The sequence below is a fragment of the Eucyclogobius newberryi genome, unplaced genomic scaffold (assembly GCF_026437365.1).
Source record: "Eucyclogobius newberryi isolate DKJ021-1_F unplaced genomic scaffold, fEucNew1.0.hap1 SCAF_8, whole genome shotgun sequence".
NCBI classification, from domain to species: domain Eukaryota; kingdom Metazoa; phylum Chordata; class Actinopteri; order Gobiiformes; family Gobiidae; genus Eucyclogobius; species Eucyclogobius newberryi.
The window spans coordinates 12,648,425-12,792,603 of NW_027316500.1; the positions used below are offsets into that span (position 1 = coordinate 12,648,425).

The following is a 144,179-nucleotide window of genomic DNA, read 5'->3' on the forward strand; positions in this document are numbered from 1 at the left end:
ATGCAAAGCCCTTCTAGCTGGTCTTGTTTACCTTCAAGCGATGAGGAAAAATCAACTAAATATCTTGTATTGTTTTGCGCCTTGTTTAATTTATTGTGCAAAACTCCAAACGTTTCTTGCCCATCGCTTTTTGACTTTATATCCGAGGATGTCAGCTGCTGCACGACATCGCCACACAAAGCCATTACTTCAGAGAGTTGCTGGGACACCGTGGCCGCCATTTTGGATCCATCTCCCCGGAGCATGTTGAAGAAAGAGTGGTACCACGGCCCAGCTGCCGGTAGCAAGACTTTACGGATGTCATTGATGAGGTCGGAAAAGTACGTGCTGAGTTTGTAGATGCTTTCAGTTCTCATGGATGAACTCATCGCCGTTTCCTGCGCAGTTTGGACCAACATTGGCGTCGAGGATACCAGTTCAGCTTTAAAACTCTCCAACGTCTGACAATCAACGGGATCGACTAAAAGTAACGCTTCTTTTGCAGCTTGGGCATAGCAGTTTGATAGCTCAAGTACACTAGTGCAAGCCTGGTTTAACCTTGTCACATCTTTCCCTTTAGTCACAGTCACGACCTCATGTAAGAGGGGCAGGAGGTCGAATTCGGACGGCTTGAGAACCACTTTGTGCTCACGTGAGACATTTGACATCTCTAAATCTACGTTGAGGTATTTACGAGGCACTTCCTCCTCTGTAGTCACCTCCAGCTCGTCTTCAAATTCTTCTTCAAATTCTTCGGGTTCAGAGGGCGGGTAGTTCTCAAAAAGTTCGGGGGAATCGCACACTACATGGTCATTACTGTTGACGATTTCACAGATGTCCAGGACCGGAGAAGGGGATCGTAAAGTGTCAAGCTGACGAGCCCTCTCCCGCAGGGGGCTGAGCAGATGCGGATGCTGCTGACCGTCAAGCCCCTCTCTTAGGACTTTGAAGTCATGTATGGCGACGGAAACGCTGTCCGAAAAGCTAGAATAGACCTCGATGTTTAGACTTGGACCTGTTAGCATATCTTTGACTGTCCCGTTCGCTTTAGTCACAGATGATTGCACTTGATTCAACAACACCAAAAGGCCATTTCTGTAGATCGGATCGTCGCTTCTGTCCAGGTGTCTTCTCGCTGCGTGCATCACGAGCTTCATGTGGCTAACAAGATTGCCCGCGTGTTCCTTAAACTTCTCAGTGTTTTGCTCTCTATATGCCGTGTCGCAACCATGTCTCTCCACAACCATCTCACTAACGCTCATGCTGGTAAACTCCTGGACGTTCATGATGCAGCTGAAGGCGTCTTGAAGATGGCTCGTCTCCTCCTCCCATTTCTGACAGTTTTCAAGAAGCTTTTGAATAGTTTGGACGGCGTTGTCTTCCAGTTCGAGCGACAGAGGTAATATCCGCTCCCTAATTCTCGTTAGACACGCTATGGACGTCTCGACTCTCTCCAAGCTCTTCGCATCCTGGGCCAGCGCCGAGACAAAGTTGGCCACCTGCACTATTTTGTCAGTGAATGAAATGAAGTCTTCAACCAGCGTCAAGACGTCGTTGACATCTGTGGAGGAATTGGTTTCATTGGCCTGGTTTAGAACAGTAAAAAGCTCGTTGTGCATTGAAGAGGCTGTCAGGAATGTGTCTAAAACCTGATACAGCGCCGCAGTTGTTACTGCCTTGTCGAGCAGTTTGATCTGCTCCGCCAGCAAAGTGCACATGTCTTCCAACTCTTCGAGATCCTCTGATTTCGACAGCATTTTGACATCCGACCAGAACTTGAGTATATGCTTGCAATGGCCCACGACTGTCTGCTGGAACTCCCTTCGAGAGGAATTAGCGACGCTCATGCAATGAAAAACCATATCTCTGATCATGCTGTCGAAACCGCTGTCTCGGTCTGATAATTCCAAGGGGTTGGCCAATAGCTGAAGAACGCCATCCCTTCTCCAAATGTAAAACCCGCCATTGCCTAGTGACCCCATAAAACTCTCACTTTTCAATGTAAAAACAATATCATTGACTGTGTTCTGAACTTTATCTAGAATATACGTTTTAGCCGCTTGAGCCTGTTCGCTCGCTGGATGTTTTATCGTTGTGCACATTGCAGTATGAAGCATGGAGATACATCTTTTGAGTGTTTCCAGGGACTCAAGCAGCTGCTGTTTCTGCCTGGGGTCTTGTAAAGAGTGGGCCCGGTCCACTGTGAGACTGTTGAGGCCAAGTAGAGCCTTAGAGAAGGACTGGAAGGATCTGAGAAGGGTCTTGATGTCCGGAGAGGATCCAAGTTCAGACAAAATTTCCAAAACCTGGTCTGCAGCGGCAAGGACTTTTCTCACAGTGGCGTCGTCACTCACCAGAAGGACCTTAAGCACAAACAGAAAAGGTAGTCTGATGAAGCTGTCAGAAACACCAATGGACATTTTAAATGCAAAAACATGAACTTAAAAGTACACTATGGTGTGCTAAATGTATTTACCAGTCCCAGCAGCTTATTGGCTTGTTTCACAGCTCTTTTGTTAACTATTTTTACATAATATTGTGATGTTTTTTCAAGAATATTGTTTGGAGCAAAAAATCCTTCAAAAAGAGCTAAGAAAAAAATGAAAAATATTATGTTATAAACTGGGTATAAGGTATTTCTAAACTTTTGTCACATTTCACAATTTTCTGATAATAAAACCTCAACTAATACTGTGTGTTTTAAGATTTGTTTTAACACAATTCTGTTGGATTGACATAATTGGCTATTGTTTGAATTTAGTTTATCGGGATACTCTAATATCGAGATATTAGTTCTTGTCGATACTGCCCAGTCCTAAGTGTGATGAAAATCTATCTAGGTCTATGAAAATCTACAATTACTTAATCCATAACTAAACTGGGACTAAATATGGACCAAACCAATGTGAATGTGAATGTAACCAGGGCATCTCAGTCTGCGCTCGAGTCCACAGATGCCAAACACAGAATCGCACCTCTCTTCTGTCTGTAAATGTTTAAATCTCTTCCAGTTATAATATTCTACAGTCACAACTCATAAACAGTATTACAGTGAAAGTACATCAGGACAATGTCTGATAGTCACATGAATATAAACATTTATCTCAACATGCACATGTGCTCTACAAATACAAAATCCTGGTCTCTTTTGGGGCCTTTAGGGAGTTTATTCCATAAACACCACTGTCACTTTGAGTCTATAAACTGTTGCTTGAGATGGATGTCTTAACAGTAAGTCTTAAACTGTTTATATACATATTGTACACATGAATGAGTGTAATAAATACACGAGTAACCCAGAGAAATGAATGGAAATTAAAACAAACATTAGCAGAGATGGGAACAAGTACTTACATTTAAACATACATAACTGCAAAGAAGTGGACTTTGAAGTTTAATCTTGGAACGTTGACTTGATGTTAAAAGACTGATCTCCTTTACTGCTTGAAACATTATATTGTGAAACTAAATGTATCTATTCATATTATTCTAATGCGGTCTTTGTTTAGTCCCTCCTAAATCACTTGAAAATAATGTCCAAGCCAATTTCTTTTAGATGAGCATTTTTCTCATTTTGTCAACTAGTTTTCTGCATGCTTATACTCAAAATGAAGTGTACACGACTCATTTAAAATCAGGTAGTACTTTGACTACTCCCAGGAAGACATTTTGCGTGGCTGTGATGAGCTCCTCCCGGTGCTCCATCTCACTGGGTTGGATGTTGAGTTTCTGAGCGGCCAGCAGCACATGTTGTCCGGACACAGTGAGTGACTCCACCTGCGAGGACATCTCCATCTGCAAAACCTCATCCTGGGTCTCCTCGGCCTGTCTAGAAACATTCACACAAAACACATGCGCTTACTGTAAATTCAAGTAGAAACACAGTGGAACAAGTACTAGAAACAGGACAAAATGTGAGATTTCTTCAACAGTTTTAGAGAGATCTTGAGCTTTATTAGATGTAAATCCACGTAAAGAAAATACTATTCAAAAATACTATTCAAAAATACTATTCAAAAATACTATTCAAAAATACTATTACTACAATATTTTTGGTTGGAAAAAGTCTAAAAAGAGTGTTTTTTTATTATCATTGTGGTATCGAAATTGGTATCGAGTGTGTTCCTTCATATGGAAATTGAGTATTGAGAGTATCTTGAAAACACTTGCACCTTAACAATTTTATCCCCAATTCACTCTTACCTATAAGCCACTGATGCCAAGTTGTTGGTTGCCCTGGCCACAGCCTCAGCAGCACCTTCTAGCTGCAGAAACTGTTCTGGCTCTTCTGCTCCGTCACACAACAGCACCAAATGACACAAGTGACTGGCCATCGGTGCCACGACCTGCTCCACGGCTGAGGTCCGAATGCACCCGTGATCCAGCAGCGTGGACATGGTGCAAGAGCAAGGTTTACCTGAAGAAACAGCCACTCTCGCGGCGGTGTGTTCTCAGAGTGCAGTCTGGATGCATTATTGATGAAGCTGGACAAAGGGTCTGGGAGAGCCATAGCAACTGGTGCCACATGATAGGTGTTCTGTATAAGAGACCAACGTGCACCTCACAGTTATGATGATGAAACAGACAAGCCCAAATATAAGCGTTTGTATTAAGAGACATTGTTGTTCAAACTTTAAGGATCTGACAGTTGTGGTGGTGACAGTAAAATTAACTGTGTAACTGGTTCACTACTTTTTAATGAGGGGAAATCTTAAATTAAATAAGTTTATAATAAGTACTTGAAATAAGTAGTATGGGAAGTCTGGGAGACCCTGCTCAGACTTCTGCCCCCAAAACCTGGCCCTGGATAAGTGGAAGGGGATGGATACATTTATTTATGTAATCCTTCATATTCACAATTTTCTCAGGAGATGGTCACATGTTGGTCTTTGCCAGACTCCAATGCTTTTCAAACGTTGAGAAAAATGTTCACTATAGGCTACACAAAATAAAGATATGCTTATTTATGTTCTTAATGTAATGTCTTGATTATAGTTTTCATCAAGACTATAATATAGTCTCATTATAGTTTTACAATTAATGACAAATTAAATTTAATACGTATTTCTGTTGCCTGTAGTTTTATAATGTTGGAACATGTTGTAATGCCTTTTTTTGTTAATGTATTTTTAGAAAGTTTAGTTGCTGTTTGTTTGAATTGATACCCAAAGAGTGAAGCAAGGCACGTCGGCCAGCAGAGGGCACTATTCGCCTTAAGTTCACTAGAAATCACGACAAGTGCAGTAGGAATTCACTCTATATTTTTTATCCACAGATAAATATACAGCTTTGAAACAAGACACTTTTGAACATCAAACATACAGCAAACTATAATGGAAATGATACTCAGTGACAGTAGTATACTCAGGGCCAAACTTAAACCAAACATCAAAAGTGGGAAAAATGTGACAATTTACAAACATTCACAAACAAAATGATATCTATCACAGTTAGCAAACAACAAAAATCAAGTGTTGGATTCTCTGCATTAAGCTTTAACATGAGTGTGGTGTGTACAGTATATAATACCAGAGGAAGCATTATAAGAGTTATTATAAGAGTGAATCTATTGACAGAACAATAGAAAAAGCCAAGCAATTGCAACTAAAGTGACTTGAAGAAAAAACAAATCCTCAACATTGCACATTTCATCTCTCGTAATGCAACAGCTCCTAACATTTTTTTTTTCATCTACACAATACAATCTATTCCAGAGGCCATTCTTCATCTTGCATACATAAAAAAGCATATTTTCCTCTACTATGGGATTGTCAATACAATGTTTCGCAATAGGGGCCCCCTTCTGTGAAATACTGTGGCGTAGAATCAGATACATTTGGGACTTTATTAGAGCCAGAGCTAAAGCATTCCTTCCATGTTGACTAAAATAAGCTCTCCCAGTCAGGTCGTTTATGTGTCGTGATTGAGCGCAGTTCATTCTTGCCTATTTTTAGGACCTCATTCGCTCCAAACGGGCCCCAATAAATGGCTGTAGGTAAGACTCCTCAAACATGCTTTCATCTGTTACCGGAGTAATGTTTCATTGTTAAACATAATAACATAAAAGTTAAATTCAATTGTTCCTTTAGGAGGTCTGGGATAAATCCAGATCAGTCCTGTCACTGAATCATTTCCTGGAATAAAGGTTCTCAAACTGAGGGGCAGGTACTATAGACAGGAGGCGATAATTTGTTTTGCTCTTCAGGTGCACTTTCTAACGTTTGTATAGAGATCTTTTTTGGCATCCGTCCCCAGACATTTGGAGCTGTAAGATTATTTATGTGAATTGTAAACAGAAAGACCCAAAGCGAGTAAACTGTTTTCCTTCTGATCAAAGTCGCTCCTATCAGATTTTGTAGTTTGCATGTCATAAAAAAATTCTCAAAGGTCCAGAAGTCAGATTATATTCAGATTTTGGTGTACAGTAGACAAAGCCACTGTAACGAGTCCAGTTTTAGACCTGGCTTGGTATTTGGTGGATCTGGGTTTGTATAGGTTCGATCACGACTTGTCAAATTGATCACTGCTTTTCCATTTTCCAGCCCTGGTTTTGTCCAGGTTTTACATAATCAGACATGGTACTGGTCAATCATTAGAACTGTGTTAGTCCAGATTTAGTCTTTATTACGTAATCATCATTGTCCATTTAAAGGCACTTATTTTCTGTGTTGGTAGAAGTATTGTTTTCAGATAAGTAACAAAAGCAGCTAACAGGAGCGATTATCCTCATCATCTTTGGATATGCTCCTTAATTAAAAACATGAACCGTTTCAAACTGGAATCTGTTAAGCTTGTAGTTTTTTATTATAATTCTGTCACCTTTAAGCCTTAACCAAAACCATAACCGACAGAATTCTTCAGAAAAGTCACATCACCAGTGCAAAGAATGGCAGCTTTTGTGGTTTTAATTGAAAGGCATGTCTCTGCTCATCAAGCGTGAGCGTAACCGTGAGCGCGCTGAATCAAGCGTTAATAGAAACTACACAGTGTTGACTTAATTACACACATCTCGACGCCAAAGATCTCACAAGACATTTTTTCCTTGTTTACAGGGAGTTCATCTGATGACATACTGACATGATGTTTCAATAGCTGTATGAGTGAAAACACAGAATTAGCTTTAAGCAGTGGGGAATTGAACAGATGAGTTAAAACAAGATACGCACAGGCAGGAAATGATACAGGGAAGATAGCATCGCACGCTCCCGGAAATGTCTGAATATACAAACGGCCTCAATCACACACTGTACAGGACATATCTTTGGAAAAAAGTAAAGCTATGAGCCATTTTATCAAACATCAGTGCTAGAAAAACATACCAGTGACAGGGTACGTTTGCCAACTCCTCTCAAATCCCTCTTTTGCAAAATATGGCTTTAAGTGAACGTATAAAAATAAAATTGCTCTGTCACACAGCCCTGAGGGTATTGTTGTCCACTACATCAAGCCGTTTCCCCCATCTCAGTCCAGGACGTCCCGGCTCTGACTCTCCTGTCGCTCTTCGTGGAGATATTTCAGCTTTAAAGTGTCCTCTTTGGCAAGCCACGCACTGTCACCTCAGAAGTCTTTTTCCTGGACCCCCATCACCGCTCCAATGAAAATAATACAAAGCCTCCAAAAAATATGGAGAAATTCCTCTCTTCCACATATGGAAGACTGCCGGGGGGACGCTGGGCTGTGAGACCCGATGCCGTTGGATCCTTCTCGACCCAATCTGTAGTCCACAAGTCTCAGTGATTCTTCTCCATCCAGTCCCAGCTCTCGTCACTGTCCTTCCGGTTCTTCTCAGCTTCGATGATTTCTCTGTAGCGTCGTCTGAAAAAGCCCATCTGACAAAAAAAGGATAACAATATGAGCAAAGTGTCAAAGTCTGAGCTCATACCAGTGGTGTCACAAGCTCAACACATCATTAATGACAAATCACTTGGACAACACGCCGCACTAAAGAGTGCACAGAAAGTATATCAATATTATTTTATGTTAGTGGACCTTTAAACCGAAGCCACTAGAGATTGATAATGCAACAGGTGGTATTCTCCTGTGCCACACGGGGAACATAAATCATATGCACCACCTCTTAAAAGGTCATTCAAAGTTCAGGTTTGGAAATATCAGCAGAGAAAAACAACAAGACAATGTAAGAAAATATGCTACTTTTACTTCTACTTCAGTACTAGGGCTGCAAAGGTAAAAGGGCAGATACAAGATGCTGACTGAGGGCTTCTAGTTAAAGAATATTTTTGTTGTTGCCATTATAATGTAAAAATGCCGCTGTCTTCATTATAAATAGTCTTTTTTAGAGCCTGTACAGTCTTCTAGATCTGCGGTTGCACTCATAATGTAGTATAGTTTAGTGAAATTGGGTAAAACAACACGATAAATACTCAAATGAATACAAGTAAATCGGATTTAAAATGTTTTCCAAGTTGAAATTGTCATAGATGATGATTTCATTTGGTAGCCGCTCGCAGGGGTATTTTGGGGGTCTTGGCCTGAAAAGTTTGCGAACCTCTGTTGTAGATAAAAACGACTATACTTTAAGATAACTTTAACTGTCAGTCAGTTATGATTATTCAGATTAATTGTTGCACTGGAAATTTTTTCTTGAATAAGACCAGAAGTTAAAAAGTGATTGAATTAAGTAGTATTTATCTTGATTTGTGTATATCTTGAGTTTCTTAAAATAGGATTTGCCAATAGAGTAATTAAGTTTTGTTATTATTTTAGTAGCATTTTTTTTACTCATTTTAAATACCGTAAAACAAGATATTTCATCAGCAATCTTACTTTAAGGTAGTCAAAATATACCCAAAACAAGATAAATACTACTTTTAAGTACTTTTTAACTTATTATCATGGAAGAAAATGGGTTGGACCAAGCTTGGGGCAGTAATTGAAGTAGTAGAAGTATTAGCAGGTAGTTGAAGTAGCAGAAGTATTAGTAGGTAGTTGAAGTAGCAGAAGTATTAGTAGGTGTAGTTGAAGTAGTAGAGGTATTAGTAGGTAGTTGAAGTAGTAGAAGTATTAGTAGGTAGTTGAAGTAGCAGAAGTATTAGTAGGTGTAGTTGAAGTAGTAGCAGTATTAGCAGGTAGTTGAAGTAGCAGATGGATTAGTAGGTAGTTGAAGTAGCAGAAGTATTAGTAGGTGTAGCTGAAGTAGTAGAAGTATTAGCAGGTAGTTGAAGTAGCAGAAGTATTAGTAGGCAGTTGAAGTAGTAGAGGTATTAGTAGGTGTAGGTGAAGTAGTAGAAGTATTAGCAAGTAGTTGAAGTAGCAGAAGTATTAGTAGGTAGTTGAAGTAGTAGAGGAATTAAAAGGTAGTTGAAGTAGTAGAAGTATTAGCAGGTAGTTGAAGTAGCAGAAGTATTAGTAGGTAGTTGAAGTAGCAGAAGTATTAGTAGGTAGTTGAAGTAGCAGAAGTATTAGTAGGTAGTTGAAGTAGCAGAAGTATTAGTAGGTAGTTGAAGTAGTAGAAGTACTAGTAGGTATTTGAAGTAGCAGAAGTATTAGTAGGTAGTTGAAGTAGTAGAAGTATTAGGAGGTGTAGGGGAAGTAGTAGTGGTAGCAGTATACTGGATGTAGTTTTTCACCTCTTGCAAGTATCTGCAAACTTAAAACAATAAAGGTTATCACGGAGGGAGGGAGCGTGTTTGAAATATACTGTATGCTTTGATAACGACTCAGTTGTTTTGCAAGGTGCTGTCCAATGTGAAGTCGATGGATTAAATCACGTCGAACCACCAACATCGACGGCAGCGGCTGAAAGCGTTTCTTGAGGACTGTAATACTGCACCTTATCCATAGCTGTGATACTGTGGAGCGGCAGGCGCAGGGGTGATGCCGCTCTCACCACGACGCCGCTCATTTATCTGCCTTTGACTAATACAGCTTATTGATACAGAACTGCGCTCTCCTCAGGCATTTCCTGCGCTGAGCAATACAGGACATATGCTGCTCTTGTAAGTGCCGTTTATTTTGGCAGGATCCGAGAGACCCGCAGAACTGAGGGAAATCTATCCCAGGACCAACATTCCAGGGTTTAGTCGTGGTATTCCCGGCGGAAAGTGGAGCATCGTAGAAAGAAAAGGAGTTCTGTGCCGACCGTGTCCCGGGACATTGGCGTAATGACGTGTCCCCATCGGAGCGGCTCTTTCATCTGAGTGTTATGGTGCGAATTATTGTCCGCCGTGAGATTTAACCTTCTCATGGCTGTTTATGCCCAGCCCAGTCTCTGTGTGACATCCAGCTGTCCCAATACAGCCGGACACTACCATGAGTTAGAGTAGACATGACTACATTTACTTTTACTACCCTACTTGTACTAAAACTCAAACACAGTATAGATAAAGTCTCATAAAGTCTGCACAGTAGTTTATTCAAGGGGTTTGGGGACTGAAAACGCTTAACCTGACGAGGCCTGTCACAATAGTTACTATATTGTCCAATAAATACATATTATTCAGGGTTAATATTTACTGTGGGTACCTCTTCTTTGCACTAGTGAGGAATCTCTTGTTATTTTTTTGTTAATACGATAAGATATGAGTGTCAAATAACTTCCACTACTCATAATAGATACAAGTACAAAGTATTTCTTTCTGCTATTTATGTTCAGTGCATAGTTTTTAACAACATGGTACATTTAGAAAAGGGTTGACTGGGTTTAAACCTAACCAGTGTGATATCTTTGATGAAAACGTACATTACACTTACAAGAGAGGCCGACTTCAATACAATCAAAACTACGAGTGCTACTCATCGCACTATTGTGATGTACAGAAAAGAAAAGGGGCCTCAGAAGTGCACTGGCTACTTGAATTCACTTCTGTACATCTTGAAAATGTTTGGTGATGACTGATCTACTTATCATCTCTCATTTCTAAGTAGGGATGTCACAATATTGGTCATTGTGAGGAACAAATACATCGAGTTATTGTGCGAAAATCAACACAACAGTTTAATGATTATTTACAATGACTGAGATCAAGAGTGAAACCTTTTAATTTTCTTTCATCCCCATCGTTACACGTACACTCTACTATACCTCAATGTAAAAACAACAGCCAGATTAAAAAAGTCCTTTACATTTAGATGTATTGTCTTGGACCACACATTGAATTGAAAAGACCTAATTTTGCCACAATTATTATATTTTGTTCTATTCTAGTATAGTTTTAATACAATTCTAGTTATATTGTAACCTGAATGATCACAATTATTGACTAACCGAATAATCTTGGTATGCCTGTTTAATATGTTTCCTGTAAGAGTGTGTTCATACAGCAGTTTCTCTCTAACTGTCCACTTAAATCTTTACATCTGTACAACATAAACTTATGGTGTTTCCTCACTTAACATTCTTAACTCATTTCTTATGTATTCACTGTAAGCTCTGAGTCATACAACGGTTTTGATTGGAAGTTAGTGAGCAATCTCTGAACCACATGACCTTTTTTTTTTTGTTTCCCGGGCTTTAGACTTTATTAGACAGGAGAGGACGGGGTGAAATGGGGATGAGAGAGAAGGGAGGACATGCAGTAAATCGTTGAGGTTCGAACTCACGACACCGCGGAGCCTGGCATACGTGTGATACTCAGAATTAAAATGGAATGAAACCATTTTGAGCATCGTAGTATCGGCTGTATTCACACTGTTGTTTAGGACTGGTCTGTAGCTCACGCTAAAGTGACGGAAAAGTGCTGATGCAGAGGTTTCGTGTGTGGAGGAAGTGAGCGGATGACAGATGGTACCTTCCAGAGCAGCACGGCGAGCAGCAGAAAGATGAGGATCCCCACCAGCAGGCTGATGGCGATGATCCAGCCCACCACGTAACCCCGGGGCTCCTGACTGTGCAACGCCTCGAAGATCAGCTACAACACAAAGGCCCGAGTCAGTGTGTGAGTCACGCTTCAATACAAAACACACAACACACAGGGAGAGGGAAGACAGAGCTGCTGACGCAATGGAGAGCAACTTTAATGGAAGACATATTGTAACTTTTAATCGAATCACAGGGATCCAAGGGAAAAAAAGAAGGCCTAAATGAACACAGTGTTGTTAGATACAGTACATACAGTGTTGTCGCGATGCTAAAAAGACAAACTATATCGACACTAAGGATTTCAATAGCACGGGATAATAAAACAGTCCTTTTTTAAACAATAGAATATCATTTCCATATTAGTACTTTCTTTATGTTTCCATGTGGTCTTATACTAGTTCTGGTAAAAATGTATTCTGACTAAAGTAGGCGATGGAGATGAAGTGTTTTTCCCAAGGACTAAATGGCAGTATCGCTTAACTTACTGTGATATTGTTGTTTGCTAACTATAGGATTACAATTATATTTGAGAGAAAAAGTTACAAAAGTGGACATGAAGCGTGCCTGGACCAAAACGTTGGCTCTTCAAGTTCATCAAGTCCTTTAAGATAAGATAATAAGATAAGATAATCCTTTATTGTCCACACATGGGGAAATTTCATGACACGATACAAATGAAAACTGAATACCAACCAAAATGCCATCTGAAACTTTCTTTTTATATATTATGACTATACCTGTGAATTTTAAAAGTGAACTATTTTTATTTTGGGAAACAGTCAGGATAAGGTCATGGTCAGCCTGACCTTTGGCTCAGCAGGCAACAAACCACCGGCGCCGACCATTTGAGTTGGACTAACAGTAAACAACTTGGGCTACATTCATTTTCAATAAATTAACCGTAACAATAACAGCAGATTGAAATAAACTGGTCATTTATCATTTCATTCAATATTTGTGTTGCGCTGCTTTTAAATCAATGTTTGTAAGTCAATGTACTTACTCCAGTTTATGAGAAATACCAGAAAATGTGTTGGTATTTGTTAACAGTACTTGCCCTTCTTTTGATGAACTGTGATTGGCTGTTCACTGGCTGCATATTATAATCATATAGTAATCATGTTGGGTGAAAATAGTTTGTTTTTATTTTATCATTTAAGCTCAATAAGTATAGTCACAATTACAGTAACAGTATTTCATCATCCATTCAAGCTAAACAGCACTTACTGACTAAAATGATGCCGTTTATAACAATGGGAACTCTGTGAAAACTAGTAAAAGCTCACATCATTTGAATTCATGGCGGTTCTTTGATCACGCTGGCGTTTAACTTGAAGGAAACCTGCTTTGAGCCATTTGATACTTCAGCACATGGTTCATTTCCTACACAATTACTTCGACTGATTATCATTCAATTAAAGGTGTTTGAGAGACGTGAATACAGCATTACTCCTATGTCCAATGTATGTGCGCATCTGGCCTTAAAAGGAGAGCAGAAGACTGAACACTCAGCTGATGTTGAGCTTGGACGTGTTCAATATCAAATAACACAGAACAAAGAAGTGCGAGACAAACATGTTAAAGGTGCACTGAATTCAAGATTGCTCAGTTTAAAGCCAAAAAGGTGGTGAAAGCAAACATGCACATTTAGACTTATGAGCAAAGAAAATTACGAAGCAAACAAAGAAAACTAACTGCAATGTTCATCAGTATTCAGTTATACGTTTATAACTCACACATGTACCCCACGGATATTAGTTTTTTTCATTTTCAACAAACAAGCGAAACGAAATGTAGGTTAATGAAGACAGACATTCCCGCCATGACGCCGCTGCAACAGAAATGTGGCACGCAACACCAACTGTAAAACAAAACCCAGCGGACAAGAGCCCATTAATCCCTTTGTTGAATTCTTTCCCACATTAACAGCCCCGCCTCTCTTTGCCCTCCCCTCCCACGGCACATGCTGGACTACATGCCAACGCACTTGCGTACAGAAAACACATGAAAGCTCAAATGGTCGTTGCACTTTGACTCTCATATTGACAAGTGCAGATTGTGGGAATGTGCCAAATTCATTCAACATAGCGACTAATATTAGGGACACAGCACACTCGCATTCCGACAGAGAGGCTTGTTTACATGGCAGGGGGGTAAAAACTGTGCTGAGTCGACGAGTTGTATGTTAAGGGTTCAAGAGGAGACCACAAATCAAAGGTCAGTACTGCTCCGAGGGGACAAGGTAAGTGTGTTTACTGAGGCTTGAGCAGTGATGACAGAATGGTGGTACTTGTAGATGCAGAGACAGTAGCTATAAATTAGATGTAATAAAGGTTTAGGTTTCTTTTTTTTGCTATTTTCTTTTTTTATTAGAGCATAAAACAACAAAAACAACAGAGCAAAAACACCACCACAACAACAACAACAACAGAAAAAACACATGTAAAAAAACACAGAACGAGCAGGATGAGGGAGAACATAAGGTAAGTGAAGGAATAAAAGTAGAAAATAAGGGAGTGGGATAAAAATAAATATAAAAATAAAAAGTTCTGAACAATTGTCCCATTTTGTCTTTTCTTTTGTATCTATTTTCAAGTTTTCATGAGTCTTGAGGTTATTTTTTCCATTTTGCGTATGTCTGTTATGCTTTATATAACTTTTCTGGTGGGTTTTTTCTACATGAACCATTCATTTGCATGGTATAGCATTAAATCTATCTAACTTGCATTAATTTCATCAAACCATCAAGTGTAGCGCAAATTACTAATGCAATGAAGCGCTTTGGATGTCTTGAAAGGCACTTTATAAATCCAGTGCATTATTATTATGAAACACGTCTCTCACTTTATGACTGGTGATTTGTATTTATTTATTAACCTCAAAATCTCTTTTTTAAGAGTGAACAGGAGCCAACATCATAAAAACATTTAGACATTTCTAGTGAAGTAAAATATAATAAAAACTTTGCCGGCGACAGGACTACATTTCGAAAAAAACAACGCACAAAGTATGATGAATTAATGAATACTTGAATGAAACTTGAATGAAAATAGAAGGAATTATAGTAGAAATCACAACTTTCGCACAGATTGCAGCGAGCAGTGTATAAAGTCAGTCCAAGGCTCCTGTGGAACAAGCCAACTGTGCCTTCTGGAGCCTGTGGGAGCAAAAGCTACCGGAACGAGTGCATCGGAGACGTGTTGAAAGAATGGGACGCTACGGTCGTCTACGCTTCAATTTTCCGAACATCAAGCCCCAGGGTCACGAGGCTGTGGCCCACTGACTGCTCTAATCACATGATAGATCTGCAGTGCTTGCCACCATCATTACATTTGATCTAGAGGGCTTTTCAATCACTCAGCGAGCCACAATAGAGAGTGAGAGAGAGATGGGGAGTGTCCTTGGGCACAGCTGAGGACCCCAACTCAAGGGAGCACAAACCCACTGGACCCAGCTGTTCTGCGCACTCACGTCTTTGTAAAGGAACAACAGTGGACACATCAGAGAGTGAATGTGAACAGACAGTACAACAGACACGTTTCTTTGGGTCGTAAACACATTTCAAGGTTTTTGAAATCAAAGAACATTCATCACGTTGTATCTTTTGCTGCCTTTATGCAATGTATACTAACTACTCAGTTTGGGACAGTTATAAGTCTTTCTATTGGATTTAATGTGATCAGGGATCAAATTTGTGTTTTCAAAGATTCTCAAGGGGTCCTGAAGAGTTCCAAAAAGATGTCCAAACTAGACTGCATTAATAATAAATTACCGTAATAGCTTGATAACGGCTTTTATTAAGTATTATGTAATGATTCATGTTCTATAACCTTTTTCTTTATAAAGACAGTAGCTTCTCAGGGTGGATTTTTGGGGCACCACTGGATATCTTTACCACTGGTAAAAAAGTTTTGTAGTAAAATTAGTTAGTCTAAATAAAGGCATGTTATGGGTGGAAATAACACACATGACTTGGACTCCAGCTCAAGAGGAAAAACCGATAACCTCAACTACGACTGACTGACGTTGATTTTTGAAAAGAACTATTAATAATATACTTACTGATATCTCCTCTGGCAGCCCTTTTGGCACCTCCACAGCCCTGTCACTGATTTGAACGCTGCCCCTCGTCACAAACTGGATCACAGAGGAGCTGTCCTGTAGGCGAGATGTGCAGGGATGAGTCAAAGCACCAAAACAAATAACAAACAAAACCTTTATTACAGAGATATTGAAATAAAGCAGTTACCCTTTTTAATATTTCAGTGTTGAGCAGAAGTTTTAAGTCTATATTTAGTATATCCTCTTTCAGCATTGGGCCAAGCGTGCATGTAATAGTCATACAGGCTCGTCCGGGTCTGTCACAATCCTGTTACACAAGGAAGAGGAGCAGTTGATCAATTTGGACTTTTGCAACATTTATTACGTAAAGCCTAGAGTACCGTCTTGAATACTTACCAGGACTTTACGACCGGATTTGGTGAAGAAAGCAAATATCGAGTGGAAGAGGCTCTCTCTGTCTTGTGGGATGGTGCATGGTGTGGGGTTTCTGTGGGGGGTACAATTCCCCCTGCCTTCTGCTACCTAAAGACATACGAGGCAAATTAAATACGGTGCATGATAATCCACATAATGAAACAGAAGGCTTTATTGGACAGCACAGTTCAGTTCAGTTCAGTTCCGTTGACTTTATTTGTACTCAATTTGTTGTGCAGCAATTTACAGGTTTGGCATCAATACATTAATGACAGTAACATGACACATAATCAAACAATCAGACTTTCACGCTGGCTCGCAAAATCACATGTTAATAAAGCGCTCATAAAACACAACGACATTCGGCAAATGGTCGAGGCCACGAAGCAAACGCCTTAAATCACTACACCAGCGGCGAACACGGGCAGCCTTCTTTCAATTTGAAAGTGAAAATGTGCACATAAGCAGTCTCGTCACCTAAAGTGGCCTAAACCCATTATCATTACGACTCCCAGTGATGACAGGAAGGTCTACCCAGCTGAAAGGTGCTGCCCTTCCCCGTCCCGTTCCCCATATGGAGTGATTTAGAGGTGTCTGTTTTACGTCCTTGTCTCCAGGGAGTCTTTCCCCTTTTCCTCTTCAGGCTGTCCCGTAGCTCCGCATGGGGGAAATCTCTCTCTTCATTGTCTGCCAGGTTGCCACCCTCTTGTGTGGTCATCCTACGGACTTTTACTGCAAAGCTAGCTCATGTCCTGCTTTGACAGAAATGTCCAAAACAAATAAAAGCTTCTGCACCAGATGCTTAAACAAGCACAATTCCTAACATGACCGGTCACTGGGTAAAAAGTAAGTTCAACAGAATGCATTCAAGCTGTATTTAGCGATAAAGATCTTAACATGTTACTAATGCCCAGACATTTACTTAAAATTGTACTGAGTAGTTTTCAGACTCAATACTTTTACTCCTGCTTGAGTATAGTGACAGTCTTACTTAGGTCATCTTGGTTCCTCTTTCTACTATAAATCTACAAGTGACAAAACGTTATACTTAATTTAAATATTAAATTATATGGACATCTGTGTTTTTCTTCCCCTATTCCTTGATATGATCTAGTTTTTGTCTGAAAATACCAAATTATTTAATGGTTTATCTCTCTAATTACTGTAGATTACAGTCATCAAATATCATTTTAAAGAACCATCTAAGCTAAGCTTCCATGACAAATATGTTTTTGTTTGTTTGCTTAACGCATTTAAATAAAATACAGTTCCAACATTTGGTATTGCTTTTGGCTTGTGCAGTAAATCATCTCCACTCTGACTTAGCTCACTATATAATGAAAGAATATCTGCTTAAAAATATGTGTCCAATCTGTCACTCTAGATGAAACATTAGCAGTCTTTGTGATGTGTGGTTCCAGCGCGGGATGGTACGCAGCAGTAGCAGCTCTACAGGTGTCCCTTTCCCATTTCGTGCAAGCCGTCTGATCCCCTCAAAGTGAATCCAGATGGGCTTTTTTTTCCTTCGTTTTTTTGAGGGAGGCCGAGATACAGTCACTTCCACCTTCCCATTCACAGCAAATACAATTAACAGTCTGAGCTTCTACCTATATATTCATATTGTGAAGGGAGCAACCCAAGGGTTAAGCAAACAGGTATAACGCACTGGGAGTATTGCATTGCCTTATCTAAATGTAAAATGCGGTGAAACAAAATTACGAGGCGAGCTCCAGTAGCTATACGTCAACATTTTTTCACTTTCGGTTTCACTGGCCCCCGCTAAGCAAATTGCCCATGCCATGAAACACAATTTTAGCAGTTTTCTGAGCATAACATTATCCTCAAAGGTGAATTCAGGCGGCTGCAGGGAATAAGGAGAGACAGGCCAGACACAATCTTGGGCCGCAGGTGAATAAACTCTGTATAATGATTTGGACTGAGTAAAAACAGGAAATAAAGAGCAGTGTGGGCACGCACCTGTGTCTCGACGATGTGGAACATGTCTGCGCCGTTGCCAGCCAGACGGTTGGGTATCCGGATGTCCACAGTGGAGCCGGGAAGGCGACTGGGCCCGTTGTTTATGGCCTGGAAGAACATGAAGCAAGAAATATTCAAGGAGCAACACGGCAAGAACAGTTTGAGCCCAAATTAGTTACATTTTGTCAACTTGTTCCACAGGATTTGTGTACTTCAATCAGTAGCACATAACACCCACATATTTACTTTATAATGTGGTCTTATAATTTACAAGATCTGTCGACATACCATTTTCTAAGATTAGTACATAAGTTAATACATTTATAAACTTAAACTTAACTCAACTTAAATAAATAAAGCTGTAACAATATTTTGGGGGTTCAATGATTATTGTTTGTACATTCTCTTTGCAAAAGTGGGGATATTTTTTGCATTTTGGTGTAATTAAGTGGTAGAGGGAGGAATAAATAACTTTCATGACTAATTACAGACTCTAATTAAGCACTAAAGCGTTCCATTCAGCTTTGTATTAGTTGCAGCTCATTTGTTTACTGGGATTCTTTGGATTCAGAGTTAGTGTGTCAGCGGCAATAAAGTAGTTTCAATATGATCATTTATTGTAATATTTTGATGCAGCAACATCTCACACTGCTAAACGTGTTATCATGACAAAATGATCTGTGACTGGTGCCAAACACTAACAAAGCTTCAGTAATAGTGATATTGTAGAGTAATGGTACCTGGAAAGTTATATTCAGTGGTTGAAATTGGCACTCCATGTCTTCTAACAGGACGAATCGCGATGCATCCACAGTGTTGCCGTAAACAAAGGAGCTCGGCGACACCACACTGCAGAAGAGATACTTTAAATTAAATACAACAGTGATAAAATAGTTTTGACATTCACAAAAGCCTGGTAATTCCCCTTCATTTCAACCGCAAGTGTTTGAATTTTCAGAGATATAAGTCAGACGTGTTTTGTTTTTATAGCGAAGGCCCGTCTGCATTCAAACAGCAGCTTTATCAGACGTCAGACTTCTGGCACTGCTCTCCATCTCTCTCCTCCTTCATTGAACCAGAGCCATGATAAAGTGTTCACAGATAAGGCTTTTTAAGTTGACATGGCCCATGCTGACACCAGCACACTCCCTCGCCTCCTTCAAGCGCCAGATGGACACAGTCTCTGTCTAATAACACAAATACTGTAGTTTTCTCAATGTTTCTCTATCTTCATTCAGATATTTACATTACAATTGTAATTACTTGTACGTCCCTTTACTGTAATGACTGCAGTTGTTTTGTCCTTATGTCCTGGGGTAGGATAAAACTAAGATGGTAACCAATTATATATTATACTTAAAGGCGGTATGGACGATTTTTCGGCGATTTGAGAACTCAGGCGGAGCGATACAACACACACGTGCGTTTGTTTATTAGCGCAACGGAGCGCATCGCATCGCTCGTCTCCCGTAGATTTCTGTCCACTTCTGTGTCAGCTCGAACAGTCTTTCTCCGTCTTCATTTTGGCCCGTACACTGAGGGAACTATATTATGATAGATCCATGCGCTTAGGCACGCGGAAACGTGGGGACGAGCCTGACGCGGCTGCAGGTGAGCGGTAGGTGCGTTTTATGATTGATACGTGGCAGGACTAATGATTTATCCACGCCACGAGGAAATATGATAAAAAAAATTGCTGAAAAAAATCGTCCATACAACCTTTAAGCTAAATAAGTCTGAAATATTGTCTATCCCAAGGGAATGGTGAAAACTCCAATAGCTCTGTATTTGAAGTGAATGCATTTATTTGATTTATTTTTGTCATGCAATGCACATTTAACTTCCTTAAAAGAAAATAGCCCATGTCATGTTTCTACCAAGACAGATTGATGTTGAAATACATTTAGTCTAATTCCTTCCATCTTTCCATCTAAAGCCACAATAATTCTGACCTACACACATTTTTTAATCTTGACGTATTGATGTGCTCTTACCCAGTGATGGTGGTGTCAGTCTCATGAACAAGAGGAATGGACAAGTCTAAAGTGTTGTCGTGAAGTTTGTGCTCAGGATTGGCACTGTGAAACAACATTTAGTAAACAAACAATCATTAGTTTTTGTGGCACAAGAACAAGTCATAAACAAAATAAAATATTTATAAAATATATATATACCTTTTTGCTAAAACTAAAAACTGCAGGGTGTCATTTTCTCCCGAGAGCTGACTGGTGTCGAAAATCACTGCAAAATGATACTGGAGGAGGGGCAGAAAATTGAATGAAATTATTATGAGTTTGAGTTAACTACGACAGGTGTAGCCATTGTGCAAAACGTCATATAAAATTGGTTCCACTTTTAAAATGGAAGTATCATATTTCATTAACAGTGCATTAGCGAGATAGACATTGAGATTTCTTCAACGCATATACAGCTGCAGCAAAGAGACCGAAGGAAATAGATACATAAAATAAGATGTGAATTTACAGGATAATCACATTTGAAAAACACATTTGTCGTGGCGATCAGCTGTAGTTGTGCTTTGGTGTGGACTACCTTGGTCTGAGCTCTCATGAAAGGAAATCCCACGCTGCATTTGAGGAAGTCCAAGTCAACAAGTGCACAGGAAATGCCCTTTTCTTCCTGCAACAACGAAAGATAGAGCGCGTCAAAGTGACAATCGCAGAGACACCGCAATCGCAGAGACACAAGACAACGCAGAAAAACACAAAGGACAATTCACACTTATCACAGCGACCACAAAAGCAAAAACTGGTAGCACACCTGTTTCACCAGTAAAACCCAATAAGTGCACGCATACACCATGTTCATTGAGAAAATTGACAAATATTTAAATAAAACTAAAACTAAGGACATTCTAAATTACTTTTGCATCAGTATCAACAAAATATTGTCATGTGGTTACAAAATCATATGCTAATCAAGTAAAAAATTCAAGGTAAATTAAAAGTTAATTGCTGCTCACTCGCTCAGAGGAAATTGGGCCAGACATCAAACTTCAAAATATACAAAGATTGTCCAGAGGATCACTACCCTGATACTAATTAACTAATAGTAGCAAAACTATATATTTACTTGTATTTTTCTTCTGTATCTACCTCTGTATCTACCTGCATTGCATCAATGAAATTTCCCCATGTGGGACAATAAAGGAATATCTTATCTTATGTTCTGTCAGAATCGGTATAGTGTATTGATCCTTTCCTTGAGTTTGAAGCTTTAACAGCACAACACAAATCTGCCCCAAATATGCAGCTTTCCTCTGCCTCTGAATGTAAAACTCATGACAGTTTGTCCCATCAACTAACAAGAAGATTGCCCGTGCGAGCCTCACTCTCTCAATGACATACTCTACTGATACAAACACTACATGCCAACAAAGACTCCTTGCCTATATGCAGTACTTGATGTAAAGCTTGTCCAGTGCCCATATAGAAATTATGGTTACAGTGTATTGTAAGAGACCATTTAACAAATAAGTAGAACTAAACGTTACATGCTCTCACAGTGTATCGGTGAGAGTGGCTTTTGAAACTCACCTGGATACACATCCTACTGAGTTCTTATTGTTTTTTTGGCGTCATATTTCTCCATGCAAGATATTAGATCCCTGGGCCTCATTGAAGTCTGAAATCAGGTTAAACTAAGAATGTACAGCGCAAAGATGGCACACACGCAGCCAGCGGGAGGGTAATGGGACAGGCTGCAGTCCGTATGTTTGGAAGCTTGTCTAAACAATACGGAGCTTCACCGGCTGCGCTGTCTAAACACTCAGGCCTTGACCTGACAAGGAGAGAGATTCTTTCAGAGAGAGTTCACTCTGGGGCTGTCTGCCAAAAACTCCTGCTTTCAAAATGTAATCCCGCTCAGCCATATTTTAAGAGCTTGACAACTTTGTGTGATAAAATAGAGACCGATGATGTATCTAGGATTCAGAGGTGAATGTAGCAATTTATAAAACCTCAAATTACTGTACCGTGAGCCTGTTCTTTGTATATTTTGTATAATGAGAAATTGTATTTAACATAATTTACAGGCAAATTTGCAGAGTTGTCTTTGTTGAAGCACTTTGTATAAAATTTTTATTTTGAGCTTAAGTCAAACAGCATTTGATCCAACTCAGAGTTTGTAGTAGTTGATACATCATTCAGTTTTATAATATATTGATTCTGCATTTCAATACAATAAAATAGAGCTTGTTGAGTGCACTTATTTGGTGAGTCAAACAAAGGTCCATCAAAGATGCCGACTATTAGCTCATGTTGATGATTCTTATCTAAAAGTGATAAAGGTAAAATGCTAAGTGCTAAGGGTGTGAGCATATTTATAGGTCATAAATCAGACCAAATACATCGGGATTATTGTTAATACTCTAGTATCTTGTTAAGTACTTATACAATTACATAAAACTAACTATTTTCTACTTTTGTTTACCACCTGCCTCTTCCTTAGAAGTGTTATTTATTACATGATACATGATAACAAGCTGTACTTTTGACCCCTACATGAGCAATAATTATCTGTATAGTCATAACGTCTTCTATCGATCGTTTTACTCACAAAATATTTGTCTAATCCACCACAGCTACAAATCAACTCACATCACCATCACTCAAACTTTCCCGACTCAGCAGAACTCAGCTTGGGGCGTGACTGTGCCTCGTCTTCATTAACTCTAAAACTTAACCCTTCAAATGAACCATCGCTCTGAGGTGACAAGACCCTGTTGGAATTCCATCTATTTCCTGTATCCCTCTGTGCTGCTGTTCAAACAGGACGGTCCCGTGGGATTGGGCAGGATTGGGAAGTGGCTGTTTACCCATCACCCACCGACAACCACCTCGGAGCCAGAGCAGAGCACCCGGTCCTATGGGGTGGGTTTGGGATACTGGGCTAAACAAGATATTTTGAAATAGTTGCCATAGTCATGTTGCAAGGAACTCAATTTATTATTTTTATATATTATTTTATGATTGTCCTGAGGAAGATGTAAACTTTTATACATATATTTATGTATAAAATGTATACATAAATATCGTATTTATATTTTTTATGATAGAGACTTAAAAGTGCACAGGTTCTCATGTTTTTCTAATTATAACATAGTTTGGTGGGACAGTCCCTGTGGTAAATATTTATCCCTCTGTTTGTTCATGAATATGTGACATTCTGTCAAAAATACAGGGGGAATTGAAACTAAAGGACACATTTGTGACAGTTTAAACAAACATTAACAAAAATTATGTAATAAAGTATTATTTGTCAAAATATCATTTATATGGATTTTGACCCATATTTACAGTATGGTTGCAACAGTTATGGATTTCCCTCACTTATGTCACATCTGCTGCTCATGTTCAACCAGGAAGTATAATTATAAACAACCAAAATGGTCAAAATAGGGAAATATGCAACATTTGAGTAAAATCTTAAATATAAACATGTTCACTACTTTTTATTGATATATTTAGTCATATACACTTAAAATCTAACAAGAAAAAGTTGCCATCTGGATTCAACAAAGCAAATAGGTCCGAGGCTCTTATTGGTGATGAATAGATGATTGTCTTTCAGCTGCAACACGATATTTAAACCAAACTGATGCAGTGAGTGGCTTCTCATTTCTGAAACAACCATGTGAAAGACAAATCCTGTGGTCATGGAAAAGATGTCAGTGTGTTTGAGAAGGGTCAACTCCTTGGTATCAAGCAGAGAAAACATCTAAGATGGGGATATTCAAGTGGCACCCGTAGGCCAAATCCCAATGACACCAGGTTGGTCTTTGCTCAGTGCTGTTTTTATGTAACAGAGCAATATTGTCTGAATAAATCTACCATACCTAAATGTGGAGTTATCATTTGAACTAACAACTAAACAAAAGGATTCTGTTGAATAGTACCATTGCGAGTTGTTCGGGGATATTGGATCTAAATAAAACAAATTGTGGTCCAGTTTTGTAATCTTCCCCCCAGACGGTAGCTCTCTGAAAAATATGGCCCCATGGAAAATATAATTGAATATCCCTGAGCTAAGGAGAAGCAGAAAGTAATCTACTACAGATCCGACCCCCATTGAGAATCTTTGGGATGAGTGGGAGATGGCTTTGTGCAGCGGTCACTCTCTCCCATTATCAATACAAGATCTGTGTGAAATATAATGGATGGAAATACATATTTTAAAAAATTGCAGAAACTTTCTGAAACAACGAGAATAGTGAATGTGCACCTTTTTTCCCTGTTGCGACTTTTTTTGGACTGGTTTTGACATATTTTATTCCAGATTTGCTTCTTTGGTTTAATACGTTTATTCCAAGTTTAGTTTTCTGGTTTGGACCTGTTTTAGTCCTGGTTTAAATCTCACACTTTGTTCTTTGCTATACTTAATACTATACTATAATTTGACATACTTTTGGCTAGTAAAACGAACACTGCTTTCATTTGAACTTACTACAGTTAGATCAGATTAGTATCAAACTATTGCCATGATTTGTTTTGGCACATTTCATTTCATCATAGTTACAGTATGTTTTTCTCATATGGTGAACCCCTGCGCAGATCTCCACAGGCAGCACACTGACCTCTGTTTGTCCAGCACTTCTTCACCCTCTCCCTCTTGCTTACTTTCCCTGGTCTCCCAAACAAATGGTGGTGTTTTAACAAGTGGCAAGTCCATTAAGTATCACTGGACTGCGGCGGTGACAATACACAGGAGGTTTAGCCTGTTTCCCATGTCTTCATCACCTCAGAGTTTGTAATTGTTCCAAACATTTTCAACACAATCAGCAAATCATTGACACCACTTTATTTATATCAACTAAAAAGGCATTAAAGATGTACAATGTAACTTTTCTGGTGGAGGATCTGCCACTTGTTTGTCTCCATAGATGTGCTTTGCCTGCAGTATGGCATTGAACTTATACACAATTTACAGATCTGCAACAATAACACATGCAAGGGAAGGAATGCCAAATAGATGTGAATTGCTATACTGTGGAACATTCCAAGCAAAGCAGTCTAAATGAAGACAAGACGGCAAAGGACCCCTCTAGTGCACCTTTCATATAAGTACAGAGACTTTTCATTGCATGTAAAAGTCAAGGCGTGAAATTTATTTCTTTGATCCATTGCAGTTTGCGTCCTCTGGGGGTGCAATCTCATTAGACACCAGCTGAAACAATGGCTGCCACGGGTCTTTCAGCTGACTACTTGAAACTCTGAAGATAATCAAAGAAAAGACAAGAGACAGGCCTGTTTGTGAATTCTCTCAGGAGCAAAGGCTCTGCTCCAGAAACCACTTCACCTCTAAAGCATTCAGCATTTTACTGCAGCAAAAGTAATAGTGAGCAAACAGCATCAATCTATACAAATGTGTAGTTTTTAAGACAATTATTATAGCTATGCAAACACAAACAATATAAAAACGTAGCACACTAATATCTAGTGCTTAAACCTCAAGCTTGAAGAAATTTAAATTCTTGGGCAAATAATGTTTTAATTCAAACACAAATATTTTATCTCTCAAAGTCCATATCGGTGCTAATATTGGTATTGGCGATATCAATGTCGGTCCCCGGTCTCAGTGGAAATAGAACAGCAATTTCTCTGCTACTAATTATTTTACATTCCCACACTTTTTGTAATTACAAAGAGAAAACTTTAAATATTTATATTGACATCGGCCACAGCAACGAGACGAATATTGGATATTGGCTGGAAACAAATCCATATTACCATCCCCATACATTTCCCCCACACCAGTACAGTACTGCTGCACCGTGGCAGACTGCTGTGAGAATGAACTCAATATAGTTTCAAGCTAGGGTTGGAATTGGAGCAGGTCTGACCTTTGAAAATAGGTTCACATCATCACCTCGAGTAATAAGAAATGCATAGAGAAGCATCCAGAGGTAAATCCGACCAGTGGCCTCTTGGTCATCTCTTCATACCAGGGGCTTCCTGTTGCCTTTGTGCAGCGGACCACCCTGAGTTATTACGTTCCTGGTCTAAATGAAGCTGTATGACTCCTGGAAACCTGATACTTGATGTGAGCTGGGTTCATTGGATTAACTGTGAAACCAAATGCCATTTTCTCCTAATATTGGCCCAGAGCACGACCTCTTTAATTCAATTGCATCTCAGTTTGGAAAGGTTGAACCATGTCATCGCTTATGTGCATTACAGAGATTGTGTTATCCATCACAGAGGCAGAAAAAGCATGCTTGAGGTCTATTATGAGCAGATGCACTTGGAGATGGATGGTGTCCCCGAAAGCTTTTGAAAGGTTATTGACCTGTGGCATCAATGAGACCTCTTAGCCTCTTTAACAAATGAATAAAGCCGGACATTAGCTTTGAAATAACCACAGCACTCTTTGTTCATCTCGTTCTATTTTTCATGCCACATTTATTCCGGACGCAGTGCATTGTCCGATGTGCAAGACAAGACACTGTGGCTCCAAATGCTGAATAATTTATCAAACAAATCGTGGTTTTGGTAGAAAGTGTGTCAAATAGTTTGGGACTGTTGTGTCCCAGTCGCATTTTTCCAATTGCAAGTGGTCTAATTACGCTGATTGGCGTGAAAAATGGTGTTTAATTAAGACTCCTATCCCACAACAGGATGCAACTTAAGAAAGGTGTAAACCAGCAACGCATTTTTAACACTTTCATAACATGTTATTAATATTAAATAATACATTATCATACATTTTGTTTCCATGAATGATTGTTAATGTAAATGATGAAAAGTGGTGGGTTTTCATGTTTTATAACTTCTGTGTTACCAGGGCAAATTTCACACAACAATAATAGATCAAAGTGTGTTATAAATCATATTATAATTCCATTTCTCCAGTAGTATTGTCACGGGCGCTTTCCTTTTACACAGTGAATGCATTTCCAACGGTTCATAAGTCAGGCATTATGGCACATGTTGAGGTGGTGCATCTGTAGCAGCTGTGACCTCCTGTTCTTCTCCCAAAACTTCACTCTGTCATCTAAAAAGCCCAGTTAATCCTGATCTGAATTTCTGTCTATTCTGGGTTTCATTGTTTACTCCGTACTGACACGACAGCCAGCGACTTACAAGAAAAATCTGACTCTCAACAGAAAACTTGCATTATTGAGGGTATAAAGCGTGTAAGACCAATACATTTTACTACAACAATGGGTCAGAGTGACGCGGGTGAGGTCAAGAGTGTAATAAATAGTGCAAAGTTTTATTTAAATCCATCAGTTACTTGAATTATATATAAAAAGGGCAAAATGTAACTTTTCTGGTGGCTGCAGGACAAAAGTTTCAAGATGTTTGGCCGCTCATCCAAGTAACTTCTTCCTTTCCTTTGACAGAACAGGTTAGTCACTGCCTTATATCTGTCTGAAGGGAAGAGCTAACTACAGTGAAACTAGTTGTTTACAGAAAGGAGTAGCTGTTGTTAGTTAGCTAAGTCTATTGATTCTACAGACGTAACTAACAACAGATTGCAGAGAAACAGAAGAAGCTAATTGGATGAGTGGCAAAAAACATTTTGGCCAGTTGCTATAATAAATCTCTCTTTTGCTATGTCGCCTTGTCATATTGCCAGTCAGAAGATCAGAAATGTTGAATAGAAGAAGAAGCTTAATTTTGAATCCTAACCTTGAATTTGTCCCAGTTTATTGTTCTGGTTTAGTTATATTTTAGTCGTTGTTTAAACCTGGGCTTGTGTTGACTTTGCCCTTATTTAGCGATACTAATTTTAGTCAGTTGAAGTCTGTATATTTGACAATCAAATACTTTCTGAGGTGTGGGATAAGCACCAGTCGTTGCGTGAAGTGAACAGTATTAGCGCTGCCTCTGTACATTGGGATTATGGATAAGCATCTCATACAAACACATACAAACTAAACTGGGAAATAAACATTGAGTTCACAAATAAACAGTGGATACTTCAGGAGCGACTGACCTTTTGCCAGAAGTTGATGTAGAAAACCTCTCTGGAGAAGTTAAAGTAAATGTTTGTGTCGTACGCGCCGTCTCCCATGTTAGCGATGGTCAGATTCAAAGAGATGTTCTTCACTCCTCCCAGGGCTAAATGGGGTTTAATATGGACTCTATAGAGACACACAAGGCACGTATAAACGCTTATTAGATGGCAGAGCATAATGACAAAAAAGATTCCTCGACAGCACTTAATTTGAACTGTGTCAAATTTAAACGGGCCAAATCTTGAAGCCTGGGAATTTGGTTAGAACATCTACGGTCACACATCTTGGTTTTGTGCTAATCTAGTTGAGGTTAGTCCTGGTCCAGGCCTAGTTTAGTCCCAATTTAGTGCCATTGCAGCCCCGTTTGTGTGCAAATGCACCCTTCGCATCGCTTTAAACCAAGGACATATTTAAAAAAAACTTTCCTGAGGGCAGTGGCACAGTTTGGGGTCACACAAAAATCATCAACACTAGAGCTATTTCAGTTTTCAGTAATGCTAATACTATGTCTTATGATAGGAGTTTTTGTTTATAAGAGATCTTCTACTGAGAGTGTTTTTCAAACTTCCTATAAGTGATCTGTTCTTTTCTTCTGTATCTACCTCTGTATCCACGGGCGTTGCATCAATGAAATTTCATCTGGGACAATAAAGGAATATCTTATCTAATATCTTATCTAATAATATAGAACAACCACAACAAATGATTTATGTAGATTTTGTGAAAAATAAAATACAAAACACTTCCAGTCAAACCAGTACTGAACAAAAAAGGTAATAAACAAATTTAAAAATATGACTAGGCAAGTACCAACCAGGTCACAACCAGAACTATCCCAGAATTAAACTAGGACTAAACAGGGACAGAACCAGATCAAAACCAGGACTAAACCAGGATTATGTCAGGACTAAACCACTAAACCAACCAGTAAACAACAGGGCTGCACTAAACCCGAACAGATGATGAATTTGGGGAGCAGGGTTTAATATGTGTTGAATTTAACAGACAAGCTACTGTAGTTCAAATGACTTAAGACGTTCAAAAGTTAACACAGATGTCGGTTTACACATCAAACGGAGAGTTGTACAGTAAGGGGCTTTACATCCTATTTGTCAAGTGGTCATACTCCTATAGCGTGGGTTTGATTTTGGATTTGACAAGCTTTTAGTGAAGAGGATTGGGAGTTTAGCTAACCGTTCGAATATAAAAAATAGAGGTAACTCCCTAAGAATGGAAAAACATATGGATATCCTCCAAGCATGCGTCATTCCCCTGCTCCCCACACCCACATGGCCTATGACGTCAGCTGGCTTCTTCTTCAGAACAGGATTCAGACTAAATACTAAAAACACAAGCCTTACCCGGAAAGGTACATTTTCCCGTGAAGCCTTAAGTCCGCGGCGCAATCGTCAGACAGGCAGTTCTTCTCAAAATAAGTCTGCAAAACAAAGAAGAGACGGGCAAAGTTTATCTGACCTCATGCAGTCGCACATTGACTTAGTATTTAGTCTAGGGGGCAGTGTTGTGCTTATGTTGGACCAAAAGCTTCTGTAACTGTCACATTTGAAACTTTCTGATCTCTCTTTTAATCACGGCGCTCTTTGGTTTTAGGTTAACTCTTAGAGGAAATTCAAGTGGAGCCGAAAAGTCCAATGTGACTTTGATGATTTTTAGATAAATTACTCCCGCAGGTGCTGAAAGACACGAAGCCCCGCGTTTCTCGAAAGCACGGCAGACAGTAAACTTTAGGGAGACACATGTGGGGCAGGTTAGAGGTGGTCGCAAAAGAAAATAAATGAATCAGTCTCTTGGATGGGATTCAAGAAAAGCGAACACAGACAATAATAAGCTGGTAACCAACACCGAATCATTACAACCTCAATTTGGGCCATTTCCTTTATGCCTTTTGTGGTCAGAGAGACGACGTGCCATCACAGCGTTCGGGAGGTGTAGGCTAGGATTCGTTTTCAAACCAATCAAGGGAGGAAATGAGCTGTGTCAGATTGTGTATTGGCTGAAAATATACTCGAGTGATAACAGGAATGTAATTTTTCCTTGGCTGAAAGTAATGACGTTAAGGTATTGATGGAATTCTTTTCTTTAAAGCAATAGCAGAGGTCATTCATTCATTTTTCTCTGCATATGTTTAGTGGTCTCCTTTGGCTGGAGGGTTATTAAGAGAGAAAATGGAAAGTTACAAAAATGTTGACAAATTACTTCACTAGGATAAAATAATTACATCTTCTGTTGATAGTTTTATTGAATGTGGTATGTGAGTGTTGGGTCGTCGGCCTTTAGTTGTTGAATCAATTAATCAGTCAATGGTGTTTTAATCAAAATCTGCATTATTTATTTAGTTTAGATTATATGTACGTATGGGGCAACAGCAGAAAGGAAGTGAGTTAGCTGAAGATTTGTGACTGAATCATGAGTTTAATCCATCTTTGAACCCAGCCCATATTATGCTAAATGGACCATTGTGAGCATTTAACCTTCTATTAGTGTTAATTGTACCTCAAAACAACCGCCAAAGTAGTTTTTTAATTTCATCTGTGCATTTAGTAGATTTAATCATTGAAAACGTGTGGAGGGATTTTCAGAGAGCCAACAACTGCACCCACAGTGCCAACAAATTTGATGCGGAAACCATCACCTCCTCCAGAAAGTGTTTCTTGGACTTTTAAATACACTGTTTCCAAGAACTTTTTTGAAAATAAAGTGATGTTTTTGCATGAACTCTTGTGCAGTTATGGAGTGCAGTTTGGGTCAGATACAGTGTTGGATCACAGAGATGATAAGGTGATATGTAATGTTTGAAACTTATTTCCATAGATACAGTAAAATCAATGAACGTCTTACCTCATTCCTTGCAGCTATTTTGTTCCCTTTCCTCCATCTCAGAACAGGAGTGAGTGACGGAAGGTCTCTGTCCTGATGGCCGGAGATGACATGTTGGCCCAGACTGTACGCCGCTTCAAATGAGATGGCCGTGAACACATCCTTCACATCTTTCTGCGGAGAGAGCAAACAACAAGGTCCTTTTAATTCAATAGGAGAATATGCAGTGTCACTTAAGTACATTTGTGTATTGTTTATGGGCCATTTATGTTTAGTGCCAGATGCACTCCAAAGCTTTTCCTAGCAACGTCAATTTGCTACCTGTATAGTCAACTGCTATCTGTGAAATTGAGCAGCATTTTAAAAACTATTTCAGTCCCAGATATTCTCCGATCTGGGGTGACAAGAGTAAACAAAGTGGAGAGCCTAATGCTTTTACTGACGCAACTTTATCCACTTGTCCGTTCTTGGGACAGGTAATAGCACACTAGCTCAATAAGGTTTCTATAGTCGTCCTCAAAAAAGCCATAATGTTGTTATATTTATGAATGCACGCCTTTGTCAGAGACACACAGCTATTACGGCTAATTTTACCCCTAGGGCAATTGCGCATTAATCTTACTGTATCTAAAAGTACTCCGTGAATAAGCCCAGTGTAATAGGTTCATGTGACAAGTTCATTAAGGCCAATTTCTTCTCGATCATTTAATCATTTAGATGTTTTAGGGGCAAAAACCACTGATGGAAGTGAAAAGAAGGATTTTCTCAAAAACCTGCTGGCATCGCCTCTGAGAGAACCAGCTCTCTCTCTCTTCTGGCGGCTTAATCTACGTCTATAAAAAGTGTTTGAATTGGCTTCAGATTTGGAAACAACGCAGGAATGAAAACAAAAAGAGCTCACACATCTTCATTAGAATTCTGAATTGAAAGACTTGGATGGAAAGACTTACATGGAAAAACAGATATTGTTTTTTTCTATCAAGTAAGTACTGATATATGCCAAAATTATAGTCCTTCCAGAAAGAGAAACATACTTTAAGCTGGAGTACCTGATTTAAATCTATCCAACGACTATCTAACAAACCTTTGGTAGATCTTTGTATTAACATTAGGGTTGAGCAATTAATCACAAGTAATCGATAATTGAAATGATCACCAACTAATTTAGTAATCAAATAATCATAGGTTCCAAAACATGTCATGAGCTGAGAAAAGTAGTTTTATGACTGAAATTGAACTGATTTTCAAACTGCTTCACTTGAGCTTCAGATGGACCAAATTTTAGTAAAGTGACTTTAATCCAAAGAATAATCACTAGACTAATCGATGAGCTAAATGATTGTTAGTTGCAGTCCCAATTCACATGCATGAATTTGTGGGCTTTAGAGCAGCTTTTTTCAGACGACAAAGTGAAGATTGGGGGAACTGCCAAAGCCCATCGAATCAGAACACTGCTTATGGCTCTAACGTTCGGGTTGACGAGTTAAAATAGTTTATTATTAGAAACAGACACTGCGCAGATCAATTTAGTTACAAACTAAAACACCTTTTACCACACACCCTTGGATGGGAACACGGAATTTACTTGTTTACTTTAGTATTACATCTAAATAACTTACAAACCAGGACAAGATCAAAGCATTGTCTAAAACAGGTCTACACCAGGACAAAAACAGCTCTATATCTTTGGACAAGTTCAATTGGTGAAAAATGTGAGAAATTAAGGAACTAGTTTGCCAGTTTTATCGTTCACTACTACAGAGCAGTCTTGGTATGACAGATTTGTTTTCCACTCCTGATACACTCCACTGTTTGAATGTAGCCCGGAGGTTACAACCCCGAAATTTATGGACAACCTGCATCCTTTCCACGCACTGATGTCCACGGGCGCCAAACCCACAGTGTCAACACAGCAGGTTGTGTGTGTTATCCATTAGAGCCAACTTTCACTCCTCTATCACATTATCAGTTTGAGTTCACACGCCCATCCTCTTTCCTCCGGCCGGGCATTAAACATACGAGGCGTCACTGTGGAGATCGCACCCGTGTCATCAGCTCAGGGAGGGCAGGAAGAGGCCGGCGTTTGGACAGGACACGGACCAAAAGCCAAGATTTGGGCTCATCGGGGAAATGATGCGGAGAGATGATAACGCCGCTGCTCTGCTGAGGTAGACACTAATATTTGTGGCTGTCTTTCCAAACATAGAGGCTAAATCAGCACCATTAACGAATAAAATAACAAACTTACATCTGTCTGTCTTAGTGGCTCTCATTCTTTACCCGATCAAATATTTATGTTAGATTTTAATGGACCAAATGAGACTAATTCAGAAGGAAAAATATAATATATATAATAAGGATGAAACTGGGCCAAAATTCAATTGAACAAATGGTTCATAATTTGAGCCTGTAAGTCAACATTTGTTAAAAAATATAAAATAAAACAGTTTTATTGTAATGTGTCTTAAAATAAAAGGATCAACTTTCCCTTATTGTTATTTTTTTTTGTTTTAAAGGTTGAATGGACGATTTTTTTGGCCCAAATCTGAGTCTTATTTCCTTGTGGCGTGGACTCCCGATTAGTTCTGCCACGTATCAATCATAAAACGCACCTATCGCTCACCTGCAGCCGTGTTCGGCTCGTCCCCACGTTTCCACGTGTCCAAGCGCATTGATCTATCATAATATAGTTCCCTCAGTGTACGGGACAAAATGAAGACGGAGAAAGACTGTTTGAGCTGATGCAGAAGTGGACAGAAATCTACGGGAGACGAGAGATGCGATGCGCTCCGTCGCGCTGATAAACAAACGCACGTGTGTGTTGTATCAGTCCGCACGGGGAGTGGCATGCGCACTTACACCTGCGTTCTCAAATCGCCGAAAAATCGTCCATTGCGCCTTTAAATTGAAAATTAACTAATGCAAAAATAAATAAATCAGACACACAAATTACATTCCTGTTCCTAATGCCAAAGTTTATTTTTTATGATTATCTAAGATATTATTTTCCACTCTAGTTTGAAGCTTAGAATAAGATTAATATGATTGTTTTAAAATAGTAAAAAGGTCGAATGAAATTCCAGCATTAGCCAATTTTACCATTATTGTTAGTATTATTTTGTCTTACGCTAGCTGTTTTTATTTTATTTTATCTTTATTTTCCCCCTCCATTCCATATTGAGAGTTTTTGTTCATAAGAGTTTTTGTTTATAAGAGTTCTTCTATTAAGATGTTTTTTAAACTTCCTATAAGCTATCTGTCCTTTTCCTCTGTATCTATAATGAAATTTCCCCATGTGTGGAATAATAATAAAGGAATATCTTATCTTATAAAATTGTAACTTTTGTTTAAATCCAATGGTCTTAAAACAAACACCAAAGAAAGAAGAATAATTATTCAATAGGTTTTTCATGACTCTCCAAATTGTGTTTAACATCTTTTACTTTTTGCCATCACTTCAGTCAAGTAAAGCCGGACACTGTCTCCTGTTCAGTTAACAAGGAAATGACACCTCTAATTTGCCTGCGCACTTAATGAGAGCGGTCAGTAATAGGCCTAAAGAGGTTAGTCCCATTACCCAGAGTTCATAGTGCACGACCGATCGGACATTTAGACCCAGTGTTTATCGTATTTGTGCTCGGCAGGGGGGGACATGAACACAGTTGTAGTCAGTGTTCAACAAGGGCTGCTACACTTTAGTGACTCGGGCCTGGCTCCTCACACTCATTAAAGGCTTCAAATGGCCCCTGTCCACTGGCCCCTGTCCACTGGCCCCTGAGTGAACTGACCTCCTGGGAGTTTAGGGCCCGGCTCTGAACTCCAGCGACATCTTATCAGCTGTTTTCATGAGGAACTGGGAACATAATGTCACCACGAACTGGACTGCAAGATTATGTTAACGAATGCAAAATGAAATGTGAGTTATGTGCTATTTTGGGGGAGACGTTTGAATGGTGAGAATCTGTGGTTCCAGTGAGATTCTGCCAAATGTTATTGTGAAGAAGAAAGTCCAAAGCTCTGTGCAGTTTTTACAGAACAAAACATGTTAACTTCAAAAACTAGAACTAAAAGTATAGAGGGAGTGCAAGAGGATGTTTGCAAACCCTTTGGCCAGTACTTTATTATCCTTGACCATTACATCCAGTAGCTCCACCCGAGTTTCCATCCGTCACAGACACCTCTTGATCCTGTTTTTAATTTCTATATTTATGGAACAGAAAGCATATTGAGCTGCTGCTAAAAAAGGACAACCACTTAAGCTAAAAACTTCCCAGCTTCATTTTGAAGAAAGAAACTCACCAACCGCCCGATATATTTGTCATTTAGTAACAAGTCTGTCTGCACTCAAAGCCTGCTACTGTTAACGCTCATTCAAAAGGAAATTGCAGGGTGGGCCACTGATGCTATTTGAGATAAACTCTTTTATTCAGACTGCAGTGCTCTGAATGCGGTGGCCGGACAGATTGTTGCAAGTTGTTGCTAAGGATGCAAACAACAAACAACATGAAGGGACAACAACATGTGTTTGTAGAAGGAATGTCAAGAAGGTTAATCAATTATTGTGATTATTCTAACCCTAGGTAAAACATAATAACTGTGACAAAATGCAAAACACTTTATAACATTTTAATTTAATTTTATCTGGCTGTTTTGTTATTCAGAAAGTTCAACTTCACAACGCTGGACACAAACTTGAGGAATAGTAACGTGCTAGAAAAGGAAAGAAACTTAAAGATTTCACTGTTAATCCTCTTTACCCACTTAATAATTGTTAAATTGAGTTTCTCACAATAATTGTTACACAAAAGATCATAGGTTGTGCTCTTGGACAAAAATATAATCAACTTATAAGAGTATCTTATAGTATAATGAATTACATAAATAGTTTAATGTCTGTTCAGTGATTTAACCTTAATGTATATGATATTCAATACTTTTATCATTACTCTTTTGGATATATGGCATTTTGGAAAGTCAATTAATTCCACACTAAAGACTGGGAACAATTGTGGTAAATAGCGGAAACACAAAATAAAAATAAATGTTAGTAAATCTGTGTAAAAAAAAAAGAAAGTACTGATTCTTTAACTATAATCATACTTCCACCTAGAGTTGTCAGAAGTATCTAAAATAATCAAAACTAGATACTCAGCAAGCATGATACTAAAATATCACATTAACAGAACGCCTTTTACCTTTTCTTTTTTACAGTTTTGGAATGATCTTGAGCTTTATCAGAACTAGGGTTTAATAAAGAAATGTATTTTGTGTTGTTAATGATATTGACTTAAAAAAGAGCATTTTTAAACGAAAATCTGTATTGAAGGTATGTTCCTTAGAATAAAAATCTAATTTGAAATTTTAGAAAACACAATGGTAAAACATTGCGAATAAGGCTTTTTTGCATCTATGGCTTTAACATTTCATCACTTTTTATTGAGGAAAACCTGGTTCAAACCTCACTTTATATCGTATAATGGTTTGAGGTATAGTTCAGAGATGCCAACGCAGCCGGCAGAAAGCAACTGTTTTCCATAAACTGCCACATTAGAAACAGTAAAGTCTCTGCTATAGCACAAAAACATGTTGCGTGTTGCACTTTCTCTTGTTTTTTACGACACACTTGATGCCAGAAACCCCTTCTCCCTTTATGCGTGTCCAAAGAGTAAACTGGCAGGAAGCAGCATTGTGTTTGGAGACAAAACAAATGGGACTCAAACCTCCACCTGTGAAAATCTCTCCCAAAAGGCCAGGTAATGTGCAAGGTGTTCACTTAGGGGTGATTTATTTCACACGGCTCCCACCTAAGCAGCTATTTATTCCCTAACATTTCCGTTTTAAGCTTTCTATATGACAGCTATGACTTTTGAGTTCTGTGAACCGCTACTTTATGAATGACTTCACTACATTTTTGCTCAAAGCTGTTTCACACATGTTATTATGATCAGAAAAAAGTAAACCAACCAAGCTCTTCCCTTACACAGCAGTTAGTGGTACAAATGATCTGAAATGACCAGTATTACAAGATAAGAGACTTTCTGTCATTTCAAAAGTCATGAATTATACATTACACAATTATTTTAGATGAGTATGGCTCATTTATGTGTCAAACACAAACTCAGTGGAAACATTTTAAATCTCGTTCAACCAACAAAATATAAGTAATGTTGAGGTATTACATTCTCAATATCTTGCCCATGTCATATTTGAGCAAATAAACTATCTTGAATGTGGAACAAGATCGATAGTAAATAGTAAAGAAGTTGGTCATGTTTTCTAAATCAAATACTTAGCATCACGTGATGTTTCAGGCGCAGCGTTTCATCAGACATAAGACACAGCTGTATTTATAGGGTGCTTGATTGCCAGGTCATGTGACGTGATATGTTAGTTGTGTTACATTGTAAAAAAATCTTCATAAATTACATGTACAATTACCCAGATTTTCACAAGGTAATAATATCAGCTACATCCAGTTCACCATACAAAAATATAGAAACAAACAATACAAACGAGACATCTGCAATATTTACACATCTAAACATCTATTTACAAAAACGTTGCAGCTCGGAAGAAATTGACATCAATATTAACCGTCATACTACAGTGTTGCAAAGTAGTAAAAGGCAGCACAGACACTAGTGTTGTGTTGTCCACATTGTGGTGAGAACAGTCACAAAAACTGTCAAAGTCTTCATTAAGACGGTTCTTGTCACCTCCACAGCTTGGTATTTAAACTTGTTCTGTACCTTGGGGCCTTAGCTTGCTCACCCCGTGTTTTGTCTTGGTAAAATGTACAACAACCGGCTCGTCTTGACATGATTGTGGATATTATTACCTTATATTACCAGTCCTAGGATGATTGAACGTCCTGGTCTTTTGCGTTCAGTTGCACGTCTGTAATTGCTTGGTGGTGCCTTTTGCAGAAAGTGAGGTGGTCTTTGGAACACAATGTGTGGTGGTGAAACCAGGTTTAAGCTTGGCTCTGACTGCAATGTGTACCACTGGTGATTGATGATACATTTTTGTTTTAATCAGATTCAGTGGCGAAAGTCAAATGTCTTTTGTTTGTGATGATGTTGTTTTCAGTTCATCCTCTGTACCAGACAAAAAATGTCATTAATGTACCTTCCAGTTTGAAATGTAACACAAATTATTTTTTTCATACAAGATTGATAGTAGTCAACAACAAATCCCGTAAGGCACAGACTTATAGACGTCAAAACGATCTATTCTAGAAAGTTGTACTCTGGAAACCCCTAAAAGATTATTCAGCATAAAACACCCACGCTTGTCCTAAACTTTTTCCAAGCACAGGCCTAAAACATAATCATAATGTGAGTATCATATTGACTTTGCTGAAACAATACAAAATACATAATATTCCAAGGAAAACCACATCTTTGCTCGACAGCTATGACTTCAGGTTTTGGGGTGATAAACTGTAGACTTTATGAATGACTTTGACTCGCTCCACTTTCACACACGACACACATGTTAAAATGATCAGAAACACGGCGTCTTACAAAGTGGTCCCATTGCATAGCTCTAATACGCCGGGTACAGGAGGGAGAGGGCAAGCTGACGTCAAATTGTCTCAGATCTGGGGCTTGTTTTGCTGCCAAAACCACAAAATCACATCGCTTAAATCTGCACACGAGAAGCTTCAAGCGTTAACTCTTGGGGGACCACTCAAGCACTATACGCACTCCTTTTTAGGACAGCAAATGCATCTGTTTCATTCAACAGATAAGCACTATGGAGAATTAAGGCTCAAATGGAAAACAGCTTTTAGTAAGTGATGGATTGTGTCAAAGTGTCATGTGCTGACCTGCAAATGTAAAGTATGAATGTTTTCAGTGAAGGCAATTGACAGAAGCAGATTTTTCACATCAATGGCTATGATCACATGCACACCACAGTCTGATTATCCTCTGATTTCTGGGCCTTTAAGATTATTTAAATAAATGACATGCAAACTGCTAAAGCTGATGTGAGTAAACAGAAGGACCGTGCTCAGAAAGAAATGAATGGTTTTGCTGTTGACATGTTGTTTGTGATTTCAGCCTAACCTGAACGCCTAATCCTACTTTGGACTAAAAATGTAAAATATTTTTCTACGAGTTCTGACATGTAAATTCAACTGGAACAGCCTCACATCTCAGAACACCTACTTGGAAACCCGGGCAACAATTCATTATCCGAGTTAGACAATCCAACATGCAGCATTTGGATTCAGTTTCATATACAAAGTTGAAAATATTGATAGTTCTTGTGTTATTTTCCCTGTTGTTGCAGCTATAAATGCTTTGTTATGCTAATGTTGCTAACGTCTAAGACAATAAAACGTGATGACAATAAAAGAAGAAATTCAATCTCTAACACTTGATTTACCGGTATAACGTACAAATGTAATAACACTGTTGGTAAAATGGATCCACATTTTGGTTGATTTGAGCATTTTCCCAGTATATAATATTTGATTTAAGTTGTTGCAGTTCATAGTAAACTCTCATGTCTCGCTTAGGTCCGAGGTCCCAGAATGACTAGAACGCAGCATAACCACAGTCAATGTTAGCAGAGTCAGAAAGTCAACTTGTATTTGCAGTAAAAGTTCAATATCGGTGAAACAGTTACTTGGTGTATTTGTATTTGCCAATGTGCGCTGGCCAAAGTTTTGCTTGTTTTCTGGGTAGTTATTTCCAAGTGCTGTTCATCATGACTTATTTAAACTTCAATTACACGTTAAATCCATGGTATTTGTGGTACAGAGGATATTTTATGAGCTGTTTAATGCCAGGCGATTTGGAAATATTTGGGGGGAAGTTGGTAAATAAGATAGGGTCCAATTTCTTGTCATTCCCATGCCCCTTTCTGTCTTTTAAACTTTATCAGCTGGATGTGGTTGATTTGGATTTACTTGCACTTGTTTTTGTTTCCGCTGTGATTAGATGAGAATGATAAACTCCTTCACAAACATTACAAGCAAAGAGAGAAAATACAGCCGGATAATTCAATGCAGCATTATTGATTTGCAGAGTTGTAATCTAATGGTGAGGGCATAGCTCAGATTGTATGAAAGGGTTTGGTTTGACACATTAAAAGCTGTACATTAGGATATACACATGCAAACGTCATCTGACAGTGATAAAGTCTTAATTGCGAAGCCCTACAAATATTTTGATAAGGGCCATGATTGTTAACATGGAAGTAGAGCTTTGTTTTTTCACATTTTACATTGAAGTGACCAAATCTACAGCACATGGACGACCTAGAGCTTTATCAAGGCATAATGAAAATGATTATTCATGATTATTTATTTATTTTATTCCTAATTCCTATTTGTTTGCAGCTTAAAGGTTGAATGGACGATTTTTTTTGGCCCTAATTTGAGTCTTATTTCCTCGTGGCGTGGGCTGCCAATTAGTCCTGCCACGTGTCAATCATAAAACGCACCTATCGCTCACCTGCAGCCTCGTGCGGCTCGTCCCCACGTTTCCGCGTGTCTAAGCGCATTGATCTATCATAATATAGTTCCCTTAGTGTACGGGACAAAATGAAGACGGAGAAAGACAGTTCGAGCTGACTCAGAAGAAGATGGAAATCTACGGGAGACGAGAGATGTGATGTGATCCGTTGCGCTAATAAACAAACGCGTGTGTGTTGCATCAGTCCGCACGGGGGAGTGCGCATGCACACTTCCGCCTGCGTTCTCAAATCGCCGAAAAATCGTCCATTGCGCCTTTAAGTGTTCAAACAAAAATACATAATGCAGCATATCGTTTAGGGCTGCTTGATAACGGAAAAAAAGAAACTCATAATTAGTTTAACAACAAGTAATGTATTCAAGAGTTAGTCACAGACAGATAATGTGGTGCTAATGTGGTGTGACTATAATTAAGAGAATGAACAGTTGAAATTAAAGTATGAGACTAATCTAGATCCAATAGTCTGTTATGAAACAGACTTAAACAAAAGGCACAACTTTTCCACTCACTCATATAATTTTTTTTGTTAAAATGTTGTGGGTAACAATCACGACTGATCAACAAATTTGATTCACTGGAATTGTTGATTGTCAATTACTCACAAACTAAAAATTTTTACAAAGCCCAAAACCTAATGCAAATGGGTGATTTATAAGTTTTCTTTCACAGACGTGGGGAGTAAAATAATAAAGATTGGTTACATATGTTCGTCATTACATTGAAAAACTTATTTATAGACTACATTTCCCCCCCACGTACTGCACTGAAACATCCGACAATTAAAACCATATGAGAATGAGGCACCAAGTTACAATGTGATTGGTCAAGTCTGAGAACAACTCATCCTTGGTGAAACAAAAAGCAGATACAGATGACTACCTCTGTGGCTCAGAACAATAGAACAAATATTTAAACAAAAGTAAAACATGCCCTGGTCTTACATCTTTCTCCAATGCAGCCTTCAGCATAAAAATTAATCATCACATAAAAATTCCAATTCCCAGAAAAAGGCTGACGACCTATACGGAGCAAATGTGCAGTTCAAAGTTCATTGTATTATGTGTCACGTTCTAACACTTTGCACATGTTGACTGTCCATTACTATCAGTCATTTGCAAATATCAATATCCCTTAAAACAACCGTCCGACTTCACGCGACACAGAAGGGCCTTGCACGCGGTTCAACGTGTGGCTTCTGTTTCTGTGCAACTGTAAATCAAGGAGATTCGAGCTGTGAATGCGGCGAGATACGGGCCTGTGCTGTAATGTGTCCCGGGAGCGAAGGCATATTTCCTGCTGAAAACATCGGAGAGCCATCACTTTTAACTGACTCACAACAAACGTGGACCATGTGTGCCGTCATGCATGGGGCTGTTTTACGGATAAACACGAGTAAATACTGTGTTAGCTTTCACATGCCATTTAGCTAACTCACACCTTGACAAATGCATAGCCAATCTAAGTAAATTTGTATTATTTGATTAACTTCTTATGTTTATGTATGTCTTATTTGATTATATTTTGCCATAATCATTCATTATTTCATGTTGCACCTATCGCCGAAGCAAGTTTGTCTGTGAATTTTATTAATTGAAAATGGTCATAAACCTTAATTAAAAAGGGCTGTGTGGGATTATAAAACTGAAATGCTAAACAATTGTAGAGCACTGCAGTTTAAGTTGTGTTAAAATGCAGATCTTTGTTCAAAATTAAAAAAAATTAAAGTACAAAATTACTTATTTTTGTAAGATTTGTGTACACGTAATAAACGTTTGTTTATGCTCATTGGCTAATGATGACTATGTTCAAATATGTGACTTTCTGAAGGTGGAAAATCGGTAAGTAGAACAACAACAAAAATGATTTTGTTTTGGGCAAAAAGGTTCATACTGTAACAATTAAGATAAGTTTCAGTTCAATAACGGTTTGCGTACCATAATCACAAACATGTTATTATTCTTTAACTTTAATCACAGTAATCTATATGCACCTCTCATGAGGCTGGTAATCCAAGGTGCACTGAATTTATAGCTTCTTAAACAGCGTTTGTGTAAACCCAAATTTCAGGAAACTTTTACGGTCTCCCATGCATCACGAAGAAGGCATTCACCATTTGACCCTTGGACAGTTAAACTACAGCTGGGTTTGTAAAGCCTCAGAAAAAGGGCCTTCTCTGGAAATTAAGCGCATGGAGTACGTTTAGGGCTTGCGTTATTTTTACTACAAACTATCAACAGCTTGAATTGGTGCCAGTGTTAACTATAGCCGCAGTAGTATCATATCTGTGTTTGAAATGCATCCAGGAGCTTATTAATAAACGGATGCACGCACTGCCAGTTACTCTTAAACTACACCCCCACATCAAGATATTATATTACCCATCTTACTACTGAAATCATTAACATGCCTTACTCTCCTATAATGACTATAACATTGTAAGACGAGATACAGCTTCCCCAAGGTTAAATCAAACCTTAAGCATTTTAACTCGTTTTTATTTTCAAGCTCAGTAAGGATCACAAGAGCAAATTAATGACCTCCTGCTCTTAGGGTAAACTGTATTGCATATCATTTTTATGTCCGAAGATGCGACTATGTCATTGTTTTGTTGCGTATGGTGCATCACATGTGAGGAGCAAACCAAGTTCAACTTTTGCCTCGGGGTCAAAACTCCATGAGTTTCCCAGAACATCCTGTTTGCAGTCTGTACTGTAGTCTGACCAGCCACAGTTAGTCTAACCTCTAACATTTTATCGAGTGTATAACAATTTATTTTTTTCTATAAATAAAGTTGAAAAAAGATTATTTCTATCCATTTTGATCAGATTTAATGACAACTTATTTTAGACTATAAATATTCTTGTGTATGTGATGAATTTGTCTTTCCTATGCCATGTATGCAGCCACTGTGTACTATAGTCTCAACTTCTCTGCAAGAAAACAAAAGTTTATTGTGATAAAATTCTTAAAATACAGCATTTGGAAACTTCTGTTACGACTATACCTGCTACTTTCTGTTTGAATTCAGGAGGAGCTGGAACCAGACCAATCCTTGTTTTGTTCAGACCAAAATCTGTTACTTCTATTACCTCAGTTCAGTGCTTTACTCACTGATTTCTCAGAAATGTGCACTGTTTCTCAATGTATTTATTTTTACTTGTAAGCAACCATGTTTGTTTTGACACAAACAGACCATGCGTTTCTCTGATTGGTTAATTTGCTTGTCAAACATTACCAGAAACCAGGGAGACAAGATATGGTTCCAGACCAAAACGTCTTTTTAAAGTAGAGTAAAGGTGTGTGCTGTTGACTGGCCAGGTAAGTTATGATACTTATACTAATGTTACTTCATAAGGAATACTGCTGCTACTACCGGTATTACGTCTACCAAATACTAACTTCAACTACTCATTAGCAATAGGGCTATATTTAATGCCCTAGTGCCCATTTGAAATATAACTATTATTTTGTAACATTTGAAAGTGTTATAACAAAGGCAAGCACTGTCAACTATATGGAGGCTCTGGAAAGTTTTGGGTGACTTTCTTTGGCCCCAGTTTCCTCCAACATCGCCCCATCAATCTGACATTAACCCATTAGTGCTGAAGTGTGACAAAGGTCGATATGAATGACTGACTTCAGCAGCAGGAGGACTGGAAACCCATGACCTTATAAGGAAGAAGTGTGGAGGAGCAAATGATAATAGTGACAAATTTAATGAGCTATTGAGTTTATATTCTCTTCATTATATGTCTTAAACACTTCCAAGAGATGTCCAAAGCTTCCGCAGCCTTCACTATTATCCTGTTAGGTCAATAATGACAAAGCGCATGCTATTTTTGAGCTAAAACAAACATCTAAGACCTACTTGATCTGAATTGTGACTTTGACAGATTTGTTTTTCCATAACTGTCAGATCGTGAAGAATAAACAGGAACCTGGTTATCTGCTATTCCTTATAAAAAAAAACTCCAAAGCTATTTAATTAATAGAGAATAGAAGAGTTAATAATCGTCTATAGTAAATAATCTAAAAACTACTACTCCTGCCACTAAAATATATAATAATCCTAACTAGATCTATTGCAATTAAGGCAGTATAATGATAAATACAAATAATTGTAATAAAAGTCATTCATGTTGAGATGGTATAAAACATTGGTAGAAGTATTACACAGTTGTGACATGTCATTTAGACCTCAAATGCAAACTGTTTGTGTCTCATTAGGGACATTGTATTTGGGGAGCTGCCCAGCTGCTTCCTGTGGCCCCTTCTGTCCCTTCAAACCAAATCTGTGCACTGTCAAAGATGGAAGACAAAGCCTGATAAAAAAATTGTCTGCACGTGAGCACAATTTATCACATGAGGTTTACGGACTGCGCCGGACATCAACAAATATGTGTTGTATATTTGGGACTTCCTGTGAGGGGAGGATCCTGGCCTTCTGAACAGGAAACAGAATTTGATGTTGACTCTGTGCCATCAGAAATATGTAAAGCTGTTAACAAATGGGCCAAGGACTGGGAAATGAGAAAAGGGTCGCAGCCAGTTTGTTTAGGGACACGCCAAGAAATGACAAAACCGCAGCTGCTTTGTCCTTCGCAGAGATGGTAAACAAAACAAACTCAGGCAAAGTTTGGACAAACCTTTGGACATTATTTTTAACACTGCGGATCATTAGGGCTGTAGTCGACAAAAGAGATTCTTAAAGGGGACAGTGGCGTGAAACTGCAACTAAAATACAAGAAAAGTACTGCAGGAAACTGTGTATTTATATGTAAAAGGCAGATTCACTCGCAAATCTTCAGCTACCTCACTCCATGCATTGTACTTTCTGCTGTTGTCCCGTATAGATCTGAACAAATAGACACATTTTGGTAAACTAAAACACGATTTATTGATTACCGGTAATCGACTAAACAACTAAGGGCTGACAACCCAACAGATCATAAACACTTTTTCAGAAAATGAAGAAAGAGTTAAATTAGAGGGTTCATTTGTCATGCTAGATACTTAGGGTGGGGAACTTGGTTTTAAAAATTTAAAAAATAAAGTTGTATAAACAGTTTTCAGGCCAATTATTACTCTTAACTAACTTGTGTTTCCATGCGACGTACAGTATCCATTTCTTAAAGCTTGCAGACATGTCTTAGTGGAAGTGGAGAACATGGCAAATCGAACTCTTTAATTGTGGTCGTTGTTGGCCACCCATTCTGTTGCCTTGTGGTGGCATGGGGTGGCAGTAACACGGCCAGACGACTGCAGAAAAAAAAACATTTCCCAGCATGCCGCGCAGCCAAAGTCAACAAATCATCAAAATCAGCTCACCCTTTGCTCCCCTCTCGATATGACTAACACTGAAAGATTTACTGTTGCAATGACATGCCTGGGCCAATGAGCCAGTGTTACACATTATACTTCACTTCCATTTCAATACAGTTTTATAGTGGTCTCTTTGCAAGTTTATTTTACAGTGCTACAAAAGTTGGCTGCACATCGTCGAGACAATCCGAAAAAAGTGGTGTCTAATGTTCGTTCTGGCAGCACCATGTAGGGAAATCCTGACCAAAACATAACTGTGCTAAAATTAACCTGAAAGTCTCTCCTCTTGAAACCCGTAAATGCTCATAATGCAAATACCTACAGACTTGACTTATTGTAACGTTTCTCTGGCATTTTCCTGCCAATTTACAATTGTGGAGTTTCCGCCCTCAAATATTCCCTTATAAAATGGCTTTTTGCCATGTGTAACTCAAGACAGCTGGTTGTGATTACGTCTTGGGCTATATACTTTCATTGTATCAGCTCTTTTGGCCCAGGGTAAGTGAAACCAGTCCACGGCATCAAGGGAGCTGAACTGTAGGCAGGCAAACAAAGCAGGCAGTGTCAGAGTTAGCACGTGCCGACCAACGGCTGCAGCACAGGGACTGTTGTTAAACTATTTGGGACTATTGGATATGAAGATATACAGGACGCGCTGCCTCTTTATCTCTGAGCTTCCCGTTATAGTGAACAGCTAGGGTCAAACTGTGAAACCAAAGGGTTTTTCACACTTTGTTTTGATTCGAAAGAGAGGATTACGGTTTTCACATCAGTGAAAAACTCACACACTTTCAAGGAAACTGCCGTCAGGGAAAGGTGCAGCATGTATTTTCACTATTGAGGGCCAGCTTTTATTTAAATGCTGTGGGTTAGTTCCGGGTTTAGTTCCAGTTTAGTCTTAATTTTAATGTGGTGTTTGCTCAAATGTGAACGCACCCAAATATTGCACAAAATCCTAGGACAATTTAAGACTATAAATATATATATATATATATATATATATATATATATATATATATATATATATTTATAGTCTTAAATTGTATATACATACAATATATATATACATACATATATGAATATATATATATATATGAATATATATGAATATATATATGAATATATATATATATATATAAATAAATATAAATATATTTATATATATATATATATTGTGATGTATATTGAGTGCAGTGCCGATCACAAAGTTGGTAAATGGTTTGGCTTGTTCACAGAAGAAAACGTCCTCCATAATCTTTGTCCTCTCCTTGAGCCAGGTTTGTTCTTTGGCCTTCCACTCCTCCTCTCGCACTTGGAAGGCATTTGGATCGACCTGCTTCTGTGTCATTTTGCAGGCCTGATTTTTGGACAAACACCTTTTGCTCTTCCAACCAGGCATTTTCTCTGGCCCGCTACCCTTCCTCTTTTTGTTGGTAGGCTTTGTCCTTAGCCAACTCCTCTGCTGACTTATGTTGCGCTTTCTCTTGAAGGGCCTGAATTTCAGCTAACAACTCCTGCTGTCTTGCCACCAACATAATTCTTTCTTGCATCAAGGCATTTTCCTTTGCCTGACATTGTTCCTCTCTCTGCTGGAAGGTCATTTCCTTAGCCTCTTTGTTGATTTGCAGAACGCGTAGTCAAAACTAACATTTCCTCTTTCAATGCATATCCAGGTTCCTTGTGTAATTGTGCATCGCCTTCATAGTCCAAGCATATTAGACTCAACACTCCAGTCACTATAACCTTACCTTCCTGCCATCCAACTTGTTACTGGGGTCTAGGAATAGCATTCGATGGACCATTTAATACCCCAGTGGTTTGCAGCACATGTCAGTGGGCCATGACATGTAGGGCACATACATAGACAGTGGGATATAGGCCAGGGCTAAAGGTAGTGGAGGAGCGTTTATGAGCTAAATTAAACGCACAACTGTTAGCAGCAGGGAATTAGCAGCTTATTTTAGCTCTCCCTTAGAGACTGGGATGTGCCTATGGAGAGATACACAATACCAGCTATGACCACAAATGGATAGGGGCCTGTTTGGCGTGGTTCCAGGGCTCACGTGCGCTCCGCTGGGCCAGAACCCTGCTAAAATAATAACACACATTGTATACGTCGACGGATGGATGGTTCAGTGACGTAAACATGCAATAGATTTTTATCACACGCACCAGTTTAGAGCATCCGGGCCAAAGAAGACTTATACTGGCATGTTTAGTCAAATAAATCGTAAATCAAAGTAAAGCGGGCAGTAAAAGCGCTCTGCAGGCAAATGGTCCCTGACAGAAAGAAAAATGATTGCTTCATAGTTTATGCAAAGGGTTAATACACAGTCTAATGTTAGTAATGTAGCACCTGCTGCAGTATACAATGGGTCAATGTCTAAACATAGGCTGGAGAGGACAAGATAAAGTCATGTAACAAATGAAATAATCAATCACTGACATTGCATTTTATGATATAAAAAGAAGATGGATTATTTAGCACTGGCTACATTCACAATGCTCACCAAAATAAATCTGATTACTGTCTGATTTCTGGACCTTTAAGATTATTTACATGGCATGCAAACCGCAAAATCTGTTGTGCAGAGGGATCATGATCAGAAAAAAATCTGATGATTTTGAGGTTTGCATATTGTTTTAATAACATTTAAACAAAAATCATATCCTAATCAGATTTTAAAAGTGCATATAACCACAGCCACTGATGAGTTTCACAGGAATTATGGACATTACCTGTTCATAATAAATGCAAGTCTATGAGCAGTGGACATCGTGGACAAAATGTACAAGCATTAAAACAATGAGTATACACAGATTTAGTTTTAGGTTGAAGTTAAAATGCATTTGACCTAACCTTGTCATTCAAAACAAAATTTCTAAATAGGCATGTTTATTTTGACGGGAAGACGGACAGAAGTCAATACATTTAGCCATACACTTCCACCTTTATCCAACCTTGTTTGTAACACAGAACTTCTCTCTACCACCTGCAAATGGCATTTATTACTATTTATAAAAAGCATATTCATTTGGGTTGGGTTTTATGTCAGATGCCCTCCCTGGGACAAATGGCTTAATTTATTTGTGCTTAAAATGGGTTTCTATGACTATAAGCAAATATAATATTTTTTGATAATGACTTGAACTCAAGTGCCCTTTGAATTTGAGAGTAACGTCTGCCCTCAGGTTGCACTAGAAGAACAGCCAACTTATTGACATATTCTTCACCACATAACTCAAACTCCAGTTCTGTCCATCTGCTCTTTGCTATCAAAACACTGCAGCACCAAATTCCTCAGTAAAACACAACCAAATGAAGAATCTCTCAAGTCAAATCACTATTTTCATGTTACACACACAGCCCCTTCCTCTGCAATTACGCATCAATCATCTTTGCCAGCATTCGCCTCCCTGACTGTGAGGCACGACTGTAGTTAAGGCCAGCGTACAGCTTATTTAACTAAAAATAACCAAACAAAGAACATCTGGATCGCTGGTATGCAGTTAGCTGATGCCAATGAAAACATGTTTAAAGTGATCAACATAAAAGACTTGCATAATTTCTGGAGGAATTACTGAAGGGGAAAATTCTGTATTTTCAACTATTAGCTCCTCTATTGTGTGTGTTCTGAGTTATGGCATAGTGGTCTTAACAGCACACGATGGGGGCCAGGCCTGAGCTCAATTTGATTAGACGCTAGTATGAGTGGTATGTGCTCTACTGATAGCATTATTACATGAGGTTATACATTCAGTTTTAATCGGAATAAATGTATTTTCATAGCTGTATATGAATATACCTGTTCCCTACTTGTTTTGCGCTCAACGGTCTGCCTGTTTGTGACAACCAAATAAAATGTTCTTGTCAATTTGTGAATAAGAATTAGTTTTTGTTTTTTTAAAGAAATGCTAGTTTTATGTTGGTTTAATCTGATTATTTATAAGGACCCTGCATTTCATATGTTACTAGTAGATGAGGAAGGTGAAAAAAATATGAAATAGATGTGAATGTTGTTTTGAAGATATCAAGTATAGTTTGTGGGAGAAAATAATAAAATAAAAAATGCTACAAAAAGGGCTGAAAAAATAAATACCGGTAATTATGTTGAAAACATATTTATTCACGTTTATTAATAATTTTACTGACATTTAACATTTGTCTGAAAATCCTCAACTTTATATTGGGTCCTATTTAAATGAACTTGCAATAGTGAACTAGAGATTGTCCAAAACATAGAGCCAACCGCTTTCTTTGATATTCAGTGTTTTTTTCCGCTTCAGCAGGTGTTAAATTCACAGTCAACAAACAAACTCCACATGACCACACGGCATTTCATTCTGAAAGTACTGCAATCCTCCCTTAAACGCAGCTTTTCCATAGATCGAGCCAACATGTGCCTCAGTTTTACGCAGCGTCCCGCGCCCTGCTGGGACACCCCTCTGCGGTTAACTGCAGGAGGGCGAGGCAGTGCCCCCCTGTCCCACCGGAGGATGCAGCCAGGTCAATCCAGCTGGTTTCTATTAGCATACCTCTTCAAGGGACGGGACAACTAACTCATGTGGGCAGACACTTGAGCAAGATAAATGACACGATTTTGCCAGGCAGGTTCAACCCTCCGTCTGAACTAGGATCACCTCTGATTATGACGATTCTTTCATGTTTAGGACGCAAAGTTGACAAATAATTTCACAGTGATGAACGAGGACGGAGCGTGTCATCAAAGAGGCACACAACCTTCACTTTTTGTCTGCTTGTCCAATTTAAAGACTATACTTGCCTGTAAACAGTCTGGTAAAGCTCTGTTTAAACCCTCCCCTTCATGTGTGGCTTTTGGGGTTTGGTTGTAATCTCACCTCTGCTTATGTCTGCTACACAACCACAATGTCATTCAAAGCCAGACCAGACCAAATAATACAAATATTCATTCATTTCAACCATTTGACCGGAGGGTTTCTGCAGATAAAAGAAACTCTAATACAATATTTAGCTGAACCAAGAGCTTTATATTGTTATAGCAACAGAAATTCCTGGATTTGTTTCAAGTATACATGGAATATATATCACATAGTTGTGTTATCCACATTGATATAAACTAAGCCTATAGCAAACAGCCAAAGATATTATGCCGAGAATACACTACTAAAACATGCTTCTGAGTCTGAATGTAACCAATGGTCATTGAGATTTATTAGATATGTCCTGCTTTTTCAAATATAACTTTCTGAATGATAAAGTCAAGTTAATAAGTTAATAATACACAACTTTTAGCTCCAGGAGTAAAGATTGAATTGAAATAACATATTTTAGCTTCTAAAATAGTCATGTATGATTTAGTTCTTGCGATTATATTGTGACCTGAATAATCATGATCCAAATAACCATGACATCCAGAATTAATATAAAGCAAAATCAATTTAGAAGACAGAAACTAGCGATTTAACCTTTTGTACGAGCTCCGTCCATACCCACTCATTTGCCAGTAACACAAGCAGACACTATTTCAAAGTTGACAGCGGTAAGAAAGTGTCCCGTGGTAAGAATTAATATTTACATTTTACGGCTTCTTTCCAACAGCTGTGCAGCACTGTCACACCTTACATCTCTAATGTCCACCACATTGCTCTTTAAACTGCAGGACGAACTCCACTTCAGAGCCACACACAAACATAAATCATGTCGTGAACTAATGGATCTATAAATGGGAGCTCATCTTTGAAGTAACACGTGCATCATAATAAATGACATTGGCGACATCACTAAAAGTTAAGAGTGTTTGTGTCTGAGCCAAAGATGCCAGGGATACTGACTGAGGAAGCAGGAAGCCACTACTGAGATATAATTCACTTGGCCACCCACAGAAGCAAGGTTAGGCCAAAGTGTTGAAATGTTAAATGGAGTTATATTGAGGCCGGGGGAGAAGCTTGAACTTGCATGACCCATAATGTAGAGTAAATGTAGCTAAAAGGTAAAATATGCGTATGTTGATTGAGTCTGAAGAAAGAAATATAAAGACCCATTCAACCTATGTACTTTTAGCCCTTTGCACAATGAATATAAGTGGCTATTCTTACTTTAAAAGTGCATATATTGCCAATGTTATTGCTTTGCCATGAATGCATGCCACAATATGGGATTAAAAGTATATATCTCTATGGAAACAAGGCCAAGTTACAGGTCAAATCAAAAAACACTTTATGCATTTAGCACATTTTTATAAAAAAATGTGAAGAAAACGCACAAAACAACCACAAAACAACCACAAAACAAAACAAAACAAAACAAAACAAAACAAAACAAAACAACAAAAGGTATAATAAGTGTTTAATTTGATCTTACTAAGATCAAATTGAACCAAGTCAAATCAAAACAAAAGAGGTGGCTGTGCTCACAAGAATGCATGTTTGTTTTTTTAGAAATAAAAACACCTGTAAATTAATACATTTAAGAAATATATGCCAAATGTTATAATGTGGATTGTTCAAGGCAAAACTATGTAATCTAATCTTCATACACTCCCCACCATAAATGTTAAATAGTGCACCTTTAATGGCGTTAACTTTTATATGTTATCTGCATTTTTTATAAGCTTACCTAAGTCCATCCCATATACTTGTCCAGTCATGTACTGTAATAATATGTATTATTATTATTATTATATATGTTTATCCTGGTTTGATCAACACTTGATCACCAGGCATAAATGTATATCGAGTAGAAACCTGACCTTACATGACCCGATCTCTAAAGTAAACTTGGCCACAAAGTAAACCTTGAATGGTGAGTCCCTCAGCAACTTGAGGTTTAAGTAAAACACACACTGGTTTCACTGGCACATACACATAGCCCTACAATATGTGCTTATTATAGTGTCCTGAGATGAGAGAAGAGCATCAGCAGCTTAGCCTCCCATGGTGAAAATGCCTGGAGTGTACTCTTAGGAATACCAGGTCTAGACCAGGACTAAACCAGTCTAAAAAGGTTTAAACAGGACTGCAAAAGACTAAACCAGGTCTAAACCTATCCCGGACTAAACAAGAACAAAACCAGGTCAAAACCAAGGCTGTAGAGGACAAAACTAGAACTTAACCAGATCTAAACCAGGTCCCGGAGTAAGCAGGACTAAACCAGATAAAAACAAAGACAAAATCAGGACTACCCTCAGTCAAAACCAGGTTCTAGTTTGATAGAGGGCCATCAGACACCAGCTTACCCTTGCAGTGAAATTGCCTAAAGCACAAATTTAAGAATACAAGGAATAAATACAAACTTAAACCTAAACTAGTCAAATTATAAACCAGGACTAAACTAGAACTTTACCAGGACTAAACCAAGTCTCAGGATGGGGGAAGAGAGGCAGGTAAAGGAACAACAGCCCCCCTCAGCATTAGAGCCTCCCACAGTGAAACCGCCTGGAGTGCACATTTAAGCAGCCAGTGAAATTGACAGAGCCGCAGTGGGCCTCCACATTAAAGAGGTGAAGGAAGGAGTGTCTCCCCTCAGGACGGGCAGCCGCTCTGGGAAACACAAGAGAGGAACTATACCAGGACAAAGGGGACTCTGTTTCCTGTCCCGTCACTTGTTGTTCATTTAGGAGTGGAAATGGGCTCTTCGATTTCAAAAAAAGGTTCACAGGTCATGAGGTACTGCTGCCTTTGACCTAGCAACGCACCCAAAAGTGTCCCCAAAGACGTATGTGAAACCTTTGCCACAAGAGCAATTCAAAGGAGAGATTATCCACCAACAAAGTAACCTACTTTTTGCTTGTAAGGATTTTTTTTGCAAATACGGCAATAAATAGCCACATTGTACTATGCTTTGCGCCGAGTTAGTGCTTGTTTTGTGACTTTTTATTGTTCTATTTATTGTGTATTATGATGAATGTGTTGCGTCCCTATTTGTGCTGGCGCTCTGCCTGCAATCAAACTTCCTTAACGGATAAATAAAGGGAATTCGATTTGATATAAAATGCTTTCCACTATTACTTGGTGCAAAACTTATTCTGCCAACAAATCATTATGTTTCTTCCTTGAATAGAAACACTTTTAGCCACTCATCACTTGTGCATAAAGAGGATCATTAGCAGCTAAACGATCTGGCCTTTAAACTTAACAAAAAGGGGAGTCAAGATTCAGCTAGAAAAACAACATGGACTTTGATGCCCAAATCAAAAAGTAAACAAACACAAGAAGACAAATAGCTCCATATCACACATCAGAGAGTGGAGGGAGGTGGTTCTCAAGGTCATGGGAAAAGATTAATTCGAGGACAGACAAAGCTCGATGCAGCAGCGGTAGAGTGCGCCAGACTCTTACCTTCACATATGCGGTGAAGCGCTGGCACTGCTCCCTGTTGATGTCCAGGCTCAGCTGTTGGCTCAGCTGGGGGACCTGAGAGCCGCTCTGAAAGAAGTAGACTCTGGAGGGCTGGCTCTTTTGTCTCTTATCAGCGTCTGCGGTCAGGTTGTACAGCAGCTCTGAACACAAGCAAAATGTGGACACAAAAATAAGCAGTCCTTCAAGAAATCTTTAACTAGAACATTAACACATTGGAAGTACCACAGGACTTTCCGTGTAAAGTTTGGAATCTAAAGTAAGACAAAATTAACTTGCACGTATGAAGTCCAGTCTGAGAATTCAGTACTTTGCATTCGTAAGCGTTCGGAAATGAGCCAGAAGGCGAACTGAGCTCAGAGATTCTCACATAGGTTTGAGGAAGTTTGTGTTTTCATTCACTTTTAATCACTAAGGTTGTACGTAAAGTTTTATAAATTAGACCCCAAATCCAGATAGGGTCTACAACAGGACTAAAAATAGAACTAAGAACTAAAATAGACAGCGCTAAACAATAGTTTTGTGGATACAACTGACTCTAAATTAGAACAGCAGAGGAGTCAAGGAAGGAGCTTTTTGTCTGAGAAACAGTATTGGACTAAACTAGGTGAATAGATCAGTAATCAAGATCTTAACATAACTAAATCAGGTCTAAACCAGGGCTAAACCAAATTGAACAATTACTAAACCAGATCTACATTAAATCTGACTAAACAAGACAAATCCAATAAGTCGTCCTTACTTGTCAATCTCAAACAGGTACCAATTTTCAACATGAGCTACAGCGATGTCCATTAGAAATAATTGTCCCAACAACTATTAAGACTATGCAGACTTGGGGTTGCTGGTAATTGCAGTAAAATGCGAAGAAAAATAAATTATATTTTATTACCGTTAATAAAATAAGGATTTTGGACACTCCTTTTGGACAGCATTCAACAAAAGCGCCTCGTTTAAGGCAATAATCTGTAATGGCTGTCAATTTAACATAATAATTATGTGTGGCTTGCTTCACTTCAAATTACAAAGATTTCATTTATAAATCAAACACAGCAGTCAGGGTTGTTTCTTGTGAATGAGTAGAATGCCTATTTGTTGTTAATGGGAAAATGGGAAAAGTTAATGGAAGAGGAAACTCATTTAGTGGTTGGAGGAGCGTAAGTTGTAATGGTGTGAAAAGCAGGCATTGCACTAACACCATAACATCTGTAATGCTTGTGGTTCCACCCTAAGTGACACTGAAGGGCATAAATTAAATGTACTTTGACTGAAATCATAGCTTTCCCCCCCCCAGAAGCCCATATTTGGTCTTTTGGACATTTAACAGCTATTCCCAAGCATGAATCAGCCTCAGTTTGTCGAAATGACTTCAAGAGGGTGTCATAGTGGTAAAACAGTGGGAGGGGTGGCAACACACGCCCAGGTCGAACCAAGGCCTACTGTTTTCCAGCCATGAGTTCAGACCAGAAGAGGCAAAAGCAGGTTTCATTATACACATGCCGTTTTCCACTATAGACGCCAGACGCACAAACAGAGAAGGCCTATTCACACGGGCCGGGCAAGTGCAGTCATTATGTAACAACAGAAGGTCTGGTCCCGTGGGGGGGCGCGGCAGGGACACACCCGAACTCTGGAACAAGACTGCACCTCAGCACTTCGACGGCCACCGCACCCCGACGCAAAAATGCCAAAAGGTAAACAAGTGCACAAAGAGGCGGCGGCGGCACACCAAATGTCAACCGTAATAATGGTCTACATGTGAATTAGAGTGCGTTGACGGATGCAAATAATTTACATCAAACTAGGACTAAACATAGAACTAAACTTTGACTAGTCTACATCAGGACTGGACTGGGCTCAAACCAGGGCCAATGAAAAGTGTGAGAGCACCATTAGACGTTGGTTAGGAAGACCGGCTTTACACATTTTGAAGCGGTTGTGACAGATACATTTTTTTTTTTAAAAGGTAACTTTCAAAAGATTACAAGGAATTTAGTTATAGGAAAATGTATCCGTCAGTTTTGTGGTTCGAAATGGGTCTAGTCCTGTCTGTCCCTCATCCCACTTAAAAATGTCCCACTTTTTCACAGGCGTCACATAAATTTGATACAAAATGTGTGTGTGTGGCTTTCAGGATTGCAATATCATGGGACCTATTGCTATTCCGATTTCTCTCTGGGTATTACGCTTGAAAACAAAAAAAGCACATGTTGTTACTGGATCTGGAGACAATTCTCGCACATATGGGGAGCACAAGTTGGACAGCACTCCACTGACACTGGGAAATTATCACAAGTAGTAAAAGTTTTAATTTTACACTAATGGTATAATGGACTTCAATATCAGTAACACTATGTGGTAATTGTTAAGAACAGATCATCACGAGTACTTTTTCCACTATTAACAGCAACAAAAACAGCAACAAAACTATTAAACCTTGCATGAACAACGTGAATACTCTTCATATTCTACTACATCTCCATGAAATTAACTGAAAAGACTTAATTGAATAAATTTTATTAGGGATATATTGTAATAGCTCCATCCATCCATCCATTTTCTACCGCTTGTTCCCTTTCGGGGTCGCGGGTGACTGGAGCCTATCCCAGTGACTTCGGGCCTTAGGCGGGGTACATCCTGGACAGTGGCCAACTTGTCGCAAGTGTGTAAAAGCTCCACTAGTCAAAATTTGGAAAGAATGTTTATGACCATTAACAGCTCTGTTGCGAATCCTTCCACACCTAAGTTTAATTTGATGTTTTTTTCCTCTTTGCTGCTTACCTATTTGGCCGGGCAGCTGTCTCCCGCGGAAACGCATGCAGACAGTGACGTTGAAGCAGTTGAGGTTGTGGTTGTTGCCCTCGTGGCACTGGGGGACGGAGATGTTAATGGACACGGGCAGCAGGATGGAGACGTCCACAGTGATGACCGGACGGGACCTAAAGACGCATTTAGAGACACGTCAGACGCAGTGGGACTCAAAATGACACCAGGAAATACAATAATAACGCAGTGTTTATGTGCTTTACTTGAAACATGGGTCGAAAGGAGCTGTTGAGTTGAATTCATTTGTATTTCATTCCTCATAAAAGCTTTTTTGCTCTCATGCATTTTGTATTTACTTTTTAACTTCTGGCTGAAGCAATGCAACAATAACAAATTTGAAAATGTGTAGTTTATGGTAAGAAAATATGTTTACATTTTTCTTGTGTTCAAAGCTTCTTGACATTTTAAACAATACACAATAGGATTTTAAAGGCACAGTAACAGTAACAGTAACACAGTTGGAAAAGTGATTGAGAAAATAATGCAGCCTATTTCTATTAAATAAATAAATGAATGAATGCAAGCTCACCTTAAAAGTACAACGCTGTCCGACATAAACGCTCCAATAGTTACATCTGTAAAAATAAGATCATGAATTAGGTTTTACAGTTTTAAATTACACACTTAAATGTCTTTCTTTTGTCACCTGGAACATTTAAACAAAGCACAAGAGACATCCACTGTCATGCTGCCAGCTCAGGAATGCAGTAAACAAGATGCCTCTGTTACAAACACGCTGCAGGTCACTGGCATAAACTATAACGCTCATAAAATGCTATAACTGCGCTTAGTAAAGTTCTCTAATTCATTTCCGTTTCAAGACTAGTGTCACGTCGTGGTCTGCCTGTACCTGCGTATCCGTTGTCATCCATGTCCACAGTGCCAGAGATGGACTGGCCAAACATCTGCAGACCAGGGGCCACGCTGCGTCCAGACAGTTTCTGAAACACAGATTCCTGGTAAATTACGTGAGCAAACACAGAAGCAGAACAATGTGTGTTTTAGCCACAATTTATGCAAGGTTTTACAGGGTCAGCAAAACGAGAAGCCACATAATCAGGCAGTTATCTCAGTAATGATTGTTTAAAATGGCTATAACATAAATGGATGATCTGTTTACATTTTGTTCATTGTAAATCGCGTTATTCATCTGAATTTGTTTAATAATAGAAACAGGTCCATCAACTTGCTGTTCAAAACTGCAGAACTGGCAGATTTTTCTTTGACATGTTATAACCCTTAATTTTTGAAAGTGGCCATGCGATATTTCAGAACTTTACATGCATCATTCAAATAATCATAAATAAGTACAGGGATGTGGGCGGGGATAAGGGGTAGGTGAAAACTGGAATTTTCTGAACTCGAGCCTTAGTTGCAGGACAAAAGAAAATCAAAATACAACATTGAGTAAACTAGTGATGAGGAAACACATTGTAATTAGGAAGCTAATTAAAGTTGATTTAGCATAATATGTCCTGTTTACCCTTTGATTTTCAAGGTATTTCTTAGCAATGAATACACTTGATGCAAACTGAGCTAAATTTAGATGTAAAATCCCAGGCTGTCAACAGGCTACGGGAAGAGTGGCAGTAACATTCAATAATGTAAACATAATGTGTACTCTGGCGTGTCATTGAATTGCAGGGCCAACACTGAGAGACACAAAAACAACTATTCATGCCATTGTTAAGCCACTATAAGGGCAATTTAGTTTAATCACTTGCTCTAACAGTGCATGCATCATTGGAGAGTGAAATGGAGAAGCCTGAGTACAAAGAGTTGAGTCTGCAACACATTTTTACACAGAAAGGTGTGACAAACAGTTATGGATTACTACGGAAATAGTTAAAGTTTAGACATGGCCAGTAAACCAGGTTACATAAGCAACTGTCTTACATTTGTTCACAGTTCAAAAAGACAATAATAGCCCAACAGACAGAGAAGGGCATTGTTTTTCTGAAGTGTTTGATGAAATCCTGGAGGCTAAGCTAAACTGGTTAGGTATCCAGTCTTTATGCTAAACTACATCTATTTACATTCCTCATTAACGCAGCTACTTCTTTGGTGTAACAGACATCATGGACACAGCATATTATGATAAGCAAAGACGATTCAAATATACATTGAGCAATAGATAAAAGGATATAATCTTGAAAACAGATGTGTTCCTACCATGGAGTACTTTTGGATAATCCCTGTGGCGTCTCCATGATAGATATAAACTGCTCCACTGTGGTCGTCCTCTTTAGAAGCTCCAATGGCTACATCTGCAACGACATTAGAACCATACCATTTTACATTTATATAGTGTTTACACGCAGTTGAATGGTGGATGAGAAGCAAGTAAGACTCTTACTAGACAATTTCGGGAAGTTAGAGGCTGTGAAACGCTTGAGAGAGTGGAAACAAGACTGTAACGCTCTGGCAGAAGCATCTCAACCATGCTGACCCCCTTATCCTCCATTTTCACTGAGAAGTCATGTATAAACCAACAAGCTGTTTATTTTTTTGCCTAAATCCTACAAAAGTTGGATTGACAGTTTGATTAGATTTAGGGGCAGAGATTTACTGTTTGAAAAGGTATTTTTTATTTCACTTTAACCAAGGCAAAATAAACACTTCTCTGGGATATAATAAATCACATCATGACAAATAAAAACTATTGAACAAGTATTACAAATATTGACAACTATTGAAATGTAGTGCTATTTCATCCTTGGATTTCGTCCTAGTTTTAAAAGGCTGGTTTAGGTTTATCCGTGGCTCCTGGTTTAATGTGGTTTAGTCCGAGTTACAGTTTTAAAGTTTGTTACAAGTCACTTCTAAAACGGCATCATTTAAATTTTCATCATGGAAGTTTTTCATGTTATCTGTGCCACTACATTCTTCACAAAACGCAGTAGTTTTCAAATATAGCAATCAGTGGAGTTGTAAATACATTTCAACTGTTTTCTCTGAGCGTTGAGAGAGTGACATATTTCATGGTGAGTTATATCTCACAGCTGCACACACGATGCCAGGCTACAGGCGCTGGACAAGATCTCACACACACACGGAGCCAAGTAGCAGATTCTGGCTTCAAAACTAATCCAACACGACACGTGTCCAAAACATATGTGTGCGCATGTGTGGACTTTAGACTGGCACTGCACCAAACAGGCATAACATCAGTGGGATACAGAACACACAAACAAAAATATGCTTGGATTTTCACAGTGAAACTTGAGTAACAATATCTGCAACATAAATTCCCATGAACGATCAAAGCTGGAAAACAATAACATAGACTAATTGAAATTAAATGCTTTCAAATGCCATGGATAAAGACAATTAGGAGTTGTAAATTAGTTTTAAAGCTGTAGATGATCAGCTTTTCTACCGATTTCCCATCACTTGATGTTTTGATTTGTGTCCAGACAAAATGGGAGAAAACTATATTTTCTAGATCAAGCAAAGGGTTACAACAATGTGAGTGAATAATGATCTGGCATTTGTTGCATTATTGATGGATATAAACATTCCTACTCGTATAATTAATCTTAACTCTCAGATGGACATAAATGTCTTTTAGCACTACACAATAACGCCTGATTCAAATCTGCTGCAAGCGTTATTATACTATATATCCCAATGCATAATAAAAGACAAATTCTAGAACATCAAGATTAAGAACTACACAAGAAACTCAAGTATATAGTATATGTTGTATTTTAGCCACACTCTAAACTGATAACAAGATTGTGGAACCTTTATCATTGAACAAGATTGAACATAGATATCAAATTATCTACAATGCAGCTGACAGCCAAAATGTGTAGAGGCGATAATCACTGGTCTTTTTGCCAACATATGCATAACATGTAAAGGGAAAATGTCCAGAAAGGCTGTGGTCAAATAAAGTGTATCAATGTAGAAGTCGACACCAAACCAAAACAAAGTACAAAATAGCCCAGTAAAGCTTGAGTCGAATGAAGTTTTCATTATCTCTAACTTATCTTTGGCCCATCACTTCTGGTGCCTTTTTTGGAACGCCCTGTACTGTACATAAGGACTGACCTGGATAACCATCATCGTCTATGTCCCCGATTGCCGCGATGCTCTCCCCAAAGTGTGCATTGTACGCGTTGTCTCCGGTCAACACGCCGCCCTCCTCCATCACGCCCTGAACACAGAGGCAGGAAAAACAATGTCGAGAGATGAAAGACGACAAAATGAACATCCCTCCGCAGCACAATGAGAACATGCTGCTTTTATCTGATTTATCTCAAATACCTCAACTGGAGAACACTTACTTGGCTCGCAAACCAAACATTTAACAACCACTAAATTATAAATAAAGGTGAAAAACAGGAGCTTTAGTCTTGGCAGGAAAACGAATCCCTCTGATGCACAGTAAACGGCGATGACACAATGTGAGTTAGGATCAGAAATAAACAGCGTGTGTGAAAAATAAGTGTTTAAGATCTCCACCATAGCGCCATAAATCTATTCCTTCTTTGTTATGGTCTTCTTATGTTCCCCGTGGTTCATACAGCGTGTCCCACACTCACGTTGCCCTTGCTGAGGTACACAGACACTTGGCCCTCGTCCCGGAGCTGGCTGTGCATGGGTGCTCCCACCAGCAGGTCCGACAGGCCGTCCTGGTTCAGATCCACCGCACATAACGACGAGCCGAAGTAAGAGCCCATCTGAGAACCAAACACCAGGTTGGATCACAGTTATTGTATAGGGTAGAATTAGTTAAGGGTGTTATTTATTTACAGTGAGGGAAGGTTTAAGTGAGTGCAGTGCATTTAAACTCGGACGCTATGGTGATGAAAATCGAATCGTGATCTCAATATGCGATTTTAGTTAAATTGTAAAATATCACACATTTTCTCTTGAATTCAACTCAAATAAAGATACCTTTTCTTAATTTACTCCTCCTATTGGTCAGCCTCAGCTATACTGAGTAACTTTCAGAAGCAATTTGTTTTAATAGAAGTGGTCAAGAAGTTAGTCAGTGATCGGGCTCCGAGAGGATTAATGATAATAATTTGTTGGCAATTCACCCATCCCGATTTGAACTATCATGTATCAATTACAATAGTGAAGTAATTTGGTATTACTAGTTCCATGACTCTTTCTATTGCAGCTAACAAAACTGCAAAGGTCAGAATGTAGTACTTAAAAGATATGTCTTGTTAATGGCATCTTCTTATGTACAATGTTGTGAATTCTTGACCATGACAAGTGTTAGCACACCCTTAATTCTCATTATAGACCTCAGTAACAGAGCCAGTTTACCACCTCCTGTAACTGTCCCACATTTTGAGGTTGGACAACAATACCACTGGGTTAGATAATTCAGTGGACATTGGAATGACTGTCAGGAGGCAAAATCTGAGTAGGTTTACTCGCACTTTAATATCCCTCCCAACATTTAATGAATATTTACACAGCATTTACCTTTTAGCTACTCCAACTTCCTTTTGTTTACTTTGAATAGAAAGCATTAGCTACCTCTGGACCTGCTTTTTCGCAAGTAATTTTCCCCCTGGACTATCCAAACACTTAATGCAGACATAAACAGTGCACTTCTAACAACAGGATAATTACAGTTGTGTTTTTGCTTTGCATCTGAATAAAGCAACCACATAATCTCCACAGCGGGCAACAATAAACACAGCACACCCGTGTCTTGTTCATGTTAGCGTTAGTGGGACATAGCCTCGATCCAATATGTCTGCTGATCGGGAACAGGACATAGGACCACATCCTACCATTTTCCCTGAGGCTTGAAACGTCTTCACCAAAGAGCCACCATCGATTTTGAAAATGTAAACCTGCACAAGACAAACACATGATGGTCAGACATGAATAACAGCAGTAGTTTTATGATTTAAATGATTCTAAATGACTTGATCATTGTATAGGTTCAACATCTCCTGTGACACGTGTGAAGCAAACATTGTATGTGACATGTGAGCTCATTTCTTTACTTTGTCTTAAGGCAACAATTTTAAAAGGGAAATGAAACACTTCTTAAAGCCACAAGACATTGAATTAAATCTGGGAACACAGTTTGACTGTTGACATTACAACATTTTTCTAAATTGTGATTGAAATAGTGTCAGGCAAATAAAATAGGTTAATTTATCTGGACCATGCGGCTTAAAATGAGAATGTATGGAACTGGGAAATAGTGGACTGTCTGTTTGACTAAAGCTATGTCCCTTAACCACTATAAGCCAGTTTTGTTCAGTGGTGCATTTCAGTGAGTGATTGTCTTTACATAACATACTCAGCGAAGTAGTTAGGTTTTAGTTTTATACAATAGAGGAGAGAGGAGGAAGTTCGTACTTTCCCGCTGCCACTGTGCTGGGGCGCCCCGGCCGCAATGTCGATCACATTGTGAGAGGAGAAGTGTCCCGCGGTCACAGCGTAGCCTGAAGACACAGACACGGTCAGTGAGCAACAGGACACCACCTTCTGGCACAATTCACTCCAGATTTACGACCAACACAAAGATGTCCGTGCGTCCACTCTCACCAAGATAGCTGTATCTGTGCGAAACCACTTCCTCCTGGTTTGGACTGTAGAAAGTGTCAGAGGTCAGATTGTACACTTTAATTGTCCCGGTCCAGTAGTACGACCCTGGTGCCCCCATCACCACCAGCTCCTGAAACACAAATGGACCTGCTTTGGTCACAAATGTGTGGGGTGAAACCCGCTGGTGTAAAACGGAAACACAGAGCTGGGTGAAGCCCTGGTTAACCATCGGCCACAGCTTGGTTTGCACTATCTGCTCTAAACCACACGTCCAGATGGCACACACGTTTGGAGCAATGTAGCCAAGGGAAAACGTATAGAAGGAGCCGAGTATTTAGTGTTATCTAGTACTAGGGGTGGGTGATATTGACAAAAATGATTATCTTGATTATTTTTGGAGTATCCCCATAACGAGAGTTAACGAGGAATGTGTTAAAACATTTTTTAAACATATCAGTTGAGGTTTAGTCATCAAACAAATGTGAAAGATCAGTAAAATCACAAAAGTTCAGAAATATCACTTTTTTCATTTTTATTTTTGATTAGCTCTTTATGTAGCAGGTTCTACTATAAATGATATAATATTCACAACATTATCAAGCTCTACTTAGTACTGTCTATATATTACTTATTTTTGGTATATTATTTAATACAAGTTTACACTTTATAGATAGTAGACATATACAATTTAAAATATAGCGCATTTACCCCCAAACCAACCTCATTACGCTGTATTATTCCCTCATCCCATTGGCATGCCTGCTTGAGCTGCCCGCTTTGATGTTTTCAGGAATGCTCTCTGATGTTGACGCTATAAAATGACTTGTTCACACGTTTTTGTCGCTGTTTTGATGCTTGGAGGTTGCCAGATAGACGTAATTACATGGAAAACAAGGCAACGCACCTTCATGCCTTTACATCAGGGCAGCAGCGGTTGCATCGGCCCTGTCTGAGACGGAGGAGAAGACGCTCGAACAGTTGGCTTTCGTTTTCACTTGAATTCCTCACATTCTTTCAGAGTCTCCACAAACACTTTACCAGATCAATGCTGACGTACTCCCATCTGCTAAAATGCATGTCCAATGCTCTCCTAAATACACTTCATAATTTAAGTACTATATACGGTATGTAGTGTTATTTCAAATGTTCATGTCGTTTTTGTTATTACTTTCCTGATTACATGGCGAGCTCTTTCAAATATGTATGAAATCAGGCTGCAAAATCTTAATTTCAAGGGATATTGAATGTTGCCTTTGATCTTGGCTTGTAAACATATTTTGGAATATAATCTTTTTTTCATCCATGCAAGAGCAGTGAATTATGGTTTTGTTCTGGCAAGTTTTTGGTAACATTTCATAATGACTACAAGCTTATTAGCCTTAACAAAGCATGAACAAAGACTTAATAAAATTATATTTAGTACAATCAACAAAGAGTTTAATAAGAATGATTAGGAACTGATTAATTAACACCCTAAATCTTATCATAACCCTAACCCCTTAAACAAATAGTTACCTGGATCGGTCTTAAAATATTTGTTCATAGTGAATTAAGGCTTTGTTCATGTTTAATTAAGGCTTATTAAGGTGTACTTATTATGGAGTGGTATAAATGTTTAAACTGGATGTCATTCCTCCTTTTAATCAAAGGCAGAAAATCCATCCGTAAAATAGCCAAAATGTGTAAAATATTTGCTTGATAAAGCTTGATTATGTGATTGCGTGATATTTTTACACAAAGTAAGTGACACACCAATAACATTTGCTTTCTGACCTTTCTATGTTTCCTTTTGAGGTCAGTGCCTCTGCTGTATTTACTACTTACACCAAATGGGAACAGATTAACCTAAACGCTTTGTGTGCCATTTGAGGATTCATTTAAAGCCATTTCGCAGTTCCCTGTAACATGCAATATGCCTCAATTTGGCTGTAACTGGAACCTGAGACATGAAGAGGTCCAGTAGTGCACACAGACAACATGAGGAAATAATTATAATGGTATTATATAGAAAACAAAATGTCTGAAGGGCTTAAAAATACATGCATCATGCTTCCTGACTTCCAGTTTTTAAGTTAAAAGTAAAAGATGTAGGTGAACGTTTTAGCAATGATCAATTTACTTCCCACAAATGACCACTATTATAAAAGTGACATGTCTTCCCCTTTTTAATGTCAATAACACAAATAAAAAGTAGTTTCTTTTTGTTTTAATGAAAATAAATTGGTCAAAGAATGAAAGAAAGATAATTTTCATTGTTTTGTGTTTTTGACTCCATCTGCACTGTGCAACATTCCAAGAGTTAGTAACATTGCAAGGGTCTTAAAGGTGCACTGTGTAACTTTTCTAGTGAGGCGTCCATCACCTTTTTCCATTTGACCTTTGTTTCCATGCTTTTTGATGATGTTTTTGCTTTGCCTAGAATGTTCCACTGTATAGAATTAAAGGTTACTCAGAGCACCTTTAACCCATTTATAATAGGTCTATAGGTCTTTGTCCATCTTCCACAAGCCTTTTAGCTCAGAATAGCTTACATTATGTACACCATTGTTTCTTTACGCATAATTGACTGAACGTTGAACAAAGCCTTGTCCTTTAAATTGGTGTGTGTTGGACCATTCTCTCACAAAACACACACAGTTTATACACCGACGCTGTTTGGAGGAAATGAGGGTCTCACACAGACGGGATGATGTCATGGCTGAGCGAGGAACAGCAGACGTCAGATACAGAACAGGAAGTGTCTGTATTTTCTTTATCTGTGGAAACACTGGGGGTCGCACAGGGCCTTCCTCCGGCTACGGAAACATACGCCACAATTATCAGCGGTCCAGTGCAGTGGCGGCTGTGATACAAACGCTCCTCTTATGTTCTAATCCAGTGGGCCGGATTTCACAGATCGGCTGAAGTCTTTGACGAAATCAGTGAGGCCTAATGTGAGGTGATGGAGAGGAGGTTTGCTTGGTTATTTGTTTGAACAGAGAAACACTGTCAAGACAGATTTTAACCATGGCAAGATATTTAGTTATAGTCCAGTTCAGTTTAATTAATGTTCAGATACTAGACTTGCGAAAGAGACTTAATCAAACTGTTCAAAAGACCTCCACCAGGGCCAGGACTAATTTAGTCTCTGATTAGGACACGAGGTCTCTGGAATTACATCATAAAGGTTTAGAGTATGATCATGCAGAGCAGGCAGTCTTATTGTCTGTGACTCTCCTATAAAACCTCCTAAATTAATCTTGTAGTTTGTTTAACGCATGATGTGGTTTAGATCAAGCCGTGTTCCACTGCAGCCTTGCTTTTATTGTATTGTATTGTTGTACCAACACATGCAACAAAAAGTATCTTTGGGATGATAAAAGCATTGAGTTTGAAACAAAAAAAAAGTTGTATAATTTAATGATGACTTCTGGGATGTATTGTACAAAACAATATGGATAGGATAATAATGGGTTGTGTGTAAAATCTATTTGAGGGTTTTTTTGTCAAATGGACGCTCTCATGTCGTCCCTTCACATGTGTGGTTTAGGAGATAATACATTTACTATATTATAGTAAATGTATTAGAAAAAAGGCAAGAGATTATGAAGACGAACAGGGATTGTTACTGACCTCGGTGAAAACGCCAGCGATCCCGGCTTGGCACGAGCCGTGCTCTTCCCCATATTTCTGCTTATAGTCTGTAAGAAAAAACAAACCACAAATTATTTCACTGTGTGCTCGAGCCCAGCGTTTACTGGAGTTTTTCCTGCATTCCATATGGAGCTACTCAAGTCCCAGTCTCATCCAGAACCAGGGGCACCAGACAGAGGTGCAACCAGGACTATGAAAGGACTAGGGAGTAAGCCAGGTCTAAAACTGGACTTTAACAGTAAATCAAGTCATGACATGACCTATTTTTAGAACTGATGAATGTAGGACTGAACCCATGGACTGAAGAGCAAAAAACAAAAGAACTAAATTAGGCAGCATACATTTTAAATTCAAACAACAACAAAGAACTGGAGGTACAGTAACATTAACTCTGGATTGAAATATTTCGGGACATGAACTTGTGAAAACCATCAGATAAAGCCCTGTTAACTTTCCAACAGTTTGGGAACCACCACATTCTGCAAGACCCTGACTCCGGTGGTGGGGGACTCAGTTCTCATGTTACAAAAATATTGAGTTTGGATTTGGGCAAAATGCACTGTAAACACAGTCCCCTACGAACTCTGTCTGGCTTCTCTTCTAAGAGCCAAGAGAGGAAGGGTGATTCTGACAAAGTAAAACGATTTTAAAAACATTAACACCAAACGTATGCGCAACAAATTTAAATGCGCATTCTTTTACATGCGTGTAACAATCTAATAATGCTATAAAATGTATAGAGGGGAAAGCAACCTGGAGTGCAAATGGCTCTTGTTTAGTCAATTCAAAAAGAAACATTCTTTGGATAGCGAGCAGCTTTTGGCAGACAATGATGGAAAACCACTGTTCCTTATCAAGCTGCTCACTAAAAGGTGTGAAAAATCGCTCAATTATTTGACACTTGATGGTAAAAAGAAGGTAGCAATGGTTTTTGAATAATGATGCATGCCTGGGCCAGAGTGTAGACTTGAGAAGGACCCCTCAAGGACTTCAAACGGCTACTAGAGTATTCAGAGCCAGACCAAAGGCATGTGTGCTGCTAACGGTAACGCAGCGCTGACTGTAGACATCACGTGTTATGACAAAAACTAACCACAACACAAGGGCCAGGAGGAGGATTATTACCAGGATGGGATGTTTCTTTCAGGCTTTATTTTATAGTGCAATGACGCATAGTTTACCTCCTTTACAGGCCTTTAAAAAGTGTGAGAATGCATGTAGTCTTGTCTTGGCTTTTGCAGTTTACGGAACGTGTTTTGTACATGTATTTTATCATCATTTGCCTCAACATGTTTACACTTCTTTCCCTAAATGTTGACAATTTCTCAGCTACAAATACTAATGTCTCTGTATGCACCACATTTAACTGGCCATTTATGTCTTTGGTCCCTTATGTCAATGCTCTTCTTTGTTTTGTTAAACGGGGGGTCGTGATAATCTATTCTTAAAATGGTGGAAAGTTTATTCATATAATTATGTGACTGTTTTCATCTTGATTTGAATAATACGACAAAGGACACTCTGCCTGAAAACAATTTTATCGGGATCATCAAAGGGATTGTGACTTTGGCTTGTGACTCTTTGGGGCTCGATTTTTTGAAAGCAATTTCCTGTATCTAAAATGTTTTGTATGTGTTGGCGAGACTTAGGCCAGTATGACCAGGATAAACAATATTCAGATTGTAAATATCTAGATTTTTGTTCTGCACTGATTTCCAACCAGTATTTCAATATTTCAAGTACAGAAAATGTCATTTAAGATTCGTCAGGATTATTTGGTTAATCAATAATTGTGGGCAAAATTACATCCCATTTAAAGCTGTTTATGTCACATTAACTTTATAATTCAGAAAGTTTTAAGACATACAGCTGGTCACATACTAGACCGAGAAATGAAAATGAATAAACACAATAAGAACGAAAGAAAATAACTGTTTTCACTGTTGTTTGTTTGTCGCCTCAGTAAATAATCGTGAATAGTCGTCATATCTGGATGTTTCTTCTCACAATAATCGTAAGACTAACGTGCTTGTTCACTGAGTGGATTTACCTTCATAGCAGGGAATGAGTGGTTTGGTTTTGCCCTGGAGATTGGGAGAGATGATGGAGCAGTATCCATGGGGTAAAATATGCTCGGACTCGTAGTAGACGTTCTTCCACCGGTGAGCGCAGGCCTACAAGAGAAAATGAGTGTGAAAACCAAAATATTATATTGTGTATACTAACACTAACACCTTCAATGACTAAAAGTATTGATCAAATTGTTGTTTCTAAAATAATTTTTGATAGAAAATATTTCGAGATGTTTCAAATGACATTTCAACTGTCATCCATAAGTCATTTTCAATCTGAAGGTACTGGAGATTTTATATTGCTCTGAGCTAAATTAGTCCGGCCCTAAGCTGAAGGGACTTGTTTGGCATTTGACTGGTTTGATCTGCCATGGTTTGAGGATAGCGTTGTATACAGAAGGTAGATTGTACCTTGATCCACCTTTTCCGTTCAAAGACGGATTGTCTTTAAAAAACTAACAAAAAAGCCTTCATTACACAGTACAGCGTGAAATGGGTATGAGACTGGGGGAGGATATGCAGTATTTAAGCTCACAACAACATCCCTTCTCCCTGCTAAAAGTTTTTACTTCACTGAGGCTTAAACAAAAAGGTCAATGAGACTGTAAGGATACATGTTGAAATGTATAAAGCACTGTGGTGTGGATTGTTTTAGCCCGCATGACTGCAAATAAATGGATAGAAACCGAACAAACAATTAAAGACTGGATTGACTTTATAATTGGCATTTGAAAAAAAGCCAAATTGAGGCTTTTTTTGACTGCTCTCTCTCTCTCTCTCTCTCTCTCCCTCTCTCTCTCTCTCTCTCTCTCTCTCCCTCTCTCTCTCTCTCTCTCTCTCTCTCTCGTTCTCTCTCTCTCTCTCTCTCTCTCATATATGCTATTTTCTGTAATTTATGTGTTTAACATAAAAATAATTAAGAAAATAAAAGGAAAACAACCCCTTAACATAAGATAAGATAAGATAAGATATTCCTTTATTGTCCCACATGGGGAAATTTCATTGGTGCAATGCAGGTAGATACAGAGGTAGATACAGAAGAACAGATCACTTATAGGAAATATATATAACATGTACATTCTCCTTAAGGCACAGGGAGATGACAGGCTGATCATAATAAACAGACTGCTTCTTTGTGGAAACTTGGGAACACCAACTAAAAACAACTGTCTGTACATCCTAAACAGGGGAAAATCTAATTGACACGGCACAAACAGTGAGGGGCTGGAGGACAGTCTAACTCTCTCACCAGGCTGGAGTCGGGGCGTCTGCGCGGCTTCATCATCGTCAGTAAAAAGGGGGCAATTAAAGAGCAGCCAGACCTGACCATAAGGGCTCTGAACTTCCCAAAACATTTAATAAGCGAAGATAGAAAGTCTTGAGATAATTGTCACATTAATCTTAAAATCAACATGTTTCAAAACAGATTATGTTAAATAGAAGTGGTTCTGGTCTGAGCTGTGGAATCCATTATCAGTTTATTGCTTCTCAGTTTTTACACAACATCCTTTTTTTTCTTTTTTTCTGCTAGTCTTGCCTGTAGGTTACGACGCATGACTTATGAATTTTTCACACCATTAACTCAATAATTAATACATTTAAACATTAATTTTGATTAACAGAGCTCTTAAAGCAAGACTAAAAACTACCATTTCTATCACTATCAAATCAATCAAATATAGGCTACTTTATTGTCTCAGAGGAAAATCTGCCTTGAGCAATGGCAGAACCAGCAAAACACAATGAGGACAAAACAAACACATGGAAAACAAAATTACAAACACACTACATGACAGTTTTAGACAGTAATTAATATCTTGATAATGATATTTTTGTTGCAGAATCCCATTGACCATAATCAAACAATATTTTTGCAGTCTGAAATGTGCTGGAATGCATCTGTAAATGTTTTGGTTGAGGTTCAGTAATCACATAAAACACGAATAGTCACTACAATTATCAACAAAAGGGGCAGTAATATCACTTGAATATCACTCCAAAACAGCATCTGTTTGAAATTATGTGTGAAACTAAACATGACGTACGTTTGATTTGGGACAGTGGAGAGTGGACTAAGTGCATGTGTGGTAATAAGTGACCGTCCTGGGGGATTGTGGTCGTGGTGCTCCCTGAGGCTCTTGGACGCTCCTCCAGTTCACTTCATTTCCCCTTGAATAGTTTAACCCCGGCAGCCCCCGCTCACAAACCAGCCAAGACAAATCAAGAGTTTGTGTGCACATAACATTAGATGATATCAGGGAAGACACAGCTTTCACTTTAAATAGACATATTCTAGACATGTTGTGCTTTTGTTTCTGGAACTACAACATATCTAGATCATGATTTTAATTGCGTTCATGGTCTAATTGGAAGTTGATCCAAAACGGCTTCCGAAAGAAAGGAGTTCCATCGATTTCCTGATCAAAACTGCAGCCTTGCCTCCTTTTTTTTTTTTTTTTTAAAGTTGTACACTGAGAAATATTAACACATTAATCTTTGTTGGCTCTTTTTTCAGCGAAAAAATTAGGCAAAAAAAAAATACAATATTAGGGAGGTGCTACATCTACAGCAGCCCTACCTGTTCATAGTGACATTTCACCAACGGAACGCAGCGTTTTCATTTCTGCGTTTTCGTTTTTGAACAATGGCTACTGCATTTTGAAGCTAATGTGTATGACTCAGTCTGTGGGCGGGGATAGGGGGTAGGTGAAAACAGAAACCACTGATGCCTCAAAGGGCAAATCAAGCTTTCTTAAACATAAATCAACTAATCGAAATACAACCGGAACATGGTTAAAAGCTCCTAAAAGTCTATTTAACTTGACCTGCCCTTTGCTGTTTATGTGATTACAATATTTTTTTTATATATTTTACTTGGATTGATTTCAGTATTTTGTCCATCCCAATAAAATATACAGCACACACATAACTTTTACCTGACGATACGAACAATGTCTGGTCTCTACTCTACAACTTTGAGAACAGAGGTCCACTTTTTTCCTGCTCTGACAGAGAATGACCATATAAGGAGTGTGCGCATGTCACGCTCTGCTCCATTGAAGACCTCACAAGTCACAAACAGGTCCCGCAGATTAAATCAGCGCCATGCAACATCTGCCCGACAGCCTCAGCCTTCTTCGGTGCATGGAAACGTGACGCCGTTCGAATAAAAAAACAGCAGGGCATTACGGTAACGCGTGGTCCGGGCCTGTCTTTGTGTAAAAGTCAGCTGTTGTACAATTCAAAACTCGGATTCTAAGAGCTGACATATCTAACAGGGACTGCAAAGACCAAGAGTAAATGGGATGGAAGACCGGCCAACAAATTCCACTAAAATGGAAAAAAAGGTCAGACAAACAGTGAGTGTGGATATCGTTTTCAAGAAAATAGAAAGAGTGCACTGTAGATAGCAGCTGATATGAACCATTTGACAATCACATGATATCATCTTGAATCTCAATCATCTCAAATCAAAATAACCTGACAAACAGAGTAGAAGAAAACATTCTGGACATAAGCAGGGTTTTCATTCTTTGCCGTCGCTGCTCATCACTGCATCGTGCCACATAATTGAGCTTTATGTATAAAAATAAAGAACATTTTATCGTCGGTCACTAAATGAATCTGATAATGTGACTAAAGATCGATCAAACTGAATCTCAGTCCATTGTCACCTTAAGTCCGACCTGTCAGGCTCTAAACCTTCTCTCTGTTCCCCGCATGAGAGCAAGGTTAAGCTTTAATGAAGCCTCCCCCAGAATGAGACCACCACAGAGAGGCGGAAGACCAAATAAACCCCTCCATTTGAACTTTGATCTGGGCAAACACTCACCCAAGCGCCTCTGGGAGTAACGCCAACAGACACCTTTGATTTGGGCAAAAACATAACTCCATTTCAAACTGTCCACCATTTTTGACAATCTGTGACTTTTTCGGTGCCAAACAAGCAGGTATTCAGTATTGTCACATAACTGCGAATAACTCTGCAAATTGGATTGGGTTTAAAAGATGTTTTGGCTTAAAATAAGACAAATCCTTCAGAGTTTGTGAGGCTCACTGACAGGGCAGAGCAGCTGTGGTGTAACAGTGTGGTTTAAGCCGGGACATTTTCTACAGTGATGCTGGCATAATCAGGCCTGTTTTTAAGAGTGGCTTGTGCACTGTAAAACTTAAGTCAATTTATCTCTGTGAAATTGGATGAAGTTATTTATTTTTTGCTCAAACAAACGATGTACATGTTTATGGACCTTTTATTTATTATAACAAAAGCGGACAATTACTACACAATCAGTTGGTTTTGTTAACAACTTAGGAATAACTACTCCCATCATGTGTTTCCTTTGGACATCATTCGTCATTGTGCAGCATATTTATTGTTCCAGGACAAAGGGAAATAGAAAACAACATAAAACAATAACTGTAATAACCAGTGAGTGAATTGCTCGCTGTGTTGTGTGTTCCTTTTCTTTGGAAGTTGCACCATTTGTACCATGTTTTGAGCGATGTGTTCATGAACTCACCAAGATTTTGCCGTTGGTTTTGTCCTGCCGGGCCAGACTGACCCCCATCCACTCGTCGTTCCGGTCGCCTTGGCACGTTTTCCCACACGACTCTCTGGGCCTGTTTCCTGAACGACAAAAAACGGTTCGTACACACTGAGTCATCGACAAGGAAGAACTTCTATGACTTCAGCTATTGTCAGCTTCATCTGGCTGGGCTTTCTATTGTAGACAAATATGCAACATACTAACCTATTCTAAATTTAGTATAAAGTAGATCTAAAACAGATATGGATTTGAGGTTACACAGGTCTAGACAATCAACCTTAACCAAGTCTAAACTGGACATACCTTGAACAAAATCATGACTAAACCAAAATAAAACCAGGGCTAAATCAGTAAAAGTCCAACCTTAAAATACAGATCATGACGTATAAGACATTGTAATACACCAGAAGAGCTCTGTGCTGCTGCAACACAGTGTGAACGCCTCAGATGTGGGACAGTCCGTTACATTAAGACGTGATGCACACCCTCACATGTACAGTATGTATGCATGTTTACAGCCGCTGTCTCAAATGCCAGCAGATCGTTTGACACTACTCTGCAATACGATAACCACACATGATAAATTACCACAGCTGATTTAATAACACAGCTTTAAATAGCAGATTTAACCACATGTGTTCTCAGAAACCCGCGATAAGAATTGTTCAAAGCACAAACCGAAAAATGGACTACAAGCAGACTCAGAGAGAGGTGAGGGGTTTGGATCATAAATGGGTTGATAATGGGTTATTAATAAAAGGGTTCATTTGACTTTAAAACAGTCAAAAAAAGTTGTGTGTATTTAAGTTTTTTATTTGTTACCAATAAGATCATATGCGGACCACTTTCAAAATGTCTAGTCAGTGTTTCTCGTTAGTGTGAAAGGACAAGCTGTATTCCCACAGGCACTGTAAGATGCAGGGATTTGCCATGAATACACGTATCTGCTGACTAAAGGGTGTCTATACAACAGAAGCGCTAGTTAAAAGCATTGGAAATTGATTTGGTGACTGTACAATTGTAATGCAAAAACACCACTGTCCATAAAAGTGATGGAATACAGCCCACAATAGTGTCACTGTCTGGTATTGACAGAAGAGCATGAAAAGGAATGGTGTTTTGAGATCATGTAATGTGGCATATCTTGAGCGATTCATCCTCTAAAGCAGTATTTTCTAACAATATTAAATGATAACTTGCTTTTGTGAGGCCCCAAAAGTGTCATCATTTGGTAAATGATGGAGGAACATGAATAACCCCTGCAGATATGTGGCCTTGATATTGCAATAATAGAGATTGTTGCACATTCCCCTGTGTCCCCCTCATTCCCTCAGATTTAGTCAGATGGCATGCAGCTGGACGGTTCCCTGTCACAGTCTCACAGGATCCCTGAGGCCCATCACAGTTCAGCTCCTCTGGCTCTGGCGCATGACTGACTGCACTTTAATAACATGTGCTTTAGTGACACACCGGGGTTAATAGTAAAGCCATATTCACCCTGCTTTCTCTGCATGGACCATAAGAACCAGCATTTCAGGGGGAGTGCACCAAAACAGCTTTCTGGCTCTCGTGTAAGGAAAATATTAGTGAAGGCATAAATCATCTTTATCAAACACATCCACAGTCCTGGGCCTCACAGAAGCTTCTTGTCTCGCACATGACATGATTGCAGAGCTAAAAGAACAACAGTGGCAGTGTGAAGGGCAGTAAAAGGCCGCGTTATTCAGGTAAAACAAAACAGATGCACGGGAGGACACGTGTGAGCAGAACGGGACCCAGGAGGGAGCGGAGCCGGGAGTGGGGAAGAAGTGACAGCGCGCCTCAAGTCACGGTGCTTGGCCGGTGGTGCGAGTGTGTGTTTTGGGGACTGACCTCGGTCCATGTCCATCTCCGTGCAGCGGCGCTCGGGGTTGCTGTGAACTCGACACTTGTACACGGCCCCGGGAGAGCGCACGAAACTACTGAAGGTCGAGTTCGCCCGCGGAGCGCCCACTATTACCCTGCGGAATGGGCAGAAAGTCAAGTCACTCACATGTTCCGCTCCAAACTTTGCACGAGAGACAGAACTGCCAGCAAAAAAACAGCGCTTAATTCAATGTTCCCTATCCTGTCATGCTTTAAGATACTGAAAACAAGCCCGTATTTAGGCTACATGTAAGTGACTGGCTGAGCGCGTCTTTGCAGCGTCGTTGCCAAAAAAAAACAGCGCACTGACTTACCATCTCGTGTTGTCGTGATAATGCTCCAAAACCGAATAGCCAAAGAAACTAGAACTGGGTCCGCGGAACACCAGAGGATGTTCGAGGTCTATGTTGTAAGAAAAGGCCGCCGAAAAGTAGAGACAAACGTAGAAAACGTGTTGAATTCCCGTTTTGCGTAGGTTCCGACGCGTAGCCATCCCTCCGCGCGTCGTGCGTAATAGCGCGGGTCAAAGTGTCCAAAAGAGACGGAAAGAAGGGGAAAAGCTCCTTAAAGTGGCACAATTGTTTAAAATAGATGACGTTTCAGTAAGAGTTGTGATGTCGCTCCACGTTCCAGCTGTAAAGGCATGAGTAGAGCCGTGTGAAGGAAAGTTAGCGGTCCTGCAATAACGTGCGTCAGCTCCTCTCCATTCTGTGACAGAGAGTTGTTGCTCGCGGGCGCCCTGTCGCGGAGATAAATGCGCTCAGATGTGGAAAGTTGGCGTAGAAATGGCCAAGTGGAAACAGGAAACGGGGAAGGCCAGCCACACAAATAAAACGTGTGAACACAAAATTAAAGGGGAAAGCTTCAGTGAGTTTTATTTTGAAAGTGTCCGTCGGATATTACTTGTTTGGCCTGTGCGTGAGCAGTAATTGACCACAAGAGGCGAGAGCGGGTTTGAGGCGCGAGCGTCACATTTCAATTGAAGCTGCAGGAGCGCAATTCACCATAACAGAGTCGGGCGCGCACTGCTGCCCCCTAACGGTTATATAAGGAAACTAACTTTGGTGTAAGCTTACAGTTTCTGAATGGCTTAAGTTGCAGCACGGAACATAATCATACAGTCCATTCATCTATCCAGACTGCGTTCACATGCGTGCACAAAAACTACATTTAAATAGGGACCAACCTGTGACTAATCCTGGAAAAGAACCTCAACTAGAACAGGACCAAACTAAAACTACATTAGGATTAAATTGGGCTCAAGTCAGGATCAACCAGGGAGAAAAGTGAGCTCACAGGCTCAAGTCGTGTTATACGCATGCCTTTATCTTTATAGTTTATCTAAATAGTCATTGTTTTATGTTGCATCAATTTGCCAAAGAAGCTAAGTTGCAAATTTTGTTCACCGACAATGCCAAAAAAAAAGCTTTTCTGATTCTAAATCAAAATTTCATTCTTTTAATTGCACAGAAACAGGGCATTTAATTAATAGATTGCAATTTATGACCCATAATATGAATTATTTAAAACATAATATACAAAAATGACTTGCAAATGAGTCATGTTACAATCTATTTGAATACTGTGTAAAAAATATTAAGAAAAGTCCCTTGGATAAAACCTGATCTATTGCGTTAAAAGTTAAATATGTGTTTTTTCAGCTTCTGTAACGGCTTGTATATGCTGCTGTAACTTTGTAAGACTGTCCCTGCACGTTACAGCGAGAGGTCAGAGGTCACGAAGCTAAAATTATGGTTGTGTCTGCATTCCTGTTGCATTTCAGGAGGTTATCACTCTGTTGGTCGTCTGCAGTGGGGAGCCTTAATGTGAATCCCAGCTGAAAGATAAGATGTTTGTTCAACGGCGGAAGCTTTGAGATGATCAAGAAGAAAAAACAGTTGACAAATGCACTTCTGTAAATATTTAATCTGGTTATTTATTTACTTTGAAAATGTGAATTAATTTAGAACCCCTTTGATACAGTTAGAATAGTCATATCACAATTTACAAATTTTGCATTTGGGATTTTCTATCAGTGTCTATAAAATATAAAGCATAGAAAAGCAGTCAAAACAAGGTCCAGATGTCACAGATTAAAGATGTCGAAAATACACAGTCAATGGGTCATTACAGATTTACACAGAGTAAGTTTAGACAAAACCAACATTATGAAATAAACTGACCCTCACCACCCAAAGGAATAATGTGATTTATTGCACAGGTCAACCTTAACACACTTATACTAAATAAAAGAAAAAGACATTCAACTGCATCTAAAATATATAAATTAACAAACTTAATTTCATCACAAAACTGGATTTATGGAAGATTTATATTTCTGGCATGTTTTCAAAATCCCTCATTACAGTGTTTTAGCTTATTTGCTCCCACAAGCGTAGTCTCTCAAACAGTCATTCACACAGACACACAGACTCTAACCGCACAGTCACACAGTCGTCACAAATATAATGCAGAGAAGGGCCTCGTCAGATCCTTGGCAGTCGTCCCCTTCGGCAGCACAAAAAGCAGCAGCAGCAGCAGCAAAGTTCATGAAAAAAAAACACAGCTCTGAGGATCACCGTAACCAGGGCTGAAAAGGATCAAATGAACATCAGTCAGACAAAGATATACTTCTAATGCACTGTACTGTCCTACAACATTATACTATCACAGTGTGTTTGTGTACAGTGTGGGGCGGTCAGGGTGGTCATAGGCATTTTATGACAGCCGTGGCTCCGTCAGACTGTTCCAGGGCAACTGTGGCTATAAAAGTTGCTGCACTAAGTGTGAATGAACTAATTAAGTGGGGCTGTAATTGAATAAACTAATTTTGCATCGATTAGTTGACTAAAAGGGGCAAGGCATTTGCAAAAGGTCCCAAAACGGTCTTTGATGTGGCACCATTTCACACAAGGTGCACAGACGAGACTAGGAAAGTGAGGGCAAATTGTATATTGGTATGTAAAAAATAAATTACAATTAACTCCTAACTCCTTAAATAATGTAGCAAACTCACCCCATGTCTTCTCCTATCTGCTGTGGTCCGTATAAAACCTCTACAATGCCAATAAAGTGTCAACAAAGTTTTTGTTAAAATACATTTTAGAGTAATGAGTTTGTGTGTGGTGAACTGGTGATTCAATTATTGATTATTATATTTACATGATTATTATATTTACATGTAATATCTTTATCATTTCTTAAGAGATGTGTTATTCATTGGAATTTATTATTATGAGTTTTCAATAATAATCATCTGATGGTCTCATGTCTAAAGCAGACATATTTGTAAATAAAATCACAAATATTGCTTACCATCGTTTTACCATCTTCTTTTTCCAAAACCTTTTCAGCTTGATCCGGAGGAAACTTCAGCATGGAAGTTATAACTTTGGCCATCGTCTGAGCAAGAAAAACATAATCATTTAACATAACGCCTATTCACTCCAGGGTAATACAGGTAACACTCATGCCTCCGTATAATAAAACATAAACTGCATAATCAGGTGCAGGCCAATCGGAGTGCGCGTGCATTTCCCTATAAAGACCGCTCTAATCAGAAACAGTCTGCTGTGAAGGAAGCTTAACCGCTCCGCTAACGCAAAACAAGAGAAAAGTCTGCGTCATCCGCATGTGCTTGCAGGCAGCCTCTGGGACATCCTCTGCACGGGGAGGTCCAAGTGTGGCTATAAAGACCCACTGTTTGCTGAGCATCTGGGAAAATCCTGCTGGCTTTAGGACCATGTCAACAACACTGCTAATTAACATGATCACTGTTAATTTTTGCCCCCGAGTGAGTTGACTTTATAGGGCTACCTAAACGGGCTTGTGCGATGTGTGGCTGATGGGAACCAGATCCTCTGCATTCAAAACCAGTTCACAAACAGTCAATTGTCCAGTCAGTGTGTTGCATTGTGTTGATGGTAAAAGCGACTTACTCTAGTTTCTCGACCCATCATGTATTCAAATAAGACTTTACGTAGATACTCCATCTCAGTAGCTTCAGACAGTGGTTCGCCGCAGTTGTAACTCGGTTCTGAAAGATAAGAGAATCAAAATAGTGTGAAGATTATTGCGAGAAAAAACATCACGATTTAAAGATTATTCATGATTATTGAGACTGTGACTAAATAACAGTGAAATCTTTCATTTTCTGTGTCTGATCGGCTTCACAAAACTCAACTTTCTGAAAGACAAATTCAAGTTGAATGTGACAAAAATAACTAATAATTCTCTGTGCTATATATTGAACAAAAAAGGCTTAATTTTGCTTCTGAAATGGTCACGATTTAAATTTTTTTGTTCTTACGATTCCTATTGTGACCTGAATAATCACAATAATCGAATTATCAAATAATCTACATTTCAACTTCATTCATTTGCATATCAAATTCTAATTTAAAAATGATGATGCTAAATGTTCACTGCAGTATCTTTTAGGTTTTAAGCTGAGGTCACTTTGGTAATGTGATTATATTATGGACTGGAACTTAGCTGGTGCTCATTTAAAAAGCTAATATTATGTCACAGTAAATTTAAAATTAGCCAGGCCTAAATATAGGAGCACAAAGGCGTGGGCACTGGGCACAAACACGTTCATTGCTATGAGCAGCAGCAGAAACAATGGCTCATCACAGCATGAGAACTTCATTACTGCCGCTGAACAGCCGTAACACAATTATCTTGTTAAACTGTGTGAATGAAAAAAAACGGCACTAAAAACCTGCACGCTGGACTAATCTGGAAAGGCTTAAATCCAGTCACTCCACGGGCTACAGTGTACGCACGCTAACACAATATGGAATAATCATTATAGGACAACAGTGTGTTAATGTCTGCGCCAATACGGAATGTGCTGGATGGAGTTAAACAAGTCTTTGAAGTGAGAGGTGGGTCATTTGTAAATCCCCTTAGTCTTTGTACCCCTGACCTCGCCTGACCTTACCTGACCCCCTGAGCCCACCTCCGCTCACAGCTACAGCCGTAAAGGAAGATATCAAGAGCTGCAGCAGACCAGGAAAAGGCTGCTATGAGAGCGAAGACCGTGACAAATGACTTAAAAAAATACATAAGTAAAGAGCAAAAGTGCAATAGGCAATAGTGTCATCGCCATACAAAGAGGTCAGCGTGACTACAAAATGGCCCAATGCTTGATACCAATTTCAATGCCACAGTTAAAGACTATGTTTACTGTACACACACACACCAAAATCTGATTATTAACCAATTTCTGGACATTTAAGATGATAAAAAAGACCTAAAAATCTCATGTGAGTAACCATGATCGGTCAGAAATGAGATGATGTTGTGCTGCTGTTTATATATCAATTAGAATTCAAAAATCTGACAATAATATTCAGATGTTGAGTGCAGCCAATTATAATAAAATACACAATTTTAGCTTCGACAGTTGAATCAAACACAAAATAATAGTAGTTTCTTTAATATAACGGTGTAGTACTAGTTCTGATATAGCTCCAGACCAAACTATACATATACATCCTTCAAGTAAATGTTTCAAGTATGGATCAAGTATCAAGTTTCAATACTAGTTTTAATATTCATTAGGATCTGGGTCTTAATTTGTTAAGTTAATGGGCAGCTAAGAAAGACTATGGACCCTGTGTATACAAAAAGGAATACTATAGGAGGATGAGGAATTAACACTGACACATGTACTAAAATGTAGACGTTATTTAGAACAAGCTGAGATAACGATTTAATCATAACTATGTATAATAAATCTATAATTATTTGAGTTTCATGGTTTTATCTAGGGGTGCTCATGATTAATATGTCAATGGATTAATTTGCACCATTTTGAGGTTAAAGAGTTAAAAATGTAGGAATAAAAAGATAATAAAAGAGCACACTTTTCATTAACGTTTCATGGTTATTGGGGATAAAAACAACACTTATTTGTATTAGCTGTTTTTTTTGTACTTTTTATTGACCCTCAAAAGCCCTGTAGCAGCATTAGCGCGTGTTGTGTAAATAAAACTCGCTAACACAGCGGTTGCCATGGTTTAACATCCGAGCCTTCACAACAATCTGCTCTCATCATCTTCAGGATCGGTGATAAGGCTGCAGTGAATCGTGTGGTCTGGTTATGCAAATGGTTTGAGGACATTCAAAGTGCCATAAGTGTGATTTTAGGTTCGCTGGATCAGACTGGAGCCATGGCTGTAATTTGGGTCTGGTTAAGGTTAGAGCTTGGGTTATGGTTAGACGTGTATAAGCCTTGTGGTTTAGCTTATGGTGGGCCTATGGAGACCGACTGGCTGTTTATTATACGTCACAGTGACACACAGTATTATAAAGACCAATTCATGGGTATACTGATTGAGCACTTTTATTATTCGAGCTTTCCTTTTGGTGTAATAAAGATTCGTTTGTCAAAAAGGGGCCAGTGAAGAAGTCGTTCTTGGATTTAATGGCTTTTGCAGACTGTGGTCCTAAGGTTTCCCACAAAGGACTTGACAGCACACAGCCCTGCTCCTCCTCAAATCCCCCATATCCAGAATACTGTGCCAGCATTTTACAGAGTTTAGCTTCTAATAAAGACAATCTGTTTCAAGAAAATTGAAGATTGAGCAACAGACAAAATCACCGTTTGAATCCAGACGTGTAACGCAACTCAAACGTCACTCACAAAACTTTATTTACATGTGAAATCTGCGTTCTGCTTCCATGTATTAATTACTACAAGATAAGATAATAAGATGAGTACAAGATCCTTAGAAAATAATAATATTAGAAAAATCTCAAGTTTGTTGTATAGTATATAGTTTGCCATTCTTCTTTTGTCTGCTGTATTAACTGTTTCCAATTGGTCGGTTTGCAGTAATTCTTGTGATTCTTCATGAATTAATAGTAATCTATGACACACATGGATTATTTTGTATGTTGGACATTTTACATCACAACATTGAGACAACGTAACTGCACATATTCCTGTGACATGAACTAAATGCTAGGTCAAAAAGCATGATAGTTCCTCATGTTATGATAGTTACCTTTCTTTGTGCTCCCGAGATGAGTTACTACTGCAGTTCTGTGGAAACACTTGATATTGTCCTCCAGTGAGTGGATCTACAATGGAAAAAAACAAGTTTACACGTTAATATAAAACAAACACAAGAAACCCCATGAATTTAATTATCTGCATTAGACCATTTGTTGTATTTGGGAAAATGGTCGTAGTTATTTGTTCTTCCTTAAGGGCTGTTTGTGTGAATGGAGTTTGTGGGAGAGTCGGTGGGAGGCGTCGTTGCTATTGTTTATGGGGTTAAACCGAATGTAAACAGATGTGCGGTGTAATTAAGTAGATGCAGCGGGAGAGCAGTAGCTGCGCTCGCTGGAGGTCACAGAATCCTGGGAACACGCAGCGCTGGATTTACTCTGCATTGTCCCAGAGCCACGCAACAGGATCCGAACACTCACTTTCTCCACAAACTCCTGCTCCTTCAGACGAGCCTCACTCAGCAAAGACGTCTTCTCCGCGAGCTGCGCCTGAAGTCGGAAGCAATGACAGAAATGATTGGAGGACAAAGTCGTGTACTGAGAACTTCCAAGTAAATCGATAAGATGCACAAACCAGTAGCTCTTCCTTGGTCATTTCTCCCTGCACAAAAAAGAACGTATAAAGTGTTAACATGTTTTATGTACCGGTATACTAGATGCAAGTTATTTTTTCCTTAGGCAGCACAGCAAATGTTGATATTGATATGACGTGGTACTGGCTGGTTCATAATTGTGAGACTGCTGCTGGGTCAAAACTAGCACAAAGTGGTAATGTTGACTTCTTTATTAATGTAAATAAATGTGTTGTTTTGCATTGTCTTAAGAGCATTTGTGTGTTAAGCACTTTGTTGTTTTTAAGTTGGTATATACGTAAAGTTGGATTGGATGTTCACACCGTGTAAATAAATGAACAAAACTGCGTTGCACCAATGAAATTTCCCCATGTGGGACAATAAAGGAATATCTTATCTTATCAACAGAACCTAAATCCATTAGAATAAAGGTGATCTTAAAGGCACACTGTGTAACTTTTCTGTTGAGGTTGTGCTTTTACTACTTTTACTGTCTTCCTTCCTTGCTTTCTTGGAATGTACCGCAGTATAACTAAATGTCCATCTTGCATTTATATTCAATTACAAGTGTTTTGTTTTTTTGTTATTGTGAGGGGGGGGAAATTGCCTCTTTGCAGACCTGACCTGTAACCTGGTGTCACCTGGTGGTCTCCATGGAGATAGACATGTTTAATGCCATTCAAGGGTTTCAGCTTCCCGTTTACTGCTGATAGTTTGAGGACTTTTGCCAATTCAAAACATTAATTATAATTTTGAACTGTTAAATGCTATGGCAACGGTGATAGATTTATCGCTCTGAAACCCATGTAGACTATGGAAACAAGTTTGTGTCCCTTTAAATAGATGATCTAATAAATCCTGTGCACAAGGTTATAGGTACCGTATTTTCCGCACTATAAGATGCACTTAAAAGCCTTTAATTTTCCTAAAAAAACGACAGTGCACCTTATATATGGATTCATTCTGGTTGTGCCTACAGACCTCTAAGCAATTTTGTGTGGTGCGTTTGTGTTTTGTCCCTTACATATGTAAAATGAAAGAAAATGGTCCATTCATTGACAGTGCACCTTATAATGCGGCGCGCCTTATAGTGGGGAAAATACTGTATTTAGTGATAATTGATAGATGTCTTAGGGTTCATGTCTCTGGGTCCTGCACTGATGAACAAACTTCTGCGTTAGAGCTCCAGCCTCGTGCCTCTTCTTTCACGTCTCGGGCTTCTTCAGTTTATACTGCGACAATAATGGATTTTTGAAAACGCCGACTACTGAAATAATCTATATGATAAGCGATTACAGCAAAGGAAGATCGATGAACGCAATGCCAAGGCAGCATTTAGTTCAAAAACTACATATAGACTTTTGTATCCAATATAATTGCACCCAAAGACTTTGGTTTTCCACTTAATGTTGTGGAAGTTAGGAAGCAGACTCACTAAAACTTGTACTTGTATGCGTGTGTGTGCGCGCTTGTCCCGTGGGAGAAACACACTGACCCACTGTCTGTTTGAAAAATGGTCTGAGAGGCCTGTAGCAAGAAATGGACTCTATGAGCATAAACCCATACAATCCCCCTGTAAAGTTATTACCTCACCAGGGAAAAATGCAGCCTGGAGAGCAGCATAACTCTTCATCCTCTAGTGGGCTTTGGTGTAAGTGTAAAACGTAGGAAGGATGCATTGCAGGGGTCCCATTGCACCTCAACACCTGTGTAAAGTGCTTTCGAGGTGGGCGTTTTTTTTCTTAGACATTTACGGTCTCAAGCCAAAAGTGTATTATAAATTTAACCCCCCGAATCACCCCCATCGTCTGATAATTAAAAACAGAGCAAGCCAATGCCTCACAATTCCCATTTTTCCGAGCAGCAGAGCATTCCTGCGTGTTTCAGATCCCAGCATCCCGCGTGTTTTGGAGCGAAGCCACGCGACGGGGCTGAAAAAGTCTGATCACAGCGAAGAATGTACGAAAATTGTCCCGAAAGTTCTCGTAACGAATCTGCCAATTTTGAGGCGAGACAAGAGCGAGGATAAGAGCCTAAAACTGCTTCGTCTGTTAGCCCTGCGCTGAACCTTCACATAATACGAGACCCATCGGCACGGTCGGACGCGTTATGATCGGGCTGCCATTCAAAATGAAAAATGTTTTAGCAGAGTTTAAGCAGGAGACCGGCGATAAAGTGGTTTTATACAACCATTGTGAAGTGACTTATGGCTTCACCAGAATCACAATATAAATTCAAGCTTAGGCGCTAGTCACGTATGCAGTGGATTTTACTGGCGTACAGGTTGCTTTTCCACATCTGCGAGACAATGATGACAACACAATATGACTTGGACGCAGTAAATCACAAGTGGGCTTTTTGATGACCTGCTGAACGTATCGAGTGCGTTTTTGGGCCGGGCGTCGTCGTACCTCGTCGGTGCTGTGGGTTTTCGCCTGAAGCTCCTGCAGCTCTTTCTGGGCCTGCCACACCCGGTCGCCCATTTCCTCTTCTCGACTCTGGAAAAAATAATGAGACAATTTCATGCAGACGTGGGAGAAAGACTCAAGAAAAATGTATTGTTACATCACTCTCAAGATAGTATTACTCAGGAAAAAGAAGAAAACTAAATCTTACATTCAGAGTAAAGCAAAATAGAGCTACCTCAAGATATAACACAAATGTACTAATACTATTAGGAACTTCCACTTCTTTATTGCAGAAGTTGGGTATTGTTCATATTTTTCATACCAGTACTCAGGTTTACATTTTAGATACTGGTACGTGAATAATACTTTTCAATCAATCCATATCTAAAACCATTTTCTAAAAGTAAATTTAAACAAATACATGTACTACTAGTATTTGAGTGTGCTAAGTAACTTTCTGTAGTGCTTACTCAGGATACATCAGCTTTCAATATGTGATATTATTTCACAATTCCATCCACTGTTTAATACTTCACAACAAACCTACCTCACTTACTTTTCAACTATTACAATTATATATCACAAGGAAAATAAGAACTACTAGTACATTATACTGTAGTTAACGTACCTCCTTAAATTATCCATGCAAATGTAAAGACAAACTGTATTTTAGTAAACATACTACAGGAAATGCACACAGTTCAAGGGCGTCTATTACACACCCACACCTCCCACAGAAAATTATACATGACATAATTTACAAGATTGTAGTACATGAAAGGAAATAGTGTGGGAGCTGCAGACAACTCATGTGACAACTTCTTAAACTTAATCATTTGCTCGTTCTTCCAAAAGCCATGCCTCGCTGCCAGCTAGCAAGTAATAGCTTCCAAATGAAAGGTGTGGCCAACGTACTTCATAGAATGGAAACCGCGATGAAAAGAATATATTGGAAATGTGTTGGGACTGGAATTTTGGTGGATTACCTGAAGAACCTCCTCGTACTTTTTCACAGTTCTGTGCAAATCGTCCTCCTTTTGGGAAATCACCTTGCGCAGATGATTGGCCTCGTCCCGATGGTTGTAGATGAGTTCAGCCTCCACAGCTTGGGCCTTTTCTGCGATAAGACATAAGGGAGAGGGGCCAAAGTTAACACGTGCATAATGTAACAACCAGGGATCCAAACCACTCACTCACATCTGAACTGGCATCGCGTTTAACTACAAGAGGAACATGGCAGCTCACTTAAGCGTCACGCTTTACAGGAGCATAAAGTGGTTTGAAACGATATTCTGTGACAACGTCAAATATCAGTGAGATTACGGTAGTTTAATATCTTATAGTAAAGTAGTTTAATCAATTGTAAAATGTATTATAAATAAGGAGAAAAATAAAATAAAAAAATGAAAATTGAATACATTATTCCATGCAGTGTTTTAATGACATTGCACATTCAAAACAAATGTTAATTAGCAAGATTATTTTAGTTGTTGCAATACTAAGAAATGATTTAAGCCACTTATTCTAATAGCAGCATGATAAGGATTAGGGTTTATATATATATATATATATATATATATATATATATATATATATATATATATATATATATATATATATATATATATATATATATATATATATATATATATATATATATATATATTTTTTTTTTTTTTTTTGGTTTTGTTTTATCATTAGGTGCATGAGGATAAATGGAAAATTATGGTTAAAAGCCACAAGAAAGATGTACTTTGATATGTAAATGGTCACATTTAAATAGCGCTTTTCTACCTTCAAGGCACCAACTGAGCTATTGTCACCACATACGTAAAAATTTAACTTTTGAAGGCTAAAATGATGTCACTTTTTATAATCCTTCATAAGAAACTAATCATTTTGTACTTCAAGATATAGTTCAAACTTTTCCTTTTACTTGAGCTCTTTGTTCAAATGTAATCATTGTACCAATGACTTCTTTCACAGCTGTCTCGAGTTCCTGCTCCTTCAAGGCCATTTGTGAACCGACCTCCCTCATCAACTGCTTCACTGTCGAGTTGTGCTTCAATTCCAAATCCTCTAAATCCAATCTGTTTGAACATATGGACAACACATGCATAAAGAAGTTGTAAGACACACATTTAAAGACAACAGGGAGCAGTGAAACGTACTTGAACTTCGCCTCAAACTCCTCCATCACATCTTTCTTCATGTGCTCTAGCTCCTGCTCGTGATCTTTTCTCATTGCCCGCATGTCTTTCTGTAACCTCACAAAATCTTTATGGATTTTGTCTTTTTCATTCTTAACCTGGCTGAAACGACTCTTCAAACTCTCTTGCGAGTTGGCGTCGTCCGTCTCAGAGTGGTTTTCCATATCGTTTCTAACAACACTTTTGGTTTGCTCCACACTGGTGCATACAATTTCCTTTTCGATCATCACTTCGGACAAAACGTTTTGATTAATTGCCAATTGCTGTTGATTTATCTGTGCTTCCTTTTGAGAAATGTCTTCTTTTAATCCATTTATTTCTGCAAGTAGTGCTTCATTTTGTTCTCGTAGATCATTTAGTTTCATTTGAGTCTCTTGAAGCATCGATTCAGTTTGTTGAACCTCTTGTTGGTTCACTGCATTATTCTGAAGCGATGCCATCTTCTCTTCATAGACGTTTTTCAATTCATCTAAGGCTTGACTCTGACATTCTTCTAAACGCTTCTCATTTTCCTCTTTTAGCTTTCCAATTGCATCTTCAAGTACTGCCGTCTTCTCTTCCAACACATGAACCTGCTCCCTCCCAGATGTCTCAGTCTTGCTCGCTTCCTCCAAACTCGCCTGTAACGACTCGATGGTCTGCACCTTCTCTTCCAGTTGAGACGTCAGTTGTTTTCTAATCTGGCCGATTTTCTGTTCAGCCTTTTTCTTCAAATCGGACACTTTCTTAGAGCTCTCTGCTGCCAATCTCTCCTCTGTCGCTTTTATATTCCCCTCATTGGTTTTCTCCATTTCACTTTTAACCCTTTCAAACTCTTCCTTTTGATTCTGAATCTCTAATTGGCACTTCTGGTTGTCCTCCTTGAGTGACTGCAACTTCTCCATCATCTCCTGCTCCATGTTCTCATTCTGCGCGCACCGGGCTTGCGTTTGTTGCAATTGTTCCGCCAACGCTTTCCTCTCATTCTCGGTGACGCTACGTTGCTGCTTTAGCTTCGCTGTTAGCTGCTCACACTCTTGTATCTTTAAGAATAGCCGCTCCTGCACCTCTCCCAGTCTTTTGTTACAACCCTCCAGTTCCGAGGTAAGCCCGCTCACCTTCTGCTCCTTCTCGCTCAAGATCTGGTCCATTTCAGACTTGCTGATGGACTGATTGTCAATACTCGCGGTCAATCTCTGCAAGGCATCGTTTTTCTCCCCAATTTCTCGCTCAAGCTCCTCCAGTCTGTTTTGTAATGTTGCGATAGTGTTATTACTTTGAGCGAACTTGGATGCCGCGTTGTTTTCTAGTTCAGACAGGCTTTTCCCGAGTGTGCTGGCCTCGTCCAGAGCAGATGTTTTCTCTTGCTCCAGTCTCTTCATAACCTCCTCCATCTGCACCGTGGCCTGTCGCTTCTCCTCTTTGCACTGCTGGTTTATTTGATTTATGGCTTCCTCCTTGTCTTGAATGCTACTCGCCAGCTGATTCTTCAAGTCACTTATGATGCTCTCCAAGTTACTGATATGAACTTCATTGGCTTTGATACTTTCTGAGATCACTCTGTTCTCCTCACTTAGCTTCTCCACTCTCTGGAAATTGTCTTTATTGAGAGTTTCGGAATCATTAGATAAGGCTACGATTTGGTCGGCTTGCGCTTTTACCCGAGCGTTCATCTGGTCTAAAGTCGTGCATAGATTGTTGTTCTCCTCCGTCTTCTGGCGCAAACTCTCCTCTAAAGTGCAAATTTTGTCTATTTTCGTGAGTATAGTGTTGCGTAGGTGTGCTACGTTTTTGTGGCCGCGCCCCAGCTTATCGTTCAGCTCTCCCGTCCTATTCTCCACCGTCTGACAGAGCTCATTTGAAACGCACTGCAGCTTCCCCTGCACATCTTGACAGTAACGCTCCATTTGGCTGGCGACGGTTATTAAGTGCTGCTGGAACTCGGCCTCCTTGGCTTGTAACAGCGCAACAGTCTCCTCTAATTTGAGCTGCAAATCCACACTTTCTTTACTTTTGGACGCTTCCAGTGCCCTTAACTGCGACTCCCTCTGCTCCATTTGAACCGACAGGGTTTTTAATACTTCTCTGCTCTCCTCCTCGGCCTTGTTCAGCTCATCCTGCAGGCTGTTCCTCTCGTTTAGCGCCTGGTTGAGGTTCCTCTCCGCCGACTCCATTTGTTCCGTCAGCATCTCCTCGCCCTGTGATAATCCCTCCACTTTTACAGCCGCTTCATTAAGCTCAGCCTGTAGTTTATGTACAGTGGTTTCTCGAATCGCCAGCTCTTCTTTCAAATTCTTTATCTCAGACAATAATTGCTCATTCTCCTCTCTGCCTTTTTTAAGATTCTCGTTCAAATCCTCAAGTGCTTGTAGTTTTTCCTGCAAAACTTGTGTGTTTTTCTCTGCAATATCCTCCTCCTGCTGTCTCATTTTCTCCTGCCAATGCTGCTCCAACTCCTCCTTCTCCTTCTTATGTGCCGTGTGTACTTTCTCGACTTCCTCCTTGTGATTCGCCTGTAGATCAGAAACTGTGTTGCTGAGGCCTTGAGAGCTTTTCTGCGCCATCTCTAGGATCTTTTCCTGAATTTGCTTCTCCTTTTTCTGAACTTCAACCTCTTTCTTTTCCAATTCTTTCTTCATATTTTCATCTTTCTGTTGAAGCTTCTTCTTAAAGGTCTCCTGCATTTCTTTGGCTTTTATTTTGAATTTTTCCATCTTTGTTTCTTGCGATTTCAACTTGTTTTCCAAATCAGTTTTAATGTTATTCAGTTTCTTTTCCAGAGCCGCTTTTTCTTTATCAAACTGTGTCTGAAGGCGAGCAAATTCTTCTTGTTTTCCATTAAGATTAGTTGTAAATGACTCCTCTTTTTCACACAGTTCATTCTTACACTGTTGCAGCTCATTTTCACGCTCTTGCAAAGTTTTTTCCTTTTGTTCACATTCACTCTTGGCTGCTTCTAACTGTTGCTGCACATCATTTAATTCTTTTCTACAATGATCAAGGTCCTTTAATATCTCACTGAATTGCCCGCTTGCCTCTTTGAGGTTGGCACTTTCATTTTGGGCTTGTGATAAACACTGCTGCAGCTCTTCCACTTCCTTCACTTTAGCGTTTAATCCCTGTGATTCATCTTTTAGTGTTTTTACATTGCTACAGAGCTCTTTGTTTTCCTTCTCCTGCTCTCGCAAAACAATTTTCAGGGCATTAAGTTCCTCTTTTAGCATTTTCTCCATACCGCCCAATGACTGTTCATGCTGCACTTTGATATCTTCCATCTCTGCTTTATGCTTGTCCACCTGATCCTCATACTTCTTGTCATGCTTTTGCTTCATTAAAAGCTGCTCTTCTTCAGCAGCAGTTAGTTTCTCCTCCAGGAGCTGTTTACTCTTCAAAGCCTCCGACAGTTCAGAGGAAACAGCCTCCAGCTCTGTCTGCTTTGCCTCCAGTTTCTCAAACGTTTTCTGGTTCATATCTTCGACGTGTGCTTGGAACTGCTCCTCTTTATCTTTGAGAATAGCCTCTATCTCTGCGCTGTGTTGCTGTTTGAGCTCCTCCAAAGCTGCGCTGTGCTGCTGGGTTAGGTTGCCCTTGTGCTTTTCCAGCTGTTCCTGGTGCTGCCGCTCTAATACAGATATTTGCTCTCGGTGTTGGTCTTTCAATTCGTTTAGCTGAGCAGAACGTTCATGGGACAAACTGGACTCATCCTCAGAGCCGTTCACCATGGAGCTCTCCAATTCCAACACCCTCTGAAATCACACACAATCACACTTTAATTACTGTATGGAGTTTCGAAAATAAACTTTCCACTTATTAATAGATCAAGCACAGGACAAATAAACAGGACTATTATTATAAACTTACAGTTCTCGTAGCCTCCAGTTCGAGCTGAATTTCTTTAACCTTGTTTTCACATTCGTTCTTCAAAGCCGTCTTCTGCAGCTCGGCATCCTCCAGAGCCAGAGTCGCTTGCTGCTCGCGCTCCTTTGATAACTGAGCGAACTCCTCTTTACATTTCTCCTAAAACAAAAATCCAAATATTAGTTGGTGTTTATCCATCTGAGTAAATGAAATAAAAACAAGAAATAAATAATCCCCACTCTAGCTGCGTTGACACTAGCGGTCATCTCCTCTTCTTTAGCGCCTAAAGCTTCACTATAAAATTTCTCCATTTTGGCTAATTGGTCGTCAGATGATTTCTAAAAAAAAAAAAAAAAAAATATCAACAATAGAAATATACGTTAGAAACATGTCACGGAGATTGTGTTTTCTGCTTTTCTGACCTTCATGATGTTGACGACTTCCTGCTTGACCCGAGTTAACTCTTGCTGCAGATTCTTGCGCTCCTCCTCTCCGGCTCGTTCCACCTCTCTCACCTGCTCCTCCAGCTGAGCCTGCAGCTGTTTCCGAGCCTCCTCGGCCTTCTGCGCCGCACTCAGCGCTCGCTCAAGCTCCTCAAACGCTACACAAACAGAACACCTGCTTAATATTCATATTCATTCTTACTGCTTTTTTGAAAATATGTCCTTGACTGACCTGACTTCTCCGCCTTCTCCTTTTGCTCCTGCAGCTCCTCTTTTTGAGCAGTGGCCTGTTGAACCCTGGACCGAAGCTGTGCGATTTCATCCTCCTTCATCTCTAGAGTCTCGTGCATCTGGCGTTTGGTTTCTGCGATCACCATTCCCTAAAAACACAAATAAAAGTGAAATTAAATACAATTCACAATAGCAACAATGTTTGATTTTCAACAGGGATTCACTTCTTGGAGGGAAATATATATAACAATAACTATTTATTTGTGTTTGGAATAACCTGTACTTTATTTCATGCATCCGCGTTTAAGGTTCACAATGCATCTGTCATGGTGGAGGGTGTATACCTGCTTGTGTCCGTGGAAATTGTATTTATTTTTTGCCTGGAATGTTACGCATTAAGCATATCTAGTTTTTATTTACTCAATTATGGGTGTTTTTGTTGCTTAAATAAGTTGAAATAACATTTGAAAAATGTATTATTTCCTTCAAACCTGCGTCTCCGTGGAGAGGTAAACGTTTACTGCTATCCATGGGTTTAAGAATGATGAGAAATTTGAATAATTCCCGTAACGATTGACAATTTCAAACAAATATGGAAAAAGTGCTCAGAATGTAGCATATAACAGGAAGCACAAAACCATGAAACTTTCTGAACAAAGCAATAACATCTCAAAAAGGAGATGAAAAAAAAATCAGGTGAGTCCTCTACCAGAAATGTTACAATTATGAGTTATATCAGGAGTGACATTTCTGCATCTACGTCATAGATTTAAGTAATTTCCCTCCATTATCTCTGGCACAGGTAAAACACATATTCTGCTTTTTCAGCCTTAATTCTAAACATACTGATTGTAAAGGTAGCTCTCATCATTCCTCAAAGGGAGTTTGAGAGCTGCCGTCCGTCCAGCAGAGCCAAGGGTCAAAGATTAAGTGAAACAACCTGAGGATTCACAGCCCCGCGCCTCTTCACTCAGTGGCAGACTAAAAACATGTCCACTTCAATCGAGGAGTGCGTTAAAGAGTAAGAAAGTCGTACCTTGTCTTGTTCCAGCTGCTCGATGTGATTCTTGGCGTAGCGCAGCTGGTTGATGAGCTTGGTCTTTTCTGTTGTGTGCAGTTCCTATAGAAGAACAGAAACATTACTTAGCATTCATATACAGTGCACCGAGGTAGTGGTTTAACTTTTTAAACCGATTTCTATGAATAATATTCAAATTTATGATACCATTTTTTTCAAGTGTTTTTTCTTTGAAATGCCATACAAGATAAGATAAGATAAGATAGCATATAAGTCAATATAGTAATAAAGTAAATAGGCCTGTCACAATAATTACTATATCAACTTCTGGTTCAATATATAAAAGCTGACAATATTTTGGGGGGTTCAATATTTATAGTGTGTACTGGTTCTTTGCACTTGTGGGGAAACTGTTATATATGTGCAAGATATGAGCAATAGTGTTGAATAAATAACTTAAATGACTCATTATGAACTCATACCGATTGTGGTATTTATTTACTGCAGCTCATGCTTTCTTTACAATATGGTTCTTAGGAAAGGGTTAACTGAAATTATATCCTGCTTTAAGGTTATTGTGTCAGCGCCATGATACAGCTTTAATATTATTGTTTATCGTAATATTTTCCGTAGTAATATATCATACCTGAAAATGTGTTATTGTGACATACATATAAGTAAAATAGTTTTTTTTTTTAAAGACAAAAAAAAAAGACACTTCTATCATATTTTCATTGTCCTTCACACAAAATCAAAATGAAATGTTTGCTGCACCACCCAGAACGCCTCCACCACAAAGTGCAGCTGAACCAGGAGCCGACCCAAATTACAGCCCGGCGACACAGCAGTGGCATGTCGTAGGTCTCTGTGCCACCGCCGTTTAACCAGACATTTCCAGTGGCTTTGGTTTACGTGTTGAACTGTATTTGAACGTGTCAACAGCTTAACAGACAAAATAGTGAAAAAGGAAATGTAGAAACACAGAGAGAAGGTAATTACTGTGTTCACATGCACACTCAAAATCTCATAATGATTAGATTTCGGGAGATAAAAGTTATTAAAATTATATGTGAAGAGCAAAATCATTTGATTTTCTGATCATGGTTCCTCTCATCAGATTTGGCATGGGTCATTAAAAACAATTTTAAAAGTCCGCTAATGATCAGATATTGGTGTGCATGTGAACTGAAACATTGATGCATATAGAGCCTAGACTTTCTCTTAAACTCAATGGTACAATGACACATCCATCTATGCTGTGCGTACATAATGTCTGAACCGTGCACAACACAGTGAGGTCTGGAGCCACAGACAGATGGCGTGTTTTATGGGATGAGCACGGTTCAGGCCAGCAGTTTCAGGATGTCTTCATGCTGCTTAAGAGGGCTAAACGCCTGTTAACCTCTGCTTTTCCAGACACAGGAAACACCATATTCACAAATGGAAGACATATTTTAAACTGATTCTCTGGGAATAGATAGCAGAAGCAGATAATCTGATTCCAAACAAATGTTACGCTTTATGAGAAGGTACAAATGGTGGAACAAACACTTTTGGTGGTGGGTCTAAGGCAGATTTATTCCCTATTTTAATACCTTGTTTGTAACTAGTAGCTTTGTCTTTTTTGTCCATTTTCCTTGTTTAATCTTAATGTTTACCGGCGCATTATTTTTTTTGCTTTCCTGAACTAACCTACTAGTGCTAGTAGACCTGGTTTAGGTCTGGTTTAGTCCATGTTGCTGCCAGTGTCATTGCCTTGCCCGGATTGGATAACGCACTTTTCAAAGTTGGCGCTGCTCTCTTGGATTAGAGCCGAGTTCCTTAGTTTATTTAAAAATGGCACTTGAAAAGCCAAAATGCCTTTGTAAAGTGGGACTGTTAAAGGATCAGCTCCTATTAAACGAACTAAAAATAACCCACATAATTAAACATCCCAAGAGGAGCGGTCGAACAGCACGAGCCGATCATACCAGTCACACAATGTTTAGAAATCTAAGAAAACAATGTCTTTCACTCATGTCACACTGACATGACACAGACTGGGCTTCTGGAGCTGGTCCAGGAACAGAGCAGCTTTTACTTTTACACTGTGTCATGAGATAATGGAGGCCTATCAGCGGTGGACCGTGACCAGTCTGCCAGATGTTTCACAGCAACATTAATTACACTGTAGGCAGCTTTCTTCAAATCAGCTCGGATTATGAACAGGTCTACATAATTGCAGTTTATGATGAAAACCTTATTAACTTAATTATTAGGTGACATTATCATTTGTGTGGCACTGTGGCTTTCAAATTATGATTAGTTTGCTTCCTCCAACCTTTATGAAAAACGGTAATGGCAGGGACAGATAAATACATGGCATATAGAGTGGAACCAGAAGGTGTAAATTGTGGTAAAAATGTCCCTCTGAATAGAAAATATTTGTATAAACATAAAATTGATGAAAGTTTTTTTGTGAATTTCTAAGGGCTGCCAGTTGCTTAGTTGTTTTGCATATTAATCTGTCAAATTTTATTAGTAGACTATTTTCTATTGGAAAGATGTGGATTTACATGGACAACAGAGATTTAGGAAAGAGTTTGGTCTGCATTTCTACATAGAAACACACACTTTACAACTACTTTTCTGTACAAATATTTGTTTTGCATAAACTACAGTAATCTTATGGTTGTGAGTGGGTCAGAAACAGTCAGATTAGAGATATTTAATAGTTTTTTAAGACAATTACCAGTGTCACGCCTCTCCTCCTTTTAGTTGACAATCCACTAAGAGTTTCTTTTGTCTAATACAGTTAAAAGTTGTTTTGTTAGGATTAATCATGCAGCGTGCTTACATTAAAGAAATTCCTTCTGATTAACATTACAAAAAAAATTGCTGTCGGCAATTATAGTTTTGCAGTGAATATTTGTGCACCTTCATTTTCTCCAGCTCTTGCAATCTCTCCTGGAGCTGTTCTTGCAGAGTTTCGTTCTCGCTGCTCAGTTGGGCGCTCCTCTCTTTATGAGTTTTCATCACATCTTTACACTTCTGCAAGAGGTTTTCCTGCCGCTTCACCCTCTTCTGCAAAGCCTCCATCAGTTTGGATGGATCACTGTTGCCCCCTTCTGTTCAGAAATATAACAAATCAACTACAACAAATGACCAAAACCAACTACTAAGAGTTAGTAATAACATAAACAAGATCAGCTCAGGATCAGGATTAAAAAATATATATGTTTAAATATAAATATACAGCTCCAAAGATAAGTGCAATTAAATAGATAAAAGATAATTTGCGTAGTTTATTTATGACCATTAAACTATAAACTAACAAATATAAAATAATTAGAATCTGCCTTATTTTTGGGATTTTGCATTATATTTTCTGGCTATGAGATGCGTAACTTTAAGAAAACATGTATTTTTTTAATGGGGAAAAGCCTCTGTCAGCCTCTTCGTCCACACAGCAGCAATTGGTGTTTTACCTTCTCAACACGCTTACCCTCAGTGACTTCTGGCTCAGCTTCCTGCTCATTAGGTGGACTCTTTGGGGCTGAGTTCGAATCTTCCGACAGAGAGACCTGGCCCTCGGGCAGCTCAGCACCATCTGAAACACCTTTGACACGCTTCTTCAACAAAGCAACCTATTAACAAGAACACAGAGGGGGAAACTGTTTTGACTGACATGACTAGATCCCACCATGGCCAAGATCAATTGTCTGCACAAAAATGCTTACCTGTGTCTGAAGAACGGTGATCATTTGGTCCTTCTCCTCCAAAGTAGCATCAAACTCTTCTTGCAAGTGCTTCTTAGCTTGTTGGTCCATTTGTAGCTCCTGGGGATTAATGCAATAATTAACTTAATAAGTCAAAATTGATTTAACAAGGACTTAATTGTTATCAGCGTGTACCTCCCGCAGCTCTCCAATTCTGCGGAGAGCCTTATCTTGACTCTGACTGAGGATAGACTGCAGAGAAGAAAGGGACTTAATTCATTTCATCACTCTATAAAACATTATGTAAAAATATGACCATACAAGTGTGACATCAAATAGATAAAAGTAGTGAAAATTACGGTGCATATTAGTTCAAAAGGCATGCGTAAATTAGGCAGATATCTGTGAAAAAGGCCGGGATGAATACAAAACATTCTTTATAATACTGGATGCATTAACGGAGATGAGGTTTGTGGGTGATTACCTGTGTTTTTTCTTTGTCTCTGTGAACCGTTCTGTATGCAATTACAATCTGGAATGTAAAGGAGTAGAAAATCATTGGTATTATACACCACCAACAACACAAAATATGGATTCATAATAGAAAACAAGTCCAGCTCTGGCTCACCTCTGAATACTTGCCCCTGTACTTCCCCAGGCTCCTCTCCACCTGCAGAAGTCGGTGCAGCAGCTGATCTTTGGTCAGCGACTCTGCGCTTCCCATGGACTCCTCGGCTTCACTCTCGATGTCGGACGGAGGGTCGTAGGAAGGGGCACCCGATGGCTCATTTTCTCCCAGAGGTGTCAGCGAGTCACGAGAAGATGTCCGCACCAGGTTGTCTTTGGACGGGGAACGGAAAAGGTTTTCTGCTCGACTGGCACCGCTACGAATTAAAGACTCCACTGAAGGGACTTTGAGCTGGAGTTTCTGTGCGAAGGACTGAGGCTCCTCTTTCTGTTGAATATATGAATATATTACACAAAGCAAGAATTAAAAGGAAAAGCTTAATGGTCATAAAACAAAGATTAGTTGGTGTTGGTTTGCCATGCTTTTTGGAGACATTAGATCAACTCCTGGAGACTGATCCTAAACCGTAGTTAGGACATGCCTTAATCAAAACCCTACTATTTTAAGTGATAGCTAAACTAAAATTATTTGGTTAATCTTACATTAAAGCATTTACATCATAAGGACCTAATTTTGATTCCTGTAAGGAAGACAGTTCCACCTGAATTGAGAGTGTATACAGATGTTGTGTGTGTGATAAATGTGATAAATACTAGTCCTTAACTAACATGTGTTAGTCCAGCATGTAAAAGTGTTCGAAGGATTTTGCCATGCAGGTTAATATTCCTTTTTTTTTGAACATATAAAAATCGTGTTCCCTACTTGACATTCACCTTTGCTATGTTCTGTAACTCCAACTATTTGGAATTATATTTTAAGTTATGGTTTATTGTTCCGGTAGGGAAATTTGTCCTCTGCATTTGACCCATCCGCTCTGCCACTGTGGCGCCCATATATTGCACATTGTGAGGGTAATTTTTCTTGTTGATCAAAGAGGTTTGTCTAAGTCTATGGTAGATGTGGCAGCCAAATGCACAAGTTTGGATTCACTGTTGATACATACTTGAGGAGAGGCACTTCTGTCTCCATTGATGCTTCCTCGTGGAGATCTGGGTGGTTCTTTAGTGGGAGTCTACATGCAAGAAAAGCAGATAATTTAAATAAAAGTACAAATAACAATTTCTGAACAGTTAGTCATCCACACCCAGCACGGCTTTCCCTGATTACTCTGGAGGGAGCAATATTAGTATTGCTGGGAGCAATGCAGGGGCAACGGCTACCCTCATGCAACTGGAGAGAACAGGGGTTAAAAACAGAAGGCATCTACACTGAACATCAAACATAACAGGGTTAAACTATCCTCTAGTCAGAGACATAAAGGAGAGCCAGTATTGAATTAAGAAGCTTGGCAGCCTGCAGCTGTATTTAGTAAGCAGAGAAACATCACTGAAGGGCAGTAGTTTTCAGTTGGTTTAGTTGTCTTGTTAGAAGAAGCATCAGAGTGAGCAGTTTTCTCCTTCCTTGTCCAGCTCCGAGCTAAGGTGCTTCTTCCTCTTAATCATGGTGAAAAATATTTTTGGTAGAACTATGGCCACTATGGGATACAAACAGGACGTGATTTGATGTGTATTGCACTTAAATGTTGTTGTTTTTTAACATTGCTTACATTGCAACATTAGTCAGTCTAGTAATTACTTTTGGGAAAAATGCAAAAACTCAATTTTCTTTATCAACGCGGCCAGATACCACAACTAAAACAAGCAAGTGCATAAAAAATTATACATTTGACACTAGAGTTCACCAGTATCCTCTCTTGATCCTGACCAACACTTGTGTGTGTTACTAGCATCAAAGCCAGCGACTTTACCCTGACAAGGAAATGTCACAAAATAACAGTTTCTGTTTTTATTCAGCCAGCAGGTAAAACTAGTTTCACCTTGATATATGAGCACGCCAACAAAAAGTGTTAATTGCATGATGGCTAAATGGTTTTATGAGATGTGAAATGCAAATGGGCTAGAAAACAGAGGAGGAACCGCAAAATGATAAGCAACAACTGTCAAGAAATATAATGAGGAAGTAAATTTAAGCAATAAGAATGTTTTTATGCACAAACAAAATCTGTATTTTTGACAAACATTTACAAACAGTGTAGTAACATTGACATATTACGGTTTGATACATTAGGGTGTAGCTTGTTAGCACAATGCCTGCCCATTTACTGAGGGCCAGGTCCGAAAAAACTTCAGAAGTCAAACCAGTTTCAGATTAGAGCTACTCGATTATTTCCTACAAAACTAAGAGCAGTAACGGTTTTAGCTCAATAAGGGCATCTTCAAAATTCTGTTTGTTTGTTTGTTTGTTTACTTGGAAGAGTTACAAGCCATTTAATGATGCAATTCTTTAAAAGGTCACAATGCTTGTAAAATCAAAACTAGAACTCACCAAATAAACAGACTTTCAGGACATGGGCAACATAGCAGGGAGTCAGGGCTCTAATTGGCAAGCAGCTAAAACGTGTCTAGGGTATGGAGTAATATTTCATCAGGAGGACATTATGAGAACTGAAAGGTAGGGCTTTAATCCAACAGATGGCAGAAAGCACAGAGGTAGGACAGAAGTCCCGGTAGATGCAGGGTTAGCCTACACACAGGATGACTTCTTGCGGCTAAATCCAAAAGGAAACAAGAGACAGAGCAGGAAACAAGCAGTCCCTACGTAGGCCACAGTCTTCTACCGATTTTCCCAAAGGCACGACGATGAGAGGAAGGAACAAGGCAAGACGAGGAAGAGGAGAAAATAAGGAGGAGGAGGCAGGAAGTGAGGGCAAACTCACCACACTGGCTACCTGGGCTGTTTTGGGTCGTTTTGAATGGTCCAGAGCAAAGATAGTATACTCAGAGAGAAAAGCGGGCTCTGCTATCATCCCGGCCAGCACCTGACCACGTCAGTGCAAGTCCAGGACAAAAGGACAGGAGAGGAACACAGACAGCAATGAGAAAAACAACACCATGAGTGTGAGAGACTGAGAGAGAAAGTGGTGGGCAGAGAGAAGGAGCACAGATGATTAGAAGAGGGAAGTGTCAATCAACAGAACAATGTTATGAAGAACACTTTGGCATCTCTGTGTGCAAGTCTTACTGCAAAACCATCAATGATCAGACTGGAAATGTGACCTAGATTACTAGTCAAGACCTTGTCAAAAACAGATCTTTGTAACACAACATTGATTAAAGTTAGAATTTCTGACACAAAGCAAAGATGTCAAAGGTTTTAGATGTGGAAAAAGATGCTGTGATGATACAAGGGGTAAAGACATGGCAGATGTAAACCAAAGACCAAAGCTCAGTCTGGTTTGTTGTACAAATGTTTTATAGGGCATTAATATCTGAGGGTTTAGATCAAACCTTTAATTACATTATAAGCAATCCATTGCGCCATTGATGGCTGTCAATCTTAGTGCACCTAAAAATATTGACAGTACAATTAATGCATTAATTGAGAAAGTTACAGATTTATGATCAGCACGATTCATTACAAATAGCCTCCTAGTGGTTTACCTGATCTAATAAAGAATAATTACTTCTAAACCAAAGATTATTGTAGACTACTCATCAATGGAGTGTAGAGTACACATTTATAACGATTAACAATTGATTCTACATATAGGGTTTGTGTCCTAAATCCTGGAGTCCTTGTGTCATTCATAAATGCATAAAATCACAGCCATAGGCCATACAAGTGTTACTGGGGCAACAAAGCAAAACAGATCCAAGCTGTACAGGGCGTCGTAGCACAAATGCAGTACACGTCATACAGTATTCCTCAGTCTGCCTACCTCTCTGTCTCTTGGAATAGGTGAGCCATCCTGAAAAGAGCCAGTCAGGCTTGCACGGCGATCTCCGGGAGTTCCCTGAGAAAGAAACATTTGATTCAATGCAATAAAAGGTGGCTTCACAATAGCTTGATGCAAAGTTTAATTAACGTGAATGAAGAGGATGGACCTGAAACCAAACTAAGGTGAAGAGAAGGTTTTAATTGCAAGATATTAAAATAGCTTTAGCTGGGATCCTGAAATTCATTATTCCTTAAATTAGTTTAAAAATGTTCAGAACACCAATGATTAACTAGAGTAAGGTCAGATTATTGTAATGCAGTAAAATTGTGGTCCAATTCGTCACACATCACAAATAAAACAACACGATCTGTATCACTCTTGCTGTTAAGTAATGAGATATCAATATTGTTGCAATAGCTGAACAATACTCTGACACAATAAGTTCAGTTGTATTCAAACAAATATATTTATGCCTTAATGTATTAGCTTTTCCAACATTTTTTTAAAACTCTATATTTCTGTTAGATAGACCTTAGTGTTCCATCCATCCAATATCCATCCAACATTCAATTTGGTTACAATATTGATGATTGCATAAACCAATATTGCAATATTGATACTTTTGCGATATCTTTAAGGTGCAATACTGTAACATAATTTGAATCACCACAGTACAACACACTGAAGTCACTTTAATTGACATTTATTCTGTCTACATGCTGCACTGTACATAACTTGAGTCTTAAGGTATATAATAGTGTTGTATCCTTGTAGTTTTGTTCAATTTGTTGAATTGTAAAACTGATTCTGAATAAGAGAGATTAAGTACATTAATTTCAAAAGCTGATCTTGGTTTATCATTGCACGTCTCTATTCTGCTGCTATACTTGAATTGTGAAAATAAAGGTTTTCTTATGCGATCCAATCTCGTTTTACAGTTGTTGTCAAGTTTGTGCCTTGTTACACCGAAGAGCAGCTGACAGCTGAGGTAGACAGCTAAGACCCTTTAAACACATCAAAACGTAGCTGCCGCAAAGTCAAGTGATTCAACTCCAAAGAACAAACCAAACACCAACATTGCGTCGATACGTGATCGAAATAACTATATAAGACGATCAAAAGGTTAAAACAGGAGAACTAGCCCCCGTGGCTAACATTAGAGGCAGTGTAAACAGATGATAGCTTAGCATGCTAGCTTCAGTACAAACTAACCTGGGCCTGCTGTGGTGACTGCGCACTCCTCTGCGGAGTCTGCTCCTCGTTTATCTTCTGCTTCAGCTTTTTAAACATCTTGTCCCACCGTCGTGACAAAGAGCTCACGGACAAGATCGATAGGGAGTTGTGGTTTTGTTTTAGATTAGCCTGACATGAAAATCCCCAGTGCCAGACTTCCTTGTTGGCGTCTTATTTCCAGCAGGTGACATGGATAACTGCGCATGCGTGGCCAACGTGGAGGAAATCTGAAGCGTGTGAGTTAAAGGGACACTCCGGGCTTTTTTAAACAGACAACAGCGCCGCTGGTGGTGGGAAAGGCTCATACCAACACAGACTGCATGAAAATAGAGGCGTTTTTACGGGGGTCTCTCCAAGAGCTTTTTCAAGTAGATTTCTCCTACTCTCCATAGGATATCTACTATTCTGGCCTTAAAAAAAATAAAAATGTGTATAGTGTGAAAAAAACCTAAACTATTTATTACCTACTATTAAAAATATATTTGTTCAACATTTGTTCACATTTGTTTGGTAGAACATGAGCATTAGGAAAGTGCAAATACAAAAAAGTCTCATGATCAAATTATGATTACAAAAGTATGATTAAAATGTCCAGCTCCCTTTTAGTTTGTCTGAGTTCTTAAGTAGAATTTCCAACACAACATGGAGCTGGAGCAGGAAGTAGGTCACTACAGGTTGCCATGGCAACAAGAGCTCTAGACTTTACTTTAACTCACTGGAGCCTGGCTTATGTATAGAGCCATTCAGCAAATGGTTGAGGTTGGGAATCAAACCCTCAGCGCGCCACACAAGTGCAACGCATTAAACCACTGCACCACCGCAAGCACAATTCAATTCCATCCTTTAGGCAAATAATAGTCTAAGCACAAAACTTCATTAATTAGACCTATTCACAGAGAATCCAGGGAGAATTGAACCCACGATTTCCTCGCTAGTAGCAGGTTGAATAAGAAAACCCCCACAAATAGTGTATATAGTTTAACAGCTTGGGGATTTGTTTTACCATCAAAAAGACAACAAGAACACAATGTGCAACTTAAAGCTTGTGATTTACATTTTTCCTTCATTTTATCTGTAATGAGTAAAGACAGAGCAGCAGCAGGGTTTGCCGTCTGTGAGGCGTTCGAGTACAGCACTGACACCAGAGTGAACAATGGCATTAAACCTTCTCTAAATGCCTCCTAATGTCTCGCCTGAAGCTTTCTGTGAGAGAAATTTAATTGAAACAGCCTCATAAACTCAGCTATATCCTGCTGCACTCTGGGCCTTGCTGTTACTGACACCCTTTATTCACACAGCCAGTCCACAAAAGAGCAATTTATACAAAGTGCATTAAAAACACATTTCTCCTTTAGTCTTAAAATGTCAGTTTTACAACAAGTTTCAACAGTCTGTAGTATTTGTATTGCAGTATTTGTGCATCATGGGTCTCTGTCTTGCACATTTCATGACTCAAAGTTGATGTAATCCAGGGACACACTTTGGATGGTCTTTACCACAGAAACACAGCAAATAATGTTGTATGGCATGTAAAGTTACATGCCACAGCTCCTAGCTCCTTTCCTAGCTCCTCTCGTACCTCCTGCTTTGCCTCCTACATCCTTGTGTACTGCAGTGTGTCTCATTCACACACTGCCGGAGGGATGGTCACCTCAGCTTGTTTGTATGGGCAAGTCCTTCCAGCTCCACTACAGCACTGGAAGAATTGAATTACATTTAGCAACAGCGTTTGTTACTGTAATAATATTTCTCCACATTTCTATGATGTAACAGAGGCTGATTTATTTTATGTAATTGATTTTGAATAGAACTTTGCATAGTATTGTTGTTGTTATTGTTGTACTACAATATCAATAGACTTCATATAGTAGCAATGCTTAGGTATGATGTTTTGATCCATACAGCTCATATATTTTGGCTCCATAATGGATGTGTTTTGCAGGTTCTCTGAGCAGCTCTTAGGCCTTTCCCATGCCCTGCGGTGCTATCATCTGTTTCTTTGAGTCAGTGCCCACTTTAGTCAATTGATGTCACTTGATCTAGTCCTCCACCTGGTATATTTGTTCATGCGATAAGGTAAGAAAACCATTATTTGTCCCACAATTGGGAAATTCCACTGTTGCAACAAAGGTTAGACAGATTAGGAACAGAAGTATAATAATAAAAACAGATAACATTACCAACAACGCCACCTGAGATTCTGGCTCAGGATCAATCTAATCTAAGGCACGCAAGTTTGTTGTTGGAACGACAGAGGCATGGTTTAAGTTAATGATAATTTATTAATACAATCGATGGTTTCACAGTCCGTTGTTTCCATAGTTGAGACAGGTTGTCATACAAGAGTTCACAAAAGGGTTCACAAAAAGCGATCCCAACAAAAGGCAAGACAGGGTCTTCTCCGGGCGCCTGACACGGGAACACGGCGCAGCTAGGGCGTTCAGTGAGGCTTTACGTCGCGTAGCCGCCCGGCAAACAGCACGCCGCACATCCCGGAGGTCGCACACCACGCGGGCCCATGGCAGCACCGCGGCACACTGGACTGAGGAGCGATGTGGAGCACCCAACAAACAGGAAATATGTGAGGTCAGAGGTCGACTGACGTCACCAGACGGCAATTTATGGAGCCACGCTAGATCGATTCACCTATCAGGGGCGTCTAAGCAGTGGCAGGGGCCCGCCTGCAGGCTATCCTGCCACACGCAGGGCCGGCCCAAGCCTTCAGGGGGCTCTAAGCGAAAACATTTTTGGGGGCCCCTCACCACGTCATCAGAATCAGTTTTATTGCCATTGTCAGTAAACAATTCACATATGGGAACTTTCTTCAACGCAAACAAAGCGCACCAAAACTCCAGGGCATCTGTTTGCCAGTTAGTTTATTCTCAGCACCTCACAAGCTCAAATATTGATAACTTAAATCCCACAATGCAACTTGGTATTCCGCTGACATCACCTCTACTCCCTGTACAAATAACACACGTCCCAGATATGTTTTTGGGCGTTAAGGGTCGACAGCCACATTAGCACATTAGTTTAAATGAATGAACAGGGGGGGTCTGGGGGCCCTCCCCCAGAAATTTTCAGACCTTTTTTGGGTCTTCTGGTGCATTTTAATGTGGTCCAGCCGGCTAAAGTAAGAGTAAAATGTTGAGGTTGTAATGCTATAAAATGATGATGTGATGAAACTGTGCCAGGAGAAAATGACTAAAGCCAGTTATTAATACATTAGTGTACTTAATTACTCAATACAATATTGGCTATGAAAAATAATTATGGTCAAATTGATTCATTTTAACTGAAAATGTAAAAGTAATAGTTATCCTTACTAATTTATCTTTTACAGCTCCCAACTGTTCCTTCTTGCCAAAGTGACAAAAGAAGTTATATTAAATAAAAAAAATAGCATAAGCATTGCTTGATTAACAATTAACACTGATAAAACAGTGCAAACATGTTATTCCCAGAGAATGAACAGAACTAGAAGTGAAGGTCCAAACCTCGCTATAGTGAAGAGACTGCGTTTCTGCAGCTTTGCCACTTTTGTATAAAAATATATAGTATTATTCTATAACAGACGTAATTATAATGTGTCTGGTTATTTTTCACTATCAATTTATTATAATTTATAACAAATAGTCTAATGATGCTTTTTAAATAAATTGAAATGTTTTATTGCTCTATTAAAAGTTAATTACAATATAAATATTTGTTCTGATCAGAACACCACACACTGGACCTTTACATTCCTCTCATTGCACTTTAAGAAGTCAAAGTAAAACAGACATCACGAGTCACGATTGATCTCACACATGGTGATGTGAGCGAGAGGGACGCAAACTCAAACCGCTCATCTCTAACTGAGGCTGCACAGGGGCCCAGGACAGGGGCCCGGGACAGGGCCGCACACTGTTCACTCCAAAGTCTCACGTCAGAGGTTCTGGACGAGACGGCGCTCGTCCGGACCGGATCCCCGCCTCTTAGTGACCCGGGGCACAGACGCCCCTCACCGGCCTCACCTGCAGCTGACACTACGGGGCTGGTGTAAATGTTAAGCTTATTATCTTTCATTCAGACACATTATTATGCGCGGGGCAGAGCTCTCGTCGCCTCCAGCCTGAGCGTACTAACGTGACAGAATCGTGTTGTTTCAGCATTAACCGTCTGTTTGTAAGAGAAGTTCAATACCTGGAGAGTGTTGTTGAGTTTGCAGTTTCTTTACATCGTCAAGAAGTTTCTTCTTTCGTTTTTCGGCATCGGGGGGATGTATTCCTCTGGACATGATGACCACACAGGGACCACGTTGTGTTGTGTTTATGTTTTGCTCTCGAGCTCCTCGCGCACAATGAAGTTGACCAATCAGCGCAGGTTTGGTGTCTTGGTTGCCAGATTGTCATTACAAATAAACGCGGTTTGTGCGTTATGTGTTACCGCTGTGTGCGCTGCCGCGCCAGCAGCGCTACTGCACTAGTGGCGCACGCTGCGCTTGCACTTCTCATAAGACGGGTTGCCAGATTGGGGGCCCTACTAACGCCTCGGGGCCCTACGCGGCTGCTTAGTTCGCTTATAGGCTGGGCCGGCCCTGGCCACACGACTGTTATATGGACAGACAGTATTGCACCAGAGATGATTGACATTACGTCACAGTATTGCACATGATTATGACAGTACTGCACATGATTATCACAGTATTGCACATGATAGTGACAATATTGCACATGATTATAAAATAAGAGACACTGTAAAAACATTTTTAAAATAATGTTATTCATAATTTTACAGTTCCCCAGTTTTTACACATAACAACCTTCATTTCATATCGCAATAATATATAAAACAACAAAATTTTGTTGTGATATTGTGTGTCTAACATCAACTTGTGTGTTTTCAAAATGCTAGGAGCGTATTTATTCAGGCAAAACATGTATACATATATATATTTGCATCATCCGACTTATTAGAAGACAAACACAAGTTGATATTAAAAAGAATGCATTTAAGAAATGTCATTAAAAGTCAAATTTTGGCCCATAGCCTTTATTAGACGACAGCACAGTGTGAAACCAGGATGAGAGAGAATGGAAGACATGCAGGTAATTGTCAGAGCCAGGATTCAAACTCACAACACTGCGGCTGGCTGCACGCAGAGCCTTGCATGTGTGCTGCCGCCTTAACCACCAGGCTACTTTTTGTTAAATTTGTCTATTTCCAGTCAACTATGCTGCAGGAAATATGGCGGCTTCAGCCCTATCCTCTGCTTCTTCCTACTTTCCTTATCATCAGTATTTAATATTTTAGTTCTCCTTCTTCCACTCCTCACAATGTGTACTGTTTCAGACACTGCAGATTCTGACCTGTAGATCCGGATGCTCCTCAAATGGTGGAACGCTCTCTATTCTAGGTGAACGGTTCTTGATCTGCCTGGATAAACCCCCCTCTCCACAGTCTTTCTGCAAATGGAAGCGCGTCAGTCCTGGACCATCTGCACCCAGTCCGTTTGTGGGAGTAGGATCTGTCCATCACTGTGGTTGCTCCCCGAGGTTTGTACTTTCTGCCGCAGGGTTTTGTAGTTTTTCCTTGCCGAGAAGGGTCTAAGGACAGGAGATGCTGGGACATTATCCATTATTCATTGTTTAATCTGATTTTCACTGTTGCCCTTCGAGGCGACTGTTGTGATTTTGCGCTAAAAATAAATTTAATTTAATAGAATATGGGGAAATGCATTTTGGCATTTGAAGTAACAATGTCCCAAATAAAAGGATGAAAATTGAATAAATTCAATAATAAAACTTCTAGAGGGGCACAATGAAAATGTTGATGTTTCCACATGCAAGTTTAAATCTTGAGAGAGCAAACTGACCAAAAAATACACCACAACAACAAGAGGCCCTTAATATTTGAACTGAAATTTGAAACAGCTTTTTTTTGCCGTAGTCACTTGTTTTAGCTCAATGTTAATTACCATGAGAACTGAATATTTACTTGTCATTTATCTGAATAGTGCACTCCTCAAAACATACAACAGTTTTAATGAGAAAACTGAAAACGCAACTTTAGCGCTGCCCGTTCTGTTCATTAGTTAATGTTGAGGAAATTATTCTTCAGCTTGATAAATAATGCATTAACTTGCCAAGCAAAATCACTGAGTGTCTTACATTGTCGATAATTAATGGGAGCACTTGCATACATTTTCAGAGGTGTAAATAGAGTCTGGGTGAGTTGGCATATTCATCCAAAAGTCAATTACAGTTCTGCTGATTATGTTCGTGTGGACAGTTTGTCACTAACATTGAACACGGCAGGTTAATTGCTGTTTCTCTTCTCTGTGGAGGTAACTGTTTTTTCTGCAGATTCTATACAAGTACAGAAGAAGGACACAGATACATTATTGTTTTATCTATATGACACCTTTTTACAAACAACACCCTTGGAAATTGAATATGGTATAGAAATATCTGGTTAAAAGCAGTAAATGGAGGTGAAGAGCCACAAAACAAGTGATAAATTACTTATTTAGAAGTTATGTACTTTTAGTTCAGTTAGAATCATGTGTTGAAAATGCCGCCAGTGTATTTGAACAGAAAAAGTATCACTGACTTTAGTTGGAGAAAGCAAACCATTCACTTGGCAATCCTCAACCAGAAGTGTCTAATTAGGCCCGAGCGCCACAAGCTGGCGAGAGGCCTATTAATCTCGTAAGGCCGTGCGAAGCACGGCTGCGAAAGTGCGCACGTAGTGCGCACGAAATCGAGCGCGAAGCGCTCGCCCACTTCCAAACACTCACTAACGCACTCCTTCACTCATGCACGCCCCGTGCATACTAATTAGTAGTAGGAAAATGGAACATTACCGTTGTAAACGGGCGAAGCCCGTGCAAAAGTGCGCACTAAACGAGCACTTTACATTGAGATGACGACCGCGAAAGCGGTCGTCATCCCCATATAAAGCACTCATTTGCGCTAAGTACCTCACGAATACGTTCCCCATCTCTTGCATGTTCCGTGCATATAAGCATGTAATGCAAAAAATGAACATTATTACTGTATAGAGGGCCAAAAACACAAAGTGGGCGGAGCCCACTCAAAATTAACGAAAGTACCCGTCAGTGACCAGGGACCCACACCATGAGGTAGGAAAGCGCGAGCGCTTTCCGAAAATGTATAGTTTATGATATTTGGAAAATGGGAAACATTGTTTTCGCATCGGAATATTATTAGGCCCGAGCCCCAGCAGGGGGAGGGCCTATTGCTCCCGCAACGCTGCCGAAGGCAGCGTTGCAACTGTCTGACCAAACATGCGGGCGCAGCCCGCATGTTTGGTCTAACAATTAGTGAATGGGCGTAGCCCATTCACTAATTGTTGACAACAGCAGCGCGAAGCGCTGCATTCCTCCAAAAACCCTCCTGGCATCGTCCCGTACGCGAGAATCCATGCCGCAGGTATGGGCCATGCTTGTATCTGCTCAAATCAATGGAAGTCTATGGGGAGTGGGCGGGGCATCCCGACGGAATAGGGAGTGACGAGCGCGTAAGCGCTCGTAATGATGATTCCACCCCATGGCGGCATCGGGAAGGCTTAGAGCTTTCAAACGATGTATCATTTGTTGTTATAGTAAAAACGGCTATATTGTTTTTGCTAAAAATATTATTATTATTATTATTATTATTATTTTTCTTGTTCTTCTTCAGCGCTTTGATCTCTAATTTGACCCCCTGAACATGCTCAAAAACTCACCAAACTTTGCCCAAAATTCAGAATCGGCGAAAAATTTTATTTTTTCTGGGCCATTTTTTTTTTCGTTAAAAAATGGCGCGACAGCGCCACCGACAAAAGTCAAAATACATTGCGCCTATGGGAGACGCCCCGAGGTCAACTTTGGCGTAAAGCTACGAAATTCGGGACACGCATTCCTCTCGTGAGGATAAACAAAAAAAATCATTGTGGCCACGCCCCCAAACTTACCCTATGGCCGCCATCTTCCTTTGAAAATGAAAACAAGCTGAGTTAGCCATTTTGTTTACGTCAAACTTTGACGAACTCCTCCTAGGGCGTTTTGCCCACCGACTTCAAAATCGGCGTACGTCCTCTGGACAAGTGGGGCATCTAAAGTTATTCAATTTTTTGAGATACCTTTTACGGTCTGTGTGCGGCGCAGCCGCAAAGTTGGACAACTTATTTTGGAATATTGCAGGTCTAAAAATTGCTCCCATTTGATCAAAACCAGTCCGATTAGGACCAAATTTGAATCAGTTGTTAAACTTTCTAGTTTGGACCAGTTTAGGCTGACAAAATTGAAATGGCAGTGATAGCGCCCCCTACAGAGTGACCTTTAAATTAACATTGAAGGTCAAAAATTAGTTTTACCAAAATTGTCTAAACTTTACCCAAAATTCTATTTTGCCGTCCCGATCACAAAAGCCAATCACAAAAATGCCTAAATTTTTACGCCGTAGTCGTAGCGATGACAGAAACCTCCCATGTTATCCCTATGGGAAAACCACAAAATCTCTCAAATTACCACATTTTTATGTTTTACACTTTAACGAAGTCCTCCTAGTGCGTTTTGCCCACCAACCTCAAAATCGGTGTACGTCCTCTAGACAAGTGGTGTATCTAAAGTTATCCAAATTTTAAGGATAACTTTTACGGTCTTTGTGCGACGGAGCCGCAAACGTTTCCCAGAATTCTGACTATTTGGCCTTCAGAGTGGCCTATAAACAATAGAGTTTTTCCAAATGACATGATATTTTGAACGAAATTCTAATTTGCCATCCTGATCATACAAGTATGAGAGCCAAAGTCATATTTTGTACGGCGTAACCGTAGCGTTGACAGAAACATCCCATGTTATCCTTATGGGAAAATCGTAGAATCGCTCAAATCACCACATTTTTACGCTTCACACTTTAACAAACTCCTCCTAGGGCGATTGTCCGATCAAGTTCATATTTGGAGAATATCATCTACACAAGCGGGGCATCAAAACTTACCCATATTTTGATTCTAAGTGCTACGGTCTCTGTGTGGCGGACCCGCAAATATATGTCAGAAATGGGAAAACAGCGAAATCTCTAAAATCACCACATTTTTACGCTTCACACTTTAACGAACTCCTCCTAGGCCGATTGCCCGATCAAGCTCATATTTGGGGAAAATCATCTACACAAACGGGGCATCAAAAGTTATCCATATTTTGATTTTAAGTGGTACGGTCTCTGTGCCGTGGAGCTGCAAATATACTGTCACAAATGGGAAAAACGCCAAATCCTTGAAATGTTCACATTTACGCTTCACACTTTAACAAACTCCTCCGTGGGCAATAGCTCGATCAAGCTTTACTTTGGGAAAAATTATCTACACAAGCGCGGCATCAAAAGTTATCCATATTTTTATTCCAAGTGCTACGGTCTCTGTGCGGCGGCGCAGCAAATTTGACTGACACTTGTGTTCATTTGCACTGGATTGGCCATGTCCAATGTGTCGCCGTCTGTCAAGTTCTTTTTTTATTCAACACACAATAAGGGCGCCATCTTTATCAAGTCGAAAGCGCAGAGTCGGAAGGCCGGCGGCCCGCGAGGGCCGTTGGATGCCGCTTGCGGCTTTAATTTTTATTATTTTTCTTGTTCTTCTGCTTTTTGAGCTCTAATTTGACCCCCTGAACATGCTCAAAAACTCACCAAACTTTACCCAAAATTCAAAATCGGCGAAAAATTTTGTTTTTTCTGGGCCATTTTTTTTTTCGTTAAAAAATGGCGCGACAGCGCCACCGACAAAAGTCAAAATACATTGCGCCTATGGGAGACGCCCCGAGGTCAACTTTGTCGTAGAGCTACGAAATTCGGAACACGCATTCCTCTTGTGAGGACAAAAAACAAATATTATTGTGGCCACGCCCCCAGAATTACCCTATGCCCGCCATCTTCCTTTGAAAATGAAAACACGCTGTGTTAGCCATTTTGTTCACGTCAAACTTTGACGAACTCCTCCTAGGGCGTTTTGCCCACCGACTTCAAAATCGGCGTACGTCCTCTGGACAAGTGGGACATCTAAAGTTATCAATTTTTTTGAGATACCTTTTACGGTCTGTGTGCGGCGCAGCCGCAAAGTTGGACAACTTATTTTGGAATATTGCAGATCTAAAAATTGCTCCCATTTTATCAAAACCAGTCCGATTAGGACCAAATTTGAATCAGTTGTTCAACTTTCTAGTTTGGACCAGTTTATGATGACAAAATTGAAATGGCCACGATAGCGCGCCCTACAGAGTGACCTTTAAATTAACATTGAAGGTCAAAAATTAGTTTTACCAAAATGTTCTAAACTTTACCCAAAATTCTATTTGGCCATCCCGATTAAAAAAGCCAATGAGACAAATGCCTTAATTTTTACGGCGTAGTCGTAGCGATGACAGAAACCTCCCATGTTATCCCTATGGGAAAACCGCAAAATCTCTCAAATTACCACATTTTTATGTTTTACACTTTAACAAACTCCTCCTAGTGCGTTTTGCCTACCAACTTCTAAATCGGTGTACGTCCTCTAGACAAGTGGAGCATCTAAAGTTATCCAAATTTTAAGGATAGCTTTTACGGTCTCTGTGCGACGGAGCCGCAAACGTTTCCCTGAATTCTGACTATTTGGCCTTCAGAGTGGCCTATAAACAATAGAGTTTTTCCAAATGACATGATATTTTGAACAAAATTCTAATTTGCCATCCTGATCATAAAAGTATGAGAGCCAAAGTCATATTTTGTACGGCGTAACCGTAGCGATGACAGAAACATCCCATCCTTATGGGAAAATCGTAGAATCGCTCAAATCACCACATTTTTACGCTTCACACTTTAACAAACTCCTCCTAGGGCGATTGTCCGATCAAGTTCATATTTGGAGAATATCATCTACACAAGCGGGGCATCAAAACTTATCCATATTTTGATTCTAGGTACTACAGTCTTTGTGTGGCGGACCCGCAAATATATGTCAGAAATGGGAAAACAGCGAAATCTCTAAAATGACCACATTTTTACGCTTCACACTTTAACAAATTCCTCCTAGGATGATTGCACGATCAAGCTCATATTTGGGGAAAATCATATACACAAACGGGGCATCAAAAGTTAGTCATATTTTGATTTTAAGTGGTACGGTCTCTGTGCCGTGGAGCTGCAAATATACTGTCACAAATGGGAAAACGCCAAATCTTTGAAATGTTCACATTTACGCTTCACACTTTAACGAACTCCTCCTAGTGCGTTTGGCCCACCGATCTCAAAATCAGTGTACCTGCTCTAGACAAGTGGGGCATCTAAAGTTATTCAAATTTTATCGATAACATTTACGGTCTCTGTGCAGCTGAGCCGCAAACTTTTCGCAGAATTTGGACTATTTGGCCTTCAGAGTGGCCTATAAACAAGAGTTTTTCCAAATGACATGACATTTTGCACACAATTCTCATTTGCCATTCCCAAAATAAAAGTATGGGAGCCAAAGTCATATTTGGTAAAGCGTAGCCGTAGCGATGACAGAAACATCCCATGTTATCCCTACGGGGGAACTGCAAAATCTCTAAAATGACCACATTTTTACACTTCACACTTTAACAAACTCCTCCTAGGGCGATTATCCGATCAAGTTCATATTTGGGGAGAATCATCTACACAAGCGGGGCATCAAAAGTTATCCATATTTTTATTCCAAGTGTCACGGTCTCTGTGCGCTGGAGCTGCACATTTGACCGATATTTGTCTTCATTTGCACTGGTTAAGCACAGCATTGTACATGTCCAATGTGTCACTGTCTTAGTTCTTAGACAATTGCGTTAGCGCCAACTCTGTAAAATGCAGAGAGCAGAGTCGGAAGGCCGGCGGCCCGCGAGGGCCGTTGGATGCCGCTTGCGGCTTTAATTTTTCTTGTTCTTCTTCAGCGCTTTGATCTCTAATTTGACCCCCTGAACATGCTCAAAAACTCACCAAACTTTGCCCAAAATTCAGAATCGGTGAAAAATTTTATTTTTTCTGGGCCATTTTTTTTTTCGTTAAAAAATGGCGCGACAGCGCCACCGACAAAAGTCAAAATACATTGCGCCTATGGGAGACGCCCCGAGGTCAACTTTGGCGTAAAGCTACGAAATTCGGGACACGCATTCCTCTCGTGAGGATAAACAAAAAAAAACATTGTGGCCACGCCCCCAAACTTACCCTATGGCCGCCATCTTCCTTTGAAAATGAAAACAAGCTGAGTTAGCCATTTTGTTTACGTCAAACTTTGACGAACTCCTCCTAGGGCGTTTTGCCCACCGACTTCAAAATCGGCGTACGTCCTCTGGACAAGTGGGGCATCTAAAGTTATTCAATTTTTGAGATACCTTTTACGGTCTGTGTGCGGCGCAGCCGCAAAGTTGGACAACTTATTTTGGAATATTGCAGGTCTAAAAATTGCTCCCATTTGATCAAAACCAGTCCGATTAGGACCAAATTTGAATCAGTTGTTAAACTTTCTAGTTTGGACCAGTTTAGGCTGACAAAATTGAAATGGCAGTGATAGCGCCCCCTACAGAGTGACCTTTAAATTAACATTGAAGGTCAAAAATTAGTTTTACCAAAATTGTCTAAACTTTACCCAAAATTCTATTTTGCCGTCCCGATCACAAAAGCCAATCACAAAAATGCCTAAATTTTTACGCCGTAGTCGTAGCGATGACAGAAACCTCCCATGTTATCCCTATGGGAAAACCACAAAATCTCTCAAATTACCACATTTTTATGTTTTACACTTTAACGAAGTCCTCCTAGTGCGTTTTGCCCACCAACCTCAAAATCGGTGTACGTCCTCTAGACAAGTGGTGTATCTAAAGTTATCCAAATTTTAAGGATAACTTTTACGGTCTTTGTGCGACGGAGCCGCAAACGTTTCCCAGAATTCTGACTATTTGGCCTTCAGAGTGGCCTATAAACAATAGAGTTTTTCCAAATGACATGATATTTTGAACAAAATTCTAATTTGCCATCCTGATCATAAAGGTATGAGAGCCAAAGTCATATTTTGTACGGCGTAACCGTAGCGTTGACAGAAACATCCCATGTTATCCTTATGGGAAAATCGTAGAATCGCTCAAATCACCACATTTTTACGCTTCACACTTTAATGAACTCCTCCTAGGGCGATTGTCCGATCAAGTTCATATTTGGAGAATATCATCTACACAAGCAAGGCATCAAAACTTACCCATATTTTGATTCTAAGTGCTACGGTCTCTGTGTGGCGGACCCGCAAATATATGTCAGAAATGGGAAAACAGCGAAATCTCTAAAATCACCACATTTTTACGCTTCACACTTTAACGAACTCCTCCTAGGGCGATTGCCCGATCAAGCTCATATTTGGGGAAAATCATCTACACAAACGGGGCATCAAAAGTTATCCATATTTTGATTTTAAGTGGTACGGTCTCTGTGCCGTGGAGCTGCAAATATACTGTCACAAATGGGAAAAACGCCAAATCCTTGAAATGTTCACATTTACGCTTCACACTTTAACAAACTCCTCCGTGGGTAATAGCTCGATCAAGCTTTACTTTGGGAAAAATCATCTACACAAGCGGGGCATCAAAAGGTATCCATATTTTTATTCCAAGTGCTACGGTCTCTGTGCGGCGGCGCAGCAAATTTGACTGACACTTGTGTTCATTTGCACTGGATTGGCCATGTCCAATGTGTCGCCGTCTGTCAAGTTCTTTTTTTATTCAAGACACAATAAGGGCGCCATCTTTATCAAGTCGAAAGCGCAGAGTCGGAAGGCCGGCGGCCCGCGAGGGCCGTTGGATGCCGCTTGCGGCTTTAATTAGGCCCGAGCCCCAGCAGGGGGAGGGCCTATTGCTCCCGCAACGCTGCCGAAGGCAGCGTTGCAACTGTCTGACCAAACATGCGGGCGCAGCCCGCATGTTTGGTACCCCGTCGCCCCTGGCAAGTACAGTGAACTAGCCCATGCCGAAGGCATGGATCATGCATACTTACTCCTGCTATGACAGAAATAGTCAACAATTAGTGAATGGGCGTAGCCCATTCACTAATTGTTGACAACAGCAGCGCGAAGCGCTGCATTCCTCCAAAAACCCTCCTGGCATCGTCCCGTACGCGAGAATCCATGCCGCAGGCATGGGCCATGCTTGTATCTGCTCAAATCAATGGAAGTCTATGGGGAGTGGGCGGGGCATCCCGACGGAATAGGGAGTGACGAGCGCGTAAGCGCTCGTAATGATGATTCCACCCCATGGCGGCATCGGGAAGGCTTAGAGCTTTCAAACGATGTATCATTTGTTGTTATAGTAAAAACGGCTATATTGTTTTTGCTAAAAATATTATTATTATTATTATTATTATTATTTTTCTTGTTCTTCTTCAGCGCTTTGATCTCTAATTTGACCCCCTGAACATGCTCAAAAACTCACCAAACTTTGCCCAAAATTCAGAATCGGCGAAAAATTGTATTTTTTCTGGGCCATTTTTTTTTTCGTTAAAAAATGGCGCGACAGCGCCACCGACAAAAGTCAAAATACATTGCGCCTATGGGAGACGCCCCGAGGTCAACTTTGGCGTAAAGCTACGAAATTCGGGACACGCATTCCTCTCGTGAGGATAAACAAAAAAAATCATTGTGGCCACGCCCCCAAACTTACCCTATGGCCGCCATCTTCCTTTGAAAATGAAAACAAGCTGAGTTAGCCATTTTGTTTACGTCAAACTTTGACGAACTCCTCCTAGGGCGTTTTGCCCACCGACTTCAAAATCGGCGTACGTCCTCTGGACAAGTGGGGCATCTAAAGTTATTCAATTTTTTGAGATACCTTTTACGGTCTGTGTGCGGCGCAGCCGCAAAGTTGGACAACTTATTTTGGAATATTGCAGGTCTAAAAATTGCTCCCATTTGATCAAAACCAGTCCGATTAGGACCAAATTTGAATCAGTTGTTAAACTTTCTAGTTTGGACCAGTTTAGGCTGACAAAATTGAAATGGCAGTGATAGCGCCCCCTACAGAGTGACCTTTAAATTAACATTGAAGGTCAAAAATTAGTTTTACCAAAATTGTCTAAACTTTACCCAAAATTCTATTTTGCCGTCCCGATCACAAAAGCCAATCACAAAAATGCCTAAATTTTTACGCCGTAGTCGTAGCGATGACAGAAACCTCCCATGTTATCCCTATGGGAAAACCACAAAATCTCTCAAATTACCACATTTTTATGTTTTACACTTTAACGAAGTCCTCCTAGTGCGTTTTGCCCACCAACCTCAAAATCGGTGTACGTCCTCTAGACAAGTGGTGTATCTAAAGTTATCCAAATTTTAAGGATAACTTTTACGGTCTTTGTGCGACGGAGCCGCAAACGTTTCCCAGAATTCTGACTATTTGGCCTTCAGAGTGGCCTATAAACAATAGAGTTTTTCCAAATGACATGATATTTTGAACAAAATTCTAATTTGCCATCCTGATCATAAAAGTATGAGAGCCAAAGTCATATTTTGTACGGCGTAACCGTAGCGTTGACAGAAACATCCCATGTTATCCTTATGGGAAAATCGTAGAATCGCTCAAATCACCACATTTTTACGCTTCACACTTTAATGAACTCCTCCTAGGGCGATTGTCCGATCAAGTTCATATTTGGAGAATATCATCTACACAAGCGGGGCATCAAAACTTACCCATATTTTGATTCTAAGTGCTACGGTCTCTGTGTGGCGGACCCGCAAATATATGTCAGAAATGGGAAAACAGCGAAATCTCTAAAATCACCACATTTTTACGCTTCACACTTTAACGAACTCCTCCTAGGGCGATTGCCCGATCAAGCTCATATTTGGGGAAAATCATCTACACAAACGGGGCATCAAAAGTTATCCATATTTTGATTTTAAGTGGTACGGTCTCTGTGCCGTGGAGCTGCAAATATACTGTCACAAATGGGAAAAACGCCAAATCCTTGAAATGTTCACATTTACGCTTCACACTTTAACAAACTCCTCCGTGGGCAATAGCTCGATCAAGCTTTACTTTGGGAAAAATCATCTACACAAGCGGGGCATCAAAAGGTATCCATATTTTTATTCCAAGTGCTACGGTCTCTGTGCGGCGGCGCAGCAAATTTGACTGACACTTGGGTTCATTTGCACTGGATTGGCCATGTCCAATGTGTCGCCGTCTGTCAAGTTCTTTTTTTATTCAAGACACAATAAGGGCGCCATCTTTATCAAGTCGAAAGCGCAGAGTCGGAAGGCCGGCGGCCCGCGAGGGCCGTTGGATGCCGCTTGCGGCTTTAATTATTATTTTTCTTGTTCTTCTTCAGCGCTTTGATCTCTAATTTGACCCCCTGAACATGCTCAAAAACTCACCAAACTTTGCCCAAAATTCAGAATCGGTGAAAAATTTTATTTTTTCTGGGCCATTTTTTTTTTCGTTAAAAAATGGCGCGACAGCGCCACCGACAAAAGTCAAAATACATTGCGCCTATGGGAGACGCCCCGAGGTCAACTTTGGCGTAAAGCTACGAAATTCGGGACACGCATTCCTCTCGTGAGGATAAACAAAAAAAAAACATTGTGGCCACGCCCCCAAACTTACCCTATGGCCGCCATCTTCCTTTGAAAATGAAAACAAGCTGAGTTAGCCATTTTGTTTACGTCAAACTTTGACGAACTCCTCCTAGGGCGTTTTGCCCACCGACTTCAAAATCGGCGTACGTCCTCTGGACAAGTGGGGCATCTAAAGTTATTCAATTTTTTGAGATACCTTTTACGGTCTGTGTGCGGCGCAGCCGCAAAGTTGGACAACTTATTTTGGGATATTGCAGATCTAAAAATTGTTCCCATTTGATCAAAACCAGTCCGATTAGGACCAAATTTGAATCAGTTGTTAAACTTTCTAGTTTGGACCAGTTTAGGCTGACAAAATTGAAATGGCAGTGATAGCGCCCCCTACGGAGTGACCTTTAAATTAACATTGAAGGTCAAAAATTAGTTTTACCAAAATTGTCTAAACTTTACCCAAAATTCTATTTTGCCGTCCCGATCACAAAAGCCAATCACAAAAATGCCTAAATTTTTACGCCGTAGTCGTAGCGATGACAGAAACCTCCCATGTTATCCCTATGGGAAAACCACAAAATCTCTCAAATTACCACATTTTTATGTTTTACACTTTAACGAAGTCCTCCTAGTGCGTTTTGCCCACCAACCTCAAAATCGGTGTACGTCCTCTAGACAAGTGGTGTATCTAAAGTTATCCAAATTTTAAGGATAACTTTTACGGTCTTTGTGCGACGGAGCCGCAAACGTTTCCCAGAATTCTGACTATTTGGCCTTCAGAGTGGCCTATAAACAATAGAGTTTTTCCAAATGACATGATATTTTGAACAAAATTCTAATTTGCCATCCTGATCATAAAAGTATGAGAGCCAAAGTCATATTTTGTACGGCGTAACCGTAGCGTTGACAGAAACATCCCATGTTATCCTTATGGGAAAATCGCAAAATCGCTCAAATCACCACATTTTTACGCTTCACACTTTAATGAACTCCTCCTAGGGCGATTGTCCGATCAAGTTCATATTTGGAGAATATCATTTACACAAGCGGGGCATCAAAACTTACCCATATTTTGATTCTAAGTGCTACGGTCTCTGTGTGGCGGACCCGCAAATATATGTCAGAAATGGGAAAACAGCGAAATCTCTAAAATCACCACATTTTTACGCTTCACACTTTAACGAACTCCTCCTAGGCCGATTGCCCGATCAAGCTCATATTTGGGGAAAATCATCTACACAAACGGGGCATCAAAAGTTATCCATATTTTGATTTTAAGTGGTACGGTCTCTGTGCCGTGGAGCTGCAAATATACTGTCACAAATGGGAAAAACGCCAAATCCTTGAAATGTTCACATTTACGCTTCACACTTTAACAAACTCCTCCGTGGGCAATAGCTCGATCAAGCTTTACTTTGGGAAAAATCATCTACACAAGCGGGGCATCAAAAGGTATCCATATTTTTATTCCAAGTGCTACGGTCTCTGTGCGGCGGCGCAGCAAATTTGACTGACACTTGTGTTCATTTGCACTGGATTGGCCATGTCCAATGTGTCGCCGTCTGTCAAGTTCTTTTTTTATTCAAGACACAATAAGGGCGCCATCTTTATCAAGTCAAAAGCGCAGAGTCGGAAGGCCGGCGGCCCGCGAGGGCCGTTGGATGCCGCTTGCGGCTTTAATTCTTTCTTCTTCTTCTTCTCGGGACCAACCCCCCTATTTTTCACCCAGTGAACATTGACGAAAAGTCACAAAAATTTGCACACCTCTAAAAATCGTGCCTCTCTACATTCTGGCTATTTCCCTTTTCTAAAATAAAAAAAATTGGCGCGTCAGCGCCCCCAAATGTACCAAAAATGCATTGAGAGATGGGAAATGACCCAAAAAAAATCTGATCGTAGAATCATGAAATTTGGCGCCGAGGTAGATGGTGACAAGAGAAGTAAAAAATATTATTACGGCAACGCCGTCCGCCCAACCAAATGTCGGCCATATTGCTTCAAAAATGGCTAAACATGACTTCGGAGTTTTTCCAAACGTCGTACTTTAACGAACTCCTCCCAGGGCGTTGGCCCTAAAAAGCTGAAATTTGGTGAAAATGCTACTGAGGAGTGGGACATCAAAAGTTATCCAAATTACATTGATACCTGTCACGGTCTCTGTGCGGCAAAGCCGCAAACTGTAGCAAGAATTTCAGAAATCTCCCAAATTTAACATTTCTGCCGTTTGAGCAGATAAAGTCCGAATTGCGTCAAATTAGAATCAGTTGTTAAACTCTTTGCCCTAAACCTACTTGAAGTGAAATAAATTAATTTGGAGCCACAGCGCCCCCTACAGATTTTATATGGAGGTTAAATATTTAGTTTTGCGAAATTATATGAAATTTGACACACAACTCAATTTTGGCATCCCCATCAAAAAAGTCAATGAGACCCATGTCATAATTGTTATGGCTTTGCCGTAACGATGACCGAAACCTTCCATGTTATTCCAATGGGGAAATCGCCAGAACATGTTTACACTTTAGACTTTCACAAACTCCTCTTAGGGCGTTAGACATATTAACCTGAAATTTGGTGAGACTCATCTTCAGGGGTGGACCATCAAAAGTTATCCACATTTTTATTCAAAGAGTCACGGTGTCTGTGCGGCAAAGCCGCACATTTTGCCAAGAATTCAAAATAAAATTGCTTTTTGATGGTAAAACAAAGGGGAGAAGATGTGACAGCGTCACAGATTCAGCAGTAGGCGTAATAAAAGGACAATTGGGGCGCGTTAGCGCCCCCTCCTCTTGCGGCGTGGCGGCGGCGTAGTGAGGGCCGATCATTGCCGCTTGCGGCTATATTTATTTATTAATATCAGAGTAACATTTACAGTTGATTGAGCGCATTAGATTGACAGTTACTGTGAGGCACTATTCAATATAAAGTCCCGGGTGTTGAAAGATTCAGTGTTTTGAAGAAAAGGTAGAGTGACACCTGGCAGAACATATTTTATGGAACAACTTTCTACTATAATACTTTTACCACTACAGCAGTTCTAACATTTTTACTGAGGATGATATCAACACCCATTTAAGAGCATGTCTAATTACGTCTCTAACACTCATTATAGCTTTGTTTTATGTTGTTTTTTATGAAAAGCTAAAACACACACACACACACACACCCACACACACACACACACACACACAATCTTGCATCACACATTGTTGAGTCAGGGAAGTTCTTCTGCAGATTTGCGATGCAAGCAGTGGCCCATGGTTAGTTTAATAGAGAGCTTGTAAACAGAAAATCTGATTTAGTTAGATTTAATTAGCCTCATGCTGACATGAACATGAACCAATTAGGGGCTAATAATGCTTTTGTTTCAACAGAAGAAGCAACAAGGCGTCTGCTAACTCAGATACGGCCTCTTTTGTCACCAGCACTGGGATGAGATGGGCATCACAAAGAGAAAAGAGAATTTATGTTTTCATTCAAGAGATGAATAAAAATGCACAATAAAGATTATGTAAGTTTGATTGTTATTGCCTTGGCCGGATTGTTCCAGAGTATGGCATTAAACTTCACACCCCATTCACAATAAGAATATACGTTTTTCAGGTTATTAAAACACCAAAATACATACATTGTAGGTACTTAATGCCATACTGTGGAACATTCCAGGCAAAGCAATTATATCTGCATGGAAACAAGAAGGTAGAGGACGCTTTACTAGAAAAGTTACATTGTCTAAAACTTTATAACGTTGAACTTACTAAGTTGTTGTTGCTACGCTATTATGACATGAGATATCACATGTTCACGCCTCCTTTGTCACAAACAGAAACAGGCTTTTGTCTGAGCCGCTTGATCAATAACTTGTCTGCCACTATACGGTCTATAAGTACCAGTATGATTTAGAGTTGTGCTTTAAAGTGCTCCATTCACAAACACTTTGAGGTAAGGCAGGTGAGTGTCTCATATTTTTCAAACTGCGCATGCCCAGATATACTTTCGCTGCTAGTAACAATACAAACCAATTGAGATTTCTTCCATCAAACTTACTCTTGGACACTGAATTACTTGACTTGTAGATGCAAAACAATAATTTAGTTTCTTGTTCTAAGAATTAAGTCAATGAAATAGTCCAGCTTTGAACTACATTTTTTGCTTTATAATACAACCAAATCCAACACTGGAAATAACACATTTTGCTAAAGCCAGTTGCTCTGACCTAACAGAATTTCCCATCACACAGACCACAAAAAACATTATATCTGCTGCTTCATCTTAACACCAGGGGTAATGAACACTGTATTGTGCCTCAGGGTCAGGGAAAGCTGTGATTCCCACCCATCCTTCCAACTCCCCTCTGAGCTGTAGAAGGTGAGGCAGAGACACGCAATCCATTAGGAGACAAGAAAAGCAGTAATCTGATCATGTCCAGGAGCGACTGTCGCCTCGGTCAACAGAAGCTTTGTCTTCTGCCCCAAGGCAATACACATCTACTATTTTTTTTCTCTCATCTCATCTTTGCATTGCTGTCATATCTTTCAGATCGTGGCTCCACGATAACATCCTGGCTGTCTTCACGGAGCAGCTCTCTTATAGATGCTGTATTACATGTTGGACAAGGGCCATAAGGCGCAACACACAGCCATTAATAATGAGTAGGCAGCAGTGAGGTTATTTTTAGGATATGGCCAATACAGCTAACATGATGGATCAGTGGGTTGTAGTTTGAATATTTATGTAATGCTTAGTCAGTGGTGGGAAATAACTAAATACATGTACGGAAAATACATCATTACTCTTTAATTTGGTGGTATTCAGAGTACAGTTACGTTCCTGACATCAATGGAATACATTGCAGTATTTGATCAAGCAAGTTAGGCTTCAAACTGAACTGCATTAGTAAGACAAATAGTAAACACAGTTCACAATGCAATGTTTATTTCTCTTATTAGTGATAAATACATGCAGAACAAACAGTGAAACAAATAAAGCTCTTTTTAATCCTCTGTTGCGTTTTTTTTTTTTTTAACTGCTGGTATTCTGCATTCTATAATTACATAATTATTCTTCCCAATACTGATTATAATTGACTAAATGTTGTTTTAATAGGATTATAAGGATTTATGCACACGAGCAGAAAGCAGAAACCATGGAGTTTTGGGGCAGACCTTTTCAATAAGATGCTGTTTACTAGAACTGCTCTCGTTTTTGCATAAGATGTTCATTTTTTGGCAGCTTTTGACAGTGTAACACCCCCTTTTTGTTAATTAATTGATGCACAGGGCACATCTTTAAACAACCAAGACTTTCTTAGGTCGATCACCACACACCACACAAACATCATTTTATTTATGTGAGTAAATGACAAACTTCCAAAGACTAAATGGATCATAGAAACAGTAATCTGCAAACAGTTTACTTTAATACAGTTCAGATGTTATAGATGAATTTGTTTAATTGTGGTATTATCTTATAGGTTTTGTTAACTCTTATCTTTAAATAGAGTAAGTTGATAGATGTGCCCAAAACGTTCACCTTTCAAATGTCTTCTATCTGAACCTGACAGGCCGTCTCTGTTAAATGCCTGAATAGATGTCAAACGTTTAAATCAGCTCTGCCTTGAAGCTGTCATCTTTGTGTCATTTCAGCAGCACGGTACTTTTCTGACACTAATTTACTCCATAAACCGCAGTATTAAAGACAGATCCCTCCAATTACACCTGGGCTACATCTATCATCATCATTGCTGCGTGTCAACTTCACTGGCATTTATTCTGAATTGAATTACCAAAAAATGCAACAGCACGTTTTTACCCCCCACAATGTACAAATGTATATGTGCTTTTCCTTGTCTGCCACGTAAAGGACAGGAGACATAGAAATAGGTTTCCAAATTGTAGTAGGTGTAGTGGTATACTGGTTGGTTAAGTAAAAGTAGTTGTAAGTTGTAGATTGTGATGTAGTAAAAGCAATGCAGTGACTTTGCCAGGCCTCTGTAAAGATTCTAAATATACATATACAGTCAAATGATTTCAGTGGGCCTGTTAAAGATGCAAAAGTATCTTCCTCCATAGAGACAGGTGTCACCAGGCCAAATAACAGGTCAGGGTTGAGTCAGATTTAGAAAGCATGTTTTGGTAACACTTCATAACAACTACACTTAATAAAGAATGAACAAAACTCATAATTAACATGTAGTTTATTAAAAATGATTTGCGCGTAACTAAACAATCAATGAACATTACATTGCATATGCTCGTTTGATCATGTTAGGTTTAATATTTATTTTTTTGTCACGTCAAATGTCTGTTGTTGAACGTTGAAATCTAATTGAATGTTTAATGTTTTACTTCCCTTCAACGTATTAGATACATCTTCTATGCTAACTGCTTCTGGCACATTTATTAATTCAAATTCATATGTAAATAAGTTGTGAAATGGGTCCAACAGCCTGTAAAGAGTGGCATGCTGTTTACATTTTTGTTTGTGACAGGTGCCCCCTCACACAAATAAAAAGCTCCTATACTAAACCAGCTTATAGCAGAATCCTTTGACAGCAGTTTCTCTTATATTCAAATAAAATGCAGACACTTGGTTAATCATGAAAAGAGTAAACAAATGCACAAATGCCTACCACTTTGATCCTGTCCAGAAGCTACTAAAATAATTAGTTGAAAGTAAAGAGATTAAGTAACTGAATTAATTTGACCACTTATCTTTTCACCGCTAATACATCCTTTAAGATGACTCAATGCCCGGCTGCCCATCACTGTAAAAGTCCAACAGGAATAATAATGGTTGTAAATGTCTGAATATTCTATGTCTGAATAAATAAATACGGTCCGATAAGGCGTGCACAATAAGCCAAGAATCTGAGTCAGCGCTTTATATCTGCCAGGGTTATTCCCATGAGGTGAAAAATGAAAATATGCTTCAGAAATGTCTCTTTCAGATGGATTGACAAGGCTAAATTAGGTTTTGCGAATGCGTCACAATCACATGCAACTGATGCCATTTCAAATTCATGACTCGACATATTTTTGCACAACGTAAACTGTGCAAATGATTGTGACATGCTCTATAGTACAAATAAAAAGACATGAGGAGCATACCATTTATTTAAAACATTCACATTTACAGGTTTACATTTCTGTCTCTTTGGAGATCTTATTGCTTAACCTGGAATGTTCCACAGTTTGACATTAAACAAGTCTATCTGGTATTTATTCAATTGCACGTGTGTTTATTACTGAATAAAAAACATGCGTACAACTTAATAATCACTACACACCGTAATTTGTCTTAATAAAACATGAAAAAAGACCTAATGCATTATGAACAAATTGTTTACTAAGGCAACTTAGTTAAGGACTTTGCTATAATCAACACTTTGGAAACGTTTTTGTGCTGTGGAAATAATGTGGATTGTAAAGTGGAAAGGAGTTAGGGTTAATTCTTTGTTAAGGCTATCAAACGTGTAGTTATAAAATCTTACGTAACATAGCTTATTAAAATACTATGTTTAAGATGTGTTAGCTCAATCTTTGACTGTATGAGCATCCTTAAATACTACTGAGAGTCTTGCACTGTTAGTCGTCTCTGTATCATTATACTGATATAATTCAATGGGAGTGGCTGCAGTGGCTTCATACTATTCGCACACACTAAATGGAAGTGGTACAGTAATACTAAGGGCTGCGTGGAGAGGGAAAAACCTATAGGCGACTGTCACCAAGATAAATGAATTTGCGTGATTCCGTTGCGCAGTAGAATCTCAATGGAGCAGAAACAATCCTCGCTCAAAAGGCCTCTGTAACCTACACAAGATGAACAGGAATATATATTTTTAAGATGTATTGACAAGGAGTGTGCAGTGATCCAACATCTTGTATTCCATCACTTTTATTTCTGAATCAGAGAAAGTGTAATAATGGAAGGGCAAGCATAGCAGTGAAGGAGAACTTACAAGCTTGCAGTTTGGTCAACCATGACATTTGCTGCTTAAGGGATTTACAACACTGAAAGATGCAACTCGTGGGATTTAAAGCCCTACGATTGGTGTTTTGCAGTGATTAACACGCCCATGTCTATATGTGTTGCATCTAAAAAGTACTTGCATTAGAATGAGTAAATATTCAAAACATTTCAGAGCTGTAAATGCAAAATTGTCTATGTATTAAGTTTGAAAAGCGTCAGTGTGGCAGTCCCCAGTGGTAAAACAGGCATGGTTCACTGAGATAAGGATCCCCAGCTCCACTGCAGTCAGAAGCCTCTTTTCCATATCAGCTTTCCATCCTCAAGTGTGAAAAGTCCATTGCAGTGGGCCATGTAAGCTTGACATCAAAAATACAGTGAGATTTGTTTTTTATATCGTTGACATTTCAAAGCTGCACTCTACGTTTTTATGGCTTTATTTCTGTATGAAGCTCTCTTTAAGTTTGCATTAACGGCACGCAATTTAACTGTTTTCTTGGAACCACCTGTTTGTCTACATAAATAAATAATGATAAAATATAGAAATGTTTTTACCATTCGAGAAATGGCGTAAGTAGCAACTTTTTAGGTCTGTTTAAACAGTGAAAACATTATATATGTATAACATAATAAGGTAAATATAGGTTTAATGTAAAAGTGTGGAACATTCCAGGTTAAACAATGACATCTTAGAGACCAGCAGGTGGCGAACCCTGCACCAGAATTGTTACATAATGCACCTTTAAATATTCTCTTTTCATGTAACTAAGTTGTGCCAGTGAAAATATTTGGATTATGTCTAAATGTTTACGTATTTATATATTACTTGTTCATTTACACGTCACTTTTTTGTTTTTCTGTGCATTTTTGCTAAGTTTATAAAAAACATAATACATACAATAATTGTATACAAAAAACTTAATAGATTTATTCAAAGTCAAACTATTTTATTTTTTTGGAGTATTTGGGATTGTTGCTTTAATCTATTATGAATAATACTTTCCCAATTGACAAATGATTGCTGCACAAACTGCCTGACATTGACCTCCAACACTCTAGTGCTCACTAAATTCACTTAACTCTAAACTAAGTGTTCTATTTGCCCTCTTTTAGACATAAACACAGATTAAAAGCGGAGGTGGAGGACATCCTTGATCTCTGGTGCAGTGGGTTTAACAGATCCACAGTGCAGTGCAGGCAGCGGGCCAAGGTCACAAGATGAATGAGCTGAAGAGCGAGAGGTATGAATCCTCCTGCAAACTGTCATACCATCCGTCTGAGGAAACTATGAATGAAAAGTGTTTTTCCTCCTGAACTTTCACATCTATATAATAATTTCTGCCAAGCACACAGCGCAGGTCGCATATGTGATGGTCGTGTGAAGTAACTTCCACAGATGAACAGAGCTGTTTTAGTTGTAATTTAGATTTTCACTGTCACTGCTGGCCTTGATTGCCCTGACCGCACGCCGCTGCTTCATGTACAAAAAAACACTTGGATAACAATCGCTACATTCTTTCTTTTATTGATTGAATTGATCAAAAATTCTCGGGGAAAGAAAACAAGCGCGCAGTTAAGTGGCCTGACCTTTGACCTCTCTTGTGGATTTGAAGTCAATCTCGACAAATCTCACAAGGCAAATGAGGCTCTGTGAAGCTTCTGCTCTGCCTTCCCAGACAGAGTGAAGGCAAACTGGCCACGTCAAGGAAGGTTTGAATCAATACTTTTCACTTTGTTCTACACTTGTGTGCGCACTTTTAGCTCTTATGTCAAACTAGGGACTTGTGGAGTGTGTTGGATTTATTAAGTTGAGACACTACAGGTCAAGAGGGAAGCAAATGTAGTGAAAAGATTACAAAGACAAATATCTAGCATATCATTGTATGGAATAAGTAATTAGGTGTTATCTAAGTTATTCATGTGTCTGCATAAATTACAAAAAATTGAAAGCCTGGTTAAACTGTTTTAGTTCATTATAATGATCTAATTAGACATAATAATGATGCTTTAGTCTTAAAAGACTTTACTAGATCAAAGTTGTTATACAATTTCTGTGTCATTTGTTGAGTCAAAGTCTACAAACTATACTCAGAGGTGGGTAGAGTTGTCAAAAATGTTACTCAAATAAGAATAACGTTAAAATATAATTACTCGAGTAGAAGTAAGAGTAAAAAAGTATTTGGAGAAACTACTACTTGAGTACTGACTGCTACCAACAGAGTTGTCCTTTTTATTATTTATTTATTGACTATAATTGAATAAATGCAATATGGATTGTGAAATATTCTAAAGAAAATTAATCAAATCTACAGAAAAAGTGAAAAGCAGAAAAATGTCAGGCAGCTTAGGTGTCTTGCCCAAGGACATAACAACAAGAGCAGGAAGGAGCTGGGATAAAACAACTAATTTACAGGTCAATGGATAAGCAAGGCAAGGTGCAACCCTAACCCTACAGTTACTTGGTGTCAGAAAACTAGTCTGAAAAGTACAATTTCTTCAAAGATCACTCAAGTAAATGTAACAGATTACTCCCTCTTTCTACACTTGCCCTTGGAGACAGATGGAAAAATGGCAGCATAGTAAAGGTCCGACCCAAGGACACAACATCATGAACCATTACCTCTGTAACCACTGAACCACGGCCATTTATTTATTTCAGTGTCTCTCCAACGAAAAACCAAGGAAGCAAACTGACGAGTGTTTTCCAAAATGATCCATCTTGTCTTCCTCTCACCAGGGTAGAAGGATATCCCCCTCTCTCTTCTCTCTCTCTCTCGCTGTTGGCGGATGTGTCCTCCACTGTCTCCTCATCTTTATTCACGGCAAGAGCTTGTGTCGCCCGTGCACTCAGAAGGATCAGCTTTTGTCTGTCCCACGTGTCCTTTGGATCCCTGCTAATAGGACTACAATTTAGGTGCTGTAGCCACTATAACACAAGCAGTAAAATGGATGCAGTGAAAACCAAAACATTCGAGATTTTTCCATGTGTAGATTTGTTAACAGTAGGCATTATCTTTATGACACGGAAACAGGTTAGAGGCTGCGGCCGATTGCACTTGGGACTCGACACGGATTTCACAGTGCATGCTGGGATGTCATTGAGGGGTCGACTGTTAAGATTTATGTAATAGGCACAGCTACATCTGTAAATTTAACTGTATATTTTGTGTACATAGTAAGTCTATTTTTATGTTTTATCCCATAGTAGATTTAAATGTTTTTTCTTTAATGCATCAACATATATATATAAACAAAAGGGCATTCATCATTTATCATTGTTCATGGTTTCCTGTTGCACCGAATCAAGTTCCTATGTTTGTGAATTCTGATCAGTCGCAATGGCAATAAACCTTTTATGAGGCTGATTCTGAGCTGAAGTACAATTACTACTACTTCTGGTGCTGCTACTATCACCACTATAACTCCCAACTATAATCCCCTTTACCATTAAAAATATGTAAAGCTAGCGGAGCTGGTCTTCAATTTGTGAAAAGAGGAAGTAGGTAGCTCTCGTCCTAAAGCGTGATATAGTGACATGCAGGGGTGTTTGGGTTTGATAAAATGTTTTACATATAGATTTGTACAAAGTACTGCTTTAACAAAACACTTCATTGTGTAAAAACAAAAATGTTGTCAAATTAATCACAAAAGGGCCAAAATATACCCTTCTTTGAAAGATTTTGAAGCATTTAACGATATGTTAATGTTCTAATTTTGCATATCTTCAACATTCACAGTATTATTTACATTGTGATATATTGTCCACCTCAAAGTGCAACTAATTTATTTGACTGATTTGATGAATTTCTGTGATTGCAATTACTACTTGCTACTTACTACTTCTAACTATGAATGTGTCACTATCACTGGTGCATTCACTGCTACTATTCTACGGCTTTTTGTAATATATCTAAAAAACAACAACTTTATGTTAGGAGACTGAGTATAAATTATCTTCCCTCCCCCTTGGAGGTTGCAGCAGGTGGACTTGAAACTCTAGATTGACCGACCGCCTGAAGCTTTGGCTCTTTTGAATCTTGTAATGACTTCCCTGTTTGTGCGCAGTTACATGCTGGGAAATCCCAATGATCCTGAAAATTAAGGAGTGGTTGTAACATACTATGTTCAATTTCATATACACAGGAAGATGTGCCATTTCTCTGGATGTGTTTTTATCAAGCCCCAGACCTCAGAATGGAAAAGCCAAAGGGTTCTTTTACAAGCTGTGTGCAATCTGCTCTAGTGCATACAGTAAATAACATGCTCACTACTACATGTGCATTATAATGAAAAGATGTGATGTGATTAAATCAAAATAAGAGCCTCCGAGCCAGAAAGAATGGATGCCATCTTGTGACATGTCTGTGTCAATAAAACAGTATATATTAGAAATGACAGGAACATGGTTGGATTTAACCTGGGGACAAATGCACAAAGTAGTTGACAGGGACTAATCTACTTTTGACGTGGGGGTAAATTTATATCAAGAGTGAACTTTGCATCATGTTTTGACAATGAAAGCTCGTTCCAGAAAACAGGAAAATAGAGTAAAGAGAAAAATATGTATCATTTGGATCAGTCAATGTGGATTTACAAAGTGCATATAAAGGTGTTTGTATTATAGTTAGAAAGTAAGTTGTGAAGCAATTGTAATGTTGATCTGGAAGAGTTAGCCCTTGACACAACAGACACTCATTATTCCATTATTAGACTGACACAATAAAAACGGTGGCTTTTGACCAAACATCTCAAAGGCACAAAAAGGCTGAGAAAAAGTGACGATCTTTTCATGGATTAAATGTTGATATTCTGCAAAATAGATAACTGTGCGACCCATTGTATTGCAGTGATAAAGAAAGAAATATGAACTTGCATCAATTGTTTGGTCATCATAATCGTCTTGGAGGTTCCGGCTTCAGTCACCTCAAACCATCATTTTGCTTTTGGAATAAATTTACAGTTATGCAATTTTGTTAATTATTTGCAGATGTATTTAAAAAGCCAACTTCCTGCCAAATCACAGAGCATTCTCTGCATGGGCTTATCCTGTGTCGTTTCCAGCGCCTGTTGATATCTTCGTGGACATTTCCATTGATTAACAGCTTTAAGTTGCCATTGATTTTGTACAAATCTCCACTGTGTGTGTGAGCCTCTAAACCAAAAGGGACGTGCTCTTTTCTTTGAGGTAATTTCAGCGGTGCACCTTGAAGGTCCAATCATGCCTGACCTATTGTTGTTGTCAATTGAAGTGGCCTGTTCCAAACGTGATGAAGATGCTGTGGGCAGAGTTAGCATAATCTGCACAAGCATCAGTAAAATTCCTTACTCTTGACTTGTGTATGGCACTACAGTTATCCCACATCAATAAAGAAGGTAAGAGGTACTAATAACAAAGAGATTGGAAGTTGATGGATGCAATATGAATAATACACCTTGTGTGTTTGTACTTTGGTCCATTATTTATATTTTCCATTTTTTTTTTTCAAACAGTCACCATTTGATTCATTTATTTAACTTTTATATTCGTTTCTTAGTGGTAAAACTCGATTTCCTTTTTGTAGTAATTTGATCTGTCTACAGTGGCTCATTTATCTTTTTAGGCTTTGATAATGAGCACAATGAATTATTAGTTTTATGATGACCTGCAAACTGTTTTAAATGACTTACCCTAACCCTATGAATACTCAAATATTTACACAAATGCAGGTAGAACAATCAGACTGAATCAGCCAGTGCAGCTGTTCAAATATGGGATTCATAACGATGAAAAATGATCACGATGAATCTGATGAAAACGCCCACAGAATAAGTTGCATTTGGTCACAGGGGTACAACTTTATACATTTGCTGTGTGCTTTATAAATGTGCTTTGTGCGCACATTGATTTGTGTCCATGTGTCCATCATGTGTCCATGCTTCCATGCTCGTAAACCTCCATATGCCCCCACTGCAGGCGTCAGTGCGCATGGCACCCAGAGTTGTCCAGTGCTGAAGTGCAGCCTCACTCACATCTGACTATGCGCAGGTACTCCCGCGTTTACGTTTACTACGACTGTGCGGTGTGTCATGGTAATGGGATGTTGCAGTGTCAAGCGCTCACGGGAGAGTGATCTCATCGCCGGCGGGATGTTGCTGTGTGCGTTACTAATGTCCACATGAAGGCTCCGTGTGCCGTGGACAAGTGAGTTCACCCCAAAGCGCATCTCTGCGGTACAGTCGACTTCAGCTTGGTTTTCATTAAATAAGGAACCACGAGGATACAGGTTTTTGTTTGGACCGGTTGGAATATCTAAACTGCAGACCGCTTCGGCTCAACTGCATTGCCTCAAATATGAACGTGCAATGAAACTATGCGCGGGCTGCTCTCCCTCTCTGACCTGCGGGATTTACGCTCCTCCACAAGTGGGTTGTTTGACTTCAGAAGTGCCAGGAGACAGGGTGCTGGCGCGAGCGGAGTGGATCTTAAGCGTAACAGAAGTGTTGAGTTGAAGCGGACACTTGGAACAGAGTGAATGCCGTTTTCGATGTTGAGCTGGTCGCTGTCCGACGCGCGAGTGGTGCTGAAATTTGGATGATGCCTAGCTTGCGATTGCAAGGCTGCCGTTCCCTGCACTTAAACGAAGACAACGGGCGCTTTGTGTTGCTCGCCATCCTCATTGTAGTGTACCTGCTGTGCGGCGCTGCGGTCTTCTCTGCCATAGAGAGGCCGTCGGAGGTGCGGGCTCACGGCCGCTGGAACGGGACGCTTCACAACTTCAGTGAGACCTTCAACATCAGTCTGCGGGAGCTCAACTCGTTTCTGCGGGAGTACGAAGCGGCCATCGCCGCAGGGATCCGGGCTGACGCTCTCAGACCAAGATGGGATTTTACAGGAGCTTTCTATTTTGTTGGGACCGTGGTGTCGACTATAGGTGGGTGACCAATGCACCATTCACTCCATATTCTCAATTTTATGAAAATACTTGTTGAAAATCTATTATTAGGTAATTAAAAGGAAACTTGGAACATTTTAGTTCTGCCAATTAAGATCGTGCCTAGGGCAGGTCCCATGCAGGGAAGTGTTAAATGAGCATATCATTAGTGACGGTCAGCGTCAAAACAGCCAGTCCCAGTGGGCTGCTGTTTTCCACACTTCATGGAGACATTGTCAGTTTAGTTTTCCTGATCATGTTTCATTTTGGCTTTGGTTGTGGGACACCATCTGACTGCCCTGCCATTTGGAGCCGTGCACTCTTCTCTGCTATAGGACAGCTCCCGTGGGTGCAGTGTTTGTCACATTTCCATTCAGACAGCATGAATATGAATGAGAAGCCCCTCTACTGGCCCAGGTTTAACATTTACTCATGCAATAGGTCAGAAAAGAGCAAATGTCCCTTGTAGGAGGGCCTGAGGGCCAAGAGTGGCCCCCTGCATGTTTGATGACCGGCCCCTCACCACAGCTCTCTCACCTCATACAACACAGCAAACACACAGCACAACAAACACACAACACAACAAACACACAACACAGCAAACACTCAGTGAGTGAGAGTCAGGAGAGCACACAGGTGATTATGTGAGCGGGTCTTGTATTTGTCTAAATTCACTATTCAAGTGAACTGAAAACCTTGGTAAAATTATAATAACCTTGTTCTATTGATCGGAGATGAGAACAGCAGCACAGCCTTATCAAAGTAAAAAAGAAGCTCTTATCACTATCCTGTACATGTCTGTTTTTCACTGTTAAAGCCTGCTCTGTTTGTTTACTGTCTGCCTGTTGACATTTCAAAGCTCCAGTTGTCAGTGCATCGACTCTCCTGACATCTGTGTGACTTTGCTGACTCAAACATAAAAAGAGAGAGAGCATTTTCTCCTGTGTTTTTGATTTGGTCTCAGAGATCTCTTTCTGAAGTCACAATTCTGCTTTCATCTTTTCCGACTTGCACTGTTTATGCGAGCTTGTGAGTAGATATGCTAAAATGGATTTGGGGCCTCCCTTCACAACTCCATCAGAGGCATCCCCAGTGCATTGTGTAGACGCTCCTCCCTAAGCCTCAGCTCCTGCTCTGCTGCGGATTCAAATCAGCAGTGACACGCAGTGGCCCTTGATGTCTTGATACAATATTGCTTTGAAGAAAGTGTGACAACGACAGACAACTTAGAAATCTAATATAAATACATTAAACCCCAATTGTTATTACATGCAAAGGGAGTTGCCAGGTTGCAAACATGTTCCTGCTACTCGTGTTGATGGTTTCCTTGAGAAAGACACTCTTCACAGATTAAAACAACAACAAATCCAAAACAGTTATGAAATACAAAAAGATTAAAACAAACATGAATGAAAAACAAACAGTAATAGCAAAAAGAAGAATCACAAATAAATAGGATATAGCAAAGATGTTCAGAACTCCGTGTTGCTTTAAATTCCTTAGGCTTTCAAAATGAGTAAATAATTATCTTTATTTCTTTTGGAGCACAGAAAAACCAAGAAGTATAATCTATTATATTTAATGAAAAGTTCCAACATTTTTGACAGTTAGGAAGAATAATTGAAGTAGTACAAATTGAAAACGTGATTGTGGTTTGAAAAACGACGGGTTTGATAACAGGGTTAGAATCCAAGCGAGGAGGTCATACGATTGATTTTGGAGCTGGGTGACACAACCCTTTTGGGCGGGGTGTCGTCCCTGCGGCTGTGAGTCTTATGCATGTGTTTGGAGGATCAGTAACTCTAATTTCAGGGGATAATTGCACTAATTATGAATAATTCAGTAAAGTAGGCCGTCTATCTTTGGTAACTGCAAGAAAGCGAGAAATTGGTGAAAACAGATTGACATAGTGCCTTTTGTGGACAGTATCTTCTTTTCTTTTTTCTTTCTCACTTTAAACACACAAAACACAGAACAAAAAAACATGACGCAGAGAGGGAGAGCAACAAAACAAAAACTTAGACATCCATTGAAACAAAACAAAAGCACATCCTGCCCATCGCGTAAATTGGTCCAAAATCTGTCAAAAAAGGTCAATTTTCTTCTTTTTAAAGAAGTTTTGGCTCTTAGGTTTTATTAGACAGGAGAGGGAAGTGTGAAATGGGGGATGAGCGAGGTGGGAGGAAATGCAGTAGATTGTCGGAGTCGGGATTCAAACTCACAATACTCCACTAAGAGACTGGCATATGTGTGCTGTGCCTTAACCACTCGACCACCGGGCAGCACCAAAAAAGGCCCCTCTTCAAATTAAGTTAGATGTCAGTTATAATGTCGGTCCAGTCCTTGATAGTTGGTTCAGTTTGTGTCATCCACTTCTTTGTTACATTACTTTCTGCAAGAAGTACGCTCCAAAAGTATCCGTTTGTTGTGTCCATGGCAGGAGTTTTGAGGCCCAAACACATAGTTCTGAAATAAAGTGAGAAGACTTTATCTTCTTTAAGGGCATTGATTTATGTTTGCTGTTTTACCTGCCAATTATCACACTAAACACATGTAGTTGGTTTGTCCCTGTGACTGGTTATTGTTCTGATCTATTTGTCGCTGTGTATGACTACATTTTTCCTTTTTATTTTTGCGACGAACAGTGTGGCTTGTCCTCACAGCCTGATGTATGTTCGAGACAGTTATGCAATGTTGTCTGAGCAAAACTTCACCACCCAAAGATTTTCCTTTCAACTTGAGTGCAACTCTTGTGCTTATCACTGAGGACAGCCAGCCATGCTCAGTCTCCCTATTAACATCACCGTGCATCCAAATTGTTCTTGGATGACTTCCAAGTGGGACAGCTTATTTCCATTTGGTAGTTTTAATTGTTTGCAGCTTCATGGAAAAAGGAGTCAAAACACTTAGGACCAAGTGTCCTTTATTTTAAGATTTTAACTTGTAAGATTTAAGTGCTTACAGGTCAGCAAGGTGCTGTATAGACAGCTGTAGGTTTGTTTTGACAGCTATTTATTTCAGGGGATACACAATGTCCTCTTGCTTAGCCCCCGGCATCAGCCACTGCAGCTTCTTGCTCCATCTCACTCATAAACGCCCACTCGCGAAAGTCACAAAAAGCACACTTTGCAAATAGGACACTTGAACAAGAACGTTATCGCTTTTTTCAGTTTTAAAGGCTTGATTGGACTTCATTGCCTTTCACAATCCATGTCAGAGTTGGGAGGGGTTATTGGAACATGAAATCACATTAAACTCCGAGCCGTGGTGCAGTAGGGAGATGACAAAGCTCATTTGTCAGCAGTATGTGGGCAGGTACAGACTGTCTCTGTCATAAACCTCCAAGACATGGTTGACATTTAGTTTGTTATGTACATTGTGCGCCCGTCGAGATACAGCCCAACATATTGCATCGCATTGCATCATTATTGTTTTCATGAAGTCCATTTAAAATATGAAGTGACAGTTCTAAATGATAATCTCTAATGATTGTCTGATAACACCTACAAAAATCTTAGTCAGAGTTGGAAAAGAAACAAGTCTTTTTTCTCTTCAGTTTTTGAAGAACATTTCTAAAAGGAGTAAACTGAAGCCTGAGGTGGTCTTTGGTACATATTGTGCTTTTGTCTACTTTATTGTTATAATCTATGACACCCATGGATCATTAGCGTATCTTTTATTTTGGACATTTTAAATTGCATTTTGATCTAAAATGACTTAAAATAAGAAATGTATTTCATTCCAGTTAAAAGTGCAGCGCTGTGCTTGTCGGTGGTGCAGTGATAAAGGCTGTGCACGTGGTTGCTGCCACCACCATGTTGTGGGTTTACTTCCTGACTTTGACCATTTGCAGAATGCTTCTGCCCTCTTGTTCCCCATTTTGCTCTGCAACTGTCCTGTCTGGTAAAGCCTTCGGGCCAGAAAAATATATTTCTTAAATAATAATAACCTGCTCCTACGGATACGTCACCATGGCTACACTACACATCACAACAAAATACCACATAGCCAGACCATGCCTTTTAGCTCTGGATTTCTTTGAAATGTATTACAAAAATAGGTGGAATGGAATGCTGCTGAATCAGTGTATGATCAATTAAGAAAGAAACTAAATAAATAATCGGAGTGAGCGTATATAAGGGGTAGGAGAAACAGGAGAAATGGTGTCTTGACTCTAGGAGAATAAATCTTGACTCACTCAACCTGCTTTGAATAGGTAGACGACAAAAACAAAAGTCGACTTTGCATAATCTAATTTGAAGTGATAAAAGGTTTTGAAACTTGAAATTTGAAAGTGGAATAGACGGGTTTGTCAGTGTAAATTTCTGTCAGCTTAAGCTCATAGTTGATTTGATACTTGGTACATGTCTTTAAACATATTAGTTGAGGTTTAATTATCATTCAAATGTGAAATACTTGTGAAATCAATTACAAATGTGCAGAAAATCACCTTGTACACTATTAGTTTACAACATACATTTTAATTTGTTTAATTTTTGTAGTATTTTTCACCATAAACAATACTCTATACAATCATCCTCAAAAAAAAAAATCATCACAATATTATCTACGTTTTGATATATTGCCAAAGCTGTATATGAGTAGAAGTTGTGGTAATAACTTACATTTGCATAGGGAAAGAAGAAATGTTACTGGAGAATAGCAATAATAAAGCCATATTTGTATTTTATTTGTATTTTTTTAGATTTTTGTGGCCCGTAGGCTTTATTAGACAGGAGAGGACAGGGTGAAATGTGGGATGAGAGGGAGGGAAAGGCATGCAGTAAATCGTCAGAGTGATGTGCCTTAACCGCTCGACCACCAAGCAGCACCATATTTGTATTCTTAAGTGCACTAAATAACTTGAACTAGTTAAGTTATAACTGTTTTTTCAGATTTTTATCCTTGTGCTTAGTTTTCATTTGTTAATTCTGTCTGTTGAGTCACAAAGCAAACAGCAAGAGATCTCTGGAGAGAGCGAAGACTTATGGGTATTGGGATTCCTGAGGTCACCCAGGATGTGAGGGAGAATACTAATGATGTTGTGTAGGTCTTTATTCATTCATTCATTCATTCATTCATTCATTCATTGTATTTATTTATACAGGGAAAACCCAACGAGAAAAGTTCTCTTTTTCATGGGTCCCTTGTTAAAACGCAACACAAAATAAACAAGAAACAAAGACAGCGTACTAAAACACAAATAAAACATAATTAACCAATACATAAAAACACATTATCACGTACAATCACATACAATATGAGATAAAATTAAATAAAACAAGTGCATCAGCGCTGCACTAGTCCTTGACCAGTTCTTTAAGATCATTAAAAGGCATAAAATGATTCAATTTAAAAAGTCTCTGTGTTTTGTTCCACAGGGAGGGAGCAAAGTTGTTGAAAGCCTTTTTTCCTGTCTCTGTGCTGAAACAGTGTAAGATAAAAATGTCGGTGAATACCTGAATACCTGAACTGATGTGCAATAAACTTGATAAATAATCAGACAAAATGCCAACAAGAGCCTTATACACAAACAAAAGGCAGTGCTGTTCTCTTCTTGCATCCAATGATTGCCATTCTACTTTAGAATATAATTCACAGTGATGAGTTCTGTCTCCTCCTCCTGTAATGAACCTTAATGTTGAATGATAAACCGAGTTCAGAGGTTTTAACACTGCTGTAGAATGCATACAATGTAGCCTGAATTACTTGTTTTCTACAATCAAGACAAAAGCACATTTTATTTCCAAAGAAGAATGACAATCTTGCTTTAAGATTATTTGTCAGCTCTTGTATGTGTTTGTTGAAGGAGAGTTTATCATCTTGTAATTGGGTATTTATTCAATCATATTACCCACAGGCGTAAGAATAGATATATTTTTGGGTCCCTAGAGTGTCTTTTGGAGAACAGCACACATTTTGTTTTATTTGAATTCATTAATTTTAAATTAACAGTTTTGTTGGCTGGAGTAAAAATCCTCACACAAGAAGGTGCCTTAGCATAGAGAATTGCATCATCTGCATACAAGTGGGTGGTGTGTTTAAGATTAATCCCAATTGAGTTTACATAAATTGTAAATAATAGTGTTCTAAGGACATAGCCTTGAGGAACACTTGTAATAAGGTAAGAACATTCAGATTGAAAGCCATCAGCAGAAACAGCTTGAGCTCTATTTGTGAGGTAATCTGCAAAGCATTTTTTAGAATTTGTATCGAACAGAACAGCATCCAGATAATCCAAGAGAACACAGTGATCCACTGAATCAAAGGCCTTTGACAAATCAACAAAAACAGCAGCACATTCTTCATGATTATCTAATGCAATAGCAATATTCTTTATCCCTTTGGTAGCAGCTGTGATAGTACTTTGTCCTGATCTAAATACAGACTTGTAGCTATTTCAAATGGAATATTTGTTTAAGAAAGCACGCACCTGGTTACTTATTAGCTTCCCCAAGAGTTTTGCCAGGCAGAATAGTGTTGAGATTGGACAAAAACTATTCACATTATTTTTCTGGCCTTCTTTATGCAAAGGGAGAACAAAAGCAGTAATAGGATACTTTCAGTGTGATTGTGAGATACAAAACATGAGTTAAACAATTTACTATTAGTGGGGCTGATAACAAAAGTAACCTAGGTTCGAGGGTGTCGGCTCCAGTGGACTTTTTTGGATCTTTAGAGCGCAAACTACAGTATGTAATACTTCATACTGCCTAAAAGACTTAAGGGAAAATACTTGATCATCAGGTCTATTCTCATGTATTGGGGTAAGAGCAACAGATGGAGCAGCTGCATCAAAGATATTTCCAGAGTCAGTAAAGTGCTGTCACAGATATCAAGCCGATTGACTGGTATCTTAACAGGTCCATGAGCATTTGAAGTCACCATACCTGATTGTAACACATATATTTGGATGAAGGCAATCATGTTTAAACAGTTCAAAATTGTCCACATTTGGAATTTGCTTGGCACCACAGTAGGACCTAAGCCAAACATGCAACTGTCTGAGGCGACTGAATTTCACATCTCCAAACAGGGCGCTGGCAGTGGACCAGGGAAACAAAGTCCTCTTTAAGTTTCTCTGATTATTGTAGTTTTGAATTGTTTGTGCCGACATGAACGACCACAGAGGACACAGACGAGTGATGACGCAGGATGTTTGGAGCGGTGGTGTTTATGTCCTGCACGAGGGCACCAGGATGACAGGAGGTGTAGGCCTTTCCCACGCGCACGTCTCTCATCATGGATTATCCCAGGACGAGTACTGTGGGTTTCTGTGTGCGGCCCGGTGCCGCAGCAGAGACCCCGCGGGGAGACAACATGTTTGGTATCTGTTTGTGTTGCTCCTCCTACAGGTGTCAGTGTGTCCCTCCTACAGTCTGACCTTTGATCTCTGCGCAGTCATTAGGTAACATCTCTCAAAAGTTGGCAGAATATCAAAAAATAAATTGTGTTTGGAACAAAATCACCTGAATGACTCATCAGCAAAGCCATACATAAGTCATTGCTTTAACAAAAGCAGCAAAAGTCGGGCTGGTTCATGTAAAACTGCTTATTTTTCAACTTGACAAGAAAAACGACTTTGCTCTATGCCTGCGTACAAGACATACTTTAATTATTCAATAGCTTTTCAGAAGAGATGGGTTTCAATCTAAATAAAACAGCGTTTGTCACTCACAATAAGGAGATTCTGCTGCAATTCAAATGAACAATTGGGCAGTGAGTAAATGTATTATTTATGAGCAATGACAAAATTGTGGGATACTGCTGAGTAATTAAAGGGCCTAATAATTAGAAAATGTATTCATATCTAAAGTAGGGTTTTCATATGTATCAACAATCATTTACTAATTGAAACTAAGACAAACATATCAAAACCAGAAACCCATGTGAGCAAGTATTGATCGATCTTTCCTGAACAGTTTTAGACTGATTTTGAGCTTTATCAGAACTAGTGTAAGACTGCAAAAATATCAATATTGCAATACTGACTGATGCAATAATAATAAGAAATGCATAGCACCAACAGAATAACATTTATATAAGAGTGTTCCTTGTTTAGTCCTTGCTTTGGTCTTAGTTTAACCAGTATAACATTTTTGTTTGTTTTTTTTGACTAGTGAATTAAAGCATAATTAAAATTAACTTATTGTGTGAACAAGAACATCAACATATTGCACATCTAAACATAGTTATTAATTATTGCATATTTTTCTGAAATCAGGCAAGTCTGAAATAAAGTATTACTAAGTTGTGTAGAAAAAGCAATTTTTTAAATGATCATTGTGGGATCAAAATTGGGATTGAGTATCGAGCCTATGTCAAGTTTGAAATTGTAACAATTATCATGATTATACTGATTTATGATTATTTATATTTTGGAGAGTACAATTGATCATCTTTGTCCTGTAGTGTGGCGTTTGTAATGCATTCATTCTCAGCTCCATCTGAAAATCCTGGAAGATAAAACAGAGGCTGTACTGGAAAAGAAGTATCTTTTGCCATCTGTTCACACAGAAACAACTGCTGCGGAATAATACAAGGTTCATTTACTGCCATTTTATTACACATTATTCTTGTGCACAGTATCTGGTAACAGCATACCAACATTGCCTGTTAGGAGCTATTCAATTAAAAGAAACATTGCTAACTCTCAAGGTCATGGCCCATTTAATAAAAGTGCAAATGTAATTTTAGACAAGCCTTCTCTTACCATTTATAGATGTCCCATCAAACCCTACCAAGAATATTGCAGCAGGCCAATATGTATCCTAGGAAGTTGATGTTCTCTCCGTTCAGTCCTTCTCCTATAGGTCAGCGGCTGTCATTCTCAGTCACAACGTTTACATGCGTGCCAAACACTGGCCTAGACAATTCAAAATTAATTTTCAAAATGCATGTAAATGATTGAGGTGTCTTGATTTGAATCTCAAAAATCTCAATAACACAACTGAAGAAATCTGAGTTGTAATGCCGCTGCATGCAACAGACTAAGACTAGAGGCCCATTCAAACATGCAGCCTGACCTAGGAATTTACTATTTTGCAAGAGCAGGGACATGTGTATATCTGGCAATTTCCCTGGTAAATTGCCAAGACTAATGCAGGTAAGGTGTAAAATTGCCAGTATCACTGCTCGTTTCTTTAGTTACAAGCTTAGTTTACCAGGTTATGCTGTGCAGTTCAGTACCATTGTCTCCATTAATTACCATTAATACGGCACATTGCTGTAGCGATAGAATACAAAGAGATGGGGTGTATTGGGACAGGGCAAAAGTGTGAACAGAGCAAACCTGGCAATTTACTGGGAACTATGTGTAAATGGAGCTAAAGAGAGTTATTCAACAGGATGAGGTAAGAATCAGACAGAAAACGTCATGTGTTTAGAATGTGTTTGGATCAGCAGGGATGACAAACTATGGTCCCTCCACCTTAGACTAGCACGTGCTGTTTTTGTCCACTGCGTTTTAGTGAAAGTAAACCCTACCGGAGCTCCAGTGTGTTTATGTGTGCAGCAAAGAGAAAATAACTTGTGAGCTATGCAGTTCCTAAATAAGTTGATGCTTTTTGGGGTTTTGCCAAAAGTGTGTTTATATGTATAATTGTTTTTATTAGCAGTTATAGCTACAAAGTCTTAGTACTAATGCTAAATTACTATACGTTCCCAAATGTCTTAACCTCTGTACACACGTATCGGGTGTTTGACCTGCTGTAGAAAGTGGTCTGACATGTTTTGTGGCAAAGATGAATTGAGTTTGAGAACAGATAGCTTTGAAGACCACACACAGTACATAACAATATAACTATAATGATAAGTTTAGTCAATCAATTGTGATAAAACACATATTTTATCCAGGAAAATTGTGATTTCCCACAATGCCTATCTCTACAGCAATTTGTCAAG

At 39.3% G+C, this 144,179-nt stretch overlaps 3 protein-coding genes across 4 annotated transcripts in view; 1 reads left to right on the forward strand and 2 right to left on the reverse strand.

The window, feature by feature from the left end:
- Window positions 1–5,853: 5,853 nt before the first annotated feature.
- On the reverse strand, window positions 5,854–76,470 carry itga9 (integrin, alpha 9). The gene is made up of 28 exons (XM_072436380.1): window positions 76,049–76,470; window positions 75,702–75,829; window positions 73,803–73,909; window positions 69,261–69,384; window positions 67,190–67,257; window positions 63,578–63,707; window positions 63,389–63,474; window positions 62,809–62,871; window positions 61,597–61,734; window positions 61,103–61,208; window positions 59,219–59,313; window positions 57,897–57,987; window positions 57,576–57,621; window positions 57,002–57,159; window positions 54,203–54,363; window positions 31,095–31,247; window positions 29,597–29,673; window positions 28,214–28,361; window positions 20,807–20,893; window positions 20,428–20,507; window positions 20,248–20,331; window positions 18,994–19,102; window positions 18,254–18,361; window positions 16,259–16,384; window positions 16,050–16,169; window positions 15,863–15,958; window positions 11,730–11,849; window positions 5,854–7,808 (listed from the first exon to the last, which is right to left on the reverse strand). Exons 1-28 carry the CDS (start codon window positions 76,225–76,227, stop codon window positions 7,710–7,712), a joined length of 3,087 nt encoding a protein of 1,028 aa, XP_072292481.1. The 5' UTR covers window positions 76,228–76,470; the 3' UTR covers window positions 5,854–7,709.
- A 1,170-nt stretch (window positions 76,471–77,640) lies between these two features.
- Window positions 77,641–103,013, reverse strand: golga4 (golgin A4). Of its 2 annotated transcripts, XM_072436378.1 has the most exons (25): window positions 102,793–103,013; window positions 101,581–101,655; window positions 100,579–100,680; window positions 98,806–98,874; window positions 97,803–98,129; window positions 97,659–97,706; window positions 97,370–97,426; window positions 97,196–97,294; window positions 96,961–97,102; window positions 96,393–96,583; window positions 93,495–93,578; window positions 92,460–92,607; window positions 92,207–92,385; window positions 92,024–92,122; window positions 91,788–91,943; window positions 87,909–91,672; window positions 87,706–87,827; window positions 86,724–86,854; window positions 85,741–85,827; window positions 83,332–83,358; window positions 83,178–83,246; window positions 82,751–82,826; window positions 79,673–79,770; window positions 79,050–79,136; window positions 77,641–78,324 (listed from the first exon to the last, which is right to left on the reverse strand). In XM_072436378.1, exons 1-25 carry the CDS (start codon window positions 102,868–102,870, stop codon window positions 78,310–78,312), a joined length of 6,330 nt encoding a protein of 2,109 aa, XP_072292479.1. In that variant the 5' UTR covers window positions 102,871–103,013; the 3' UTR covers window positions 77,641–78,309. The 2 variants fall into 2 exon arrangements, with proteins under 2 accessions (XP_072292479.1, XP_072292480.1); XM_072436379.1 differs by lacking the exon at window positions 100,579–100,680.
- A 30,528-nt stretch (window positions 103,014–133,541) lies between these two features.
- The window catches only part of kcnk12 (potassium channel, subfamily K, member 12), a 25,448-nt gene continuing 14,810 nt past the window's right edge, over window positions 133,542–144,179 (forward strand). The window contains exon 1 of the mRNA XM_072437570.1: window positions 133,542–134,276. Coding sequence (XP_072293671.1) covers window positions 133,937–134,276 — 340 coding nt within the window. The 5' untranslated portion in view covers window positions 133,542–133,936. The remainder of the gene's footprint in view (window positions 134,277–144,179) is intronic.

Bases quoted from the DNA above. Each gene is read 5' to 3' on its own strand.
- golga4 (XM_072436378.1), bottom strand. From the start codon at position 102,870: ATGTTTAAAAAGCTGAAGCAGAAGATAAACGAGGAGCAGACTCCGCAG. The intron at 97,103-97,195 runs GTAAGCATTTTT...TCTTGTTAATAG, and splicing joins TCACCGTTCTTCAGACACAG to GTTGCTTTGTTGAAGAAGCG. The intron at 82,827-83,177 runs GTGAGTGTTCGG...TTTCCATTGTAG, and splicing joins AGCAGGAGTTTGTGGAGAAA to ATCCACTCACTGGAGGACAA.
- itga9 (XM_072436380.1), bottom strand. From the start codon at position 76,227: ATGGCTACGCGTCGGAACCTACGCAAAACGGGAATTCAACACGTTTTC. The intron at 20,894-28,213 runs GTCAGTCGCTCC...TCGTTGTTGCAG, and splicing joins ACATCAACTTCTGGCAAAAG to GAAGAAAAGGGCATTTCCTG. The intron at 11,850-15,862 runs GTAAGTATATTA...TTTGTGTTGTAG, and splicing joins GGCTGCCAGAGGAGATATCA to CTGATCTTCGAGGCGTTGCA.